Genomic DNA, 138545 nt, shown 5'->3' with positions numbered 1-138545 from the left:
AGAACATAAAACTGGACCTGTCAAAGGGTGATAGACGGGCTGCCTCTCCAGGGAGTGGGAGGGGCTGGTCTCCTCCTGGCAGGCTGAGCCCCACTTCCTTGGCAGGACCCCAGTCCCAACAACCTCCTGATTCATAACCAGGCCGGACCATGTGCAATAGGGTGGAAACCTACCAGCTCCATGCCATACTATTTAACAGGGGGGAGCGGGGGAAGGGTTTGTAGTGGCTGGTTTATTTTAATTTTATTTTTTTGAGTGTTTCTTTTTTTTTTAAATAAAGGTATTTTGGAAAGATTTGAATTGTCTTAAATTTGTAAACTTAATCTAGGGTGATGGGCAGGGCCTGTCAAGTTCTCTACATACGTCTGGGCTGTGGTGGCGCACGCCTTTAATCTTAGCACTCAGGAGGCAGAGGCAGGCAGATCTCTGAGTTCAGGGCCAGCCTGGTCTACAGAGTTCCAGGACAGTTAGCACTGTTTCACAGAGAAACCCTGAAAAAAAGAAGTTAAAGTAGTTCCCTGAACACTTCCATCCTTTTCTTAACAAAGGTGGGCAAGAGTAACTTTGTGTAAAACAGTTACCCACTCGCTTAAGGGTATTGTCAGGACTATTTTATGCAAACTAAGTTCTTTAATCCTCAGGATTAGAAAGAAGCAGATACTGTGTCACATTTCACATTTGCATAGGAAAAAACCTCAAGTTTAGGGGCTTGGAGTATGGCTGGATGATTGAACTCTTGCTTAGTATCTGTGTATATGAGGCCCTGGGCTTGACCCCTGTCTGCAAACAAAGACAATTTGTTTTGTTTGAAACCAGCTCACCATGTAGTCCAGGCTTTCCTTAAACTCACCAAGATCCAACTGCCCCTGCCTCCCAGTGTGCACAGACACCTTGCTAAAGTAGCATTTTGAAGCCTGAAGTTTAGAGATGGAGAGAAAAGGGACTGGACTACAGGGGTAAGATTCAAACTCTGCTAGCCTCTGCTGTTGTTTTCAGTGTCAGTGCTAGGAGAGCCAGCCCAGGACATGGCGGCTAGCTCATGAAGCTTATTACTGCCAAAGGAATTTGAAGCAAGTATCCTTCGGGTGAGCCATCCTCTCAGGCCTTCATGGTAGATAGAGCCTAAGCAGTGCCGCTTCTGGTAAGACACGGCAGCCTCCAGAAGAGCCCTGTTTACCACAGTGTTTATGATCCTTTGCTGTGACTGAAAGTCAGTCAGAAGGGTGTGGGGTGTGCCTGTAGGGCATGTGTCACAGGCTAGGGCTCTTCGGGCCAGAAAAGTCAACCTTTTGTTATGGAATGTGCTGCCTGCCGAGGTCCTAAAGGGCAACAAAATGCCCAAAGAACCCTCACGACTGAACACTGATCTCTAAGATGCTGTTCTTGAAAGCCATGTCCAGTTTGGGTTCAGGAATTCACTTGAGGCTTGAGAGATGAAAAGCCAGGCTTCGGACGGCCGGATGGACGGACAGAGAGTGCAGGTAAAGAAAAGGGAGGCCAGGAAGGAGTGTCACATGTCACTGCCCTGCCCATGCCCAAGTGAGCATACCCTGCATTAGGGACTTTTCTGGAAGGGTTGCATGGCAAACGTGGGGATTTTTGCTTGTGGTTTCTTGGCTTCCCAACAGATACCTCATTTGGGTGAGGTGGGGGCGGGGCCTGGTAGTGAAGAAAGTGAACAGGTTGTCTGAAAATAAGGCCAATCCAAAAAGGGACAGGGATAGCTGGGCATTGGTGGTCCACGCCTTTAATCCCAGCACTCGGGAGACAGAGGCAGGTGGATCTCTGTGAGTTCCAGGCCAGTCTGGTCTCCAGAGCGAGTGCCAGGATAGGCTCCAAAGCTACACAGAGAAACCCCGTCTCAAAAAAAAAAGGGACAGGGAGACTTCAGGAGGTGTCTTTGTTCCAAGATGGCTGCCATGCGAGGTGTGATGGTGCCTACCATGAACCCCAACATTTGGGAGTCAGAAGTGGACTCAGCAACATGGAACTTAATGAAAGCCTGGACGACATTTGAACCTATCTTTAAAAAGAATAAGAGCCAGCCAGGCCTGGTGGCCCATGCCTTTAGTCCTAGCACTTGGAAGACAGCAGCAGGTGGGTCAGTCTCTTAGTTCAAATCCAGCCAGTTCTGAGACAACCGGGACTCCATAGATCTGTCACTGATAATAATAATAATAATAATAATAATAATAATAATAATAATAATTAATAGAAGAAGAAAAGGAGGGTGCTAGTGTTAATATTCAGGCATCTGTACTGGCCTGCCCTTGGGGTCCTGACAGAATATGTCCTCAGCTGTAGCCACTAAGAGAACCACCTGTGCACATTGGATACATTTCCTTATAAAAGGTAATGATCACCTCTGATCTCCTCTTGCTCTCCCTTTCTCTCTCTTTTTCTCTTCTACCAGTCCTGTCTCCAGGGACTGCTCTCTGCCCCCTTTTCTGCCCCTTCTCTCTCCTCTTCCAATAAACCTTCCATGTGAGTCCTGTTGTATGGTATGACTTTGCTTCACAGCATTTTTTTTTTTTTTTTTTTTTGGTTTTTTGAGACAGGGTTTCTCTGTGGCTTTGGAGACCGTCCTGGAACTCGCTCTGTAGATCAGGCTGGTCTCAAACTCACAGAGATCCGCCTGCCTCTGCCTCCCGAGTGCTGGGATTAAAGGCATGCGCCACCACCGCCCAGCCAAGCAGTCCTGTTTTTAACCACTAGCCCCTGTGTAACTTTTTTTTTTCTTTGTGAGATAGGGTCTCTGTGTGTAGCCTTGGCTGTCCTGGAACTTACTATGTCAGCTAGACTGGCCTTGAACTCACAGAGATCTGTCTGCTTCTGCCTCCTGAGTGCTGGGATTAAATGCGTGTGCCACCACACTGGGTTGTTTGACTTTCTTAATAATAGCACCTGTGCAAACCCAGGTTATTTATTACCTGTTCATGGTTAGCCTCCAACTCTATCAGAAGAGGGACCAAGTGGGACTTTGCCCAGTGGGGCTCCCCCCACCCCCACCCCCCATGCTAGGCACTGGTGGGTCCTCAAAAATTGCTGGACTGGGAAGATGGCTCAAGTAGATCAAACACTTGTCACCAAAGCATAAAGGACTGAGCTTAGATTCCCCAGAATCCACTTAAAAGCTGGTGGGGGGAGTGGCAGCGGTCTCTAATCCCAGCGTTCAGAAGACAGAGGTGGGGATCCTCAGAGCAAGCCGGCTAGCCAGATGAGAATCAGTGGTTTCCAGGTTCGGTTTGGTGAAAGGCCCTGATGGAGGAAGACATCCAGTGTTGGCTTTTGGCTTCCACACACATGTGGTCATGTGTTTATGATCCCCGCACATACGAACACGAATGCAACATGCACACACAAAAGAAAAAATATTAATGTGAAAATGAACTCCAGGCCTGGCAATAGCCACAACCCCCTCCCCGACTCTCTGGACATACACCCTTACTCCTGCGACGACCACAGCATGCCTCCTCCAGACGACCAGATCTGAAGATCTGAAGGGTTGGAGCTGGGCTGAAGGTGTATGCTTTCCAGTCAAGCCTACTGAGGCTGAGGCAGGAAGTCCTTGAGTTCTAGAAGGGAAGTGATGTGACTGGGGGTGGGAGGGTGGGTTATCACTTAGATGAAATGCCTAAAGATGGGCTCACGGGCAGGGTGAGATTTTGGATGAAGTCCTGAAGGAGGTGAGGGAAACTTCGAATGCAGAAGGCCCTGAAGTCAGAGCATGTTTGTCCAACGGTGAAGGCCCTCAGTATGGCTGCAGCAGCATGGGGGCGGGGGGGGGGGGGGCTGAACACCAGAAGAGGCGACAGGTGAGGGCCAGCATGTAGGGTCTAGCGGCTGTCCTCTTGGGAAGGGGAAGCCACTGGGAAACTGTTCAGCTGAGAGGGTGAGGTCTGACTCACCTTTTTCTTGGAAGTCTTTTACTTCCCTAAAGCAAGAGAGAGGAGCTGGGCGTGGTGGCACCAACCTTGCCATCCCAGCACTTGGGAGGTAGGGTAAGAGAATGACCAGTTTTAGGTTAAGTCTGGGTTACCGAGAGAGAACGTGTTCAGAAAGAAACAGGAGGAGGAGGAGGAGGAGGAGGAGGAGGAGGGAGGAGGAGGGGGAGGGAGGAGGTGAGGGGGAGGAGGAGGAGGGGGAGGAGGAGGTGGAGGAGGGGGGGGAGGAGGGACAGGACTAATTCAGAAGCTTGACAGCAGCGACCAGCCAATCTAAGAAGCACCCCCAATTTCCAGGTGAACACCAGGGAGGCTCGGTGCGGCCCAGCTCCTTCCCTAATTAAGAACTGGCCCCAGAAGTGGAAAGGCTGGCCCAACAGAGGGACCAACCCCGGAGGCCAGAGTCCACCTTCCCCAACCAGCCCGCCCCAACGGGACTTCGGTGGGGAGGGGGGGGGATGGGCCGCGGAGGCCCTGGGCGTGGCGCGATGGTTGAGCCCCACCCACCTGCCCACCCTCCGAACCCTGCAGGCCAGCGGGCAGGAGACCTGAGAGGCAGCAAGCAGCAGAGGCCTGCAGCCGGCCTGGCGCCTCCTCCCTCCCCAGGGGCCGGGTGGGGCGGCTGGCTAGGGGCGGGACGCTCCCCCGGACCATCCTCCTCGCCTCCCTCCCTCTTTCCCTCCCTCCCCAGCTGGCGATCGCCCCCCCCGCCGCCCGCCCTTTCCCGTGCCTGCCAGGCCCGGTGGCTTAGCCTCTGGTTTCATTTCTCAAGGCCCAGTGTCTCCCTTCCCCCAGTCGTTGAATTCCTAACTGCTTCTCCACTTTCTGGTCCCTGCTCCAATGTCACCTCCTCCTCCTCGGGGAGGCTCCCTCGGACCGCCCCGGCTGCAGGCACCTCTCCCCGGGCCTCTCTGTCAACCCACCGCGTTGAGTTCAAGTCACTGATCAGAGGCAGGATTCCCTTTTTTTCTTTCTTTCTCCTCTCTAGTCATCTTCAAGGGTCTCGTCGTCTCACTTTGTTGAATGTGGACAAAGGTCTAAAACTTGTAGCGACTTCTCTTACTTCCTCTCTGGGCGTTTCCAAGCCTGTTCTACTGGCCTACCTACCTGACAAACAGCACCCCAGGGTCTTTGCATTGGCTCTACCCTGTGCTCTCGACTCTCGGTTCAGCTTTCTTCCTCTCTCTCAACTTTGCTGTCAAATCTCTGCCAAGTGTCACCTCTTAGTCTTACACTGGCCGGGTACAGGGCTTCAAGATAATTCTCAACACGGCTCTAAGTCAGCCTGGGCTACATGAGCCCTGTCTCAAGGAAACCATCAAATGTCATCATTGGGACAACCCTATTCTTTTGCTTTATTTTCTTTTACATGTGTTTATTTATTTCTTTCTTTTTTTGTTTTTGTTTTTTTTGTTTTTCGTTTTTTCGAGGCAGGGTTTCTCTGGCTTTGGAGGCTGTCCTGGCACTCGCTCTGTAGACCAGGCTGGTTTCGAACTCACAGATATCTGCCTGCCTATGCCTCTGCCTCCTAGTACTGGGAATAAAGGCGTGTGTCACCACTGCCTGGCTTGATTTTATTTTTTACATTTATATTTTTAGTGTGTGTGTGTGTGTGTGTGTGTGTGTGTACACATGCCACAGCACTTGTGTGGAGGTCAGAGGAGAACTTGAGGAAGTCAGTTCTCTCCTTCCTCCATGTGGGTTCTGGAGATCAAACTTAGGAAGTAGTGTTTGGCTGCAAGCACCTTTGCCCACTGGGCCACCTTGCCAGCCCTAGATTGTTTTTTGTTTTTGTTTTTTGTTTGGTTTGGTTTTTTTGAGATAAGAGTCTACTCCCAGAATCATTTTAAACAGTGCATCCTTCTGCCTCAGCTTCCTAGGTAGTAGGATTACAGTAGTCAAGCTGGCTAAGTTTCTTTTTGGCCTTTGTCCTCTCCCCTGACCAAGAATAAGAAAAAACATGTCAACTATGGAGAGTTGTTATGCTTGTACACAGCCTATCCATAATAGATACTCAACTGATGTAAGTTAAAAAACAAAACAGCTCCCATGAGCTGTTTAGTGTGTGACCTGTGAGCCACTTGAGCTATTAGCAGGCTCTAGGCTGCTTTGCTTGACACTTCAGAGTTATAACGCACAAGCTGACATTGAACTCCTGATTCTCTTGGCCTCTGTATTCTTCATGTTGGATGATAATGGTGTGCCACCATGCCCAGCAATTTCTGAGACTCCTTTTGTCCAGGCCATAAAAATGAATCTTTCATGTATATGTGTTTTGACTGAATGAATGTCTGTGCATCATATGTGTGCCTGGGGCCTAGGCACCAAAGAGGATCCCAGACCCCCTGGAACTAGAGTGAAGGACAGCTGTGAGCTGCTACGTGAGTGCTAGGAACTGAACCTGGTCCTCTTTGAGAGCAAGTGCTTCTAATAATTTATTTATTTTTATTTTATGTGCATTGTTGCATTGCTTCCATGTACGTCTGTGCGAGGGTGTCAGATCCCCTGCAGCTGGAGGAACAGACAGTTGTGAGCTGGATGCTGGAAATTGAACCCAGTCTCCAGGAAGAGCAGCCAGTGCTCTTAACCTCTGAGCCGTCTCTCCAGCCCTGAGCAAGTGCTTTTAACCAATAAGCACCTAAACATTCTACTCTACTCTTAGTAAATCATCAGGCTTTTTTTTTTTTTTTCTTCAGTGCTGTAATCAAACACAGGTGTTTAACATGACGGAATGCTAGGCAAGCACTCTTTCGCTGAACTGCATCTCCCCTGGCATCTTTAAGACTAGTTAAAGGCCAGCTGTGGAGCTTAGGGCTTTAATCCCAGCACTCTGAGGCAGAGGCAAGTGAATCTCTGTGAGCTCGAGGCCAGCCTGGTGTACAGAGGGAGTTCCAGGACAGCCAGGGCTACTCAGAGAAACCCTGTCTCAAAAAAATAAAATAAAAAAAAAAATCCCCTAATTCCAGTTACTTGAGGGGCTGAGGAAAGATGATTGCTTTGTATTCCAGGCTAAGTTGAGCAACTTGGTGAAACTGTCTCAGAAAAATACAAAACAAACAAACAAAAAATTTCGCCCTTTCTTCTTTTGAGACAGGATCTCACTCTGAAGCCCAGGCTGGCCTGGAACTCAGTCTGGCTTCAAACTCCCAGCAATGCCCCTGCTTCAGTCTTCCCACGCTGGGATTATGGTTTGTGAACAACCACACTCCGAAAGGAAACAGATTTTGAGGGCTTTAGCCTGTTGTCCAAAGTCACGCCGCTACTCCGGAGGCACTGATGTCCAGGATGTGACCCTCATGCCATTATTCCATGTCCACCTTACTCCCGTCTTTAATTAGAGCGGAGCCCGGCTGGAGACAACACTCTTAACACGGTAGCTCTCAAGAGGAAGGTCGATTTAATAAACCGCGTCCCTCTCCCAGAACTCATCCCTCTCTCCAAGCTCACAAAGTGATCCGCCTGAGCCTTAAAAAACCTCCGAAGCCCCTACCTGTCACCCCGCCCAGTAAGGAGAAATCGCTACTAGTTTCAGGGCTCCGGGAGAGCTCCCGGGCATGCGCTTTAAGGACCGCCTCCCCTCCCTTGGGGACGGCCCCCCCGCAGGCTCCGCCCACCCCCACCAATGAGAGCCGAGCCCTGGGCGGGAGGGCGGGGCCGCCACGCGAGTGGGCGGGAACTAAGGATTGTGGAGTGGCCGGAGTCGTGCGCCGGAGTCAGAGCAGCGTCTCCCGTCCCGGGCGCCGGCGGTTGCGGGAGCCGGGCGAGCCGAGCGATGCGCCTGCTGCCGCTTCCTGATTGGCTGCGTGTGGCTCCCTCTTCGTTCTGATTGGCCGCGAGTGATCTGGGTATGTAAATGAGGGGGCCCGGTGGTGGTGGGGGGGTGGGAGGAGAGAGGCGGGGGAGGGTGGGAGTACCGACGGCCCGAGGTGTTTTTAGCGTGTTCGATCCCCCGGTTGGGGAGATGTTCGCCGGGGTTGTCCGGGATCCGGGCGGGCGCCCGGGGCCTGAACGTGACGCCCGTCCGGGCCGGACTGAGTGAATCACGCCGGAGCCGGAGAAGGGGGCGGAGGCGCAGGCTCCCTGGCTCCGGCTGCGTGACTCACCCGCCCCGCCGCCGCCGCGCCGCCGCTGCCGCCGCTGCTGCGCTGCCGCCTTCCGGAAGCCAGGGAAGGCTCTGGGCGGCCCGCGGGGGTCGCGGCTCGCCGGGGCCCCGGGTCTGAGGGGCCGGAGTCCCCGGGGAAGCCCTGGCCGGGCTGCCGCTAGGGGGCGCCTGCGCCCGGGGGCGGAGTCGAGGCGGGGGCTGAATTCCTGCGGTTGCCTGCCGAGGGTCTGCGCGCAAAGGGCGAGCGGGAAGGGCGAGCCAAGACTCCGGGGTCTTGTTGGGGCTGTCTAGGCAGCGTCCCCAGGGCTGAGCCTCCCCCCCTTCCCCCCCGATCCTTTGTGTCCCCCCCCCCGCCCCCCGAGATGCCACTCCGGGGTCCCAGACTCCGGTCTCCTCGCCGCATGGAAGGAAGTGTGGATTTCTCCAAACTTGGGTACTCAGTGGCCGAGCCCCGCGGCCCCCCGGCTCTCCCCGCTAACTCCAGGGGCCGCCGCTTCCTTGTGCTTAGCAGCTCGGGCTCCCCCAAACTCCAGCCGTCAGTGCCCCGGCCGCCCCCACCCCGCTCACCCTCTCTCTCCCCGATGCTGCCCCACCGGCAGCCCGCCCGCCCGCCCCCGGCGTCAGCGAAACGTCGCCTTCGGCCCCCTGCTCGACCCTCCTGCCTCCCCGGAGGACTCTGTCCTGTCACTCTGAAAATCCAAGCCGCCTCCCCCCCCCCCGCCTGCTCCCCACCCCCACCGGGACTCCTACCGTGTCACTCTGTGCGCTTGCTCCTTGTGTGGGTTTTCTTTTTTCTTTTTTCTTTTTTTTCCCTTCCCCGGTTAAGATTTGCCTCTCTCGGTCTTCCATTGGCTCTTCCGGGAATGCCCGGCCCCTGGTTCTCCATAGCTGTCGTCTACACTGCCTACATCAGATCCGAAGTATCTCCTTTACAGAAACTGCCCAAAGTACCTCCTATCGCTATCTGTGCATTCCCTCTATTGGATTAAATAATGTTTGATGCCAAGCAGACATTCTATGCCTTGAACTGTACAAGTAGGCTGCATTTCCAGCCAAGAGGCGGCACCTACCTGTAATCCTAACCCTTGGGAGGCTGGGGCAGAAGGACTGCCTGGGATAGCCAGCCAGCCTGGACTAACTACAGTGTGAGGCCCTGTCACAAAACCTGGAGCAAAACCATCCAGGCACTGCCACACATCTTTAATCCCAGCACTCAGGAGGCAGAGGCAGGCAGATCTCTAGAGTTTTGAGGCCAGCCTGATCTATAGAGTGAGTTCCAGGACCGGCTCCAAAGCTACAGAGAAGCCCTGTCTCGAAAAACCAAAATAAATAAATAAATAAATAATAAAAAAGAGCAAAACCAAAAAGTACTTACAAATAAATACTAGTTATGGTTGTTAAGAGCTTGCTATTGCTAGTTCCAGGACAGCCTCCAAAGCCACAGAGAAACCCTGTCTCAAAACTGCACCCCACCCCCCCAAAAAAAGAGCTTGCTATTGCTACAGAGGACGCAAGAGATTCCCAGCACCCAAATGGAATGGCTTATAATTGCTGTAACTCCAGCTCCAGGGACTCCAACAGGTGGCTTCCTTGGGCATCTACACTCTCGTGCATATACACACACACACACCACAAAATTTAAAATAAAAGTAAAATTAGCCAGGCATTTGTAGCTCATGCCTTTAATCCCAGCACTCGGGAGGCAGAGGCAGGCGGATCTCTGAGTTCAAGGCCAGCCTGGTCTACAGAGTGAGTTCCAGGACAGGCTCCAAAGCAATACAGAGAAACCTTGTCTTGAAAAACCAGAAAATAAAAATAAAATAAAAGTAAAATTTGAAAGTTCTAAAGACCATGATGCAAGGGCTTTTTATTCTTTTGTTAATCTAATCCATATAGCAACTTACAATGTAGATGTTAGCTGTTTCTTAGAACTTTACTGAGCAGGCTCAGTTGGTGGAATGTTTGCTTTACATGCAGGAAGCCCTGAGTTCCATCCCCAGCATCCAGTATACCAAGCGTGGTGGCATACACCTGTAGTCCCAGCACGGGGGCTGTGGGTAAGAGATGATCATAAACTCGAGGCCAGCCTGAGTTGTGTGATCCTGTCTCATTAAAAATGAGGAAGAATTTGCTTAGAAAACCTGGACTGGGAGGTTAGTTGCCTTGTGAAGCTCACGCTGACAGCAGTTGTCAGAGCTGGGTGTGACCTGAATATTGACTTTCCCTAACTGAATGGCTCCTTCCTCCCTGCAGACAATGCTGAGCAAGGGTCTAAAGCGAAAACGGGAGGAGGAGGAGAAGAAGGAGGAGGAAGGCCTCTCGGTGGACTCCTGGTGGTTAGATCAAGGCCACCCAGCAGCCGCACAGACCCCCCCGCCCGTGGCTTCCAGTTCTCTCTTTGACCTCTCGGTGCTCAAGCTCCATCACAGCCTGCGGCAGGGTGAGCCAGACCTCCGCCACCTGGTGCTGGTGGTGAACACGCTGCGCCGTATCCAGGAGTCCATGGAACCTACAACCTCCCTGCCACCCGTGTCCATGCCACCCACAGCCCCCTCTGTGGCAGACAGCCTCCTGGCTAGCTCGGACGCTGCCCTCTCAGCCTCCATGGCCAGCCTCCTGGAAGATCTCAACCACATTGAAGACCTGAACCAGGTCCCCCAACCCCAAGCCGATGAGGGGCCTCCAGGCCGCTCAGTTGGTGGTGTCCCGCCCAACCTGGGTGCCTTGGACCTGCTAGGCCCAGCCACCGGCTGTCTGCTGGACGATGGACTGGAGGGCTTGTTTGAGGACATTGATACTTCCATGTATGACAGTGAACTTTGGGTACCAGCCTCTGAGGGTCTCAAACCTGGCCCTGAGAATGGTCCAGCCAAGGAGGAAACTCCAGAGTTGGACGAGGCTGAATTGGACTACCTCATGGACGTACTAGTAGGCACACAGGCACTAGAGAGGCCACCGGGGCCTGGGCGCTGACAACCAGACCCAGGAATGGTTGGCTGCGTCTGAGTTGAGCCTGATCAGTCCACCTTGCCATGATACGGTGGCTTTCCTTTGCAGAGGGGCCAGGGTCACTTTGGAGAGACAGTACTGAGTCCTGGGCAGCTTCACCTCCAACCACCTGTCTTGGCCAATGAGGGAGTTTGAAATAAGTGGGATGACAGGACGCGGTGGTGGCTGCAATGTGTTTGGGCCAGGCCCAGGCCAGGGGGGTTGGACAGATCCCCTGGGATGACAGTCTGGGCTGTCCCATCCCATTATCCCCAGTGTGGGGAAAGAGACCTCATCATTTTTTGAAATTAAAACCAGCTTTGGGAAATATCAAGTCTGTGTGCTTCTTTTGCATCGGTACCCATCAAGGATGAAATAACTATTAAACTCAAAATCCCGTGACACACCCACAGTTAGAGTGGAATAAACGCACGTCCGGCACGAAATATCTGAGCAAAGGGCAGGAAATTTCAGGAGGTCTCCCAAAATAAAGCCACCAAGCTTAGTGGAGAGAAGGCAGGACCTTCAGAGGTAGGCAGCTGGCTTGCTCGCTTTCTCGAAGCAGGCCTGGTCCGGGCAAGCCGGGGCCACCTGCCTGCCTGAGCGCAATGCTGGGCCCGGACGGAGCCGAGTGTCTGCGGCCGCCCCCGCGGTCCAGCTGCATTCCTGGCCCCGCTGGGAGGGGCCGCACACTCACGGCCCTGGCACGGGACCCAGGCTGCGTCCTTCCTGGCGGCTGTGGGGGCAGGGCAGGGCAGGGCAGAGCCCGGGGAGCGGAAGGATGGTGGGGTGGGGAGGGGAGGCCAGGCAGGGAGGGAGGGAGGAGCCTGGGGCTGGACTGCCACCCAAAGGGCAGGATGGGTCCCGGATCCGGGGACAGTGACACGGGAGGGCCACTCCTGCCTCCCTAGGGGCCGGAAGCTCCAAGACCGAGGCCAGGGTGGAGCCGGAGAGGCGGGAGCTGCTCGCAGCCCCAGGGGCCGGGAAGGGGCGGGCGGAGCTTGGCTTCCTGGAGGAGTGGAGGAAGCTGTGCCCATTTCTGGAAGTGGCTGAGGAGGGCCACCAGGAGAAGCGGAGGGACATGGGTGCAGGGAGCCGCTGCCAGGTTAAGGATCCTCTGAGCTCCCGAACCCAAACCCTGAGACTCCGTGCCTAGACCACACGACATCGACGGCCCCTCGCCGAGACCTGGGGCGCGCAGGCTGAGCTCTGTTGCTCCCCCTTGTGCCTGGTTTGGAGAGCTACGACGACAGTGATCAGTATGGTGTGGGTCTCCCCGCTTTTTTTTCTGTGACGAGGGTCAAGTAGCCTAGATGGCCTCTAGCTCACTGTGTAATGGAGGCTGGCCTTGAACTCCTGGACCATCTGCCGCCACCTCCTTACAAGCTGAGATGACAGCTGTGGGTTTTGAGATAGATTTGACACTTTGTATACCAGCAGGCTGGCCTTAAACTTACTACGTAGCCCATGCTAGCCTGTTTGTTTGTTTATTATAGTTTTTCGAGTAGTCCTCACAGCCTTGAAACTCCATACATAGGCCAGGATAGCCTTGAATTTACAGGGATCCACCTGCCTCTGTCTCCTGAGCGTTGAGTTTAAAGGCAGGTGCCACCACGTCAGGCTGTTTTTCCGAAGCAAGGTGTCCACAGACCTTGAACTCCTGTCAGTCTCTTTCCTCTGCCTCCAGGCTTACATGTACCTTTTACAGAGGGTTGTGTACACAGTGGGTGTTCATAACCACTGAAATAAAGAAAGAGGGAGGAGAAGGTGGCTGAGGACAGTTTGTCTTGCTGGCGAATGCCTGTGGAGGGGAGCTGCCCTGGGGGTGTCATAGCCCTGAATGTACAATGGCTGTGTGAAAAGGAGTCACAGGGCCAGCACTTTGCTTGGAATGCAGTGGGCCCTGGAATCTGCTGGCTGAGGAGGCGTGCCCTTCTGGAGAGGAACCTGAGCGTCAGCTGTACCTTAGAGTCTATAGAGCCATGCTGAGGTCTGCCGTGAGGAGAAAGGGGACAGGACCTCAGGTACAAAAACATCATCAAGGCTCCAGCATGATGGTCCTGAGGATGTCCTTTTGTACAGAACCCAAGCCCTTTCCTTCAGGCAGACTCTTGACCTTCATTTGCACAGTTGTAAACTCGTGGTACCTGAGAAATGCCCCTTAAAGATGGAACCCATGCATGGCATGCAACCTTTACAGCCGTAAGAGGCACTGGGGGCAAGGAGCATCAGCCACGAGGGAAAATGATTTGATGCTCTCACAGATGCTGTTGAAGCCATGAGCTTCAAGCAAAGCATGGGACAGGAAAGAGGTGCTCAAAAACTGGGTCCGTGTGTTTGTTTGCCGTGGTGTTGGGGACTAACCTAGGGCTCCACACATGCTAGATAAGCTAGGCACTTTACCACTGAGCCATACTCCCAGCCTCCCATCCCCCCCCCTTTTTTTTTCTTTTGCAGCAGGGTCTCTCTGAATAGCCCTGGTGGTTCTGGAACTCACAGACCAGGATGGCTTCTAGCTCAGTCCCCTGAATGCTGAGATTAAAGGTGTGTGCCGCCGCTTTACTGTTTAGTTTGTAGTCCAGGCTGCCCTCTTGATCATCCAGCCTCAACCTCTTAACTCTTGGAGCTACAGACCTGCACCACCAAGACGTGGCTCCCATCTGGGTTTAAACCCCAACTTTGCCACTCTGGGGATGGCCTACCTTTTTGGAACCACCCAGTTTTCTGAAAATTGGGATAGTTAGAGGGTTGTTGCTTTAGAGAGAGGAAGACTTATACGGGCTGAGAAATGATGGACCTTATGTTTTCAGGGGTCTCTAAAAAGCTGAGTTTGTGTTGTTTGGTTTTTTTTTGCGGGGGAGGGGTTTTCAAGACAGGGTTTCTCTGTGGCCTTGGAGGCTGTCCTGGAATTAGCTCTTGTAGACCAGGCTGGTCTGGAACTCACAGAGATCTGCCTGCCTCTGCTGGGACTAAAGGAGTGCCCCTGAGTTTGTCTTGATTGAGGAAGGAAAGCTGTAAATTCAATGATGAGATGCAGACAAGAGGGAGGCAGGGGCCAGGGCACACAGACACAAAAAGAAACTTCACTGTGAAAATACCAGAAAGCCAATAATTTCTGGATGTTGCCAGCTGCACATAGACATGGTGTGTGAGGTCACACCGGCACTCAGGAGCCCACGGTAGGGTTCCCAGGGAGGAACAGCCATAGGGAGGGAAAGGTGACAAAGGGACAGTAAGGACACCACGGGGCCCGCTGTAGGATGGAGCTACTGGGGACAGTAGGACCAGCTACAAGAGTAAGTACCAGAAGTCGGCCTGGGGTTAGTACTTGAGCCCATGGAAGGACACCATGTGTGTAGGAGGCTGTGACTAGCAAGGAAAAGGAGTGGGTTCCTGGGACTGGAGTCCAGAGAGAGTCAGCAGGGAGGAAAGATCCTGATGTGTGGGACGAGGGAGACTTTAGTGTTCCTGGACTGAGCTGGGCACCAGGATCCTGCATGGCTCGGGCTGGGTCAGGAGAGGGTGGTCCCACGAGGGCCTCTTCTACCTCTCCGAATCCCCTTTCATCTCACAGGATGTCCTGTGTTTACAGAGGTGGCCTGGGCTGTTGCCACCCCCATAAACTCAGCTTCCCATGACCACACCTCTTAGGTTAGGGAAAACAAAACAGAGAGAGAGGAAGACATAGAGACAGAGATGGGGAGACAAGAAAAGAGGAAATAGGCACAGGATAAGGACAGACATGAAGGACCAAGAGCTATACAGACACATTCATAAGGTACATCGAGCCAGGAAACGGATTAAGACCGTGTGGGAAAGACAGACAGATACTACCAATGCCACCACCACCAATTAAATACAACAATAGTAAATACACATTTTTTAAAATTTGAGGGAAGCCAGGTGGTGTTGGCACACACTTTTAACCCCAGAACACACCCAGGAGGCAGAGGCAGGGGGATCTCTGTGAGTTCGTGGCCAGTCTGGTCTACAGAGCGAGTTCCAGGACAGCCAAGACTACACAGAGAAAACCTGTCTAGAAAAACAAAATCAAGGGCTGGAGAGATGGCTCAGAGGTTAAGAGCACCGACTGCTCTTCCAGAGGTCCTGAGTTCAGTTCCCAGCAACCACATGGTGGCTCACGACCATCCGTTATGAGATCTGGTGCCCTCTGCTGGTGTGCAGATAGACATGGAAGCAGAATGTTGTATACATAATAAATAAATAAAATCTTAAAAAAAAAAGTTGGCTCTTTAAAAAAAAAACAACAAAATCAAAACAACAACAACAAAAAACTCAAAGGAAGTGGTGAAGCTGGACAGGGTGCCACAGGCCTTTAGCCGCAGCACAAGACACAAAGGCAGGTAAGTCTCTGAGTCTGAGGCTAGCCTGGTCTAAATACGGAATTCCAGGCCAACCAGGGCTACACAGTAGTGCCCTAAGGGGACTTCTGTTTTCTGAGAGAAATGGAGAGGACAGCACAGCATGTCCTAACTTCCTTCACTTTTGTTTGTTGTTTTGGTTTTTGAGACAGGGTTTCATGTAGCCCAGGCTGGCCTTGAACTTAGAATATAGCTCAGGGTGATCTTGAACTCCTAAGTGCTGTGATTGTGCTGGATCCCTGCTGCCACTATGAATAAATGAACCAATGGAAGCCTGGGTGTTTCTATGACTACAGGAAAGAGAGGATCCGGTTAAGTGAGGTTCATACGCTCACCAGCAGCAACCCCTCTTCTTTCCAGGATGGTGCTGGCTAGATTCTGGCCACACCCTGTCACTTGGCGCCTGCCAGAGCTGGAAGGCATTTCCCAGACCTCAGCACATTCCAGCCTCCCCAGTGGCTCAGAGTGGGCAGGGGGCATTTCACAGAGGAAGGGGGTGGCCCCAGCATGCTGGGATCCCGCCACCCTGTTCCTGACCCCATACCCCCAGCATAGGCCCAGAGACCTCCGTTTGGGGTGACAGGAGGGTCCACAGAGAGGCCACCCAAGCCAGTGTGAGGGGCCAGGGTGCAGCCCTGGGACCTGGATGGACAATGGGACAGAAGCTGCTGACTATAGCTTTGGGGGTAATCCCCCAGTCTCAGCCTGGCCCCAGCTCAGAGAGCCGAGAGCATCTGAGGCAGCGGCCTTGTGGGTGACAGAGGCATGTGGGGGTACCTGTGTTTCCTCTGCCGTACCCCGGGGTCTGGTGAGTCAGGGCAGGCCGGGGGCTGGGCCAGGGGTCAGTGGAGTGGGACGGTAAGGCCTTGCGGCTTTGGTTTGAGAGATGGACAGGACTGGCTTTAAGTGTGGGGTACAGTTGCTGCTGTGTGTGATCTTGTGAGCATTACTGTCTTTCTTCAAGACTGGAAGGCCAGAAGGCTGAGGCTGGATGTTTAGCTTCATCATTTCCTTCTTGGGTAGTTACAAACTGAACATAATGAGCCCGCCCCGAGGCAGAGGCAGAGCACTGGGGCCCGGCACACAACCTGGGATATAGCAAGTGTCACTCGAAGCCGTGATTTCATTAAACAGTAAACTGGAGTCCTACTGTGCCCAGTCTATGATAAAAGTTTCAAAGCCCCACCCCGCCCCTGGAGAGGCCTTATCTAGTCCTTTCGTTGTTGTTTGTGCTTTTTGAGGCATTCTCTCTTGAGCCTGGCCTCAAACTCAGTGGCCAAGGGCTACATAAAGAAACTTTAAGCAACAACAACAAAAGTAATTTATCCTTCTTGCCGTTTATTTATTTACTTTTGTGGATGTTTTAGAGACAATTATGTAGCTCTCTCTGGCTGACCTAGAACTCACTCTGTAGACCAGGCTGGCCTCAAAGTCACGGAGATCCGCCTGCCTTTGCCTCCTGAGTGCTGGGATTAAAGGTGTGTGCCACCCCCACCACCGTCCGGCTTATTTTTTAAAGTATTTGTTTTTATTAGTTTTAATTATGTGTGAGAGTGTCTCCATATGGATATTCGAGTGTAGACAGATGGCTGGTGAAGTCAGAGGTATCCGATACTGGGGAAATGAAGTAACCAGCGGTTTTAAGCCAACTGAGGTGGGGATAGGAACCACACTTGGGTCCTCTGGAACAAACAACAAAATGATCTTAACTGCTGAGCCCTCTCTCCAGTCCTTGTCTTAGATTTGTTTTTTAAAGTAAATTTCTTTCTGTGTGCATATGTGTCACAGGGTATATGCTTGTATGTGTAGAAGTCAGAGGACAATTTGCGTGACTTGGTTTTTGATTTCCATCACGTGAGCCCAGGGACTGAATTCAGGTCCTTGGGCTTAATGGCCAGGGCCTTCATTTGCTGAGCCATCCCACTGGCCCCCAACTTAGGCTTTAAAACCCATTTGACTCGATGACAACTATAAGATGTAAACATTCTTAGACCCCTATTTCAAAGACAAAGACATTGAGGCCCAAAGATGCCCTGTGACTGTTGAAGTTCCCTGGGCTGGGATTTGAACCCACGTTATCAGCGAGAGGGTGTAGGAGGTTGTCTTGAGAGTTTCAGGGACTATGTGGTGTAGGCCCAGGTCCAGGAGCCAGAGATGGTTCGGGTCGGGTGCTGGGTCTCTTAGTGGGGGTGGGATGCAAATTCTTGAGCCAGGACTGGGGTGGAGGTCTGTGCTCTGGCAAGGCAGAGATTGGAGTTTCCATGTCCCCACCCCCTTGCAGATAGATGGATGCAGCTCAGAGAAGGGGATGTTTGTTTCCCCACCACCCACCCTTTGGTGACGTCACAGCAAGGCAGCCGATGGCCAAGGCCCCTCCCTTCCTCCCCCCTTCCCATTCTTTTTCCCTCCCAGCCCAAGGCTGGGACTGAGCAGACAGACCAGGAGCTCTGCAGGTGTCTGGAGCCTCAACGGTAAGAAAGAAATAATGGTCAGCTGGCCAGGCTGGAGTGGGTCAGGCTGAGTAGCCCCAGGAACACAACCTAGGGTTCTGGGAGGGCTGGGATGGGAGGGTGACAAAGGAGTTTTAAATTCATGGGCGTTGGAACCAGGCACTGGGTTCAAATCCTAGCTTCTTCTTTGGGGGCGAGGGTGGTCTTTGAGCTCATGTGGCCTCCGATTTATGTAGCTGAGAGTAAGTCTGAACTTCTGGGCTTCCTGTTTTCAGCTCCCCAGTTCTGGGACCACAATCATGTACCACCATGCTGAGTGTAGGTGGTACCTAGAGATGGAATGCAGGGCCACAGGCTTGCTAGGCAAGGCTCTACCAGCTAGTCTCCTGCCTCTGCCCTTCCTTCATTACTTTCTGAGTCACGGTCTCAGGGTCTTTCCATATAGCGCAGGCTGGCCTTGGACTCCCGACAACCCTCTTGTCTTAGTCTCACGAGTCCTGGGTGTGCACAACTACCCCTAGCTAGGCAGCTTTAGGCCAGAGACTTCAACCTTTGCCTCCACTTTGCCATCCGTAAGATGGGCAGGTGGAGGCCCGCTTGTCTGGCTGGAGGAGTCTCTGAATTGCCGGAAAAAAGGTTCTTGGTCTTGGAAAGTGGGAGCTGGAGAGGTAGCACTATCCGTTTGGTAGCAGGCTGGACTCTAGCTAAAGTTGGTGCCTCAACTGAAAGTTCCCCGTTGGTTAGGAGGAGCTTGGGGGCTGCTGTGGTGCAAAGTCTGGGTATGGAATGCAGGTGTGGTGGCTCATGCCTGTAGTCCCGGCACGTAGAGGTGGAAAGAGACAGGCAGAGCAGGAGTTGGAAGTCATTCTCAGCTGCATAGGGAGTGTGAAGCCAGCCTGGACTGCCAGGAGCACATACAAACATGGCTGAATTTGAGAAACACGTATAGGCCCCTCCCTTTGCATGCTCTGTAGTGACCAGAAACTATTTATATTAACTGAGTACTTATCATATACTAGGAATGCTCAAAGTATCTGTTGCTTCAAACTTTGAACCTACTCTGTGTGTGTGTGTGTGTGTGTGTGTGTGTGTGTGTGTGTGTGTGTGCGCTGAAGACAGACTGGCTGGCTTTGAACTCACCGAATAGCCCAGGTTTGCTTCCAACTCACAATCCTCTGACTTTAGTTCCAAGTGCTAAGGGGCTGCAGGCTACACTGCCTAGGCATCTCCTGCCAGCTTCATTATATGGCCTTAGACAGTGCCCAGGGCCAGGATGAGCTGGACCGGGCCTAGCTTCCATTGCTGAGGACAGCAGATCCTGTGTGGCTTAGGGAAGTCAAGGCTCTGAGTGGACAGAATGCACATGTGGGGTAGACAGCCCCTGGGGGAGGGAGCCGAGAAGGGCAGAAGGGCCATAGTCTATATGACCCATGTCTGGCTCCTAACCACACTAAGGGCTTGAATGTCATCGAATATGCTGGTATGGGTCTGCCATACCCACTTCAAGGCCAGCCTGGGCCCTTTAGTGTGACCCTGCCTCAAAGTGAAAGGGAAAAAGAGCCGGGCGTTGGTGGCGCAATCCTTTAATTCCAGCAGAGGCAGGCGGATCTCTGTGAGTTCGAGGCCAGCCTGGTCTCCAGAGTGAGTGCCAGGATAGGCTCCAAAGCTACACAGAGAAACCTGTCTCAAAAAAACAAAAAAACAAACAAACAAAAAAAGGGGGGGGAGAAGTCTGGGCTATGTTGGAGAACATAAATCAGTTGATAGAGTGCATGGCCTAGCATGCAAAGGACCAAGGGCTTTATCTCTAGCATCCCATAAAATCTGGGTGTGATTGGACCAGTAACCCCAGCATCATGGAGACAACAGGAGGAGGATGATCAAAAAGTTCAAGGTCATTCTTGATTACATAGGGAGCCAGAGACTAGCCTGAGGTACCTGAGATCCTGTCCTTCCCCAAAATTAAAAGAAAGAAAAAAAAAGTAGAGGCCTCAGAGGTAGCTCAGGAGTAGAATGTAGAATGCTTGCCCAGTAACCATGAGGCCCTGGGCTCAATACCCAGCGGGTTTCTCTGTTTAGTCCTGGCTGTCCTGGAACTCACTCTGTAGACCAGGCTGGCCTTGAACTCAGAGAACCACCTGCTTCTGCCTCCTGAGTGCTGGGATTAAAGGTGTGTGCCACCACTGCTTGGCTAAGACATTATATTTCTATACCTCAACACATAGTAAATGCTCAAAAAACAGGGTCCTTGAAAAGTTTGGAAGAATTTCAGGCATATGATAGGGTGGTGCCTCAAGAAATGAGCTGTTGACATCCAGAAAGTTCTGCCTGGTGACAATTCACCAGGAGGATTCCATCCCTTCTTCCTATAACGCAAAATAGGGACTCCCAGGAAGACTGTCCCCAACTTCCTTACCTAGTGGGATGGGCAGGTCTGAGAACAAAGGGTGCCCGAGGAGGGTGCATTTCCTTCGGAAGCTGCCCTCAGCCCTGCCCAGGAGCTGGGCATGTGGCTCAGGAAGGGCTCAGTGGCCTAAATATAACCTGGGCTGGGCAGCTGTTCCGGGCACAGATGAAGACTGAGGACACTGTCCTGTCCCTGTTGTGTCCAGGCTTCCTGTGTCAGGTTCTAGGTGTAGTCTCACTGCCTGCGCCCAGAGCAAGGGGAATGTAGCCTACAACAGCTCCTTGGTATCTGCCACTGTGTCAGGCCCAGGTTTCTGCACAGACCTTATTGACTCTCATTTGGATTTGGATTTTTTTTTTTGGTTTTGTGTGTGTGTGTTTGTTTGTTTGAAGACAGGGTCATATGCTGTAGCCCAGGCTGACCCAGAACTCATTATGTATCCCACACTGGCCATAAACCATACATCTTCCTGCCTCCCACTACTGATGCTTCAGTTTTTTTGAAACACAGTCTCGCGTAGCCCAGGCTGCCTTCTAACTCATAATCCTGTTTGACTACAGGAGTCTTCGACCACATCCAGTTTCTGCCATTCTGTCTCCGACGTCCCTTTACTTGCCAGTAAAATAGGGTCCCATGAGGCTGCATAGGCCAGGCCTGGCACTAACATGGTCCCTCTGGAGTTTATTCTATTGGGCTCCTCTTCCCCATCTCAGCTCTAGCCCCAGTGGCTCCGCAGTTTGGGCCTTGCCATTGAAAGTTAGGAATAGAATAGAGGTCAAAGGCACAAGTCTTTACTCCGTCTCATCCTGGCTATGTGACCCTAAACATGTTAACTTCTCCTCTCAGAGCCTTGACCTCTGCCTTTGCACCTTTGCAACTAGCTTATTCAGGGTGAATTCCAGGTCTGTGGTTGCCCTCACAGGGCCTGGCTCCCAGGAAGCCATCGTAGGGGCAGGAATTGAGGGCTCACCAGGGAGGCTTGGACACAGAATCTAAGACCCCTGGGTGTCTTAGACAGGAGCCCTCAGACACTGTGGAGGGCAGCCCAGTGGAGTGGTTACAGCGTGTGTGTGTGTGTGTGTGTGTGTGTGTGTGTGTGTGTGTGTGTTTCAGGTTTGTCTAGTCCGACCAACTGTGGGCTAAGTTTGTTGTTTTTGATAGCCTGTTTCATGTAGCTGGCCCTATGAAGCTAAGGACCACCTTGAATGTCTGCCTGATCCTCCTGCCTTTACCTGCTGAGTGCTGGGATTATGGCTGTGTTTCACCAAGCCTGGTTTATGTGGTGCTAGGAAGCTCTGCATGGCCAGGGCCTTTTTGCATGCTGGGCAGGCGCTCTCCCAACTGAGCTCCTGTGCCCCAGTGGTGAGCTATGAAGGGCCATTGTGCTGGGATTGGTGGGTGGGTCGGCGGGTGGGTGGACACAGCAGATGGACCATTGTGTAAGGGAATGTGCCACGCGTGCCTGACCTTTCCCTGTGTGGCAGGGGTTGGCGGGCTGGCATGCCAGGTGGGGGCCAAAAACTCAGGGACAGTCCCCTCCTCCATACCCCCCCTCCCCCAAGGGCCTGGCTGAAGGCTGCCGGCTCTGTGCCTTCTTCTTGGGTTGTGTGCTCCACACAGGCACAAGTTCCCTTGGCCTCTCTAAGAGGACGTATTTTCAGAAGTAAAGCAGGTGTCTGGAAAACTAAAACCAGTGTCGTGTGATCGTAACCCCCAGTATTTGGGAGGCTAAAATGGGAGGATAAGGAGTTCAAGGTCATCTTCATCTATGAAGAGAATTTGTGGCTAACGTGTTCTGAGACCCTGTTCAAAACTCAGAGCAAGCGCCGGGCGTTGCTGGTGCATGCCTTTAATCCCAGCACTCGGGAGGCAGAGGCAGGCGGATCTCTGTGAGTTCGAGACCAGCCTGGTCTACAAGAGCAAGTTCCAGGACAGCCTCCAAAGCCACAGAGAGACCCTGTCTCGAAAAACCAAAAACCAAACCAAAACAAAACAAAACAAAACAAAAAAACCTCAGAGCAAGCTGGGAGGTGGTGGCACACAACACCTTTAATCCCAGCAGACGGAAGGCAGAGTCAGGCAGATCTCTGAGTTCAAGGTCTACAGAGTTAGTTCCAGGACAGCCAGGGCTTCACAGAGAAACTGTTTCAAAAAACAAAACCTGAAAGCCAGGGCTGGGAATGTAGCTCTACTGGCAGAATGGTTGCCTTGCATGCACAGAGCTCTAGATTTCACTCCATAGCAGGGAATAAACCAGACAGACATGGTGGGATTACAAGTTTGTCACCAGGCCTGGCTCTGCATTCAAGCTTTTGAGACAGCGTCTCACTATGTACCTCAGGTGGGCCCGGAACTAACTATATGGCACTTGTGGCCAAAGAATTGCCAGAATGGGCACAGGGTCAGACTCTCGGGAAGCCACCGAGGCATAGGAAATAATACCACTGTGTATGTTGTCTTCCTAGAGCCCCGGACCCAGGAGGCCCAGGGAGCTGGAGGTGACCCTCAGGTGAGTGCTGGCTGGTACCACATACTCTTCTCTGTCTTCCCTGGGCCTGTCTGGTGTCCCATGGCCCTTTATCTCTCCTTGGTAGGCAGCAAGACCTCAAAGGAAGTGTGAAATCCCTGCTCACAGCTGTGCGTCACCTCGGGTGGGGCTTCTGTCAGGAGAAAAGACCAGCACCCAGGAAGCGGTGAGGGGCCGCCCAATGCCACCCTTGCTCTGACTCCACCTCTGCCCCCGTAATCCCTCTATCCCTCAAGCCTCCATCTTGTACCCCCAGGCTCAGCGGCAGCTGCTCCATGAGGAGCTGAAGCTGGTCCTACAGCAGAAGGAGGAGAGGAAACAGGAGCCTGAGGCCCGGGCGAGTCTCTGCGGAGCTATGGAGGCCAGGAGCCGTAGTGCTGAGGTGGGTGTGTCCACAGGCCAGGGTGGCAAGGGGGCATGTCCCGGCTTCTCTGAACTTCTATATCCCCACCTGTAAGCTGGAAATAGTAAATGTGAAGGAGGGAATTAACACATGGAAAACGCTCCACATAGTGTGCTTAGCTTCCAAGGCGCTACAGAGCTGAGATCCTGTCTCAATAAAAAAAAAAATCCCCAAATAAACAGACGAACAAGCAAAAAAACCCTCACAGCAGCTGATTCTGTGCATCATAAAGAGCAGAATGAATAGCTGAGTGCCTGGCTTGGAGGCACAGGCCTGTCCTGTCAGTCTGGTACTTAGAAGAATGAATCAGGAGGATCTCAAGTTCAAAGTCAGCCTGGGCAACTTGTAATACTATGTCTCAAAAAGATTAAAAAAAAAAAAGAAGAAGTGTCACTCAGTGGTAGAGTACCCTAAGCACAAGGCCCTGGGTTCAATCCTCGGCACTGATGACGATGATGACATCCAGCAGAGGGACCAGCCAGATGGCTCAGTGGTTACAGGTGCCTGCTGCCAAGCCTGACGACCTGAGTTCAATCTCTGGAAGCTACATGGTAGAAGGAAAGACACAGTTCCCAAAATTGTTTCCTTTGACCTCTACACACACACACACACACACTAATGTAAATAAAATTTTCAAAGGGCGGGACAATAGTATGCTGGGACCTTTGATCCCAGCATGCAGGAGGCAGAGGCAGAGGCAGGTGGATCTCTGTGAGTTCGAGGCCAACCTGGTCTACAGAGTGAGTTCCAGGACAGGTTCCAAAGCTACACAGAGAAACCCTGTCCCCCAAAACAAAACAAAGTAGAAAACACTTTTATAAAAGGAACAAAGAGGGCTGGAGAGATGGCTCAGTGGTCAAGAGGATTGGCTGCTTTTCTAGAGGACCTCTCCATTTCCAGCACCCACACAGTTCCTCACAAACATCTGTAACTCCTGTCCCAGGAAGATGACACATTCCTCTGACCTCCACTGACACCAAGAGGTGTGGAGCACAGATAAACATGCAGGCAAAAAACCAACGAACGTCAAATCTTTTTTTGTTTGTTAATTCTTGTTTTGTCCCCTCTCCCCAAATCTTTCAAAAATTAAATTAGAAAATGGCCGGGTATGGTGGCCCAGGCCTCTAATCCTAGCAGTTGAGAGGCAGAGGCCGGTGGATCTCTGTGAGTTCAAGGCCCTTGAGGTATTCATACTGAGTTTCAGGACAGCCAGAGCCTCGAGACCCTGTCTTGAAAAAACAAAACAAACAAACAATTCAACAGAAATATTTCATCGGAAGAGACAAGTGTAACCAGGCTTGGGTGTATGCTTGTAATCCCAGCATTTGTATTCAAGAGGCTGAGGCAGGAGAACTACTATGAGTTAGAGATCAACCTGGACTACAGAGTAGGACCCTGAGTCAAAAATACCCCCTGCAAAGAAGAGGTGAGGAAGTATAGGGCCAGTGTCAAGGTCTTGGGACCCACAGGGGCAAGTCCAGTCCTACACTGCTTTTGCTGTGCAGCCCTAGGCAGGTGATCTAACCTCTTTGAGCCCCAGCTTTCCCACTGGTGAGATGAGGCAATGGTCCCCACTTCTGGGGACTTTGAGGACTCACTTTTTGGCCATCTGCACAGTCTGGCACCAAGGGAACACCCTCAGTGACTGTCATTGCTTTTCAATTACATGTTAGCAGTCTCAACCTCTTCCACTGGATACAGGGTCGGGTGGCTCTACACTTATAAAGGAGCCTTATGGAGGCTAAGGGTAACAGGCAAGGGGCTTATTGCTTATGGAGCCCTGGGGTGGAACCCCTAAGGGCAAGGCTTGACTAGCTAAAGTGCTGTGTGGTGTTAGCTAAGTTACTTTAACTTTCTAGGGTTTGTTGCCTTCCTGTGACTTCCCCAAAAGCCTGGGGAGGATGCATTGAGAACCTGCCCAGAGGGGAGTGGAGGAACCATGCTGTTCCCAGAAGCCCACTCCAACTCTACTTGTGTTTCATATTGCCCTACCCTAGTCCCCCGAGGCCACTGCATTAGGGCATCTCGTCTGGACCTGCTTTTCCCTCTCCATGCTCTGGGATGGGCACCAATCCTGGGTGGTCTCAGTGCCTCGCACTGGCTGCTCTCATCCATGTTCTTTCAGAAGCGGAGGCCCCCCCCTCTTCCTTATTAACCGGCTGTGCAGCAGAGCAATCGGCCCAGAAAGTGCCCAGGGCTCTCCCAGATGCACCCAGCCAAGCGGTTTCCTAGACAGAATCAGAGCTCTCTCGCTTCTCCTTCTGGGGAGCAGATGTGAACCCTCTAGTGTGTTTCGGAACTAGGGCCAGTAAATACCACAAATGCCACTTCTGCTGTGGTCATCATTCATTACCCACGCACCCCCCCCCACTGGATTCCCTCTCCCGGGAAGTTATGCATAGCTCGGAGTTAGAAAGTCCACAACAGTATTCTCACACATATTCAAACCCACAGGGGCCAAGACCCCATCCTGCATGGCTTAAGGGTGCCTCCCTTCCTTAGAAGCATGCCTTGTTCTATATTCCACTACTATCCAGTGGAATGTTTTATATACATGTTTCAGTTCGTTTCTTTGGTTTTGTATCGGGAACGGAACCCAGAACCTTGTGCATGCTAGGCCCAGGCCGCTACCATTGGGTTAACTCCCTGGGCTAGTTATACAGTTGTTAAAGCCCCACGTGGTCTTTAGAATATGACTATCGATACCGGAGTTGGCATCTCGTCTTCTGCCTTTAATCCCAGGATTTGGGTGGACTGCCTTGAGTTCCACCTCAGCCTAGGCCAAATGAATCCCTTTTAGAAAAGGGCAGTGGTCCCTGATCTTGGTGGGGCACTCTTGTAATCAGCATGAGACGGAGGCAGGCAGATAGATCATGGTGACTTAAAGACCAGCCTGGTGTGTGTAGTGTTTCAGGCCAGCCAGAACCTCATGAGTCTCTGCCATAAACAAACAAACAGGAGGGAGACAGGTCAGGGGACCTGAGTTCAGTTTCCAGCACCCACACTGGACTGTTCACAATTAATTGCCTGTGGCTCCCGATATAGAGGACCTCAAGCCTTTCCTCCAGCCGCCATAGGCACCCATATGCTTATACACAGTGCACACACACACACACACTCACACACACACACACACACACTAAAATCTTTAAAAGGTTAGGGCATTGAGGAGCCTGGTGGGACACACCTTTAATCCCAGCACTTGGGAGGCAGAGGCAGCCTGGTCTACAAAGAGTGTTCCAGGATGGTTGGGGCTGTCACACAGAGAAACCCTGTCTCAAAAAACTTAATTCCAGCACTCGAAGGTGCATCTCTGTGAGTTCAAGGCCAGCCTGGTTTACATAACGAGTTCAAAGCGGGTCTGTGCTACATGAGTCCTGTCTCAAAATGAAAAAAGGAAGAAGGAAGGAAGGAAGGAAGGAAGGAAGGAAGGAAGGAAGGAAGGAAGGAGGGAGGGAAGAAGGGAGGAAGGGAGGAAGGGGGGGGAGGGAGGCTAAGCTTCAAAGATGGCCCTTAGGCACTCCTAGTCCCGCCCTCCTAGAGGCCCCATCGCATGATCTAGCCCTGTCCACCCACCCCCTCCTCTTCCAGACCCGTCCCTTGCCCCTCCGGACCCCCGATCCTCCGGGAGAGCGAGTTGGAGGGTTCAAGCACTCCCCGGGTCCTAGAGAAGGAACACCAGGGCGAGCTCTGGGCGAGTTGCAGTCCTGGAGCGCCATGGCGTCCCCTCGCCGCCCCCTACAGGAACTGAGACGAGCCGAGTTGGTGGAGATTATCGTGGAGACCGAGGCGCAGACCGGGGTCAGCGGCATCAACGTGGCGGGCGGCGGCAAAGAAGGAATCTTCGTCCGCGAGCTGCGCGAGGATTCACCTGCCGCCAGGAGCCTCAGCTTGCAGGAAGGTGGGCGTGGCCTGGAGATGAGAGGCGGGGCGGCTCGGCGGGGGCGGAGTTAAGAATCTGCCTTAGCTGGGGGAGTGGGGGCGTGGCTGCTCTGCGGGGCGGAGTTAAGAATCTGCCTTGGCTAGGGAAGTGGGGGCGTGGCTGCTCTGCGGAGGCGGAGTTAAGAATCAACCTTGGCTAGGGAAGTGGGGGCGTGGCTGCTCTGCGGAGGCGGAGTTAAGAATCTGCCTTGGATAGGGAAGTGGGGGCGTGGCTGCTCTGCGGAGGCGGAGTTAAGAATCTGCCTTGGATAGGGAAGTGGGGGTGGCTGCTCTGCGGGGCGGAGTTAAGAATCTGCCTTGGATAGGGGAAGTGGGCGTGGCTGCTCTGCGGAGGCGGAGTTAAGAATCAACCTTGGCTAGGGAAGTGGGGGCGTGGCTGCTTTGAGGAGGCGGAGTTAAGAATCTGCCTTGGATAGGGGAGTGGGGGCGTGGCTGCTCTGCGGAGGCGGAGTTAAGAATCTGCTTGGATAGGGAAGTGGGGGTGTGGCTGCTCTGCGGGGCGGAGTTAAGAATCTGCCTTGGATAGGGGAGTGTGGGGTGGCTGCTCTGCGGAGGCGGAGTTAAGAATCAACCTTGGCTAGGGAAGTGGGGGCGTGGCTGCTTTGAGGAGGCGGAGTTAAGAATCTGCCTTGGATAGGGGAGTGGGGGCGTGGCTGCTCTGCGGAGGCGGAGTTAAGAATCTGCTTTGGATAGGGAAGTGGGGGTGTGGCTGCTCTGCGGGGCGGAGTTAAGAATCTGCCTTGGATAGGGGAGTGTGGGCGTGGCTGCTCTGCGGAGGCGGAGTTAAGAATCTGCCTTGGCTAGGGAAGTGGGGGCGTGGCTGCTTTGAAGAGGCGGAGTTAAGAATCTGCCTTGGCTAGGAAAGTGGGGGCGTGGCTACGCTGTGGAGGCGGAGTTAGGAACCTGTTTTGGGTAGGGGCCTGGCCAGGGCGTGGCGGGGGTGGGGCGGAGCCTGGGGTGGGGACTGGGCTGACCTGAGTAGGCGTGGCTAAGTATCTGCCCAGAGTCCTGGCGGGGGTGCAACCGAAGCTGGACCTATTTGCCAGGAGGCGGGGTTAAGGGGCTGGGGTGAGGCTTTCCTGAGTCGAGCTCCTCGAGCATGCCTGGCAAACACTCGAGCACTGAATCACATCTCAGTCACTGTTTTGGGGGCCCGGGATATTGAGTCAGGGCCGTCCGGAGCCCAGGCCCGCTTTGAGCTGACTGTGCGGTTGACTCCATCTCCCCAAGAGCTAGAATTACAGGCATGTACCACCATGCCCAGATTCCTAAGTCTTTTTAAAGTTTTTGAGAGTCTGGTTGGGCTTGAACTTCCAGTGTAACTCTGGCTGGCCTTGAACTAGAAGAGTAATTATTTTATTTGTATGGATATTTTGCCTCCAAGTACGGCGGTGTGCCTTGTGCCTGCTGTACCTCCCGAGGCCAGAAGAGGGCGTGGGATTCCCCTGTGAACCGCCAAGTGGGTGCCAGGACAAACGGATCCTCTGGAAGAGCAGACAACATACTCTTACATGTTTTTGGGGGGGATAGGGGGTGGGGTTGGTTTTTTTCCTTCTTTTTTGGTTTTTCAAGACAGGGTTTCTCTGTGGCTTTGGAACTCGCTCTGTAGACCAGGCTGGTCTCGAACTCACAGAGATCCACCTGCCTCTGCCTCCCAAGTGCTGGGATTAAAGGGGTGCGCCACCACCAACCGAGAGCTCTCCTAACCGCTGAGCCTTCTTGCTAGCCATTGGCCTTCAACTTCTCCTCCTTCTGTCTCAGCCTCCGGTGTAGCCTGAGTGGCCGTGCCCAGCTGGCACTGTGATTATTTAAGGCCAGTTCATTGTCTGTGTTGGACTCCCAGAACCCTCGTGATATTTTTGTGTCTCCGTATTTTCATCTCTAAATGGGAATAATTAGCACTGATCTCATGAGGTTATTATGTAGCTCAAATGAGTCAGGTTTTGAAAACAGCACACAGCTACGTGTCACGCAGTAAGCACTATGTAAGCGCTAATTAATGTGTTATTGAGACGGGAGAAAGGGGTGGAGTTAACTTGAGGTGGAAAGAAGAGCTTAATTAAATAATGAAAGATGTTTTAAGAAACATGGCTAGAGCTGATTTGACTTATACTGCAAGTAATGATTTTTCTTTCCTAATTAATTATTTTTTAAAATGTATGTGTTTATAATTGTCATACTTGGGATGGAGCCCAGGACCTTTGGGCTTGATACACTAGTGCTTTGTGGTTGAACTGTACTCCCAACCTCTCAGTGGTGGATTCTAGGCAAGCTTTCTACCGATGAAATACATCCCTGCTCTGTAAGAATTATTTACGAAGCATCTTATTGCTCTGGCTACAATGGTGATCAAAACAGAGCTAGGCCCCTGTATCTAAGGAGCTTATAATAACAGTGGGGAGATGCTAGTGAGAAGGGCAGAGGACGGGTGATTTTGAAGGGCTCCTAAGGACTACGACTTTTATTCTGTGATGGAAAAAGAGAAGCAGGCATGCATCTCTCAAAGAGCTGCTTCCTTCACAGTAGTCTGACTGTATGAGGCGCATAGGGAGCCAGATCTCTCTGCGATGAGCCGCTAAGAGATGATGGGTGCTCAGGCCACAGATGCGGTGGTTGTAAGTGAAAAGAAGGATTTAGATCCAGGATATCGAGGATCTAGGTGTGGTGTATGAAGGAGAGGGAGGTCTCAAGGATGTTCCTTTGAGGTGAGGCTGTAGCTCAGTGGTAGATGAGACCCTCGGTTTCAGCCCTAGTGCTCCCCAGGAGTTTTCACCTGAGCGTGGAAGAGCCTATTGATACCTATTGTTTGGAGAAAGACAAAGTGCAGGTGTTTATGTTTGTTTTAAAACCCAAGGACAATTTTATTTCAGACCGGAAGAAAAACAGAGCAAGACTGTAAGCTTTTTGTTTTGTTTTGTTTTGTTTTTTGTTTTTTCAAGACAGGATTTCTCTGTGTAGCCCTAGCTATCCTGGAACTCCTTCTGTAAGCCAGTTTGGCTTCAAACTCATAGGGAGGCCGCCTGTTGATTTAAAGATTTATTTATTCACTATGTACACAGTGTTCTGTCTGCATGTATGTCTGCAGGCCAGAAGAGGGCACCAGATTTCATTACAGATGGTTGTGAGCCACTGCTGGATTGAACTCAGGACCTTTGGAAATGCAGGCAGTACTCTTAATTGCTGAGCCATCTCTCTAGCCCCCTGGCTGTTGTTTTTTATTTTGGAACAATCTTGCTAACTTGCCCAGGCAGGCTTTGAACTTGTCGTCCTACTACTTTAATCTCCAGTAGTTGGGAGCACAAACCTGTGTCATCAGGCCTGCTGCTCTGAGATTCTGGTATCAATGTCCCTACAGTTTGTTTTTTAAAGATTTATTTATTATATATAGTGTTCTGTCTGCATGTATGCCTGCAGGCCAGAAGGGGGCACCAGACCTCACTGTGGATAGTTGTGAGCCACCAAGTGGGAATTGAACTCAGAACTTCTGGAAGAACAGCCAGTGCTCTTTTTTTTTTTTTTTTGAGACAGGGTTTCTCTGTGGCTTTGAGGCTGTCCTGGCACTCGCTCTTGTAGACCAGGCTGGTCTCGAACTCACAGAGATCCACCTGCCTCTGCCTCCCGAGTGCTGGGATTAAAGGCATGTGCCACCAACGCCCGGCGTGTGTAGGTTTTATGCAAATACTATACCCGTTTATATGAGACTTGCACATTCACAGTTTTAATATCCAGGGTGAATAGTGCTCCAAAAGAATTCCCTGCAGAGGTTAGGGGCCTTTTATAAGTATAGAAGAAAGCATTCAAGGATGGAAACGTAAACTTGGATGTTAAAGCAGACATCATCTGTTTTATTTTATTTTATTTATTTATTTTTTGAGACATGGTTTCTCTCTGTGGCCTTGGCTGTCCTGGAGCTTGTTCTGGAGACCAGGCTGGCCTCAAACTCAGAGAGATCCACCTGCCTCTGCCTCCCAAGTGCTGGGATGAAAGCCATTCCTACCACTGCCCACCTGGAAGCAGACATTTTATTAAGTTTCACAAAATTTCCCAACTGGTACACTATAGCCCTAGTACTCAGGAGGCTGAGGCAAGAAGATCGATAGTTTGAGCCAGCCTTGGATTCATAGTGAGAGACCAAGACCAGACTGAACTACACGGGGAAAGCCCAACTTCAGAAAACAAGAACAAAAAACAAGGGCTGGAGAGAGAGCTCCGTGGTTAAGACACTGTAGCCAGCAGCTTCCCAGAATCCTCACTGGGCCGCTCACAACCACCTGTAACTCCAGATCTCTTCTGGCCTCTGTGGGAACTCTCTTTCTCTCTCTCTCTCTCTCTCTCTCTCTCTCTCTCTCTCTCTCTCTCTCGCTTTTTCTCTCTCTCTCTCTCTCTCTCTCTCTCTCTCTCTCTCTCCCCACACACACACACACACACACAAAATAAATGAATAAATAAATATTAAAACACACACAATAAAAAGTGTTACGGGGGCTGGAGAGATGGCTCAGAGTTAAGAGCACTGACTGCTTTTCCAGAGGTCTGAGTTCAATTCCCAGTAACCACATGGTGGCTCACAACCATCCGTTATGAGCTCTGGTGCCCTCTTCTGACATGCAGGTAGAACACTGTATACAAAATAAATAAATAAACCAGTCCCCCCCCCCAAAAAAAAAACTGCCAAAGCCACCAGATACAAAGTGACAACATACATACAGGCAGGCAAGCAAAAACTCTCATATGCATAAAATAAATCAAGCTAACTTAAAAAAAAAAAAGTGTTACGGGGGCTGGAGAGATGGTTCCATGGCTAAGAGTGTCTGCTGCACTTCCAGGAGACCCGAGTTCAGTTTACAGCACCCGTGTCCGTCTGCTCTATGACAGAGTTACATCTCCAGTTCCAACAGAGGGCAAGGTACTGCCATATAGGTTATCACAGCCGGTAGTGGTGACGTGCCTGTAATCTTAGCATCTGAGTGCAGGCAGGAGGATCATCCTCCGCGGGCGCTCGTGGGTGGTACCTTCTGATGGATGTGACTCTGTCTGAATGATGAGGATGGATTAAGAGGGTGGCCTGAGCGGATTGGTTCAATCTGGAAAGGCGAGTGGCTAAAGTGGAACCAGTTTCGTTCTAGAGCCCAACCACCTTTGAGATGTTCTCACTCAAGCTAGAGGCCGGGATAAGCGGGTCTGACTCCTAGGAAGTGGGCGTGCCCGGTGTGGGTGGAGCCAGGAGACACTCACCCCCCGCCCACCCCCGCCTGGCTTGCAGGGGACCAGCTGCTGAGTGCCCGCGTGTTCTTTGAGAACTTCAAGTACGAGGACGCTCTTCGCCTGCTGCAATGCGCCGAGCCCTACAAGGTCTCCTTCTGCCTGAAGCGCACTGTGCCCACGGGGGACCTGGCGCTGCGGCCCGGGACGGTGTCTGGCTACGAGATGAAGGGCCCGCGGGCCAAAGTGGCCAAGCTGGTACGCGTGCTTAGCCCGGTCCCGGCCCAGGCCGGCCCCAGCGACCCGGTCTCTGCGCCGTAAACCCTGCTCCTTGCCATCGTGGCCCAGTTTGTCCCTTGGTCTCATCACTAACCCAACACTAATCCACCCTCTGCTCCTAGTTCGCTGCTCATAAGCTCCGCCCCCCCCCCCCCGGGAGGAGGATGCGCCAATCAAAAGGTGGCTGTCACCCAGAACCAGGCTTCCTCCTGGAAAGCCAGACTCTAGCCTAAGGGCTGTGGGTTACTGAGTGACCCACGTTTATTTTCCTCTCTAGGACCCGGTTTCCCCCATCTTTACAATGAGGACATGGTGTGGCGGGGAATCCTGAATAGAGGCCTGGAATTTTTGGGTCCCTGTTGTTACCACCCCTGTCCACTCACAGTGAGATTCTAAAAGACTGTCATTTGCCTTCCTGGGGCCAAGTGACAGACAGGAAGGTGGATGGTGTTTGGGGGGACACTCTACCCCAATACATCCCCAGCCTGCTATAATACTAGATGGGATTTTATTTTTCTGTCCACTCCCAACCTCCCACTGTCCCACAGTCTCCTCTCTCCTGCCTCTCTCCTCTCTCCTCAGAACATCCAGAGTCTGTCCCCTGTGAAGAAGAAGAAGATGGTGCCGGGGGCCCTGGGGACCCCCGCAGATTTGGCCCCTGTTGACGTCGAGTTCTCCCTTCCCAAGTTCTCCCGACTGCGTCGGGGTCTCAAAGCCGAGGCTGCCAAGGGACCTGTCCAGGCTGCCCCTGCCCGGCGACGTCTCCAGCTGCCTCGGCTACGTGTCCGTGAGGTGGCCGAAGAGGCCCAGGTAGCCCGAATGGCTGCTGCTGCTCCTCCCCCAAGGAAGGCCAAGGCAGAGGCTGAGGTAGCCGCAGGAGCTGGGTTCACAGCCCCTCAGCTAGAGCTAGTTGGGCCTCGGCTGCCAAGTGCTGAGGTGGGTGTCCCTCAGGTGTCAGCTCCCAAGGGGACCCCATCTGCAGAGGCGGCAGCCAGCGGTTTTGCCCTTCACCTGCCAACCCTTGGGCTAGGAGCCCCAGCGGCACCAGCTGTAGAGCCCCCAGCCGTGGGAATCCAGGTCCCACAAGTGGAGCTCCCCACCCTGCCCTCGCTGCCCACACTTCCATGCCTGGACACCCAGGAAGGGGCTGCAGTGGTGAAAGTCCCCACCCTGGATGTGGCAGCGCCTTCTGTAGGGGTGGACCTGGCTTTGCCAGGTACAGAGGTGGAGGCCCCGGGAGAGATACCCGAGGTGGCGCTGAAGATGCCCCGCCTCAGTTTCCCCCGCTTTGGGGTTCGAGGGAAGGAAGCTACTGAAGCCAAGGTGGTCAAGGGCAGCCCCGAGGTCAAAGCAAAGGGTCCCAGGCTTCGAATGCCTACCTTCGGGCTTTCTCTCCTGGAGCCCCGGCCCTCTGGCCCTGACGCTGTCCCTGAGAGCAAGCTGAAGCTACCCACCCTCAAGATGCCCTCTTTTGGCATTAGTGTGACTGGGCCTGAGGTCAAGGTACCCAAAGGGCCCGAAGCGAAGCTCCCTAAGGTTCCCGAGGTCAAACTCCCCAAAGTGCCAGAGGCGGCCATTCCAGATGTGCGGCTCCCCGAGGTACAGCTGCCCAAAATGTCAGAGGTAAAACTTCCAAAGATCTCAGAGATGGCCGTCCCCGACCTTCACCTTCCCGAGGTGCAGCTGCCCAAAGTCCCTGAGATGAAGGTCCCAGAGATGAAGCTCCCAAAGGTGCCTGAGATGGCCGTGCCCGATGTACACCTCCCAGATGTCCAGCTCCCGAAAGTGCCAGAAATGAAACTCCCAGAAATGAAACTCCCGAAGGTGCCTGAGATGGCCGTGCCTGATGTACGACTTCCGGAAGTCCAGTTGCCCAAAGTGTCAGAGATGAAGCTCCCAAGGATGCCCGAGATGGCCGTACCCGATGTGCGACTCCCAGAAGTCCAGCTGCCCAAAGTGTCAGAGATGAAGCTCCCAAGGATGCCCGAGATGGCCGTACCCGATGTGCGACTCCCAGAAGTCCAGCTGCCCAAAGTATCAGAGATGAAGCTCCCAAGGATGCCCGAGATGGCCGTGCCCGATGTGCGACTCCCAGAAGTCCAGCTGCCCAAAGTGCCGGAGATGAAGCTCCCAAGGATGCCCGAGATGGCCGTACCCGATGTGCGACTCCCAGAAGTCCAGCTGCCCAAAGTGCCAGAGATCAAAGTGCCTGATGTAAAACTTCCAGAAATGAAGCTTCCGGAAATAAAACTCCCCAAAGTGCCTGAGATGGCCGTGCCCGATGTGCGACTCCCAGAGCTGCAGCTGCCCAAAGTGTCAGACGTTCGGCTGCCTGAAATTCAAGTGTCACAGGTACCAGAGGTGCATCTGCCCAAGGTGCCAGAGATGAAGTCGCCCATGGCTCCTGAGGGGCAGAGAAAAGCCGCAGGGTTGGAGCAGGCAGAAGGGACTGAATTTAGTTTCAAGTTGCCCAAGGTGACCATGCCCAAGTTGGGGAAGGCGGGCAAGCCCAGTGAGGCAGCTATTGAGGTTCCAGGCAAACTCATGACACTTCCCTGTCTGCAGCCAGAGGTGGGCAGTGACGTGGTGGCTCGTGTTGGTGTCCCCTCCCTCTCTCTGCCCTCGGTGGAGCTTGACTTGCCTGGGGCTCTGGGCCTGGAACCACAAGTCCAAGAAGCCGCCTCAGGCAAAGTGGAGAAGCCAGAGGGCCCCAGGGTGGCAGCAGGTGTCGGAGAGGCTGGCTTCCGGGTGCCCTCTGTGGAGATTGTAACTCCACAGTTGCCCACGGTTGAAGTCGAGAAAGAGCATCTAGAGATGGTAGAAATAAAAGTCAAACCCACTTCCAAATTCTCTCTGCCCAAATTTGGACTCTCAGGGCCCAAAGTGGCCAAGGCAGAGGTGGAGGGGCCTGGGCGAGCCACTAAGCTCAAGGTATCCAAGTTTGCCATCTCACTCCCCAAAGCTAGAGCGGGGACCGAAGCCGAAGCAAAGGGCGCAGGGGAAGCAGGGCTGCTGCCTGCCCTGGACCTGTCCATCCCACAGCTCAACCTGGACGCTCACCTACCCTCGGGCAAAGCGGAGGCAGCAGGGGCTGACAGCAAGCCCAAGGGGCCCAGGTTTGCTCTGCCCAAGTTTGGGGCGAAAGGCCGGGACTCTGAAGCCGAAGTACTAATGTCAGGGGAGGCTGAGCCTGAGGGAAAGGGTCGGGGCTGGGAAGGGAAGGTGAGGATGCCAAAGCTGAAGATGCCATCTTTTGGGCTGTCCCGAGGAAAGGAAGCAGAAGTCGAGGATGGGCGTGTTAGCCCTGGGGAGAAACTGGGGGCCATAGCTGGGCAGCTTAAGATCCCCGAGGTGGAATTGGTCACACCAGGCGCTCAGGAGGCAGAGGAGGTCGCCGGTGGAGTGAAACCATCAGGCCTGAAGGTGTCCACCACTGGGCAGATGGTTGCAGAGGGCCAGGAGGGAGTGGTGAGGGTGCCCACACTGGGCGTCTCACTGCCCCAGGTGGAACTGACCAGCTTTCGGGAGACAGGCACTGACACTGCAGCCCCTTCTGCAGAGGGCGCAGCAGGCTCGAGGGTCCAGGTGCCCCAGGTGGCAGGTGGTGATCTGTTAGTGGGGGAGGGCATCTTCAAGATGCCCACGGTGACAGTGCCCCAGCTGGAGCTGGATGTGGGCTTGAGCCGTGAAGCCCAGGCTGGCGAGGCAGCCAAGAGTGAGGGCGGATTGAAACTGAAGTTACCCACGCTGGGGGCAGGAGGCAGAGGAGAGGGCACTGAGCACCAGGAGCCCGGGGTGCAGCGTCCCTTCCAGCTCTCCTTGCCTGATGTGGAACTCACTTCACCAGTGAGTAGCCACGCTGAGTACCAAGTGGTTGAGGGTGATGGGGATGCCGGACACAAACTCCGAGTTCGGCTGCCCCTGTTTGGGCTGGTGAAGGCTAAGGAAGGAACAGAAGTTGGAGAAAAGGCAAAGAGTCCCAAGCTCAGGCTGCCCAGAGTGGGCTTCAGCCAAAGTGATGCGGTCTCTGGAGACGGCTCTCCAAGCCCTGAGGAGGAGGAAGAAGGCAGTGGGGAAGGGGCTTCCGGTCGCCGTGGTCGCGTCAGGGTCCGATTGCCTCGCGTAGGGTTGGCTTCCCCTTCTAAAGTGTCTAAGGGACAAGAGGGTGAAGCAACTTCCAAGTCCCCAGTTGGGGAGAAGTCACCCAAATTCCGCTTTCCCAGGGTGTCGTTAAGCCCCAAGGCCCGGAGTGGGAGTAGGGAGCGAGAAGAAAGTGGATTCAGGGTCCGACTGCCCAGTGTGGGGTTTTCAGAAGCAGCAGCTCCAGGCTCCACAAGGATGGAGGGAACCCAGGCTGCTGCCATCTGAAGCCCTGGACCGATGTGGACTCCCCTCTTGCCTTCCCATCCCCCAGGCCAACCCCGCCCCCATTTTGTGTGTGACGTTACTAGCACTAACCCTCAGAGGGCTCGAGGGTGGGCAGCTGACCCAGGCAGGAGGAGCCAGTGGCCCATGCGACCTCGTCAGCAGAGGTGCCTGTATATCATGCCAAGCTATGTGAATAAAATAATCCAAAGTTGCCATGTGTCCTGGTTCCGCTTTCTGTGTGTGTGTGTGTGTGTGTGTGTGTGTGTGTGTGTGTGTGTGTGTGAGAGAGAGAGAGAGAGAGAGAGAGAGAGAGAGAGAGAGAGAGAAGGTCTCCTTCTTCATTTGTGCTCCCCCACCCCCCACAGGCTTATATAATGTTAGTTGAGCTGTCTTGGGGGACCCACTGCAAGTGAACTTTTGTCCATCTTTCCCTTTTCATAAACAAGACTTTATTTTACTTTTGGTGGCTTGGGGATTGAGCTCCAGGGGAGGGCCTTCATGTATGCCAGGCAGAGCTACAGCTACAGCTTTTTTTTTTCTTGTTTTCTTTTCTTTTTTAAGATTGTATTTATTATGTATACAACATTCTGCTTCCATGTCTATCTGCACACCAGAAGAGGGCACCAGATCTCATAACGGATGGTTGTGAGCCACCGTGTGGTTGCTGGAAATTGAACTCAGGACCTCTGGAAGAGCAGTCGGTGCTCTTAACCTCTGAGCAATCTCTCCAGCCCCCTCCAGCTTTAAAAAAAAAAAAAAAAAAAAACACTTTAAATTTATTATTTTATGTGTTTGAGTGTTTTGCCTGTATATCATATGTATGTGTGGTGCCTGTGGAGGCCAGAAACTCCAGACACTTGTGAGCCACCATGTGGGCACTAGGAATTGAACCTAGGTCCTCTGGAAGAACAACCAGAGGTCCTAATACTGAGCCATCTGCCCGCAACCCTTTTTCACTTTTCTTTTTTGAAACAGTCTCATATGTATCAGACGAGTCTCAAACAATGTAGCCAAGGATGACCTTGACTTTTTATTCTGTTGCCTGCAGAACCCCAAGAGCTGGGATTGGAGGTACATGCCACCATGCTTGGTTTTATGTGGTGTTGGGAATTCAGCTCCAGGCCCCATCCATGGTAGGCAAACACTCCACCAACCGAGTTATATCAACCCCTTAACTCTGAATTTCAGATTTCACTGTTTCCCAAGCTGGCTTTGATCTTACTCTCTAGAGCAAGTCGCCCTTCAGTTGTTTTCAATCATACTGCCTCAGCCTCTGAACCAGTTAGGATTACAGACATGTGCCACCAAGGCCACCCGGCCAGGCTCCACCCCCCCTTTCCTGTCTGTCTGGTTTGACTGCCCTGTGCACTTAGGGCCTCACCCAAGGAATGAGGTTCCTTCTTTGGAATCAAGGCTTCAGAACCTCAGCTTCAAACACTCGGCTTCCTCTTAGGATCAGGTCCCAGGGTTCAGAATGCCCAACGCTGTGGACCAACCTTTCACTTGCCTTAATCCCTCTGGTTTTAGGCCTCCACTGTCTTCAGTGTCTCTCTGTGACATACAGCTCCCAAATAAATCACACACGAAGACTTACTGTTAATTATGAGTGCCTGGCCTTAGCTTGGCTTGTTTCTAGCCAGCTTTTTCTTTCTTTCTTTCTTTCTTTCTTTTTTTTTTTTTTTTTTTTTTTTTTGAGACGATTTCTCTGAGTAACAGCTCTGGCTGGAACTAGCTCTGTAGTTCTAGGCTGGCCTTGAACTCACAGGGATCCTCCTGCCTCTGCCTCCCAAGTGCTGGGATTAAAGGTCTGTGCCACCACCTCCCGGCTTTTAGCCAGTTCTTCTTAAATTAATCTGTCTACATATCTTACTTCCTTCTTACTCCGAGGCTGGCTGGGTGGCTGGCCCAAGATGTCCTCCTCTCCTGGTTCTCAAGTTCCTTCTCTTTCCTCATTCTCCTGTTCACCCTCTGTACCTGTCCTGTCCACCCTGCCTATCCTTACTCCTGCCTTGCTACTCTGCTCTTTATTAGACCATCAGGTGTTTTGGAGAAGCAAAGAATCAGCTTCAGCTTCACTGAAGCAAATGTAGCATAAACAAAGGTCACATGCCTTAAAATAATATTTCCCAACAATATTCCTCAGAGAAGGCACATAAATGATTCAGAAGGGAACTTCCATCAATCCAATATCCCCAAATTGTACAAATATTAAAAGTCCCCCACGTATGCACCCAGGTGGAGATGAAAACCAAAGGTGGCAAGCTGACCACCCCGTGGCTCATCTTTGCTGAATCTTTGTCAGTGTGCTGGCCTTTTGACTTTTGCCATTCCCACCAGATATGGCTGTGCCAGGGAACAGAATTTCTGCCTGGCTGTGGCCCATGTGGCCGCCGAACTGCTGCTGGTAGCTTCAGAGTTGCAATTGCTAGTTGGGACAGGTGCAGCCTGTATTGAATGCAAAGCAGCATTTGACACTCCCGCAAGGGGTACAACCGCACAGAAGGAGGGGTCATGCCAGCGACTCTGCTGTATTTGGCATCTGGGGCTCTCCTCGTGAGCAGTCGGCTGCTGCTTGCCAAGAGAAGTCAACAGAATTGGTGAGAAACCTGGGAAACCCTTTAGAAGAGTAGGAGAGAATGAAATAATATTTTTTTAGCATTTATTTTTTATTTTTTTTATGTATATAGTGTTCCACTTGCATGTATCCCTGCAGGCCAGAAGAGGGCACCAGATCTCATTACAGATGGTTGTGAGCCACCATGTGGTTGCTGGGAACTGAACTCAGGACCTCTGGAAGAGCAGACAGTGCTCTTAACCTTTGAGCCATCTCTCCAGCCCAATGAAATAATATTGAAAAGAAATTTTTTCCTCCACGTTAAACATGGGAAACATAACAACGCAAGGTGTTGGGACCCTGTGTACTGCTACTTTAGAAGGCTTGAAGTTAGAAGCAGAAGAATATGGGAAGATAAATGATTTAACTGACACTAATATAATACCAGTAAGTACTATCAGTACCCAATACTATGCAGGCCTTGGGAAGATAAACTAATGAAAAAAAAGAAGAAGAAGAAGAAAAATGAGCTGGGCGATAGTGGTACACTTCCCAGCACTGGGAAGCAGAGTCTGGAGGATCTCTGTGAGTTCAAGGACAGCCAGAGCTCTTACACAGAGAAAACTTGTCTCAAAAAAAAAAAAAAAAACACACACACACACACACACACAAGGTCCAAAAGAAGCCTTCACTGATTTTTTTTTTTTACAAAGATTGACTTCAGATACAAATAGGATGATGATATCTGATCCAGAAGTTAGACAAATATTAATTCAATCTCTGGCTTTCGAAAATGTTAATTCAGAATGCAAAAGGGTAATCGGGACTTTAAAGGCAAGGTCAGCACCCATTGATGAATGGATCAGAAATACAGTTGATTTTGGACCCCATACTCCTAAAAATATCAAGAAAAATCAAAATGGCAGGTGGTTTTTGTTTGTTTGTTTTTTGTTTTTTGTTTTTTTTTGAGATAGGGTTTCCCTGTGGCTTGGAACTCGCTCTGTAGACCAGGCTGGTCTCGAACTCACAGAGATCCACCTGACTCTGCCTCCCGAGGGCAGGAATTAAAGGCGTGTGCCCCCAACGCCCGGCTGGTAGGTGGTTTTAATTTCAGTAGACAAGGTCGTCTGAAAAGGGCCTGTAGGTAAGGAAGTGGTAGGGAGGGACCACGTGTAGCCAGGGTTGTTTAGTGGGGACTGAGCAGAAGGACACTGCTTTTTCGGGAGACAGGAGCAAGGAGAGACGGTGAGCTGCTTTCTATCCAGCCTCTCTGAACTAGCACTTGACCTCAACCTTTGAATCCTGAGTTCTATGGAAGGATAGAGACTGAGATAAAATTTCCTTTAGTGCAGATGATAGAGCAGGTGCCTGAGGGAACAGAATTCCTGCATGCCTGTGGTAAGTGTAGCCAAACTACTGCTGGGAGCTGCAGAGTTGCAATTATTGGTTATTAGGATAGCAGTTGGCTTAAGGGGCAGCCACTGTATTGAATGCAAAACAAAAACCTTTCTCACACAGAAGCTGTCTGTGTGAAGACTCAGGTCTGACCACTCATTGCCTTGCTTAAAGCCTTCCATGGCTCCCCAGTGTCCACTTCAAACTTTTTTAGCCTGCATTCCGTGCCTCTTACAATCTGGATCTCTTTCTTTCTTTCTTTCTTTCTTTCTTTCTTTCTTTCTTTCTTTCTTTCTTTTTGGTTTTTTGAGACAGGGTTTCTCTCTGTAGCTTTGGAGCCTGTCCTGGCACTTGCTCTGGAGACCAGGCTGGCCTCCAACTCACAGAGATCCTCCTGCCTCTGCCTCCCGAGTGCTGGGATTAAAGGCATGCGCCACTACTGCCTGGCACAATCTGGATCTTACCCTATCCACACATGCCCTGTATGCACCAACCCCTCAACCTTGGAAAGGTTTCCCTCAGGAGGTATGTCCCTATTTCTGAACACTCAAGGCCAGTGATAATCCCTCTGAGTCTACCCTGCGGGCTTCTCCAGGGTTCCATCTGTGGGTGGGGGAGGGGCCGACCTGGCACCCCACCCCCCATTCTAGCCTAGGACCCAGGTCTCTAACAACAGAATCAAAGCCACTCAGCAACGCTGGAACCCATTCAGGGGGGCCTGAGCCCCCTCATCCCAAGCCAGGACGGCTTTGGGGGAGGGGTGCTGCCCCTGGTAGACTCACGGTGTGGCCAAGGGGGTCAAGGGGTGCCAGGGAGGCAGGGGCTGAGCTCATAGGGAGAGACGTGAGTGTGATTATCTTTCCCCCACTAGGACTGAAGGGCCAGCATCAGGGTGGGAGGTCTAGGCAACCAAGCCAGTGGTTCAGGGGTAAGGGCAGAGTAGTGACTGGCAGCCAGGGCACCATGGCCACCATCCAGTCAGAGACTGACTGTTACGACATCATCGAGGTACTGGGCAAGGGCACCTTCGGAGAGGTGGCCAAGGGCTGGCGTCGTAGCACAGGTGAAATGGTGGCCATCAAGATCCTGAAGAATGACGCATACCGAAGCCGCATCATCAAGAATGAGTTGAAGCTGCTAAGGTGTGTACGAGGCCTGGACCCTGACGAGGCCCACGTCATCCGCTTTCTTGAGTTCTTCCATGATGCCCTCAAGTTCTACCTGGTCTTTGAGCTACTGGAGCAAAACCTTTTCGAGTTCCAGAAAGAGAACAACTTCGCACCCCTTCCTGCCCGCCACATCCGCACCGTCACACTACAGGTGCTGAGAGCACTGGCCCGGCTCAAGGAGCTGGCCATCATCCATGCTGACCTCAAGCCTGAAAACATCATGTTGGTGGATCAGACCCGCTGCCCCTTCAGGGTAAAGGTGAGTGAGGCTGCCTGGGAAACAGCTTTGTTCAACTCTGGGATGCCCCACCAATGTGTGGGGCTCCCTCGTCAGTTTCGTGCCATGGCCCCGAGGTGACCCTGATTCCCTGAGCTGCCTCTCTTCACTGCTGGCCAGCAGTCTTCCAGAGCCCATCCCAATTCTTCCGTTTTGTTGTTTGTTTTTGAGACAGGGTCTTGTATAGCACAGGCTGGCCTTGAACTCGCTGTGTGGCTGAGGATGACTTGAACTCATGACCTACCTGCCTCCACTACCCAAGTGCTAGGGTTATTGGTGTCTCCAGAGCCAGCTTGTTCTGTTGGGTTTTGTTTATTGGAGACAGTGAGTGTCTCATGTCGTCCAGGCTGGTCTGGAATTTGAGAGAGTCTCCCCTCCCAAGTATCTGGACTACAGTTATTCACCACCATGCCTGGGTCCGTCTCGTTTCTGAGGTCCTCACTATCAAAGGCCGGAGGTCTGTGCTTCCCCTCCAGGCCCCGAAGTCTCTCCTGTTCCACCCAGTTTCCCTCCTCTGGCTCAGGTCAGGGCTGACATTCTAGAAGTAGAAGGAACGGGGCAGAGAGGGAGGATGTGAGACCAAAGAGGCAGGCGTGGGGCTGTGAAGTAAGTCCTCAGGCACAGTCAGAACCAGTTTTACCTTTTTTTTTTTTTTTTTTTTGATACAAGGTCTCACAGTATATCCCTGGATGGCCTTGAACTTGCTATGTAGACCAGGAAGGCTACAAACTCTGCCTCCCAAACAACGAGGTCAAAGGCACACACCAACATGCTGGGCTCATAGATGGATGGGAGCAGAAGGGCCTGCTCTGGCTTCGGTGTTCATTTTTGGGGGGAAGTAGTATCAAGAAGGCAGATGGGGTGATCCAAGTAGGAGTCAAAGGTAAGAAGATATAGCTGACATGTGTGTAACTTCTGGGCAGACTCGGAGCTACAGATAATAGAATTCATTGGTTGGTGAGACAGGAAGGCTTTGGAGATACTCAGATTGGTAAGGTGCCAAAGGTGTGTGCCACCACCGCCATGCTAACTTAGTTTATGTGAAGGTGCCTGTGCGAGTATTATGAACAAGCATAAGGACCTCAGTTCGGGTCCGGTCCTTAGCACCCACATAAGAAGCCAGGTGTGGCAAAACACCCGTAATATCCGTGTTGGGGAGGTAGAGACAGTTAGATTCCTAGCCAATCAGCAAGCCCCATGTTCAATGAGGGCTCTTGTCTCAAACTGTAAGGTACAGAGGGATAGAGGAAGGCTAACTTCTGACACACGTGTGCATATGCACACAAACATGTACACACACACACACACACACACACACACACACACACACACACGCTCGATCAGTTTAGAAAAAGAAGGGCCAGCAAGACAGCTCAGCCAGAAAAAGGCCTTGCTGTCAAGCCTAAGGACTTGAGTTCAATACCCAGGACCCGTATGGTGGAAGCAGAGAACTGACTCCCAAAAGTTATTCTTTGACCTCTACACACACACCATTGTATTTGCATAACCCCCCCAAATTAATTAAATTTAAAAGCGAGACCGTGTGAGGGAGAGCTGGGCACGGGGGCAGATACCTATATTCTACCACTGCAGAGGCAGAGGTAGAAGGATTGAAAGTTCAGGTTTGTCTTTGGCTGTGTAGCAAGTTCAAGGCCAGTCTGCACTACTTAAGATTCTTGTCTTTAAAAAAAAAAAAATGTGTTAGCCTGGTGGTGGTGGTGGCGCATACCTTTAATCCCAGCACTCAGAAGGCAGAGGCAAGATCCCTGTGGGCTTGCAGCTGGCCTGATCTACAGAGTGAGTGCCAGGACAGCCAGGGCTACACAGAGAAACCCTGTCTGGAAAAACCAAAACCAAAACAAACAAACAAACAAAGTGTGAGAGGAAGAGAGGACTCAACTAGGACCAGAGCCTGCTAGCCTAGGCATCTGCAAGCCAGGTGGCTCTACCCTCTGTTCTTGCTCCTGGGTGGGCACCAGAATGGTCTCCTCTGCCCCCGGCCTAAGTCCCACTTCAGGAGAGCCTCTGTCCGTGGCCATCAACCTACTCAGACATCCCTCTGTGGCTCCTCCATCAGAGCGAAGGCTCCTCTGCCTGAGAATTTGTCATCAAGAGTCTGGTGACGACTGAACAGGCAGCACCCCAGGGCGGGACTGGACCAAAGCTGATTACATTATATCCTTGGCCTCTCCCAGCACCACACTGCATGTTAGAGCCACATGAAAGAGATGGGTATTTCTGCCCTGAGGGATGGAAGGACAGCGAGCTAAGAGATCTCTGTAGATCTAGCAGGGCTCACACAGCACCTGGGGGTCACTGACACCCCTACGGTTGAACGGCCCCGAAAACACTAGCTCAATGCCCAGTGCCACTCAAGCTCTCAGGGATTGTGAGTCCCGACTAATAGTTATTTCATGATCAGCCTTGTGTGCACAAAGATGAAGGGTGGCTGAGTGCAAGGCAGAGTAGGGAGCCATGGCCTCCACGAGTCACAGGGATTCAGTGAAACCAGCAGAGCGCTACCTGGCGGCAAGGGGAGAGACGAAAGCTCCTGTCCACAGCCCATGTCATGCTGAGGGACCTCAGGGTGTTGACAACGTCTGAGGGTGAAGATCATAGAGGAATTGGCTTTCAGGGTGGTTCCTTCCCAGTCTATAAGACAGAAACCAAGACAGAGACACTGGGAGATGAGAGGTTAGCTGTGAAGAGGCAGTTGGAGAGAGAGAGAGAGAGAGAGAGAGAGAGAGAGACCTGGTAATGCAGGCCTGTAATCCTAGTTCCTCAGGCTGCTGAGGCAGGGGTATCATGAATTCAAGGTCTGCCTCTGAAACTAAGAGCAGCCTCAACATAAATGGCTAAGGCCCAGTGTGCTGGTATACACATGCAATCTTAGTACTTGACATGTTGAGGCTGTCAGGATCAGGAGTTCAAAGTCACCCTAGACTACACAACAGGTATGGGATACATGAAACCCTATCTCAAAAGACCAAACACTGTGCCTGACAGGGGAGCGCACACCTTTAATCCCAGCACTCAGGAGCCAGAGGCAGGGAGATCACTGTGAGTTTGAAGCCCGCCTGGTCTACATAGGGAGTTCCAGGACAGCCAGGGATATGTAGAGAGACCCTGTTTCAGAACAACAAAACAAAACAAAAACCCTTGGGCTGGAGAGATGGCTCAGAGGTGAAGAGCACCAGCTGCTCTTTCAGAGGTCCTGAGTTCAATTGCCAGCTACTACACGGCGACTCACAACCATCTGTAATGAGACCCGGTGTGCATGGAGACAGAGCACTCATGTACATAAAATACATGAATAAGTAAATCTTAAAAAAAAGGGTGAGAGCCTAGCTCACTGGTAAAATATTTACCTAATATACATGAGGCCTTAAATTCAATCCCCAGTACCATGGAAGACAGACAGGCAAATAAAAGAAAGAAAAATACTGATTGGTCAGAAACACACGCTTGTTCATCATTTACTCTTTCCTGGGCCCTGCAATGGTCCAGGAACTGTTCCAGACCTCTAGAGACACAGCCTTGAATGAACAAAGGTCTTGTTCTCATGGGCCTGGAATTTTATTTTATTATCTATCTGTCTATCTATCTATCTATCTGTCTGTCTGTCTGTCTACTATCTATCATCTATCGTATGTATGTATGTATGTATGTATCTATCTATCTATCTATCTATCTAGTTTTTTTGACACGGGGTTTCTCTGTAGCTTTGGAGCCTGTCCTGGGAACTCACTCTGTAGACCAGGCTGGTCTTGAACTCACAGAGATCTTTCTGCCTCTGCCTCAAAGGTGCTGGGATTAAAGGTGTGCGCCACCACAGCCATGCTAACTTAGTTTATGTGAGGGTGCCTGGGCGTGTATTATGGCATTCCAGGAGGCCAGAGAGGGCGTCTGAGTCCTCTGGAACTAGGGTTACAGACAGATGTGAGCTGCCATGTGGGTGTTGGGAACCGGCCAGTGCTCTTAATCACTGAGCTATCGCTAGAGCCCCGATGGCTTAAGTGCTTGCTCCACACAGGCAGAAGGGCTCCAGCACCATTATATCTGGGCTTGGGTTCATAATACCAGGGCTGGGGCTGGGATAATGGGAGAGAGGCTAAGAGCACTGGCTGTTCTTCCAGAGGTCCTGAGTTCAATTTCCAGAGCCCACAACCATCTACATGCCAGAATACCGTATACACAGTAAATAAGTAAATCTTAAAAAAAGAAAAAAAAAGTAATACCAGGGCTGAGGGTCATATGGGAAGACAAGAGGATCATAAGAGCTCAGTGGCCTGGCAATCTTGTCAAAATTAGTGAGTTTCAGGTTCAGTGAGAGACCCTGTCTCAAAAAATAAGGTTGAGGGCTGGAGAGATGGCTCAGAGGTTAAAAGCACTGACTGTTCTTCCAGAGGTCCTGAGTTCTATTCCCAGCAACCACATGGTGGCTCACAATCATCTGGCACCCTCTTCTGGTGTGCAAGCATGCATGCAGGCAGAACACTATATACATAATGAATAAATAAATCTTTAAGAAAAATAAGGTTGATAGAAAATACCTAACATCCATCTCTCTCCCCGACACGTGCACGCATGGGTGATGACACCACCCACACAATACAACCCACATACAAGTGAAATATAGAGTATGTGAAATATTAAAATAATAGCTGGGAGCTGGGCTTGGCTACGCACACCTATAATCCCAGCCCCTGGGAGGTAGGGTATGGAGGGCAGGGGTTCAAAGTCATCCTTGGCTACATAACCAGTTTGAAGCCAGCCTGAGATACATGAGACCCTGACTCAAAGCCGATATGGGAGAATGCGTGCCTACTGTATACATACATGGCTTTGCACTACAGGAGGTTCAAGCACAGCGAATCAGAGACAGGACCAGACCTAACACCTAGCTCAGAAACAACAGCTCGATGACAGAGACAGGGGACATTTGTAAGAAAGGAAGTCTGGAAGGCGCAGAGCTAGGCAGATGCAGGAGAAATGCAAGGGATGAGTCCCAGGAGGGGCCTGGTCTGGTCACCCCACCCTCCACCATACCCTCTGCCTTCCACAGGTGATCGACTTCGGCTCGGCCAGCATATTCAGTGAGGTGCGCTATGTGAAGGAGCCATATATCCAATCCCGTTTCTATAGGGCCCCAGAGATCCTGCTGGGGCTGCCCTTCTGCGAGAAGGTGGACGTGTGGTCTCTGGGCTGCGTCATGGCCGAACTACACCTGGGCTGGCCTCTCTACCCCGGCAACAATGAGTATGACCAGGTGCGCTACATCTGTGAGACACAGGGCTTGCCCAAGCCCCATCTGCTGCACGCCGCCCGCAAGGCTCACCATTTCTTCAAGCGGAACCCCCACCCCGATGCCACCAACCCCTGGCAGCTAAAGTCCTCAGCCGACTACCTAGCTGAGACCAAGGTATGAGGGAAGCAGGCAGGGGAATGACAATCTGTGCTGGGAGTGTGGGCTGCTGTCGTAAAAAACAATCTAGGTTAGACCTGGGTGGGAGCCAGGCAGAAATTTGGGAGTTAGTTGTAACCTGGGTGGGTGGACCAACAAATCTGGTGGAATGGCAAATCAGAAGGCCACAGCCATGTCTCTGGGTTGGACTGAAGGTCTAGGTGAAACGTGGAGACTGATTTAGGTAACAGGAGGACCAAAGAACAGAATTGCATATCCCCCCCTCCCCATGGCAGGAGAGTTATGGACTGGAAATCGAGGCTCTGGTATGAGGGGCCAGGCTGGGCAGTCGAAGCCGCAAGAGAGCTTCCAGTCCTATGGGCAGAAGTCAGGGGGAGCCTACTTGGCTCCCACAGCAGGTGGATTTTTGGAGCCCCGAGTCTAGACACATCTCCACCTGGTATCCCCCGTACCCCCCCCAGGTGCGCCCTCTGGAGCGCCGCAAGTACATGCTCAAATCCTTGGACCAGATTGAGACGGTGAATGGTGGCGGGGCTGTAAGTCGGTTGAGTTTCCCAGACCGGGAGGCACTGGCGGAACACGCAGACCTCAAGAGCATGGTAGAGCTGATCAAGCGCATGCTAACATGGGAGTCTCATGAACGCATCAGTCCTAGCGCCGCCCTGCGCCATCCCTTCGTGTCCATGCAGCAGCTGCGTAGTGCCCACGAGGCCACCCGCTACTATCAGCTGTCACTTCGCGGCTGTCGTCTGTCCCTGCAGGTGGATGGCAAGCCACCCCCGCCTGTCATAGCCAACACAGAGGATGGGCCTCCCTACTACCGCCTGGCTGAGGAGGAGGACACTGCAGGCCTGGGTGGCGTGGCAGGCAGTGGGCCCTTCTTCAGGGAGGAGAAGGCTCCGGGAATGCAGAGGGCCATCGACCAGCTTGATGACTTGAGTCTGCAGGAGGCCAGGCGCGGGCTGTGGAGTGACACACGGGCTGACATGGTCTCTGACATGCTGGCTCCACTCAAAGTAGCCAATGCTGGCCATCGAGTCTCTGATTCGGGCCCGGAGCCTATCCTGGCCTTCTATGGCAGCCGTCTGACTGGCCGCCACAAAGCCCGCAAGCCCCCCTCGGGCTCCAAATCTGATTCCAACTTCAGTAATCTCATCCGGCTAAGCCAGGCCTCACCAGAGGATGCCGGGTCCTGTCGGGGCAGTGGCTGGGAGGAAGGAGAAGGACGAGAGACCTCCACAGAGCCATCTGTCATCCCACAACGGGATGGAGATGGGCCCAGCATCAAAGACAGGACCATGGATACTGAGGTAAGCAGGGTGCACAGACTGGCACCCAGCCTTGAGTCTCGGCCTCCCTAGAGCTTAATCTATGATAGTGCACGGGTAATAGGGCCGTGCTTCTTACAGCTGTAGCATTCTGTTACCTACACCCAGGCCCCAACGTTCAGTAAACACTGACTTCCTACACAAGGTGACAAGGCTCAGCTCACAGGAGCACCCTCAGGATAGCTCGAGGCTTATACTCTAATTAAGGCTGGGACAGAAAATAGGCACCTAGTGCTGGGCCTGTTAAGAAATGGGCAAGGTGCTGGGTGGTGCGGAGTATTATCTGTAATCCCAGGAAGTTGAAGCAGGAGGGTCACCTGAAGGTCAAATTTAGTTTGGGTTCCATAACAACACCCTATCTGGAAAAACAAACACTACCACCACCTCCCCTCCCAGAAGGGCTGGAGATTTGGTTCCGCAGTAGAATACTTGTTTAGTATTCACCAGTGAGGGACTGGGGACTCTCCTTCAGGCGCAGGCACACGGCCTTACCTATAATCCAATGTGCGGGACAGGAGATAGAATTTAACACTGGAGCATCTGCCTAAAATTCCCCAGCGAGGGGTTGGTAGCGTGGCCCAGAGGCAGAGCCTAGCCCAAACCTGGTCTGCCCTGGTTCCTTATCCCTAATACCTGACTGCAGCGTGGGAAAGCCTGCACAGGGAGCGAGAGCCTCATGCCTGCTTATCCCTCTGGTAGACGGGTATACACACCAGCAGGTTCCCACATTTCTGGCTGATGCTCCTCTCTCTTTCCCCCCGACAGAGGTCAGGCCCTGAGCTCTTCGATCCCGGCAGCTGTCCTGGAGAGTGGCTGAATGAGCCAGAATGGAGCCTAGAGGGCATCCGAGGGTCTCGACCTCAAGGGCTCCCCGCCCGTCATCCCCACCCGCATGGGCCACCCAGGCCCACTAGCTTTCTGCAGCATGTTGGAGGGCACCACTGATGGGGACCCCACCCCCGTCGTTTTCTGGGGTCTGAGCTAGCTGGGCTGGCATTCCCCCCCTTGCTCTGAAATGGCTCCTTAGAGCTATCTTTTGAATCCACAGATTATTCTTACAGAAAAAATAGCTATCAGAATGTTCCTATTTCCCTGCCCCCGGCAACATGCCTGTACATCCCACCCTAAATGTTGGAGGACTTCAGGGTCTGGCGAGAGGCCCTGAGGCCAGGTGCAGGAAGAGGGCTGCACCTCACTGGCCATGACCATGCCTGGGCCCACTTGCCTCTGTTATTTCAATAAATAACTGTTCCAAAGTGTGCTCCTGCCTGTTATCACGGTGTGAACCTGCACTACCCATATGGAGCCCTGCTGGCACCCACGGTCTGCCTCTACCAGGCTCTGACTGGTTGGCTACTGGCTGAGGCAGGAGGCCCAGCTACTACAGCATTGGAAGAGAAAAGCTGTGTTGGGCACAGTAACCTATTCCTTCAATAAACTAAATTAAACCTGGCATGGTAGAGTAGGTTTGTAATTCCAAGCACTCAAGAGACTGAGGCAGGAGAAGAATTACAATTACAAGTTCAAGACCAGTCTAGGATTATAGTGAGACCCTGTCTCAAAACTAAAAGAAAAACAAAAAATAAAACACCAACAACAAAAAAACCAGCCAAGGGCTCGGCCCCTTGGGAATCTGCCATCAGAATGTTCTCTGTGTTGGACACACACAAGTCCATCTGAGTTTACAAGCACCACTGACTAGTTCTCTATATTTGTGACAGGCTTGGCATGCTCGCTCCCTCACGCTCGGGACATGCTAAGTGTGAACGCCCTGGTGGGAATAAGTTCAGACCTGGCGCATGCTCTGGTCAGATCCGTTGGGCTGTCTGTGTCCCCCACCCCCCGCCCTGCCCGTACACACTGGGATTTAGCAATAGTTTCTCCCCCATTGCTCTGGAGCATGCTCAGTACAACACATGCTTGTCATATGCATGCTTGGCCCATGCCTGCCAGTGTGGTCACATACAGCGTGCCTAGCCCACGCCAGCCTTGTACGCATCGCATGCTGAGATGTCTCCATCAGAGTCCATGCCACCTGTCCCCTAACCAGTGTCCCACCTACGCCACGAAGTTAAGCACAGGCTGGCTGTACAGATAATTATTTACTTATCATAATCTTGGCCCCTTAGAGGGGGTGGGCCAAAGGTCCGGGCCCAGCATGCAGCCCCACTACTTTGGGGCCTGATCCTCCCCTAGCTCTGCTAGGTCTACAGGGGCCAGGGTGTCAGGCCAGCAGAGGTGGAGGTAGCAACAGGAGTGTGGTGGGGAGACTTCGGAGCCACAGAAGCAAGGGGGCATGGAGACAAAAACCGGGACCCAGAGTTGAGTCCAAGGGGGCCCTGGGAAGCTTTGGCCTCTGCATTGGGCGGGACCTCAAAGCAGGCGACAGGCATTGCCCACGCTGTCAGCTGCGGTGTCAAGATTATGGCTGTATAGGGAATTCCAGTCTCTCAGGAAAACATCTTCCAGCTGGCTGCGCAAGCCATCGTGCCCATTCTGTGTTACCAGCAGGGAGGTGCCTGCTGTCTCTGTGAAGTAGCTCCCAGACCAGTTGGAGGTTCCTGGGGGAAGGGGGGTAGAGTAAGGTCTGATGGAGGGGGAGAGCCCAGGCCCTCCCTTCTTAGGTTATGTCCGTGGAAAGGGGGCGCTCACCAATGTACACAGCACGCTCAGTCACCATGTACTTGTTGTGGTTCACACGGGCATAGGGGATTCGAGCCTGGGCTTCATCCGCAGGGACCACAAACAGTTTCTGTAGGGGAGGGGAGGGTAGCAAGAAGCTAAAGGTGCAAGTTGGGGTGCACTGGGTAGCTCTGGGACTGCAGGGGAGGCACTTGGCTGCTTCTCTGGGGTGGGGTGGATCCTTGGACCAAAATAGGGCCCAGTGCAAGCTGGTCCTCGGCAAACGGCCACCTGAGGCGGGGTGGGGAAAGGGCCATGGACCTACACGGGCCCTTGTTCCACCCTGAAGCTAATCATCTCTCATGTCCCCCTTGTCTTGCCTTTGTCTCTCTCCCTTCTATTTGAAAGATTTATAAGTGTGTGTGTGTGTGTGTGTGTGTGTGTGTGTGTGTGTGTGTGTGTGTATGCTGGTACCCACAGGGGCCAGAGGATTCCTTGGAGCTGGAGTCACAGGCTGTTGTGAGCTCCCAGACATAGGAAGCTGGTAGCTAAAAAATCTGGTCCTTTGGAAGAGCAGCAAGTGCTCTTAACCAGAGAGCCACCTCTCCAGTTCCACAGACTGTCAGTCTGCCTCCTCTGCACCTGGTTTTTAGACCATTCCTCACTACATTGCCCAGGTTAGCCTGAATTCACTCTACAGCCAAGGGTACCAGGATAACTTTGAACTCCTGATTTTCTTGCCTCTACCTCCTAGGTGCTGGGATTGTAAGTGTGGGCTCACCCCTGGTTTATGAGGTCCTAGAGAGCAACGTAAAGCCACAGCCCCTCAGAAAGTCTTTCTCTGTGTCAGCCTCACCCACCCCTGCCCACCTCAGTGATGGTCTACCCGCTGCCTACCCGCTCCAGATCCTGGTCAGCCCTGATTCATAGTTTCCTCCTCTTGGCTGTACACTCTGGGTCATCCTTATTGTACACTTGTGGTTCAGGTGGGCTGTGTCCCCAGGACCGTGCACAGTGGGAAAGGGGTGGTCTGGGCTGAGTTCTTACCACCTGGATGTCAGAGTGGGTGTGGTTGTCACGAAGAGCAGCCAGGGAGAGCAGGAAGGACCGCATGGATGGCTCGGAGTGCCCCCAGCAGCTGACGAGCAAGCGCACTTTGACGCCTCGTTCATAGGCAGCCCGTCGCAACCCGTCATCAATGGCTGGCCAGAACCTGAGGGACAGCAGAGTAGGGGTTCAGGAGGAAGAGGGTGTATTTTTCTTTTTAAATTTTTTTGTTTTGTTTTTATATTCAGGGTTTCTCTGTGTAGCCTTGGCTGTCCTGGCACTCGCTCTGTAGACCAGGCTGGCCTCAAACTCACAGAGATCCGCCTGCCTCTGCCTCCTGAGTGCTGGGACTAGAGGTGTGGGCTACTACCACCTGGGTTTTTCTTTCTACTCCCCAACCCCAGACGGGGTTTCTCTGTGGCTTTGGAGGCTGTCCTGGAACTAGCTCTTATAGACTAGGCTGGTCTCGAACTCACAGAGATCCGCCTGCCTCTGCCACCCGAGTGCTGGGACTAAATTTGTGTGCCACCACTGCCCGGCTTTCTTTCTAATTTTTAAAAAGACGTACTTACTGTTTTTTAAGATTTATTTATTATGTATATAGTGTTCTGTCTGCATGCCAGAAGAGGGTGCCAGATTTCATTATAGATGGTTGTGAGCCACCGTGTGGTTGTGGTGGGAGGGGAGAAGAATTGAACTCAGGACCTCTGGAAGAGCAGCTCCTAACCTCGACGTCATCTCTCCAGCCCCTACTTATTTTTTTTTTTTTATTAAGAATTCAATATTGTTTTAACTATGTGCAGCTGTGTCTTGAGCATGTGAGTATCAATACCCATAGAAGACAAAGACAAAGATGACTGGGGCTGGAGTTACAGATGGCCGTGAGCCACGTGACATGTGTGCTGGGAAAGAACAGCAAGCGCTCTTACTACTGAGCCATCTCTCCAGCCCCAAAAGATATATTTATTTTTGTTTTATGTGTACAAGTGCTTGCCCTTCGTGTGTGTATGTGTACCACCCTACAAGAGGCAGTTTTAGCTCTAGATTTCACCTTTGGCTTGGAGGCTCTCAAGCCCTCTTCCTACATTCTCATATTTCTCACCTCCTGTTCCGGGCTACCCCAAAACTCATCTCATCCTCCCGTCTTTTGTTTTGAGACAGTTTCAGTCTGTAGCCAAGGCTGGTCTCCATCTTTCCACCTCAGCCTTGCTTCCAAAGGATGGGATTACAGATATGCACCACCATGCCCAAATTCCTCCTCTCATCTCCTGAGTGTGTGTGTGTGTGTGTGAGAGAGAGAGAGAGAAAGAGAGACAGAGACAGAGAAACAGAGAGAGGGTGAGAGGGGGTGAGTGTGTGTGTGTGTGTGTGTGTGTGTGTGTGTGTGTGTGTGTGAGAGAGAGAGAGAGAGAGAGAGAGTATTCACTGGAATTATAGGCAATTGTGAGTCTCTTGGCATGGGTGCTAGGAACAACATACAACATAGGTGCTGGGCATGGAACTGAGCAGCAAGCATTCTCAACTGCTAAGCCATCTCTCTAGCCCGATCCACCTTACTTTTTTTAGACAGGGTCTCTTCCTAACGTGGAATACCCCGATTCACCTAGGGTGGCCTGCCAGTAAGCCTTTGGGATCCACTTGTCTCTGTCTGTCCCCATGTTGAGGTAAAAGATGCGTGCTGTCATGTGTGCCTTTTATTTGAGGTGCTGGGGATCCAAACGGGTCCTTACTCACTCTTGCTTAGCAAACACTTTACCCACTGACCCTTCTTCCCAGTTCTCCCTCTTATCTTCTGACTCCACATTCAACCATTCCCTCGCCCCACCCCTGCTTGGTGACACTAGGGGTGAGCCTGGGGCCTCTAGCATGTTAAACAAGAGCTCTGTCACAGCTACAACCCTTGCCTCCATACCTCCCCCAATATCTGCTCTCCTGCCTGGGCTTCCTGCTTGCTCTTGGAGGCCCCTCAGCCCTCCTCTCACAGGGGTTCCCCATCCTGAGCCCCGCCCCCACCCAGAGTACCTGCGTGGATGGGAGAACTCCATGGTGGGCAGGTAGTTCATAACTGCAATGTAGATGAAACTCCGGGCACTGTCCACCACGCTGAGCAGAGCCTTCAGGTCTGGGGTACGACCACTGGGACACAGTGGTGGCGGTGCACTCTGGAGGTGAGGGGACAGTCAATACATGCGTCCTGCTAGGGGCAGCATCATAGGAGACCCCAGGTTCGGACAACTCACAATGAACCAGGCGCTGTGGAGCTGACTGAAAACAGCACCCATGAAGAGAAGGGTAACTGCCATCTGTTTTGCAGCTGAGGGAGCAGGCTACTGGCCAAGGTCACATAGCCAATCAGTGTGGCCGAGATTGAAGTGCTTGGTTCCAGAATTCCTACACTTTCGTAGTTCCTGATTTGGCAGCTATAATGTCTCTTTGTTACTTGGAGACTTGCATGAAATGCAAATACTTTTTTTTTTCTGGTCTATATATATGATCATGTGTGTATGATACATGTGAATGCCCGATGCACATGTGCCATAGCGTGTGAGTGTTGGTCCTTACCTCCCGTTTGGTTTGGTGCAGGGTCTCTGCCGCTATACCTCCTGGGGTGCTGGGGCCAAAGGTGTGCATTAATTACTATGCTGGGCTTTCTGTGAGTTCTGGGGATTTGAACTCGGGTCCTCAGGCCTCTACAGCAAGCATTTTACCCACCAAGCCATTTCCCTAGCTCCTTACAATTTTGCTATTTTATTTTTGGTTGCTTGGTTTTACTGGAGGCAGGATCTCATGTAGTCCTATTGGTCTATAATTTACTATGAAACCAGAATGACTTTGAACTCTTCATCCTCCTGCCTCTACTCTCCCTGGTGCTAGAATTACAGGCAGACGCTGAAGGGACCAGCTCCCCATTTTGGCAGCCATAACAACCTATGCGTGCTTGCCTGACCTTGCCTTAGTCACTAGGAGGTCAGTTGCCTGCCTCGTGACAAGGAACCAATCAGAAGTTAGCTGGTGGCGCTATGCTTTACGGCTCTGGGTGTGCTTTATGGACAAGTGCACAGCAATGACGCGCAGAGCATAGCAACCACCCTGGGAGGGCCTACGGGCCATAACAACCAGTTGACCAATCAACACAGGGCAAACCCTCCAAGCTTGGAGGCACACCAATCCTGAGCCTGTGTGTACCCCTAGACATTCCCCTTACACTGCCCTACAAGATCTCTATGCAGACACTTCAAGCTGTCTTTCTAGCCATCCGCCATGGTGGATGGGTGGAAGGCCTGAGCTAACATGGGGTTAGCTCGTTAAACAACTTTAATAAAGCCTCATGCAGATTGCATCAAGCTTTTGAATCCCCCTGGTGATTGGGGTGACCGCGGTCCTGGGCTGAGATCCTGGAGGCCTGAGCTTCTGGGGAGTCTTACAACGCTACTTCGCCTGGCTAGGGACAGGGTTTTAGTGACACCTCCAGACAACTGATTAGGAGATCTTGGCTCCATTCTGTCATATCCAGCCCTGACTAAGCAACTCCTCATGTGTCAGGGGTCACAACAGGCCCTTCGCTGGAGTCCTGAGGAAACTGCAACTCTCAAAGCAGAAGCAGCAATGGAAGAAGGAAGTGTTTCTCGCTCTGGAAGACTATGCAGAGGGCACCAGAGAGCACGCTCCCTGCATTCATGATTCACGACCCTCTACCGTGACTTTGGCCTTGATGACTTGCTCAAGGGGAAACCAGGAAACCCCAAGTTGCCTTCCTTAGCTGAAAAAAATGTAGCAAGAGCTACAATCAGTAGTGTTTGGTCTGTCAAGCTCAGTAAATGCCCCCACCAAAGAGTCAGTGCAGATGGTGGCAATTCACCCACAATCCATCACTCAGGAGGGAGGCTGAGGCAGGAGGATCAAGAGTTGGGTGTAAGCTTGGGCCTCACGGACCTGTTCCAAAAGAAAAAGAGGTGGGCACTCTTGCAGATGCTGGCATTTGGGAAGTAGAAGCCGGAGTGTCAGAAGTTCAGGGCTAGCCTCAGCTAAGTAGGGAGTCCCAAGATTATTTGACCTAGCCTCAAGAAACCAAAAAAAAAAGCGGGGGGGGGGTTCTCTGGCTCAGTGGTTAAGAGTGTGTGTCCTGGCCGGGCGGTGGTGGCGCATGCCTTTAATCCCAGCACTCAGGAGGCAGAGACAGGTGGATCTATGTAAGTTCAAGGCCAGCCTGGTCTACAAGAGCGAGTTCCAGGACAGACTCCAAAAGCCACAGAGAAACCAAAAACCAAAAAAAAAAAAAAAAAAGTGTGTGTGTCCTGTTCTTACAGAGGACTCGAGTTCATCTCCCAGTACCCACACGGGATAGCTTGCTAATCCCTGTAACTTCAGTTTCAGGGAAAGTCAATGCCTCTGGTCTCTCCACGGGCACCCTCACTTATGTGCACATACACACACACGCGCGCACACACACACACTAATAAGTGGAGGCAGGTAGATCTCTGTGAGTTCGAGACCAGCCTGGGCTATAGAGTGAGTTCCAAGGACAGCCAGGGCTACACAGAGAAACTGTTTTGGAGAAAAAAGACAATAAGGAAGTATACCATATACTGTGTGTGTGTGTGTGTGTGTGTGTGTGCGCACATGCGCACACATGTATGTATGTATGTATGCATGCATGTATGTATATATACACGTATGTATGTGTGCATGTATGTATATATACATTCATGTATGGAGGCAAGAGGTCTTCATTGGGTGTCTTTCCCAATCACTCTCCATCTTTTTTTTTTTTTAATTATGAGACAGGGTCTCAGTATGTAGCCCTGGCTGGCCTGGTCACTAGGTAAACTAGGCTGGTCTAGAACTTACAGAGATCCTCCTACCTCTGCCTCCTGAGTGCTGGGAGTAAAGGTGTGCGCCACCATGCTTGGCCAATAACATACATTTTGAAAAAAAAAAAAAGGAGACTGGGCATCCATGCTTTCAAATTCAGCACTCAGATGGCAAGGCAGATGGATTTCTGTGGGTTCCAAGCTGGGCACGGCTATAGTGAGATCCTATCTCAAAAACAAAATCCTGAACCCCCGCCAAAGTGGTTCAAAGCCATCCTCGGGTACATAATTCAAGGCCAGTGAAGGCTGCATGAGACCCTGACTCAAACTAAGCAAATGAATACACGGCAAGAGCTGCCTGTGGCTGACTCAGAATCATCAAGGGCTTGGGATTTCTGAACCCGTGGGCACCTCACACAGAGGCTGGAAATGCCAGGATACCCATTTGCCAGATGAATCCAGTGCGGAGGGAGCTCGAGACACAGCTCAAGTTTTGGCCCAAGGACAGAGTCCAGATCTCGCTCCCCAACAGTCACCAGGCAGTTCTAGATGGAGCTGCAAGTGATGATGTGGCCAGAAGGACATGACATCCACGTCCCCCGACTTACCGCCAGGTAGGCCAGAGCCGGGGTGCCATTGAGGCAGATCTCCATTGGTGTCTCTTGATTGTAGCGGGTGTCAAACGGCCGCGGCCAGGTTGAAGGAATGGAGCTTCCCGCCTGGCCTAGGAACCAGTAGGCCTCAAAAATCTTGGTCAGGTCTCGAGCGAGGCAGCTGCAGTTGTACATGACGACCCCCAGTTCCTTGACCTGTGGGAGACAGTGCTGAGCCCGGGGATGCCGGCCTGGTGTGAGCATCTGGATGCTCACAGATGGGGGCGGTCATGTCCGACCTTCTACCTCAGCCAACGTCTCCCTCTGTCACTCAAACTTTTCCTGTACCTCCGATCTGAAGAGCTAACATTCTAGAACTTAAATGTATAGCTAGAAACTTGACTTACGCTTTGAGAAAACATTCAGTCATTGCAAAGTTACAGGGTTTTTATTGTCTGTGGCACTGGGTATTGAAACTAGGGCCTTACACACTATAGGCAGGGGCTCTACCACTGAGCCCCGCCCCCAGCCCCTCATTGGGGGGATTCTAGGCAGGAGCTCTACCACTGAGCCCCGCCCCCAGCCCCTCACTGGGGGATTCTAGGCAGGGGCTCCCACTGAGCCACGCCCCCAGCCCCTCACTGGGGGATTCTAGGCAGGGGCTCCACCACTGAGCCACGCCCCCAGCCCCTCACTGGGGGATTCTAGGCAGGGGCTCTACCACTGAGCCACGCCCCCAGCCCCTCACTGGGGGATTCTAGGCAGGGGCTCTACCACTGAGCCACGCCCCCAGCCCCTCACTGGGGGATTCTAGGCAGGGGCTCTACCACTGAGCCACGCCCCCAGCCCCTCACTGGGGGATTCTAGGCAGGGGCTCCACCACTGAGCCACACCCCAGCCCTCACTGGGGGATTCTAGGCAGGGGCTCTACCACTGAGCCAGACCCCAGGCCCTCACTGGGGGATTCTAGGCAGGGGCTCTACCACTGAGCCACGCCTCCAGCCCCTCACTGGGGGATTCTAGGCAGGGGCTCTACCACTGAGCCACACTGCCAATCCCTCACTGGGGAACTCTAGGCAGGGGCTCTAGCACTGAGCCACACCTCAGCCCCTCACTGGGGGATTCCAGACAGGTTCTTTACCACTGTGGCCCATCCCCTGCCCTTTTAAAAATCTTGTTGAGACGAGGTCTTACTAAGTTATCCCAGCTGGCCCTGAACTGTCAATCATTCTGCCTCAGACTCTAGAGCATCTCGGATCAGTCCTGGAGCACCAGGTCCTGTGAAATGCGTGTTTCCTGAGACTTTGCATGCCTGTTACTTCTGCCCTATGCCAGCCAGCTCAAGCTCAGTCTCAGATGTTGGCTCCCCAGACTGTGCCAGGCATTCCCCTGGACTCTCAATGGGCCCCATTGGGAGGGAAGACAGACACATAGGAATACCATGACTCTTTATCATGTCCCTGCATAGCTGTTGAGACTAGGAGTCTAGGGACGTGTTTGCCTGAGTCGGTCCCTATTGTGCTGATCCCTGCTGATGCTTCAGGCAGATTAACTAGCTGGGGACCCCTCCCTAAGAGCCCAGGTTGGGTCCGATGTCTGCTTTAGACTTCTACAGTCGGTTCACTGTGTTTCCCCAGGTCCAGCCACAAGCTCTGCTTTGTGCCTCCTCATTTCCCCCTAAATCCTTTGCCTCAACTTCCCTATTCCATCCTTGACCATCCTGCCCTGGCCACCTGCCTTTACCTCCCCATCTGCTGTCATCTCCATCCCAGCTGATATGACCCTCTATCTGCCTGCACCCCCATCCTGCCCTACCCCTCTGTCTCACTTCATCCCACGCCGGGTCCTCTGCCTACACACCCCCATCAAACCTCCACCTAGATCCCCATCTGTACCTGATCTTTGCCTGTACCTACACCCACCCATGACCCTCTGCCAGCACCCCCATCCCACCCTGCCACGGCTTGTACCAGCATCTCACCCTAGCCTTTGTTTCTTCTCCATCCTGGCCCTGAGCTCTCTGAGCTGTGGCTGCCTGGCGATAGGCGGGGCTCCACACTGAACTGCACATCCGGGAAACCTACCTGTTACCCCCGTGTCCCCCAGGTCCCCCAGGTCAGAGATGGGCTTCAAATACACACAAGGAATGTACAATGAAGGCCGGGTAAGCGGATAGGACCTCCAGGGCTCTGTGTCCTGGCAGCTGCCAACAGGACTCACAGGGAACCCTAGGCTGCTGCAGGAACAAGGCAGTTGAGGGCTGAGCCGCGGGATGGATACGGAAGTTGGAGGGGGGGGGTGGTTGGCAATGAAGGCGGGCAGGGTACACACAGACCTGGGTCAGCGAGCGCCAGTCCATGTTGGCACTGCCCAGGTAAAAGTGGGTCTGATCCACCACCCAGAACTTGGTGTGTAGGACCCCGTGGGTCAGCTTCTGCATGTCCACCATGCGGACCTGGGCACCTGTGACCAAAAGCAGGGACAGCAGTCAGGGGCCAGCTTGGGCAGCCCCAGGCCAGCTACCCTTGCTGTTGCCAGCTCACCACTCTGTAGCAGGGACTGCAGATCAGCCAGAGGTCCGTTAGGTTTGCTCACAGCGATTCGAACCTTTACACCTCGAGGAGCCAGAGCCTGGAGCTGCTGGAGAATCTCTTCACCCTGTGGGAGACAGCTGCTGAGGGGGCTGGGCCAGCCAGTGCTCCAAAACCACCCTCACAGGTGCCCCCATAAGAATGAATAGGTTTCACTTTAACCTTCTTACATTAGAAGACTCAGAAGGATTACGATACTGAAATCCTTCATCTTTCTTTGTGTGTGTGTGTGGGGGGGGGTACTGGGGATGCAACACTGAGCCTTGCACACGACAGGCAAGTGTTCTACTCCAGAGTTACACACACACTCCCCTTTTTGTAAAGATTTCATTATTGTGTGTGTGTGTGTGTGTGTGTGTGTGTGTGTGTGTGTGTGTGCGCGCGCGCGCGAGCGTGCCTGCATGTATGTACACATACATATGGATGGATGTCAGAGAACAACCTGAGGGAGTCAGTTCTCTCATTGACTGTGGGTTCTTGGGATTGAACTCAGGTTGTCTGGTTTGTGTGGCAAGTGATTTTACCTGCTGAGACATCTGTTTTTTTGTTTTTTTTTTTTTTGTTTGTTTTTGTTTTTTTTTTTGGTTTTTCGAGACAGGGTTTCTCTGTGTAGCTTTGGAGCCTATCCTGGAACTTGCTCTGGAGACCAGGCTGGCCTCGAACTCACAGAGATCTGCCTGCCTCTGCCTCTCGAGTGCTGGGATTAAAGGCGTGCGCCACCAATGCTCGGCTGCTGAGCCATCTTACCAGCCCCCACTTTTCTGTTAGCTGAGCAAGAGCATCTCCTTAAGTTGCGAGGGCTGACCATAAACTTGATTTGAAGCTGCAGCAGGACTTAAACTTGAGATTCTCCTGCCTCAGCCTCTGAGTAGCTGGGACTATCAGCTGTACCACAAGGCCCAGCTCCCAGAATGCTGGGATTCCAGGTAAGCATCCTCTTGCCAGGCTTAACAATCATGTCTTTTTTGTTTGTTTGTTTTGTTTTTGAGACAGAGTTTCTCTGTGGCTTTGGAGGCTGTCCTGGAACTACCTCTTGTAGACCAGGCTGACTTTGAACTCACAGAGATCCACCTGCCTCAGCCTCCCGAGTGCTGGGATTAAAGGCGTGCATCACCACTACCACCACCCGGCCAGTGACGATCATATCTTAACAGTAAACACTCAGAAAGCGCTGAGTCTGTTCTTGGCACTGAACTAAATTTGCACAGATTAAGCCCTTTGCATCCTCACAGGAGCCCAGCAGTGGAGCAGTAGGCTGTTTGCAATTTTCAGATTAAGGTGAGGGAAGTCTGGGAGGAGAGGGGCCCTGCCTAAGGTCATCCACAGAACGGGAGGTGCAAGTCTGGCTCAGGGTGGGCTAGAACTTATTCTAGTGTGATGGATTCAGGATTGATACTGGACATTCAGAAGCCTCCAGATAATCAGGACACAAAAACACCACCCTTAGTTCAGACGGTTACTAAACACCTGTGTCCAGTTAGCCTGGAAGACACTCCCACCTGGCTCCAGGGTGGCAGAAACTCCCTCCTTCCAATCCCTCTCCATTGCCACCATTCCCACAAGCCAGTTGGGGGCTGGGTGGGAAGGGAGGCTTCTGGGTACCTACCTGCTGGGCAGAGGGCTCTTGCGTGTGGGTGTCATTGTTGGTGAGGGTCCAGTAGAAGGACGCGATGTCCAGGCTGCTGTGAGCACCAGCAAGGAGGCCCAACCAGGCCTGGCTAGTGGAGGGGTTGCTCGTGGTGGCATTGGGGAACTCCAGACCTTCGGGAATGCTCTCCACCAGCACGGCTCTGAAGGTATGGAGGACATCTGTCAGTCATAGAGGGCCAGAGATGACAGGTTGGGACAGAAAAGCTCTGCTGGTCCCCAAATGTGGATGGAAATCTGGGGTGTGTGTGTGTGTTCTCACTGGTCTGTCTAGAGGCGTGGGAGGGATGTGTGCGTGTGTGTGTATCCACAGATGTAGATGGGAGATGCTGTGCCCATGTGTTCACAGTCCTGGATAAAGAATGATGACGCTGTGGTTGCCATGGAAACAGCAGGGGGAGGGAGCGGGCATGGACGTGGGCACCCTCAACCCCCTCATCACAGCGCTGGGTGCACCAAAGCGCATGTGCTCTTGCAGGTTTAAATGTCCCTGGGCTGGCAGGACCCCTCCCACCCACCATCCAGCTCCCCTGCCACTTACTCGCAGGGGTCATAGCAGGGGGCTGGTCGCTGGTTGGGTCCAAATAGATGCAAATCCCCGTATTCCCATAGAAACAGCTGAGTCATCAGGGCACCGAAGCCCACCACCGCCAGGATAAGGACCAGCAGGACCCAGCGGGCTTTCTGTGGGGAGGGAAAGGGACGCTGTCAGCTTACACAAGGCTGGTCACCCCACCCTTTTCCCACCCCAGTCTCAGAGCCACAGTCTCTGAGAAAGTTCAAGGGGGCAGCTTACTCCTACCTTCTCCGCTGCCTTCCAGGCCTCGATTTCATTCACGGGCAGTTCTCCCGCAGGCTCCTCAACAGGGACCTTCAGCTGTGGGGTCGGGAAGGGATGGGGGAGTGGGAGTAACAGGATGGTTTGGTGGGTCTGGTACCCTTCCAAAGCCCCCAGCCCCTCCCCGCTGGGCATCCCATCACCCCATCCTCCTACCCACCTCCTGGTACATCAGTTTAGGCTTCATATTGCCTGGCAGCTGGGAGACTGCGGAGCCGAGGCGGCCAGGTGGGTGTGTCAGGGACGGGAAACTGGGGAAAACAAGAAGCAGGCCCTGTGTGGGGGGCGGTCTGGGCCTTGGGGGGGGGGATGGCGGAAAAGTGGACGTTCTTAGGCTTCTGAGATCCACCAGAACCCTCTTCTCCGAAGATCACGGGGACCCCTGGCCCTGTGCCCGTCACCCCAAAAGGAGGAAGCTGGTGGCTGGTCAGCAGGGATGTTGAAATCCCTGAAGGTCCAAGGCTTTTTTTTTTTTTTTTCCCACCCCAGTGCCATCATCCCGCCGCCTTTCAAAGCCTCCAGCTTGTCCGTCCTTAGCACCCACGGGGCTCCCCATCAGCACCCCCGTCCTGTTCCATGCTGAGCTGGAGTCTAGGTAACTCCAAAGAGACATTCCTAGCTGGGGCCCAGGGCGCCCCAATCCCTGTGCCCGGCTCTTCTCAGCAGCCTTGGGATTGATGACTCACGGAGACGCTCCAGGTGCAGCGTCTGCCGATCCCCAGGTAGATCTGCTACCCGGCCACCGGCCACCCGAGACCCACAGCCCGGGGCCTGGGCGGCCGCCCAGGCCCCGCGCCCCCGCTCCCCAGCCCCCTCCCTAGCGCGACCCCGCTCTTACTCTGCAGTTGCCTCCGGCGTCTGCCCGAGCAGCTGAGTGGGGCGGGAGCAGAGGGGAGGCGGGGCCTCCGCGGGCCACGCCCGCTGCAGCGGGGAGTCTGCGCACTGCGCACGCAGCGGCCGGCTCGCTCGCTCGCTCGCTCGCTCTCACCGCAGCGGGGAAGGGGAGCCAGGGTGGTTGCCAGCAACCTGGCCCGGCGTGCAGGGGGGAGGGGGGAGAGGGAGGGCGCAGGGCTGGGGGATGGGCCTCGCCACCCCGATCCCCCACCCCAGCCCGAGAGAGACCGCAAAGTCAGAGGAAAAGCAATTCTCACCCTTCCTCGGACCTACAAGTGTGAATTTTTGTGCCACGGGCACCCTAGTGAAAATCAAGTAAGGTTACAAGCTTGAAGACGCTCGGGAGATAAAGTGGGGAGCTCAGGGTTGGGTAACGTCACCGAAAGGGACAAGCTCAGCGGAAGATAGCAATGGGATGGGAGAGCCGTCGCTGAAGGCCACAGAGGTGGTGGGTTTTCTGGTAGTCTGTATTTTTACTTTTAAGTCAATTGATATTTTTAGAGATATATGCATATATAAAAAAAGATCTGAGGATTCTAGATCCCACATTCTATCCAAGCAGGATTTAAAAATAAAATTTTTAATGCCATTTATTTAAGTCTTTTGAGCCCAGGCTGATGCAAATCAGATTTAAAGCTAGGGAAATAAACAGGTGGTCCCTTCTCTCTTCTCTCCTCCTAGCCAGCCCCAAACACACAGGAAGTGACACAGAGAGAGTCTGCCTTGGTGTTGAGAGGCACAAACAGCCTGTGGTTGCTTCTAAGGGATGGCCCTCTCGGTTTGTATATGTGCTACTGAACTTCAGATCCAGGGCACTGCAAACACCCTACCAAGGGGCTACATCTCCAGCTGGCTTTCTTCTTCTCCTTACTTTTTTAAAATATTTATTTTATTTTTTATGTATGTTGCTGTTTTGCCTTTGTGTGTATGCCTGTATAAGGGTGTCAGGAACTTGAGTTACAGACAGTTGCCAGCTGCCATGTGGTTGCTTGGAATCGAACCCAAGACCTCTGGGAGAGCGGTCAGTGCTCTTAACCTCTGAGCCACCTCTGCAGCCCCTGCTTTCTTATTATTAATAAACGTTTTGGGTGGTTGGATCAGGCTAGTCTTTCACTCATTGTACAACCCAAAGTGGTCTTTTAGCAATCTTGCCTGAGTCTCTGAAGTCCTGGCATTATAGCCCCACTTCCTGCATAACCAGGAAGACTGAGGCAGGAGAAGTCTATGAAGTCCAGGTCAGCCTGGCTGAAGAGTGAGAAACTGTCTCAGAAAAGAAAAACAAGCTGGGTTTGGTGGTGTACACCTTTAAACCCAGCACTTGAAGGCAGATCTCTTGTGCAGATGTCTTGAGTTCAAGGCCAGCCTGGTCTACAGAATGAATTCCAGGGCAGACAGGGTTACACAGAGAAAACTGTCTCAAGAAAAGAAAAACCAGGATCTAAAAATCCAGCAAGTAGGGCAGTGGTGGCACATGCCTTTAATCCCAGCACTAGGGAAGCAGAGGCAGGAGGATCTCTGTGAGTTTGAGGTCAGTCTGGTCTACAGAGTGAGTGCCAGGACAGGCTCCAAAGCTACACAGAGAAATCCTGTCTCAACAAACCAAAATAATAATAATAATAATAATAATAATAATAATAATAATAATAATAATAATTCTTTGCTAGGCGGTGGTAGCCCGTGCCTTTAATCCCAGCACTTGGGAGGCAGAGGCAGGCAGATCTCTGTGAGTTCGAGACCAGCCTGGTCTACAAGAGCTAGTTCCAGGACAGCCTCCAAAGCCACAGAGAAACCCTGTCTTGAGAAATAAAACAAAACAAAAAACCCCCCAAAAACCAGCAAGCAAGGACAAGTGCCAAGGTTATCTGAGGCTGAGGGGAAGAACTCATAGAAGCAGAAGACAGTATAGCCTTGGAGTGTGTGAACTACAGGGAGGAGGCGGGAGGAGAAAGGAAGGCTTGACTTTTATTATTTCTGAAGGCTTTGAGGAGAAACATTTCACCGAAGAATACAAAGTTGGAAATGGGATGCAAAGGCACAAGTTTGTCGTCCTCGCACTTGGGAGGTGAAAGCAGGAATTCACCACGAGTTCAATGTCATGAACTCAGCTACAAAGAGTTTGAGACATGCCTGATCTCCAGCACAAATAAAACCAGCTGGAGAGATGGGCCAGCGGTCAAGAACACTGCTCTTTCAGAGGACCTGAGTTGGGGTCTCAATTCCACAGGAGAGGAGCAGCTCACACTGCCTGTAACTCCAGCTCCAGGGAATCCAGTGCTCTTTTGTGGTCATGACATATATATATATATATATATATATATATATATATATATATATATAAATTTTTTGAGACAGAGTTTCTCTTTGTAGCCCTGGCTGTCCTAGAACTCATTCTGTAGATCAGACTGTCCTGGAACTCAAAGAGATCCCCCTGCCCCTGCCTCCTGAATTCTGGGATTAAAGGCAGACACCACCACCACCTGGCAAAAATAAGTCTTTTAAAAAATTAATTTAGCAGGACATGGAGGCACACACCTGTCATTCTAGCATTCGCTAGTTGGAGCCAAGAGGACTGGTGAAATTTGAGGCCAGCATGGGCTATACAGACCCTGTATACAGACATACAGACCCTGTATGAAACGACTAATCGTTAAATTATTTTAAATGCTATGTTTAATATCTTTGAAATTCTTATTACATTTATTCTGGGTGTGCCATGGCAATCATACAGAGGTCAGAGGACAACCTGCAAGGGTCAGTTCTCTTTTTATCTGCAGGACCAGCAGGCTGAATCCAGGCAATCAGCTCACTGACAAAAGCCTTTACTCACCAGCCATCCTGCCTCTTCATAATTTCCATAGAAACTGAAATGTAATTTGGCTCAGGCTCCTAGTTGGGGTGTCCCTTCTCCCCACCCCTAGCCTCCAAAGACAGGTGGCCTCAGCTGGAGCAGGAGTCGGACCCATGAGGGACGGGGGCTCATAACAAGACTATGACTGAAGTGACTAGAAGCTGGCATTCCTCCATGGCCCATGCCACATTTATGCAGGTGTCCAAAGGCCTCAGTACAATCGACCCAGCTGACCTCCCGCTCAGTTTCCTTTTATACATGGGGTGCACCTCAGCCAGGAAACGTACCTTCTTCCCGTCCACAGAATAGCTTCCAGTTCCTTAGCCTGTGGTCCTGTCTGTGTTCATGCCTGACACCACAATCTGCAGACAAGGAGGAAACAACACTGGCTGGGATTTTTTTTTTTCAAGACAGGGTTTTTCTGTGTAGCTCTGTAGACCGGGCTGGCTCCAACTCACAGAGATCCACCTGCCTCTGCCTCCAGAGGGCTGGGATTAAAGGTATGTGCCTCCACTGCCCGGCTTGGGATTTTTTTAAAAAATAATTTATTTTATATGTATGGGTGTTTGCCTACATGTGTGTCTGGGCACCATACATGTGCACAGCACTCAAGGAGGCCAGAAGAGGGCATCAGATCCCTTGGAACTGGAGTTACAGATGTTGTGAGCTGCCGTGTGGGTGCTGGGAACTGAATCCTGGTCTCTGGAAGAGCAGCCAGTGCTCTTAAGGGCTGAACCATCTCTCCAGCCCTGGGCTGGGCTTTTGAGATAGATGCTGGGTCTGGGCTGCCTGAATACTCACTTTTAGATGAGCGGCAGTGGGAGTCTTGCTCTGTTTCACTTGCCATCAGCAATGCCCTGGACGGGATAGTTCGGGGTTCAGATCCCATCCCTGCCACTTTTTTTGCTGAGTGGCTTCAGTCTGGCTTTTCTGAGCACAGCTGGCCTCATTCACAAAGCTGAGATCATCTTATAGCTGGGCTTAGGGCGTGTATGAATGTTAAATGGGCAAGCCCTGGGCTCTGAGCTCAAGACTAGGACATCTGGGAAAGGTGGTTGCTTCCTGTGAGTCTCACAACCATTCTCCTTTTTTTCCTTTTCATTTGAGACAGAGTCTCTCTCCATAGCACTGGCTGTGCTGGAACTCACAGAGATCCTCCTGCCTCTGCCTCCGGGGTTCTGGGATTAAAGGCGTTACCCTCATGACAGGCACTTTCTTTCTTTCTTTCTTTCTTTCTTTCTTTCTTTCTTTCTTTCTTTCTTTCTTTCTTTTCTGAGACAGGTTTTCTCTGTGTAGCTCTGTAGACCAGGCTAGCCTCGAACTCACAGAGATCCACCTGCCTCTGCCTCCCGAGTGCTGGGATTAAAAGTGTGCGCCACTACCACCTGGCTAGGTACATTCTTCTTGAGACAGTGTCTGCACTATGTAGTCCTTGAACTAATTTTTCTTTCTTTCTTTCTCTCTCTCTCTCCCTCCCTCCCTCCCTTCCTTCCTCCCTTTCTTTCTTCCCTCTCTCCCTCCCTTCCTTTTCTTGTGCTAAGAGTGAAGCCAGGGCCTTGTGCTTTCATAAGGCTACTAAGTCCATCTCCACTTTCTAGGTTGTTGGAATTACACCTGGATCTGATTCGTTCTCTCTCCAGTCTTGCTATGTAGCCCTGGCTGGCCTGGAACTCACTGTGTAGACCAGGCTGGCCTTGACCTCTTGCCTCTTCCTCTAGACAGGGGGACTACAAGAATGCCACCACACCTTACTTATTTCTTTTGGTTTCTGTCTTTTGAGACAAAGTCTTGCTAGGTGGCCCTGCCTAGCCTGAAATTCACTATGTAGATCAGACTGTTCTGGAACTCAAAAGAGATCTGCCTGCCTCCACCTCATGAGCACTGGAATCAAAGGCATGCTTGCTTGCTTGTTAATTATAAAATTACACTTTATTTATTTTGTGTGTGCTTGGTCTGAAGAACAAGTTACACAGGTCCAGAATAGCATTACGAACGATAAATACTTCTGAACTAGAACTCAGAATTCTAAACTGTCCTACTCCTGCTCAACACCTTTCTTTTTCTTTTTCTTTTTGGTTTTCTGAGACAGGGTTTCCTCTATGTATCTTTGGAGCCTGTCCTGGAACTCACTCTGTAGACCAGGATGGCCTGGGACTCACAGAGATCCTCCTGCCTCTGCCTCTGGGAGTGCTGGGATTAAAGGCGTTTACCACGACTGTCCCGCTCTACCTAGTTTTCAATGTCTTCAATCCTTAGCCTGAGTGTCACCTCTTCCTTCAGTCCTGGGACTTGTCCTAGACTCCATGCGTATCTATTTGGGCCCCTGAGAGTCGGGTCCTGCTTTGATCTGCCCTTATCTATCAGGCTCCCCACTCCAGCCCCCTCCCCAGGTCCCCACTCTTCATCATCCTTCTGATCAAAAGCTCTGTGGCTCCCTCATGTCCTCAGAACAAAGTCCCAGCTGCTTCCCGTAGCCCAGTGAGCAGGTATCCCACCCCCTCTCCATCCTGCACACCTCAGCCACACAGTTCCCTGAAAGAGGCTATACGTTCAGCTTAGGGTCCTCTCCCCATGCCTCCTCTATCCTATCCCTATTTCACTACCTGGGCTTCCTATCTGAGCCCCAACCTCTAGGGGCTGTCCCTGCGTGCTGATGGCTCCCTTACTCCTGCAGAGTTGGGAGCCCTATGGGACAGGACTAGGCTGTTCTAGTCACCCCTGTGCCCCAGCACCTGGGCACAGTAGCAGCAGGTTGTGCCAGGTACCCAGTTCATCTATCTGCTCATGCAGCTAAATCTATTCAGTGACTATCCATTGATAAGCTTTATTCTAGAAACAGTACAAAATGCTGTAATCCCACACCTGGGAGGCTGAGGCAGGAGGATCATGGGTTCCAGGCCAGTCTGGACTATGGAGTGACACCTTGTCTAAAAAAACAAAGAAAAAAAAACAAAAAACAAAAACAGAAAGAAAACCAGAGAAGGGAGAGTTGGGTCAGTGGGCAAGTGTGTTGGCCGACCAAGCCTAAGGATCTGTGTTTGAATCTCCAGCAGCCACACAAAAAGCTGAGGGTGGCACCTGTAACCCTAGCATTGGAAGCAGTGTGTTGGGTTTGCCTGACCGAGCTCAAGGAATAAGGCAGACAGTGACAAAGGAAGCCACTGATGGTGTCCTTCTTTGGACTCTGAACATATGCACCCACTTGTAAATACCCCACACAGGGCCAAATAAAACCAAGAATCGGGCTGGAGAGATGGCTCATCGGTTAAGAGCACTGACTGTTCTTCCAGAGGTCCTGAGTTCAATTCCCAGCAACCACATGGTGGCTCAGACAGCCTTGAATGAGATCTGGTGCCCTCTGCCTGCATGCAGGCAGAAGACTGTATACATAATAAATAAATGAATAAAATCTTTAAAAAAAAAAAAACAAAACAAAACAAGAATCCCCTCAAACCAACAAAAAGTATGTGTTGTTTGTTTTAGTGAGACAGGGTTTATGTACCTCAGGCTAGGGTAGAATTACCCCCCCAACCCCCTGGAGACAGGGTTTCTCTGTAGCATGGGAGCCTGTCCTGGAACTCATTCTATAGACCAGGTTGGCCTCAAACTCACAAAGATCCACCTGCCTCTGCTTCCCAATTGCTATGACTAAAGGCGTGTGCCACTATCACCGGGCACAGGCTAGATTTCTTAGTCCTCCTGACTCAGTTTCTAGAGTGCTAGGATTTCAGGTATGCATCACCACAATGGGGAAACACACACACACACACACACACACACACACACACACACACACATAATCACACACACACACACAAACACACACTTGACAAGGTCCCTCTATGTAGCTCAGGCTGTCTGCAATTTACAATGTAGCTAGGGTGACATTGAACTGTAGATTCTCCTGTCTCCATCTCCTAAGGGCTGGTTTCGATTACAGGTGCCTGACACCATACCAGACTCTGAAACTATTTTTTTTTTTTTTTTTTAGTTTTTTTCCAGACAGGGTTTCTCTGTGTAGCTTTGGACCTATCCTGCTGGAACTCGCTCTGGAGACCAGGCTGGCCTTGAACTCCCAGAGATCCGCCTGTCTCTGCCTCCCGAGTGCTGGGATTAAAGGTGTGCGCCACCAACACCCGGCCCTGTGTCACCTTCTAACCTATCGAATAGTTAGCTTACTTATTTACTCATTGTCTCTTATGCCAACCAGACTATAGACCCCCATAAGATCAAGGCGTCTTTGTGTTCTGGTCACTTATTTGTCCCCAGTGCCTGGCACAGTGTTGGGCATACAGCAAATCTTTAGGAAATATGTTGAACAAATAACTTGTATTTTCTTTTCTTGTTCTTTAGCATTTTTAGGGTCTCACATGGCCCAGTCTGTCCTCAAACTCACTATATAGCAAAAGATGACTGTGAACTCTTGATCCTGCAGCCTCAACCTCCTAAATGCTGGGATTAGAGGTGTGAGCCACAAGCCTGGCTTCTCTTACGTTTGTTTTCATCCCCATACTGCAGGCGTGTTAACCTAGGTATAGCAGGGAATATGCACATTGTTAGGTCATGCAGCTACTTAGTTACACAACCGAGGAAGGCTGTTTGTGGTGGCATTCGCTGATATGAGATAATGTTCTTGTTCACTGTGAAGATCTGTCACTCCTATTGGTTTAATAAAACGCTGATTGGCCAGTAGCCAGGCAGGAAGTATAGGCAGGGCTACCAGACTAGGAGAATTCTGGGAAGAGGAAAAACAAGAGATGCATGGGGCTGGAGAGATGGCTCAGAGGCTAAGAGCACCGACTGCTCTTCCAGAGGTCCTGAGTTCAATTCCCAGCAACCACATGGTGGCTCACAACCATCCATGATGAGATCTGGTGCCCTCTTCTGGTGTGCAGACATACATGGAAGCAGAATGTTGTATACATAATAAATAAATAAAATCTTTGAAGAAAAAAAAAAAAAAACAAGAGATGCAGTAGTAGCCAGCCAGAGGTAGAGGATGCAAGATGGGAAAAGGTACCAAGCCACCGTGGCTAAACATAGATAAGAATTATGGGTGAATTTAAGTTGTAAGCATTTGTTAGTAAGAAGGGGCTGGAGAGGTGGCTCAGTGGTTAAGAGCTCTGACTGTTCTTCCAGAGGCCCTGAGTTCAATTCCCGGCAACCACATGGTGGCTCACAACCACCTTGAATGAAATTTGATGCACTCTGCTGGCATGCAGGCAGAAGACTGTATACATAATAAATAAATAAAATCTAAAAAAAAAAAAAGACTTTGTTAGTAAGAAGCCTGAGCAACAGGCCAAACAATTTATAATGCCACCAATGCCCCGGCTTGTGGCATAAACCTTTAATCCTAGCATTTGGGAGGCAGAAGCAGACAGATCTCTGGGAGTTTAAGACCAGCCTGGTCTACATAGAGAGTTCCAGGCTATCCAGGACTCCATAGTGAGATGCTGTTTAAAAGTACAATGGAAAAAAAAAAACAAACAACAAACAAACAAAACAGTAATGGAGTCAGGGTGCTCCAGTCCCAGACTTACATGGCTAACTAGTATAAAATAATGCCTGAGCCAGCATTAGGTAGGAGGTAGGAGGATCAGTTCAAGGTCAGTCTCCTCAATTACACAGTAAGTTCAAGGCCAGCCTGGACCACATGAGACATCTCAAAAAAAAAAAAAAAAAAAAAAACAAAAACAAAAAAGCACTGCATAAGACATGGTATCACTATAGATTTGAGCTTTCTCCATAGTCTTGGCTGGCCTGGAACTCCCTATGTAGACCGGGCTGGTGTTGAACTCTAGATATCTCAGTCTCCTTAGTATTGGTACTAGAGACGTGTTACCACCATGTCCAGTTCACTGCTGAGTTCTGACTAAGGTGAGTTCCTGCTTCATGTCTCTGCCTGCAGCGCCCCCCCCATCCCCCATTCTAGAAGGTCCAGGGAGAACTAGGTTTAAACAACCTACCCAAGCCCTCCTCAGTTCCCACAACACTAGCTCCCTGCTCTCACTATGGGCCATGAGGGTCCCACAATCCAACAGAACAAAAGACTAAGTACAGAAGCAAGCTGGCTGACAGTTTCCATAGTTTGGAGCTATGATTACAAAGTTGCAGAGGAGCGGGGCAGTGGTGGTGCACACCTTTAATCCCAGCACTCCGAGGCAGAGGCAGGCGGATCTCTGTGAGTTCAAGACCAGCCTGGTCTACAAGAGCTAGTTCCAGGACAGGCTCCAAAGCCAGAGAGAAACCCTGTCTCGAAAAACAAAACAAAACAAAAACAAACAAACAAACAAAAAGTTGCAGAGGTCACTGCATTTTGGCAATCCTAGGGTGTTGTGGTTGTCTGTGGTGGCAGAGTGGGGTCAATGAACACACTGACATTATAAGACAACAAAATGCAGGCCAGGCTGGCTTTGAACTCACAGAGATCTGCCTGCCTCTGCCTTCCGAGTGCTGGCATTAAAGGCGCGTGCCACCAACGCCTGGCCTACTATCATCATTATTTTAGGCAGGGTCTTACGTGGTAGCTCTGTCTGGCCTGGAACTCCATAAAGCTATATAGATCAGGGTAGCCTGGAACTCACAGAGATCTCCCTGTCTCTGCCTCTGATTACCGGGATTAAAAGCATGTGTCACCATTCCTGACACATCTTTTATTTTTTGAGACAGTATCTCTTGCTGAACCTGGTCACTGACTTGGCAAGACTAGCTGGCCAGTAAGACTAAGGAGTCTGGTGCTGGAAAGATCGTTTAGAGAGTACTGGTCACTCTCCAGAGGACCTGGATTCAATTCCTGTATCCACAGGCTAGGTCACAACCATCTATAATTCTAGTTCCAGGGAGACTGATGTCCTCTTCTGGTCTCATGTAGTTCTCAGACATATATACATGTAGGCAAAACATCCATGTATATTAAAACAAAACAAAACTCCAGACATTAAAAAGAAGAAGAAAGAATGCCAGGTGTTGGTGGTGCATGCCTTTAATCCCAGCTGAGGCAGGCTGGTCTCTGTTGAGTTCGAGACCAGCCTAGTCTACAAGAGCTAGTTCCAGGACAGCCTCCAAAGCCACAGAGAAACCCTGCCACTTGTGGGGACTGCTGGAGTCATGAGATACAGAGGATGGTGTCAGGACCACTGTTGGAGACGCTAGGACGGTGTGAGGGGAACCCAAGGGGAGACGGAGACAGGAATTTTGGAAAGAGATGTTGTGTAAATGAGGGTTCATGAAGGAGGAACGACAACAAAAACGATGCGTGGGTAACAAAGACGATGATGACAGAAAGACGGATTGGCTCAGCAAGCCTGTGAGCCCTGCACTCAGGAGGCTGAGCAAAGGGATCAAGAATCCCAGGCCAGACAGAGATGCATGGTGAATTCGAGGTCAGTTTGTGTTCCAATGGGACCCTGTCACATAAACAGAGAAAAGTGCACATCTAGGGCCAATCAGGGCTTCAGGGGAATAAAAAAAAAGAGTGACAAGGGTGCCGGGCTGGAGCTGGCTCAGCAGTTAGAAGCACTGGTTCTTCCAGAGGACCAGAGTCAAGAAAGCCAGCACCCAGATCAGGTGGCTCACAACCATTTGTGACCACAGACACAGAGGATGCAGACGTCTTCTGACCTCCTCGGGCAACTGCAGCCACAGACACACAGATGGCTAGAAACAAAAATAAAATATTCCTCACGGCGGGGGCGACGTAAGGTAAGGTAAGGTCAGGGCGACAGAAGGGGGACGTGGTGACGGTTTAAGCGGGCTCTGACTCAAGAGAAGGGGTGGGGGGGCCAAGGACGACACGGAAGGGATGCACTGGAGACGAGAAAGGGACAGAGAGAGGGAGGGCAGCCGAGGAGGCGCCGCGCCCCCGCCCCCAGACGGCACAGTACCTGCAGCTCCACGTCTTGCATTCCAGAACCCAGCCCCGCCTTCCCGCCCACCTGCGCGCAGGCGCACTCGGGCTAGACTGGGGGGCGGGGCGGGGGCCCGACCCGAGCGCTTCCGATTGGCGGCGCTCTTCCCGAGCCCGCTCGGGCGGGGGGTGGGTGGGCGGAGTCCGGGGGCGGGGCGGGGGGGGGGCCCGACCCGAGCGCTTCCGATTGGCGGCGCTCTTCCCGAGCCCGCTCGGGCTGGGGGGGTGGGGGCGGAGTCAGGGGGCGGGGGCGGGGGGGGGGGCCGACCCGAGCGCTTCCGATTGGTGGCGCTCTTCCGAGCCCGCTCGGGCGGGGGGGGCGGAGTTCGGAGGCGGGGCGGGGGCCCGACCCGAGCGCTTCCGATTGGCGGCGCTCTTCCCGAGCCCGCTCGGGCGGGGCGGGGAGCGGAGTCCGGAGGAGGAGGAGGAGGAGGAGGAGGAGGAGGAGCCCGGGAAAGCTGCGCGCCGCCACGTGACTGCGATCGGCGCACGCTCTCGCTGGTCGGCGGCTGCGAGGGCTAGAGCGGCCAGGTGGGCGGGTCAGCCAGATCCGGTACCAAGGGCAGGACTTCCGGGACGGGTGGGTGGCCCCGGCGGAGGGAGGAGTGGCTGACAGTTGGCGCGATCGGGGGGCGCAGACAGGCGGCTCCCGGGGGTGCGGGCCCGCCGGGCCAGGTGAGGTGCCCGCCGGTGGCGCTGGGTGGCGGGGCTGGGCCGCAGGAGGCTGCGGATGGAGCTGCGGGGCGGCCAAGGGTCTGGAGTCCCGGGGCGGGCCACGGTGTGCGGCGACCCGATGGATGAGCGACTCCTCTTTGCGAGCCTCAGTTTCCTCCTGTGCACCGTGGGGGCCCGAAGCGGATCCCCCCACACCCCATCCCTTAGTGGGACGGGAGCTGGTGCAAGCCGCGGATGCTCTCTGCGCCCCCCCCCCCTCGTTACGCTTCCACCCTTGTTGTCGGGGACCTGCGCGGGAGATGGCCGGGCTAGCACGGCCAGCGGTGTGGGTTCGAGTCTCCGCCCCCCCCACTGGGCAGCACTGGGCCTGTGTGTCACCCGAGTTTCCTCGGCACAGTGCTAGTCTCAGGCTCATAGGTTCGTCGTGCGGGATCCCCACGAAATGTCTGTGGCGCACCAAGAGCTCAGTGCATTGGGACTGTGGCAACTGGGAGTTCCAACCCAAATAGAGGAGGGGGAGCCCGGAGAAAGCCAGAGAACGGTCCGGAAGATCGACACCCTGCTGCTTGCCGAGTTCTGAAGTAGAGATTTAAAATAGTGGCTGATGCATGCTCCTTTGTTTTTGTTTTTGTTTTTTTTTTGTTTTTTTTTTTTTTTTTTGGAGACAGGGTTTCTCTGTATTGCTTTGGAGGCTGTCCTGGAACTCGCTCTTGTAGACCAGGCTGGCCTCGAACTCACCGAGATCCGCCTGCCTCTGCCTCGCGAGTGCTGGGATTAAAGGTGTGCGCCGCCACCACCTGGCCTTTGAACTCAAATCTTCCTGCACAGTACTGACTAAACCATCTACCCAGCTGGGGAGATGGACTTTTTAAAAGAGAAGATTCATTTATCTTTACGTGTATGTGTGTTTACCTGCCTGTTTATGTTTGCACCACACACATGCTTGGAGCCCAGGCTTTTGGATCCCCTGGGACTAAATTTACAGGTGGTTGTGATCTTCTGTGTGAGTGCTGGGAGCTAAACCAAAGCAAGAAGTGCTCTTAACCCCTGAACCATCTCTCTGGCCTCCTGGAAATGTTTTGTTTGTTTGTTTTTTCGAGACAGGGTTTCTCGGTTTTGCTTTGGAGCCTGTCCTGGCACTCGCTCTGTAGACCAGGCTGGCCTCTGCCTCTTGAGTGCTGGGATTAAAGGTGTACAACACCAACACCTGGGTTGAAATGGGTTTTTAAGGTAGTAGTAAGAAGAAGCTCAGAGCCTGGGAGGTAGAGGCGGGAAAATTATGAATTCATGGCCAGTTTGGCTAATTCAGGAGACCTAGTTTTAACAAATGAGAACAAACCAAACAGACAAGATGGTGTTAGAGTGGTGAAATTGAGTTCAACAGTGACTGTGCTGCCCTAGAGAATTCTGGTTTAGTGTTAACGGAGGCCTTCCAAGAAGAGGCTGGTTATGCCTGCTGTGTAGCAGTTCCTGGGTCTTCATTCATTGGGCTGACCTGAGTTCTGGTCCTGGCCCTACGTTAACCTGCTATGTTTTCTTGGGGTTACCATTTCCTCCGTCTTCAACTTTTTATTTCCTCTTTTTGCTCATCTTTCTTCTTCCCAGGCTCATCATGCAAAACCACTGAGATGTGCGTATTCTCAGTTCCTGGCACAGAGTAAACACTCCTGAGGACCTGCTCCATGGGCTTCGGAAGCAGAGAGAACTTGCTTTTGAATCTCAGAAAGGTCAGTTGCTACGTGTGACACTTGGCAAGTGACTGTTCCTTGCTGAGTCAGGTGTTTTTTGTTTTTTTTAATCGACGAGAATGGGACTAACAATAGTTTTCCCCTGTGAGGCTGTCTCAAGGCATCTTTGTGATGCTCTTTCTAGGTGGCTAGTTGACATGTCCTGACTTTCTCAGATGTGTCTCTTGTGCTGTTTATTGGTGTCAAATCCAGAACTTGCTTTGTAGCTAAGGGTAGCCTTCAACTTCTGATCCTCCTGTCTCTGCCTCCCAAGTGCTGGGACTGCAGGTGTGTGTGCCTGGTGTGTATGGTGCTGGGAATTGAGCCCAGAGCTTTGTGCATGCTAGGGGAGCCCTCTCCTAACTAAATTACACCTCTAGCCCTGCCCACCTGCTTGAGACTGGGTCTTGCTATACAGCCCAGGCTAGCCTTGCACGTAAATTATGTAGCTTGGGGCTGGCATCCGAAGCTCTTCAGCCCCCTTTAAGCAATTGTGCATCTAAGTGGAAAATTTTCCATTTCTTTGGAGCCTCTTGGGGTCTGGTACACTCCCCCACACCCATCCCCTCCCAGTTTGGTTCTTAGGCACACCAGAGGAGCTTCTGGCTTAGGACACTAGACGGAGTGTCCCTTCCTGAGGAGGGACATCTTCCTCTAAAGAGCCACACACTCACTTCCCCTTCCCCAGGTCTCTGCAGGACAGACACCTCAGTCTTTGTAGATCAGCCTGTTGGAAATAGTTCCTACCCCTCCCTGGCCAGCCATGCTTTCTCCACAGCTCCGCCTTTATAGCTATTTTGTTTGTTTCTGTCCCTGCTCTTCTGCCCCCAACTGGGCTCCATGGTTTTGTTCCCTAAGGATTCTTAAGTATCTCCCACATTGATGGTTCTTGGGAAACCTGTTTGTTTATTTTGTTGAGGACCAGACTATGCTTGGCAAAAAATTTGTCGTTGAGCTATACCCAATTAAATCTTTTGTTTTATGTTTGGTGCAGAGCCTTACTAGCCCAGGCTGGCCTCGAACATGTGAATCCCCTGTCTCAGTCTTCTGAATGCTGGGATTTCAGACACTCTACCATGTCTGGTTTCTGTCTTAATGTTTGAGAAAGAGCCTCACACTGGATGTGGTGGCTGACTTCTTTCATCCCAGCATTGGGAGGCAGACACAGGGGGATCTGTGAATTCAGACCCAGCCTGGTCTGCAGAGTGAGTTCCAAGACAGCCAGGACTATAAACATCCAGACAAACGAATAGAAAAGGCTTCACTCTGTAGCCACAGCTGTTCCCCTGCCTCAGCTTCCTGAGTTGTGGGGTAACAGGTGCGTGCCACTGTGCCTGACTCTGGCAGGAGGTTTCCTGACAGAGCAATGAGTGGGTCCATGTGGTGGGATTTGGGGGCCACTTTTCCAGCTAGACCTGTCATGGTGTGAGGACTGACTGGGAGCTGGACATTTGCCTTCTGTGCTGATGCTTTTATGTCACTTGCCACAAGCCAGGGTCATCTGGGAAGAGGGTTCTCAAATGAGAAGCTACCTCTTTAAAATTAGCTTGTAGGCATGTCTGGGGGTGTTTTCTTCATTGATGATTGATGTGGGCTGGCCCAGCCCACTGTGGGTGGTTCCATCCCTGGGCAGGTGGTCCTGGTGTTATAAGAGCAGGCTGAGCAAAGCAAGCCATGGGAGCAGGCCAGTAAGCAGCACCCCTCCATGGCCTCTGCATCAGCCCCTGCCTCCAGGTTCCTTCCTTGAGTTCCTGTCCTGACTTCCTTCTGAGATGGACTACAAGCTGTAAAAAGGAAATAAACCCTTTCCTCTCCAAGTTGCTATTTGCCCTGGTGTTTTATTACAGCAGTGGGAGCCCTGAGTAGGACACCATCTTTGAGCTCCTTCCCAGGCAGGCAACACTGATAGCTGTGGTGGCAGCCTTGTCCCAGGCTGACGTCCTGCCAGCTGCTCCAGGCTATTCTTGGGTCGTGAGCCCCTAGTCCAGGAATGCTCCTCTGGCAGGCAGGCAGGCAGGCAGGCAGGCAGGCAGGCGGGCAACACCGGGAGTCTGAGGCTCTCTGTGGGCTGACGAATGGGCCCTCTCCCTTCTCTCTTCCAGGCTCCGGGAAGCAGGGTCAAGGCCAGGGAGACGATGGTCTCAGTGACTATGGGTGAGTCGGGTTTCCCTGCAGGGCCCCTCACCCACCTCCCTTTCTGGGGTGTGGTCTGAGTCTAGAGGGGTGAAGGGGGAGGGTTGGTGACAGGCAGGAGCAGCTGAGCTCTACTGAGGAGGGGGCGGGGCTGGAGCCTGAGCAAGGCTGGCTGTTCTCTTCCTGAGTTGGGCCTCCTGCATTAGGAGTTTGGCCTGGAGAACTTGGTAAGGCCCTCCTGTGCCTGGTCTACGAGAGTCTGAGTTTTTCTACCTGTGAGATGGAGATGGTAACTCTGCAACCTGGACTGAGGAGATTACCACATGTGGGATCCTGGGCACAGTCCTTAGCTGATGCTAGTTGTGCTTGCTTTGAGACAGCCTCAGGCTATCCCCCCACTCTTTCCTGAGACACAGGCCCATACTAATCCAGGCTAACCTGCCATTCCAGGAGCCAAGGACACCCTTGACCTCTTCGCCTTCCTGCCTCTACCTCTAGTGCTGGGGTCACAGGCACTACCACCGGCCTAACTAGCTTGCTCTTAGTTTTGGGGGTGGGGGAAGTCTCCCTATGTGATGACCCAGGCCACTTTCAGTCTTCCTGCCTTAAACTCCCAAGTGCTGGGGTTATAGCTGTATGCCACCACACCCAGATCCCCAGCTCTTTTTAAGCTGTCTATTGGGGTTGTTAAGGCCCAGAGATCACATAGTGGCTTCAGAAAATGTTGAGATTATTGCGCATGAAGAAAAATCCATAGCTGGGCAGTGGTGCTGCATACCTTTAGTCCCAGCACTCAGGAGGCAGAGGCCAGCCTGGTCTACACACAGAGAGAGTTCCAGGACAGCCAGGAACCCTTTCTTGGGGGGGGGAGGGGGAAAGAAAATCCATAAAACAATTTGCATGGATGGAATTAAAAGCAACTAAAAGACAAACATTTAGCAGCACCCAGGCTTTGAGTTTCTGTAAACAAAACCGTGCAGTGTGTCATCATGATGTATTTTTTTTACATAGTATGATATGTGAGAGTCACCTGTAGGGCTAAGCATAGCTGTTTTGTCTTTCCTTGTTAATGCTGGGTAGCCTTTCACATGTTTGTTTACAGATGCCATTGTCAAGGGATATTGCTTAGGGCTTGAGATGTTAGCCTAGGAGTCCCCTGTGAAGGACTTGGAGTATGGCACAGTGTTACGGTTAACTAATGGTCGGTAGGAGGTTGCTCAGAGCTAGAGCCCTTAACTGACATTGATAAGGCAATTTCCATCCACAGCACTGCAAACAGACAAACTATGAAGGATTTTATTTTGTTCTGGGCTAGACATCTGCAATGGATGTTCCTGACTCCGGACGATTTCTCCCAGGGATAGGAGTAGTAACCTCATCTGGCTGATTCTGAGATACACTGTTTTGCAATGTAACATTTCTGGGTAGGGGCTACATTTTTTTTGTTGTTGTTTTTGGAGACAATGTCTCACTTTGTAGTTCTCTGGATCCTTCACATTTCCCAGACTGGTCTCAAACCCACTACTTCAGTCTCCTGGTCCAGGTATTTCTTAATGGCCACTGGTTTCTTTCTTCCTTCCTTCCTTCCTTTCCTTTCCTTTCCTTTGGTTTTTCGAGACAGGGTTTCTCTGTGTAGCTTTGGAGCCTGTCCTGGCACTCGCTCTGGAGACCAGGCTGGCCTCGAACTCACAGAGATCCACCTGCCTCTGCCTCCCGAGTGCTGGGATTAAAGGCGTGTGCCACCAACGTGTTTCTGACAGCACAGTTGGTCACATGTTTGCCTTGTCTCTGTAACGCATGTCATGAGGTTTTGCAACTCCTTGGACACCAGGCTCTGTAGGTGGTGCACACTTGTGATCCAGGACAGTAAGGCAAGAGGATCAAGGTCATTCTCAGCTACCTGCTAAGGTCAAAGCAAGCCTGAGATACCCGAGACCCTGTCCTTTTTTTTTTGGACACAGGGTCTCACTATATAGCCTTGACTGTCTTAGAACTGGATATGTAGACCAGGCTGGCCTGGAACTCACGCAGAGAGATCCACCTGTTTCTGCCTCCCAAGGTGTGTGCCACCATACCAGCTGAGAACCTATCTTTAAAAAAAAAAAAAAAAAAAAAGTAAAAAAAGAGGGATTTAGATTGGTTAGCAGAGTGTTTGCCTAGGGTTCCATCCCCATCACCACATAAACTGAGTATGGTGACGGTACACAATGACAATTCCAGCACTGGGGAGGTGGGGGGCAGGAGGGTCAGGAGTTCAAGGTCATCCTCAGATACACAATGAATTCGACGGCAAGCCTAGGCACCACTAGACTTTGTCCTAAAAAAGCCATTTAAGGCTGTCTGGACTCAGTCCACCCATCCACCAAGTGATCCAAGGGCATGGGTGTGGTTAGTACTGAAACCTTAGCGTGGATTTCTTGACTTCTGCCCTGAGGGTCTAAGGCATCATAGGTGCTGGGAACAGTATTGGCCCTGTGCTGAGTGCCCAGGAAGTACTTGGTAGATGTACAGCACTATTACAAGTCACAGACAGGAAACTGAAGCACTGAGCAGTGACTCGCCCAAAGTCCTGTATGCAGGAAATGGCAGAGCCAGGACTGAACCAGCCAAGCTTCCTGATAAGGTGTAAAACTTGAGCCTCACGGAGAGGCTCGGTGGCTCCCTGCCGAAGCCCAGGGACTGGCTCCAGGACCTGGGCTCCCCATCAGGCCAGGTGCTGAGAGCTGTCAGGCCAGGCACGCTAGATAAGGCACCAGGACGGGATGAAGCTATAGGAGAACAAGGTCAAAGGACCAGGAACTTGGGTACATCTTGCCCTGGCGTGTTCCCAACTTCTCCGCTCCTAGTTAGGGGACTCAGGGCCTGCTGACTCACGGGTGGTCGGGGTCCTCATTCCACTGGGAGCTGGCACGCACTGGCTCAACTTGTGGGAGCCACTGCTGCTGCAGTTTTGCTATGAAGGACTGTCCTGTCTAACCCCCAGCCACTTCCGAGTGGATCCAGTTCTTCAAGGAAGCCGGCATTCCTCCAGGACCTGCTGTTAATTACGCTGTGATGTTTGTGGATAATCGGTGAGGAGGCTGATGGGACAGGGTAGACCGGGCAGGAGGAGGCGGGGGTGAGGGTGGGGGGGCCTGCTGGGTAGGGCCTCATCACTGTCCCCCCTGCAGGATCCAGAAGAGCATGCTGCTAGATCTCAATAAAGAAATCATGAATGAGCTAGGCGTGACGGTAGTGGGTGACATCATTGCCATCCTCAAACATGCCAAGGTGGTGCACCGCCAGGTAGGTGCCCTGCTGTGAGGTGTGAGTGTGAGGCTGCAGGGGACTATCATAGGGCCAGTAGGAGGCCTGGCAGCAAAGGAAGGTGCAGTGTTCACAGGCAGGTTCCGCTCTATGCTGTGTGATATTGGGCGTGTTGCTTGACGTCTCTGAGCCTTGTTTTCTCTGTCTTCCCAATGCAGTGAGGCAAACCTTAATTCTTGTGTTTCTTTTTCCATTCTCTGTGGCTTTGGAGCCTGTCCTGGAACTCGCTCTGTAGACCAGGCTGGCCTTGAACTCACAGAGATCCTCTGCCTCTGCTTCCCAAGTGCTGGTGACATACTGCCACCTGGCATATGTAACACATCTTTGCCTAGTTAAACAAACATTTCCACAACACAGGGTGCTTTCTTTTAGCCCAGAGCTGAGTGGCATAGAGCTGGAGAGATGGCTCAGAGGTTAAGAGTGCTCACTGCTCTTCCAGAGGTCCCAAGTTCAGTTTCTAGCACTGACGTCAGAAAGCTCACAACTGCTTATAACTGCAGCTTCAAGGGATCCCATACTGGTGGCCTCTGCAAGCACCCACATTTACATACACTACACACACACACACACACACACACACACACACACACACACACACACTTAAAACTAAAAATGGGTTAAAAAATAAAACAAACAACCCCAAAGCAGAACAACTTTTCGTTTTGGTTTTTGAAGATAGGGTTTCTCTTTGTGGCCTTGTCTGTCCCCGTACTCCTCAATCTGGAGACCAGGCTGGCCTCAAGCTCACATAGATCCGCCTGCCTCTTGAGTGCTGGGATTAAAGGTGTGTATCACTACTTCCCGGTTGGCAGAACAGCTTTTAAGGTCTCCAACCTTCTGGGTGCTGCTCGCTGCACTAGGTCCCCTGTTCTAGGCTGACCCCACTACCTCTCATTTCCAGGATATGTGCAAAGCAGCCACCGAGTCAGTGCCCTGCAGCCCCAGTCCCGTCCAGAGCGAGCCTCGCCGCGGCGCCTCTAGTGGTGAGTTGCATCCGTTCAGTCTCTTCGTTGCATCCCGTAGCCGAAGGGAACACGTCTGGCCGTCCCATCCACCTCGTAGTTTGCAAAGGTGGAAGCAAAGCCATTGACGCACTCTGTCAGGGACCATATAAGCTGGGCAGGGAGTGACTGTTTAAATAGCCCTTTCTTACTCTTAGTAGTCATATTTGTTTGAATTATTGATGTGTGTGTGTGTGTGTGGGGAGTGTCTCACAAGACAAAGTGAGAAAGTTAGAGGGCATATTGTGGGGGTTGGTTCTCGCCTTCTACCATGTAGATCTCGGTGCTCCAATTTGTGTCATCAGGCTGGACTGTAAGCACCTGTTCCCCCTCAGAATTGTCTTTCTGGCTTCTCTCTCTCTCTCTCTCTCTCTCTCTCTCTCTCTCCTTTTTTTTTTTTTTTTTTTTTTTTGGCAAAGGTTTATATAGCCCAGGCTGGCCTTGAAGTCATTATCCTCCTGCCTTAGCATCTTGCTTCTGGGATCACTGCCTCTGATGTGTTTCTTTTGGCGGTGCTAAGGATGGAGCCCAGAACCTGTGCACAGGCTGACCAAACACTCTGCCGTTTCAGTCAGTTACACCTCAGCCATACATATCCCCTTCCTTATCTTATCTCTTCCTCTTTGTTCTGGTTTGCTTGGTTTTCTTGGTGGGTAGTGGCGGTTCAAGACAGGGTTTGTCTGCAGCCCTGGCTGTTCTGGAACTCACTTGTTCTGTAAACCAGGCTGGCCTTGAACTCACAGAGATCACCTGCCTCTGCCTCCTGAGTGCTGGGATTAAATGCGTGTGCCACCACTGCCCAGCCTAATGATAAAGCATGACTAAAAGCACGGGGAGGAAGGAGTTTATTCAGCTGACATGTCCTGATCAGGGCATCAAGGCAGAGGCCAGGGACGAATGCTCCTCTTTGGCTTGTTCTCCAGGCGTGCATACAGCTACCTTCTCTTCTATTTTTTTCCTTCTTGAAGTAGGGTCTTACTATGTTGCCCTGGTTGGTCTTGAACTCAGAGAGATCTGTCTGTCTCTGCCTTCTGATTACTGAGATTAATAGACATTGTGCCCCCACACCTATCCAGCTATCTTTCTTATACCTCTAGGGACCAACCACCTGCCAAGCACGGCACTGCCTGTAGTGGGTAGGCTCTCCCACAGCAGTCCCCACAGACTTGTCTCCCGGCCAATCCAATGTAGGCATGTTTTGACACTCCCCCCCCCCCCAGGCCTCTAGTTTGTGTAAAGTTGACAGAATCTAACCAGACTTTTTAAAAACTGTATTTATTATTTACATTTATTTATTCTCTGTGTGTGTCTGGGGAGTACTGATTCGCCCTGGCCCAAGTGGTGGCTAAATGACCCTGCTTATCCTCTACTGCGGCATGTGGGTCCCAGGATCAGGACCTTCACCCCCCCCACCCCCCACCCCCCCATGCCTTTGTTCACTGAGCCTGTCTGAGAAGATGCCCCCCCCTCCCCGTGTTCCCTTTAAAGGACACCTTGTTTACCGTATGCTCTTGAGTCATTTGCTGAGCTCACAGCCAGCACCACCGTGACTCATTTCCAGAATAAAAGCTTGTAAGCCACACACATTTGCCACGCAGCACACTGTGTTCTTCCCATGCAGTGCAGTGTCACACAGCACCTTAGCAGTGTGCTTAGCAGGGGTCATTTTAAAGCTGCACAGTCCCCGAGCAAAGGCCAAAAAAAAAAAAAAAAAAAGCCCAGTTTTTACATTCCTAGCAGTAAGTAGGCCATGGGAGGATGCTTGCCGGAACTCATGTGAGGAGGCCACAGGGTCTGTTTGACACAGGCCGGGAAGGTGTGCAAATCTGGGAACCGCTTCGGAAGCAAGCACCCCATGCGACGGTGCCAGGGTTGTCGTGAAATGCAGTGAGATGAGCCTGCACACACAGACGCTGAAGACCTGGGCAGCAAACAGAGTGAGACCCTATTTTCAAACCACACAGGCTGGGCTAGAACTCAGCTGGCATACGATAGGCCTTGGACTGAGTCCTCAGCTCCAGACAATCCAGGCACTGTATTGTCCACACCTGTAATCTCAGCATCTAAGAAGTGGCAGCAGGAGAATTAGAAGTTTAAAGGAGGGGGTTGGAGAGAGAGAGGGCTCAGTGGTTAAGAACACTTACTGCTCTTCCGGAGGACCCGAGTTCAATTCCCAGAACCCACATCAAATAGTTCACAAATGCCTGTGACGCTAGCACCAGGGGATCTGATGCCTTCTTCGGGCCTCCAAAGGAACCTGTATACATATGGCTTACACACATATACACACCTAAATAAGAATAAATAAATTTAACAAGAAAAAAAAAAGTTCACAGTAATGCGTTTGAAGCCAGCCAGGAATATGTGAGATCCTATCTCAGGAAAGAAAGAAAGGAAAAAAAAAAAAAAGTGGGGGGCTGGTAAGATTGCTCAGCAGGCAAAGGCTCTTGCTGTGCACACCTGGCAACCTGAGTTGTCTAGAACCTGTGAAAGTTAAAAGAAAAGAACTGACTGAAACTTGTCCTCTGACCTCTGCGTGTGTACTGTGGCGTTTGAGTCCCCATCGCCCGTCCTGCCCCCATAGAAATTATCTAGAAGTGTCACGCCTTTAACCCCAACACTCAGGCGGATCTCTTGATTTTGAGGAGTTTGATCCCAGCATGTGGAGGTAGCTCTCTCTGAGTTTTAGGTCATCTTGGTCTACATAGAGAGGTCTAGGCCAGGTGGGGCTGCACAATAGCATGCCCTTTCAAGAAAAAAAGGGAGATGGCATGCCTGGTGAAGTGCTTGCTGGGTGAGTGCTTGCCATGTAAGGGTGTGGATCTGAGTTTGGATCCTCAGCACTCTTGTAAAGATGGATGCTGTAGTGCACATCTGTAACCCCAGGTGAGAGTCCCTGGACGCTCACAGGCCAGCTGGCCCAGTGTATGTATTTGCAAACAAATGAGACTCTGTCTGAAACAGGCAAGGATACACATCTGAGTGTCCCAATTTTGTGTGTCACACATGTGTGTTACAATTCACACACATGAATGGACAGACACACACACACACACACACACAAAGATGAACAGTCAGTCACAGACATTTACTTCTCATACTTTTATGGGTTGGCTGGTCACTGTCCTCGGATCCAGCTTAGCAGGTCTCTGGTTCCATGATGTCTATGTTGAAGGATGGCTTCGTTCACACATCGATTACTGGCTCAATGTCAGCTGGAGTCATAGAGGTGGCTTGGTGCCTTCCTTCCATCATGCAGCAGGCTAGCCTAGGCATGTTCTGACAGTGGGAGTGAGTCATAGGGTTCCTGAAAACAGCCTTAGAAGGCAGCCCCAGCCCTGGGGCCTCAGGAGTCTCTGCTTTCGTAACACCTGCTTTCCTGATTGGACAAAGCAGAGTCAGTGCTGGCAGGGCACACCCAAAGGTGCTGATGCAGGGAGGTTACAGGAATGAGGCTCTAGAGTGTGTGCTTAGTCTGTGAGGCCCTGTGTTCTAGCCTCAGCACCAACTCATTAGAGGCTCTGCTGGATAGCAGTCAGTATGAGACAGCTGATAGCCAGCATAGCATCCAAAGGAAGAGGCAAGCAGTCCTTTCAGAGTCCCCTCCTCCCCCTTTCCACTCATTGTCTCCTTTCAGGGCACCCACAGCCCTGGCTACCAGTAGCATAGATGAGTTTTGCCAGTTTTTCAATTGCCTGTCGATAACATTTTCATACCCTTCTGAATGCCTCCTCCTCCTTCCTTCTCTCCTCCTCCTCCTCCTCTTCCTCCTCTTCTTCTCCCTCCCTCCCTCCTTCCCTCCCTCCCCCCCTCTGTCTCTCTCTCCCTCCCTACCTCCCTCTCCTTTTCCTTCTTCCCTCCATCCCTTCCAAGACAAGGTCTCACAATACAGATATAGCCCTGACTGGCTTGGAATGCATGTAGACTAAGCTAGCCCTGAATTTACAAATCCACCTGCCTCTGCCTCCAAGTGCGGGATTAAAGGCGTGTCCCATCACGCCTGGCCTCAATGCCTTTTATAATTTCAAGTAACTGAGAAATGAAACCAAAGCCGTGCGTGGGAGCTCACGTGTATAATCCTAGCACTCAGGAGGCTGAGGCAGGAGGATTGCTGTAAATTAGCCAGCCTAGGTTACATTGTGAGTTCCAGGTCAGTCCAGAGTGAACCAAAGTCTTTAAAAACAAAATCCTGTCAAGTGATGAGGACTGTGGGACAAAGTGGTGTCATGGGTCAGCGTAGCAGAAGTAGAAGGGGGTCCCGGTGTGGGGGATGTTAGAGGAGTCGGACATGGTGAGCTGGCTTGTTCCTAGGGATATGAAGCTGCTGTCCAGGGCCCTAATCAAACCTTACATCACAAGGATGGAGCAGCCTCCGGGTGACAGCAGCTGCTGCTGCTTCCTGATTCAGGCCCCAACGCTGGATTGAGAATTCGCTCCTAGACTGTTGTTCCTGAATCCTCCTCACTGCCATCTCCCAGTCCCTTCTCCAGGGTATCCCCAGAGTGACTGGGCTCAACTCCTTCCTCCCACAGCTGCTTCTCGAATGATCACCAACAGCCTGAACCATGACTCTCCACCCCACACTCCCCCAAGGCGGTCAGACACCAGCACCTCCAAGATCTCCGTCACTGTGTCCAACAAGATGGCAGCGAAGAGTGCCAAGGCTGCCGGTGAGGGCTCTTGGGCAGGTGTTGGGCAGAGCTGCAGGGGAATATGGGTGAGAAGAAGATGAGCGCGTGTGTGCGTGTGAGTGTGAGCATATGTGTGGGGTGTGCTAAATGTGACAAGGTGCTTCAGAGGGCACCCAAAGGTCACTGACCTTTGTGAACTTGAGTCTGAGAACTTCATTTTTGTTTCTCTCTTTTTTTTTTTTTTTCTTTCGAGACAGGGTTTCTCTGTGTAGCTTTGGAGCCTATCCTGGCACTCGCTCTGCAGACCAGGCTGGCCTCGAACTCACAGAGATCCGCCTGCCTCTGCCTCCCGAGTGCTGGGATTAAAGGCGTGTGCCACCACTGCCCAGCTTGTTTCTCTCTTTTCTTAAATTAAATTTATCCTTTTATTTTACATCTGACCAAAGTTTCCCCTCCCTCCTACCCTCCCATTTCCTCCTTTCTGACCCCCTTGTCCACTCCTCTGCTTCGGTTCACAAAGGGGCAGGCCACCCATGGGTGTCAGCAAAGCATGGCATAATCACGTTTCTGTAAGACTAAGCACCTGCCCTTGTATTAAGGCTGGGCTGGACGACTCAGTATGAGGACTAGGTTCCCAAAAGTCAACAGGTTAGGGACAACCCTGCTCCCACTGCTAGGAGTCCCACAAGGGGACCTCCTTATTTTTTCTTAACTTGAGATTTATTTTTCTTTTTAAATTGTATGTACGTGTGTGTGTGTGTTTGTGCCCCTGGAGGCCAGAAGAGTGGTTTCCCTGGAGCTGAAGTTAGGCCGTTGTGAGTTGTCTGATGTGAGCGCTGGGAACTAAACTTGGGTCTGTGCAGAATCCGTACTTGGTCTTAAGCACTGAGCCATCTCTAGCTCCATGTCACTGTTTCGAGAAGGGCGGTGATGTCTTGGTTTCAAGGACAGTGAGAAGCTCTCCAAGACAGACTGGAGACCTGTTCCCCGTCTCCTTGGTAACAAAGCTGGCCTTGAGCTTGTTATGTAGCCAGGATGACGCTGACCTCCTGCTCCTCCTGCCTACCTTGTGGATATTCAGCTCTCAGGCATGGCCTGCTACTCCTTGTTTATGCAGTGCTAGGGACAGTGAGCCCAGGGCTTCTGTGCATGCTAGGCTGAGCCGAGGCCCCCCTCTCAGCACTTCCTCTTGCCAGCTGGCTGCCAGCTTTTGCCTGTGGCCTTCAGCTTGCAGCATGGGGCTCCTTGGGTTTTTCTGACTGCCCTCTGTCCAGGGCTTCAGTGGGTGGGCTCCAGGGGGCTCAGCCTTTGGCCTCTTGAACTTTCCTGCTCTCTGCTGTGTTCTCGAACCTTGTTGGATCCAGTCCTAGTTCCTAGTGTAAAAAGACACCTGTGGAAACTGAGGCCCCAGGAGAGGACTTCATTTTACAGTTGCCCAGTAGTTCCCCATCACATATCTATTGCCATTGCTGCTCTGGCTTTGTCTTTGGGGTGTGTGTGTGTGTGTGTGTGTGTGTGTGTGTGTGTGTGTGTGTTAGTAGAAGCGCCTTCAACTAGAAGGTAAAATTAGTTGCTGTGTGTAGTGGCTCACACCCATAATACCAGCACTTGGGAGGCTGAAGGCAGTCAGATTGCTGTGAGTTTGCACCCAGGCTGGTCTGCAAGCTTGAGTCCTTGTCTCATGAAAAGAAACAAGATTCTAGAACTAGGCTAAGTGGTAGCGTATTTGCTTAGCATGCACAAAGGCCTGGATTTAATCCCTAGCATCACAAAAATTTATAAACGTAAGCTGGGCAGTAGTGGCACACGCCTTTGATCCCAGCACTTGGGAGGCAGAGGCAGGTGGATCTCTGTGAGTTCCAGGATACCTAGGGCTACACAGAGAAACCCAGTGTTGCAAAACAAAAACAAGCAAAAAATAAGTAAATGTAAAGGCATGGTGGCACATACCTGTAAGTCCCGAATTCAGAAAGTAGAGGTGTGTGTGTGGGGGGGGGCAGGGGGAATCATTTCAAATTCACATTTGCTTTGGTCTATATGGAGAGTTCCAGGCTAGCTAGAGTCACAGCGCTGAAACAATGGTGGAAAGTCTGCCTCCTGACCCGGGGAAGGGAATTCTTTTCTGTAGTTGAAATATAAGGTAGGTGTGACAGAGCGTGTTGGAGTGGAGAGGCTGAGGCAGGGGGACTACAAGTTCCAGACCAGCTTGGGCTACATAGTGACACCCTGGCTTAGCAACAGAAAAGAAGGATAAGTAGGGTTGGTGGCACGGCCCAGGGAGTAAATGCTTTCGCTGGATGACCGTAGTTCAATCCCTGGGACCCACTGGTAAGGGGAGAGAGTAATTAATTCTGCATAATGCCTAACAGTAAGTGTGGACCTTGATTACTTGTTAAAAAGTGAAAGCACAAAAAGAAGAGGCAAAAGGCGCAAGAACACAGAGTTCTGCAGGCAGCACTGTGGCATCTGAGCATCTCCGCACCCCAGGGGGCTCCACAGTCTAGAGAGTCTGGGAGGTCACCACTGCTTTCAAATCCCAAGCACATCTGTGGTTTAGTCACACCAGATAACTCTGGTGACAGGGCCAGCTGCTGTGCACATGAATGGCCCAGTCACACAAGGAAGGCGATGAAAGGCACTGGTGTGCTGCTGGGCGTTGGGAACGCCCGTAAGCCCAGCCCTCCTGGGACTAAAGCAGCAAGATTGAGAGTTGAGGCCAGCCTGGGCTACATAGCGAGCCCTTGTCTCCAAAGAGAGAGGACAGAGACAGATTGTCATGCCCATAGCTAGGTGTGTCCTGTCCCCTGCCCCAACCTCAGAACTTTCATTCCTGGAGGAGCTGACCCCATGTCTCCTTACCAGCGATGGCCCGCAGGGAGGAGGAGAGCCTGGCTGTTCCTACCAAGCGGCGACGGGTCACAGCCGAGATGGAGGGAAAGTACGTCATTCACATGCCCAAGGGGACTACGCCCCGAACCCGCAGGATCCTGGAGCAGCAGGCAGCGAAAGGTACAGGCTGTGGGGGCTGCAGGTGGAACTCTCTTAGCTTGCTGCCCAGTGATGGTCCTGTGCAGTAGGTGGGGGCTCAGAGGGGAGTAGCCAATGGCATCTGGCTAAGGGGACAGCGACCACAGAAGAGACTCCCTCACCTCTGTGCTGTCATCTTGCAGTTCATGAAGCTGGGCTCCGCATGGCTTGTCCCTGGAGGGCAGGGACAGTTAGGGCTGGCCTGGGAAGCAAGTGACCATACCTGGCTAAAAGTAGGCCTGCAGTGGACACCAGTACTGTGAGGCAAAGCAAGGGCTCGTCCCCTGGGCTCCTGAGGTGGTGGCTCCATGGTAGTGATGTTTTAGAAAGTTCTGCGGGTTCTCCCAGAAGAACTGTAAACGGTGCACATTCCCTTCCGGGCCATCCCCATGACTGCTGTCCCTCTCCGAGGAGCGGAGTGGACCTGTGGATGTCACTGAATATGTCCCTACAGAGCCTCTGTTCTGTTTCCTTTGGTTTGTTTTTTCCAGACAGGGCCTCACTATGTAGCCCTGGTTGTCACGGAACTTCCTCTTGGCCTCGAACTCACAGAGATCCGCTTGCCTCTGCCTCCCGAGTGCTGGGATGAAAGGTGTGAGCCACCACTGCATGGCCAGTTTATTTTTTATGTTCTGTGTTTGAGGTGCTGCGGGTGTGGCCTTGTGGGTGCTAGGGTAGTGATCTTCCACCTAACTACAGCCTCGGTCTCTATAAATATTTGGCACAAATATTGTATCTTTTAGATACAATATAAAATTTCCTCAGGTCATTTTTTTTCTTTCATTTTTCATCTTTTAGTTAAAACTTTCTTTTATTTATTTATTTATTTGTTTATTTCTAGACAGGGTTTCTCTGTGTGGCTTTGGAGCCTATCCTGGCACTCGCTCTGGAGACCAGGCTGGCCTTGAACTCACAGAGATCCGCCTGCCTCTGCCTCCTGAGTGCTGGGATTAAAGGCGTGTGCCACCAACGCCCAGCTGGTTTTTTTTTTTAATTTATTAATTTTTATTTTATATGCATTGGTGCTTTGCCATGGGTGTCAGGTCCTCTGGAACTGGAATTATTCAGACAGCTGTGAGCTGTCATGTGGGTGCTGGGAATCGAACCCAAGTCGTCTGAAAGAGCAGTCAGTGCTCTTAACCACTGAGCCATCTCGACAGCCCCTTAAAACTTGCTTTCAGAAGCTGTTTTGTGTGTGTGCTATCTGCAATCATATGCATACTGTGCACGACAATCTTTGAAAGCCAGAAGAGGATGCTGGGATTCCTGAAACTAGAGGGCCGGGAGTGGAGCCTGGGTCCTCTGCAAGAGCAGTAGGTTCTCTTTTAACTCCCGAGCCGTCTCGTCAGGCCCTGTTCTTTGAGGAATTCATGTCTTTTTTTTTTTTTTTTGAGCTGCCCTAGAACATTGACTGATCTTGTGGGCTTGATATTCTGCAGGCCTTGTGTTGGTAACCTTAAGTGCTCACTTGGCAGGTTGGATCTGGAAGACAGCATTTCACAGCACTTCTTCAGCTCTCTTATTCTTTCTGCTGCTTGTCTGCAGTGCCCCCTGAGATGTGGAGAGGTTGATAGAGGTGGCCGGTCCACCTTGGCTGAGCGCACGCGCGTGCATGCGCTCGTGCACGCACGCACGCACGCACGCACGCGCACACACACACACACACACACACACACACACACACACACACACACACGCTCAGCACTTTGACCAGCTGAGTCTTTGCAGTAAATGCTGCCTCTGTAGAAACAGCTTCTCTGACCAAGACTTACCTATGGGTACAAACACAAACATGTACCGATGTGTGTAAATTATTCCTTATTGTGTGTATATGTGTGAATCTATGTGAGTTTACATGTACCACATGCATGTAAGAGCCTGCAGAGGCCCGAAGACGGTGTCAGATCCTTTGGAACCGGAGTCATGGGGGGAACCTCTGCAAGAGCAGTCAGTGCTCTTAACTGCTGAGCCATCTTTTCAAAGCCCCCGCCCGCCTAAGCATGAATATTCAGAAGGCAATTTGATAACATGTCCATTTATCAAAACAACAATATTAAAGTTTCTATTCGGGCCTATGGCCTCCTAAAGTCATGGACATTTGGCCAGGGTTACCATCCCAGGCATGTATTTCCCCCTGTGGAGCAGGCCTCAAATCTAATCAGAGAGGTGTTGGTTAAGTTCATAACCTCATGCCATTGTTACGCCAATGGGCACACTTAGCCTGGCAGGTTGATATTGTCACATTCAGAGTTCCCTGTTGGGTAATACCACTGATGACTTTTCCCCCAGTGGCCTGCAGAGTAACTTCCAACACTGTGAAACCAACCATCAAGGTGGAAGTTTGTTTTTCCAGTCAGTTCCAGCTTGATTTTCTCTGTCCTACAACCAAAGTGCGTTGTGCCTGCTTCCATAGGATTGCTATCTTGTGCTGCCTGTCCTGCAGAACTCACTCTGGAGACCAGGCTGGCTACTAACTTACAGAGATCCCCTGCCTCTGCCTCCCATGTGCTGGGACTAAAGGCGTGCGCCACCATGCCAGATCTGGTGGCTTATTTTTTAATGGTTGTTTGTTTCCATCGTGTTTTAGGCTATGACTCAGTGGTTACTATGTTGGTGCAGATATAGGCTTTTGGTTGGTTGGTTGTTTGAGATGGGGTTTCCCTGTGTAGCCCTGGCTATAGCCCAGGAACTTGATCTGTAGATCAGGCCGGTGGTCTTGAACTCAGAGATTCACTTGCCTCTGCTTCCAGGGTGCTGGGATTAGTGGTGTACGCCAGCACTGTTCGTTTGAGATGTAGGTTTTATTTAGTGGAGGGCTCATCACCCTTCATCACATTCTGCCAGATGCCCACAGTCGCAAACATGAGAAGAGCAAGAGAACATTAAGAACGCTTTACCCTTAGGGCTGGAGAGATGGCTCAGAGGTTAAAAGCACTGAGTGCTCTTCCAGAGGTCCTGAGTTCAGTTCCCACCAACCACACGGTGGCTCACAACCATCTGTAATGAGATCTGGTGCCCTCTTCCAGCCTGCAGGCGTACATCCAGGCAGAACATCGTATAAATAAAATCTTTAAAAAAAGAAAAAAGAACCCAAAAGTTGGGTGTGGTAGCACCCAGCTGTAACTCTAGCATTTGGGAGGCGTAGGCAGGAGAATCGGGAGTTCGGGGCCAGCCTCAGTTACATCGTGAGTTCCAAGTTAGCCTAGGCTACGTGAGACCCAGTCTTAGAGAAGAAACACTTTCCCTTCCACATCGACTGGTGCAGAGGCACAATGGATTTCAGGTGTCAATTTTCATTGATTGTTTTAGTTGGGGTCACTATTGCTGTGACGAAGTACCATGATCAGAAGCAGTGCACCTCATGTCACAGGACAGGAACTCACGCAGGGCAGGAACCTGGAGGCAGGAGCTGACGCAGAGGCCATGGAGGAGTGCTGCTTACTGGTTTGTTCCCATGGCTTGCTCAGTCTGCTCTTATAGAACCCATGATCACCAGCCTGGTGGTGGCAGTCCCTACCCCATCAATCACTAATTAAGAAAATGCCCTACAGGCTTGCCTACAGCCGATCTTACGGAGGCCTTTTTTTTTTTAATATTTATTTATTATGTGTATAGTGTTCTGTCTGCACGTATCCCTGCGTGCCAGAAGAGGGCACCGTATCTTCTTACAGATGGTTGTGAGCCACCATGTGGTTGCTGGGAATTGAACTCAGGACCTCTGGAAGAGCAGCCAATGCTCTTAACCTCTGAGCCACCTCTCCAGCCCTCATGGAGGCCTTTTATTACTTGAAATTCTATCCTCTTAGATGACTTTAGCTTGTGTCAAGTTGACATAAAACTAGCCAGCTCATTGATCTTTCCCAGATTTGACAGTTGTCATGAGTTTGAGGTCAACATGAGCCACCCGTGTAGGTCATCCCACCTTGTCATCCACTCTGTGGTCAGCCTAGACATGGTTCCATGGGGACATTAGGCAGGTGTTGCTTCATGGTGCCATTTCTGTCCCAGGTCTCCATAGAACATCTGTGTTTGATCGCCTTGGTGCTGAGACCAAAGCAGACACAACGACAGGGACTAAGGTGAGTATGGTATTGTTTATGTTTTTTACTCTTTTGGTTTTTGAAGGGCCCAACACCCAGCTCCCAAATAAATCACACATGGAGGCTTACTCTTAGTTATGAGTGCCCGGCTCATTTCTTGCCAGCTTTTCTTAAACTATCCCATCTACCTTTTCCCTCTGGGCTTTTATCTTTCTGATTTCTGTATATCTTACTTTCCTTCTTCCTCTGTGGCTGGCTAGCAGCTGGCCCCTGATCCTGGTTTCTCCTGTTTATCCTCTCTGCCTGCCAGCCCCACCTACCCTTGCTCCTGCCTCGCTATTGGCCGTTCAACTCTTTACTAGGATCACCAGGTGTTTTAGACAGGCACTGTAACACGGCTTCACAAAGTTAAACAAATGCAGCGTAAACAAAAGTCACACAGCTGAAAACAATATTCCACCACAGTGTGGCGTGCTGGAGCGCTCGTGCCGGCAAGTGCTGGTCCCCTCAGTGTACTGCTCGACACTCATGCTTCTATGCATCTGTGGCCCAGGTGCCACGCTCTCATCCCCCCATTTGAACCTGTTTTCTTTCTTTCTTTCTTTCTTTCTTTCTTTCTTTCTTTCTTTCTTTCTTTCTTTCTTTTTTGGTTTTTGAGACAGGATTTCTCTGTGTAGCTTTGGAGCCTGTCCTGGCACTCGCTCTGGAGACCAGGCTGGCCTCGAACTCACAGAGATCCTCCTGCCTCTGCCTCCCGAGTGTTGGGATTAAAGGCGTGCGCCACCAACGCCCGGTGAACCTGTTTTCTTGTTGGCCGTGCTGGATTTCCTGTTTGCCTTCTGTCTTTCCTCAGCTGACTTGTAGCCCAGCCCCAGGCTGCCTGGCTGCCAGATTTCTTTCTTCTAGCCCAGGTCCCATCCAGTCTCAGTGTCTTCTACCATAGCAACTCCCTGAGCCTTCAGCTCTCGAGCTCTGGGTGCCTGCCATCTGCTTCCTTCCAGTCAGCTGAATGCATTCCAAGGTGGATGACCCCATCTCTTCTCCTCCCTGTCCCCTCTGCCTGTAGGCATGGATAGGATCCCACACTGCTGCCATTAGTCCTCGCAACCCTGTCCCCACATGCCACAGGAAGAGGAAGTGTCTGATAGTCTCATATAGCTCGGGGCGGTCTGACACTGTGTGGCTAAGGATGTGTTTGAACTCCTGACCCTCTGGCCTCCATTTCCTGAGTGCCCAGGTGACAGGCATGCACTGCCACACCTGGCTTCTTTAGGACTAAATGCTTGAGTCAGTCTCTCCTGTAGCTTAGACTGGCCTAGAACTCATGAACTCATGATCCTTCTCCTTTGATTTCATGAGTACTGAGATCACAGACTTGCACTTATGCTTCCAAGGGTTTGATTTTATTTTGTTTTTGTTTATTTGTTTGTTTGTTTTTTGAGACAGGGTTTCTCTGTATTGTTTTGGAGCCTGTCCTGGAGCTCAATTGGTAGACCAGGCTGGCCTCGAACTCCCGAGTGCTGGGATTAAAGGCGTGGGCCACCAACGCAGGCCCGGCCCAAGGGTTTGATTTTTTTTTTTTTTAATAAGTTTTTTTTTTTTTTTAAAGATTTCATTTATTTATTTATTATGTATACAAAATTCTGCTTCCATGTATATCTGCACACCAGAAGAGGGCACCAGTTCTCATAACAGATGGTTGTGAGCCACCATGTGGTTGCTGGGAACTGAACTCAGGACCTCTGGAAGAGCAGTCAGTGCTCTTAACCTCTGAGACATCTCTCCAGTGCCCCAAGGGCTTGATTTTTAACCATGTCCACAACAAAACCTATTCTTGTTGCTGTAATGAGCAGTTCCCTGGGTTCTGGGCATGGTGTGTGCTTAGGAAAATACCCTAGAGCTCACTGGCTGGGTGGGTGGCCTTGGCCTTGTCATTTTGGCTGTTTGTACCTCGGTTCCTGAATCTGCATAGTGCCAGTTGTTAGGGCTGTGGTTGTCAGCAAGGAGCTGGAATGGGCGTGGGGCCTGGCAAGCGCTTCTTAAGTATCGCCCACGTGGGCATTGTAGCTTTCACTGAGCCTCATGCTCACCAGGGGAGAGCCACCTGCCCTCTGTCTCTCACCTCCCAGAATCTTCCATGATGGTGATGGTGACACAGGCTCATAGGATTGGAGACCCAGCCCTGGGAGGTTTTAGCGAGTGCCCAGAAGTGTGACTACTGTCACTTCTGCCTCGGGAACTGAGTGCATGCTTTTTCCCCCTTTGCTCTATCTCCTTGGAGAGCCTGCAGTCCCTGGCATCTCTGAGATGTGGATTGTCCCTGACTGCCCTCCAGTATGCTATTCTCCTTCAAATGTTGGCAGCCATGGCCCACATCTGCCATCCCAGCAGTCAGGAGACTGAGGCAGGAGAATCTCAAGTTTGAGATCGTGGGCTGTGTAGTGAACCCTGTCTCAAAAAGTAACGGAGCCGGGCGTTGGTGGCACAAGCCAGGTGTTGGTGGCACACTCCTTTAATCCCAGCACTCGGGAGGCAGAGGCAGAGGCAGGCGGATCTCGGTGAGTTTGAGTCCAGCCTGGTCTCCAGAGCGAGAGCCAGGACAGCCTCCAAAACAATACAGAGAAACCCTGTCTTGAAAAAAAAACAAAAAAAGTAACGGAAAAGAAAATCTATGAAGATCCGCTGTCTTTCCTAGAACTTGGCTGACGGTTGAAGTTGTAGAATTAGTGGAGTTATTTCTGATGCTGCCTCCTCCATTGTGCTATGACTTCAGGAGGGTGTGGCCAGGGTTGTCCTAACCACTGTGGCATCCTCAAACCCTGTTCATCCTAGTCTGAGTTTCATTAGCTGTCTACTAAGTGAATGACCGAGTAAGGGGCTGGGGTGTGCTTTAGTGGTGGAGCAGTTCCCAGCTATGTGTGGCCCTGGACCCTGTCTGAGGCACGACACAAGGCACAGCTAAGAAGTCCTAGGGGATCTTCCAGTGCTCACCCTACCCCTGGCAGGGCGCTCCCCGTTCTCCTGTCTTTATTAGTACCACTGCCACTCAGCTTACAGAGCTCCAATGCCCCGTACCCTTTCCTAAGGTACCCTCCTGAGCCGCCTGGCATAGTCAGGTCTTCCTCTGGACTCCCTCGCCTCTGGTACCCCTTAAGAGTGCTATCCCCGTCACATGGGATGACACTGACTCGCCAGCTGTTGTAGAGGCCAGCACGGATCAGGCAGCGTGTTGAGTGACTAAATGACCCACTGTCTCTTCTCTGACTCCTACAGCCTACTGGAGTTTTCAGCCGCTTAGGGGCCACCCCAGAGATGGATGAGGATATGGCCTGGGACAGTGATAATGACAGCAGCAGCTCTGTCCTGCCGTATGCTGGAGTCCTGAAGAAGCTAGGAAGGGGCCCCACCAAGGCCAGTCCCCAGCCAGCACTGACTGTCAAAGCCAAGGCCACAAGCTCTGCAACCATAACAGCTCCAAGACTGCGGCGCCAGGCACCTCCCTCTCGCCCGGGGCCAGAGAAGAAGCCAGAGTCCCTGCCCAAAGTCAGTGTCCTTCAGAGACTGGGCAAGGCTGCTGTTGTGTCTGAGGCCCAGGACAGCCAGGTCACAAGCACCAAGAGTAAGTCCTCAGCTGAGGTCAAAGTGGCCATTAAGAGGACTCTGGTAGGGCCCCGGGGGAGCAGCTCCATCGAGAGCCTTGGTGCCCAAATGGACCATGCAGGCACTGTGAGTGTGTTCAAAAGACTGGGCCGAAGGACCTTCTAGCCGCACAGCGGGTGGGGTGCAGCTTGCCAGGCAGGCAGGTTCCTGCTTCCGCCCGTCCCTTCTAGTCTTTCTTGAGGGCTCAGCTGTCCTCCCTCCCAGCTCTAGGTGACACAGGGCTTGGTTCTCTCCAGCATTCCTGCTGCTTCCAAGCACTCAGACCCCTGGTCTTCCATGTTCCTGCGGCCTGACCTTGCCTGCTCTGGGATTCTCCCTGTCCTCTGTCCTCTGAGAACTAATGGTGGCCTTGGCAGATTCCCCTTTTCTACCTCTCCCCAAAGCCAAGTGCCCCGCCTGCCCCACAAAGCTGTCACCTGGAGGCATCCCCTCCGCTCCCCACCCCCACCCCCGCTGTGGTGTCTCTCCTTCTCTTCACTCTTCTCATTTCTCTTCTGTTTTCTGTCCCTGTGGCAAGGCCCGACCGTCCGCTGCATCCTGCCTGACCCTCCTGCACCTATGACCTCCCCGAGACCCCCTCGTCGACGGTGGCGTCAAACCTGTAAAGACTGTTAGCCGCCTTCCATTCCCAGGCTGGAGGGACTCCCTCCCCCAGATCCTGGCCTGCAGCTGGGGCACCTCCGGCTCCCTGCCCTGGCCGTCTTTTTCCTTGGTGGGTGGGGCAGCAGACACTGGGGAGGGAGAGGAGGGGAGCTGGGAGAAGGTAACAGCTGTTTTAATATATTTTTGTGACTTCCAAACTGTCCTTTCCCCTCCTTCAGCGGGAGTCACAGGTCTGTTCCTTATATCAGCACGGTGAGGAGGGTGGGCACTAGAGAAGGAGGGAGTAACGGTGGCAGTCCACTTGGTGAAGCCATCCCCTGGCTCTGAACTGCAGGGTCTGGCACTGTGGCTTTTCCTGTGGATTTCACCTGGTACTGCGCTGCCTATGGAGAACTTGGTTTGGTTTTGAGATAAGATCTCATTACATAGCCCTGGCTTACCTGGAGCTTGATATGTAGACCAGGCTGGCCTCAAACTCTCAAGAGACCCACCTGTCTCTGCCTCCCAAGTGCTGGGATTAAAGGCTTTTGCCACTGTACCCAGCTGGATTTCTTTTCTTTTCCTTCCTTTCTTTTTTTTCTTTGAAACCCAAGATGGCCCAAACTTGATACATACTCCAGGAAGACTTGGAATGTCTCACTTAAAAAAATTATTTTGTGTGTATGAATATTTTGCCTCCACGTATGTATCAGTCACATGAGTGCCTAATATCCATGGAAACTGGAAGAAGATTTGGATACCCTGAGTTAAGTATAGTTGTGAGCCCCCGTGTGGGCTCTGAGAAACAAACTTAAGTTGAACACTGTCACCTTCTCTGTCCTTTCTTTTTTTTTTTTTTTTTTTTGGTTTTTCTAGACAGGGTTTCTCTGTGGCTTTGGAGGCTGTCCTGGCACTAGCTCTTGTAGACCAGGCTGGTCTCAAACTCACAGAGATCTGCCTGCCTCTGCCTCCGGAGTGCTGGGATTAAAGGCGTGCACCACCAATGCCCAGCTTCTCTGTCCTTTCTTTTGAGGCAGCGTGTTACTGTGTAGCACTGCTTGACCTCAGACTTGGGATTCTCTTGCCTCTACCTCTTAATCGGCTGCAATTACAGGCCTGAGCCAACTACTGACAGACTCGCAGCTGTTATAAGATACTAGTGCCCAAAGAAATGGGGCAGGGGCAGAACTACTGCAATTGTATGGTCAGAAGATGTTGAGGTGACATCATTGGGTGGGTGAATTGGGAATAAGAAGAGGCAATTCTTCAAACTTCAGAAGAACGCTCTGTCAGGACAGATGTGGGCAAAGGCCTTGCAATGGGGTAGTGACCAGGAAGGTGACTGGCAGGAGGAGGCATGGCAGCTGGGTAGGAGGAACAGCCATTGGCAGGGATGGGAACGGATGGGAAGAACAGCGCCGGGCGGTTCTGTTGACTGTGTTAGAGGGGCCTGGTCGAGTGAGGTTTGTGTGTGATTCCAGCACTTGGGAGGCTGAGACGAGGATAGCTGAGTTTGAGATCTGCCTGAAACACAGTAAAATTCTGTCTCAAAAACTGTACAGATTTTTAAAAGCCTGGCAGAGTGGCACATGCCTTTAATCCCAGCTCTTGGGAGGCAGAGGCAGGAGGCTCTCTGAATTTAAGGCCAGTCTGGTCTTCAGAGCGAGTTCCAGGACAGCCATATGATGAGACCATGTCTATGAAAAAAATAAAATTAAAAAAATTTGAAAAAGCCGGGCGTTGGTGGCGCATGCCTTTAATCCCAGCACTGGGGAGGCAGAGGCAGGCAGATCTCTGTGAGTTTGAGGCCAGCCTGGTCTCCAGAGCGAGTGCCAGGATAGGCTCCAAAGCTACACAGAGAAACCCTGTCTCGAAGAAAAAAAAAAGAAAATGTCTGCTCTAATGCCAGTGAGGAATAGATTTGCCTGGAGAGGGTGAGCAAGCAGGCAAAAGGGTCAGGCTTCTCCTCTCCATCTTTTCTATAGGCTGCCAGCAGAAGGTGTGGCCCAGATTACAGGTGGATCTGGATTAAAAATTGTTGTTCCCATTTCAAATAACACCCCCCCCCCCACACACACACACCAAGATGGTTTCTTTGTGTAGCTGTGGCTGTCCTGGAAGTCCCTCTATAAACCAGGCTGGCCTAGAACTCACAGAGATCTCTACCTGCCTCTGCCTCTGGAGTGTTGGTATTAAAGCTGTGCACTACCACAAGTGAATTAATTAAGAAAAAAAAAAAAACCATAATCTGGGTGGTGGTGGCACAATCTTTAGTCTCAGCGCCGGAGGGGGAGACAGAGGCAGGAGGATGTCTGTTTCTCTGTGAGTTTGAGGCCAATCTGATCTACAGAGTGAGTTCCAGGACAGAGATACTTAGAGAACCTTGGCAATCAAGAACAGGTACCACAGTGGCTGAGGCTAGCTTTGAACTCCTCCTCCTCCTGAGTCCACCTCCCAAATGCTGGGATTAGAGTACATGTGCCACCGTGCCTGGTTTAAAATTTCATAAAAAAGTTTCTTTTTCTGTGGTACTGGGGTTTGAGCCCAGCACTTCATACATGCTAGACAAGTATACACCCTTCAGTCAAGGAGTACCGAGATGCCATGCTAACTAACCTGGCGTCTGCAGCAACAGCCCTGGGACTCGCTGCTAAAGTCACTGTGGCATGGAGATGAGGAACCATTGTGGTTTGTGGTCCCAGCTCGTGGGAAATGCTGGTCTCTTGGTTTGGCTGGGGATCACTTTGATTAGCCTTCTTCTAAACAGGAACTTATTTTAAGCCAGGGAAGTCCTCAAAAACCGTGTGTGCCGATCCTTTGGCATGACGCTAAAATTGGCAGAGTGTGGTAACACTGTTGTCTGAAGCACAGCCACGAATGGGAGCCAGCTCCTCTGCGGTTGCACCGGTCACATTGCTGACATAATGCACCTGGCTTCAGCCTCCATCGTGTATAGACCTGGTCACCGAGCCAGCAGTGTCAGCAAGGGTGCCTTGTGTCTGTGTGTCCCGTCCCCCGTCCCCCGTCCCCCGTCACCCCCCCCCCAGCCAAGCTTGGATTGCTTTCGCAGCTCAGTGGTGCCATCCCCAGGACAACCCTGGCTAGTCTAGGTTCTCCTCCTGGTGGTTGGCCTAGCGCCTGGAGCTGGGGTGCTCTTTAGACTCAGACCCCTCCAGCAGCTTCCCAGGCTGCAGTCTCAGACTCCAGCCCTTCCTGTAATCCCTGAGCTTCCTAGACCTTGTCTCTGGCCTTTCTGATGCCCAGCCTGGTGCTCTGACCCCTGACTGCCTGGAGTCCCTGCTGCTACTGCTACCTGGCCCTCTTTTACTTCCTTTTAGTCTCCCTGTCTCTCCCTCCCTCCCTCCCTCCTTCCCTCCCTCCCTCCCTTCTTTCCTTCCTTCCAACACTCTAGCACAGCCTACCCTGGCCTTAACTCAATGTGGCTGACACAGGCCCCTACTTCCTGAATGCTGCAATTAAAGATCATTATGCCTGGCATTATTTTTTTTTAAGCAGTGTTGGAGTTTATTAAGGAATCTGTGTGCCTCATCTCCCAAAAGATATTTACAGCTTATCAGGCCACCTGACAGCATCTGCTCAGCCAATTGTGGGTTTTAGTGGTGTGCAGGACCACACATTGGCCCGAGTGGTTAGACATAGTTCTTGCCTTCTCTTTAAACTTTACTCTCATTTCAGCATCTGGAAGATGGACTTGAGTTGTGTGTGTGTGGGGGGGGGTGTCACTTCATCACTTTGTTTCTTTCTGTTTGGGGGAGGGGGGTGTTCAAGACAGGGTTTCTCTGTATAGCATCCCTGGCTGTCCTGGAACTCGGAGCTCAAAGCTTCATAGACCAGGCTGCCCTCTAATTCATAGAGATCCGACTGCCTCTGCACCACCACTGCCTGGTCCCTACTTCATTCCTTTCTCAGTGTGATCATCTTGAATAAATCTCCTTTTTCTAGCCGGGCGTTGGTGGCGCACGCCTTTAATCCCAGCACTCCGGGAGGCAGAGGCAGGCAGATCTCTGTGAGTTCGAGGCCAGCCTGGTCTCCAGAGCGAGTGCCAGGATAGGCTCCAAAGCTCCAAAAAAAAAAAAAATCTTTTTTTCTGCTTTTCACTATAAGAAAAAAGGAAGAAGGAAGGCTGTTGCTGCTGGAGGAATAGCTCAGTTGGAAACAAACTTGCAGCTCAGCCCAAGAACCTGAGTTCAAGTCCCAGAAGCCACATAAAAAGCAAGTGCACACATAACACAAATAAAACCAACTTGGATGGGTCCTTAGAAATGCATGGTGTTGACTTCTGGTCTGCAAACGTTTACACCTGTGCATTTAAGAAAAGCTTTTAAGCCAATTCAGTGCACAGCTGCAGGAGTATGACCTGAGTTTGTAGCCAGACTGTGAAGGCATGGTATTAATGAGTTCACTAGACCCAAGATAAATGATAAGTGGGTATTTCATTGGGGAACAACTTACACAGATAACAGTAAAGAACCGCCATGGCATTCCTGCTCCAGAAGATGTGGTCTTTGTCCTTTTGGTGCCATCAGTGATCCAAGAGATAGTGGCTGCCCTGTACTTCTCTCCCTTCCGGTCAAGTGCTCACCTGAAGCCACGCCCAAAGGGAGGTGCAGCCACTAACTAATTCACTGGCAAGTTAGTGGCAAGCCACTAATTCACTGGCAAGGCGAGAAGCTACTACAAGACTGCTCTACATGGGGCTGGAGAGATGGCTCAGTGGTTAAGAGCACCAGCTGCTCTTCCAGAGGACCCGGGTTCAATTCCCAGAATCCACAAGGCTGTTTACAACTGTCTGTAATTCCAGTCTCAGGGTACCTGACATCCACATACAAATTCAAATATATATATATATATATATATATATATATATATATATATATATATATCCAATGCACATAAAAGACTGCCCTACACAGAGTGAGCAAGACCGAAAGTAAAATACAGAAGGGTTTAAAAGACCAACATGAGCAGTAAGACAAAGAGACAGGCACTTGGGAGGATGGTGGCATGTGCCCAAGTGTGGTTGTGGATTCGCAAGAGGGTTTTTGAGACAGGCTCTTATGGACCTTGAACTTCCCATCACCTTCCTTCAGCTTCTCGAGCTGCTGGTGGCTGTAAGAGCTCACCACTGCGCATGGCTTGTTCCTTTGCTTTTGTTTGCTGAGTTCTGGGTTGCCACTGTGTCCAGCATCATCTAGTTTTCAGTCTTCACGCTGTCATATCTGGAGCAACTGAGGGCCAGGCAGTTTTCTCAGCTCTGGACTGTTGCTGGAGTTTCTTCCCAGCTTGGTCCCTCTGCGCTTCAGCCCCAAATAAGCACACAGATGCTATGTTAACTATAAAGGGCTTCTTACTGGCTAGCTCTATCTTAATTATTAACCCATTTCTATAAATCTAGGTATTTCCTCGTGGTCTTATCTTACTGGAGAAGGGTCTGGACCTGATACTCCTTCCTCTGCTACATGGCATCTCTTCTTGGTCTCTGCCTACATTTCCCAGAATTCTCGTCTCCTAGTCCCGCCCTTCTTCCTGCCTCTATTGACCAAACAGTGTTTTATTCATCAACCAATAAGAGAAACATCTGTACAGAAGGACCTCCCCCATCACTGGACCTACTTTCTGAGAGGTAGCCTGTCAGAGGATCAGTTAAGTTTGAATGTCAAAACCTGGCCACGTAATACTGGTCACGTAAGATTCCCGGGGTCACTGTTTCACCTTTGTCAGTAAATGGGTTCACACCCGGGTTTTCCTTTACTGAGTAGCAACCCTTTTCTCAACTCGAGTGTGGGCAACTTGAAGAGACTTTGCTGGGGTGATGCTTCATGCTTACAGTCCCAGCACTTGGGAAGCTGACACAGAGCGATTGCTGTGAATTTGAGACCAGACTGGGCTATAGTGTGAGTGAGACTCTTTAAAAAACAAACAAACAAAAAACATAAAAACCAAAAATGAAATAGTGTTACGTCACTTTTCCTCGGGAGACAGAAACAAATGTCTGTTCACCCCAAATAGGGTCTCAAAGACTTTCAAAGGACGATTCCACCACAATCCAAAGTTGTGAGCCCAGGAGTTTATTGGGGTTTCTGATAGGCGTATGGGTGGCCCAAGGACAGCTGCGTCCCTGAAAACACGGCCGAGGTGCTGACTCACTTGAAAAACTGCATTCTGGAATGCTTTTGGTTGGTGTCTCTTCTCAGCAGACTTAACTGCTTATCGAACCCTGGGAAGGGGCCGTGTGAATTTTTTCAGTTTCAAGAACTTGCTGAGATGAGGTTTATTTACCTTTTCATACTTGCGTGGAAATTGCTAGAGCAGTGTGGGTACATGTGCGTGTATGTGTGTCAGTGGGTCCAGCTCCCGGAGATACACCCTGCAGAGTCACCCCACAGAGTCAGTCACAGGACGAAAGTTCAATGGACCCCGAGTTTCCAAGGCAGGCAGTTTTTATGTCTTTTTGGTCACTAGGCAGGAGTGTGACAACATATTGGTTGGCTATAACATGCATGAATCATTTACTGATTGGTTGGGAACTGAACTTACAATTTTGCCCACGAGGGGCTTGGAATGTTATTTTGTTTTTTTTTGTTTGTTTGTTTATTGTTTTTTGGGTTTTTTTTACACCTGCAAGGCCATGGGACAGCTAGTGGTTTTTCCGGGAACAGAGTGACTTGTACTTATTTTCAAAACTTGGGTGCTCTGGAGCAGGGTAACCCATGACAATTTGTAGAAACCAGACAGTTGTTGAAGATAATAGAAACTAGGAATAATAACAACTTCCAGAGACTGGTCATCACGTCCGACCATTTCATGTGTTCTTTTTCTCAGGGCTGTGTGTGCAGCCAGAGTGATTTTCAAATACATGCTGGTGGGTATCAGGCTGGGTTTGAGTTGGGCTCTTTCACAGTGCTGTGAAATTAGGATCAGTTAAAACAAGGATCAGTGGTAGTTTCTTTTTCTTTTCTTATCTTTTTTTTGCCCCCTTTGGTGTTTTGTTTTGTTTTGTTTTTGAGAAAGGGTTTCTCTGTAGCTTTGAAGCCCACCCTGGAATTCTATAGACCAGGCTGGCCTCGAACTCACAGAGCTCCGCCTGCCTCAGTCTCCCAAGTGCTGGGGTTAAAGGTGTGCGCCACCACCACCACCACCACCACTACCACCACACACACACACACACACACACACACACACACCAGCCTAACTAGCTCTAATAACTTAAATTAACCCATTTATATTAATCTATGCTCTATCACGTGCCATTGCCTCTCTTCCATCTTGCCTTTTCTCTTTCCTCTCAGAATCTTCTGGCATCTCCCCAGCGCCTAGCATCCTCCTCTTTCTCTCCCTAGAAATCCTGCCTATACATCCTCCTGCCCAGCTGTTGGCCGTTCAACTTTTTTTTTTTTTTTTTTTTTGAGACAGGGTTTCTCTGTGTAGCTTTGGATTGGAGCCTATCCTGGAACTCGCTCTGGAGACCAGGCTGGCCTCGAACTCACAGAGATCCGCCTGCCTCTGCCTCCCGAGTGCTGGGATTAAAGGCGTGCGCCACCAATGCCCGGCCTGGTTCAGCTTTTTGTTACACTAATCACAGCAATACACCTTCACACAGTGTACAAATCCCACAAGACTCTCTTTGTAGCTCTGGCTGTCCTGGAACGAGGTAGACCGTGCTGGCCTTGAACTCACAGAGATCTGTCTGCTTCTGCCTCCTGCGTGCTGGGATTAAAGGTGTGTGTTACCATCACCTGACTTTGCTCTTTTTTGTTCTTGTTATTGTTGGTTTAAATTGTAACTAGTCAGAACTCCACCTTCCTCTACCTCCAAGTGCTGGCATACACGATGGCACCTAGTTAATTTTTTTATTTTTAAAGATTTATTATTTATTCCATGTATGTGTGTGTACATATGTGTAGGTGCCCATGGAGACAATAAGGGCATCTTAACCCCTGGAGCTGGAGTTAGTTACAGATGGTTGTGAGCTGCCGCGTGGGTGCTGGGAAGTAAGGGCGGCAAATATTCTTAGCCCCTGAGCCATCCCCCTCGACCCCTCATTGTCATGTTTTATTTTGGTATTTTTGAAATGTGGTCTCATTACATAAAACACAGGCTGGCCATGAACTGATGGACCTTCCTGTCTCTGTCTCACCGAGTGCTGGGATTACAGTTTTGTGCCATCATACTCAACTGAGTAGTTTCCAAGTTTCCCAAACCATTGCCAGGATAGTACAGTTACCTTGTCTTCAACACCCTCTTTCTTTCCTTCTTTTCCTTCCTTCCTTCCTTCCTTCCCTCCCTCCCTCCCTCCCCCTCCCCCTCCTCCTCCCTCCTTCCTTTTCTTTTTTGTGCGACAGGGTTTCTCTGTGTAATTACTGTGGCTGTCCTGGAACTCGCTCTGTAGACCAGTCTGGCCTGGAACTCCCAGTGCTGAGTTCTGCCTCTAGAGAGAGAGCTGGGATCAAAGGCCTGTTCCACCAAAGCCTGATTTGGCTAGCATCTTAAACAGGCAGAATATACCAACTGTTACAATGTATCAGCGAATCAAGTCTCAAAGCCCAGAGTTGATCCCAGTGGCCTTTTCTTGGTTGTCATTCATCTTCGCTGATGTCTCTCTCCAGTAGAGTTGCAGGTACAGCAGACAGGCTGCAGGACTTGCTGTGTGGTCACAGTTGGGCTCTGGCCCTTTCTTCTGCTTTCCAAATTCTGGGATTCTGGGTGTGTCACCACACAGAGCTTGCTTGGTTCTAGCCAGTACCATGTTACATTTGGATTGTCAAATTGGCGATAAAGCTGCCAGACATTCAAGTTAGTTGACTCCTCTGTTCCTACTCCTCTGGCCTGTAGTAGTTTTCTGAGTTTCTTTGATGGCCTTTAGAAGTGTTTGAGTTTTATTTGAGACAGGTCTCATATAGCCCAGGGTGGTCTACAACTTTTGATCCTCTTGCTCTCTCTCTCTCTCTCTCTCTCTCTCTCTCTCTCTCTCTCTCTCTCTCTCTCTGCCAGGGGTGGGGGTGGGTGGAGATGGGTGTGGGGGGGTGTTCAAGACAGAGTTTCTCTGTGTAGCCCTGGCTGTCCCGGAATTCATCTGGAGATCAGGCTGACCTCGAACTCACAGAGATCTGCCTGCCTCTGCCTCCTGAGTGCTGGGAGTAAAGGTGTGCACCACCACTGCCCATCTTTTTTTTTTTTTGCCTCCTCCTCCTCTTCTAAGATTTATTTATATATCATGAGTACAGTGTTCTGCCTGCAGAACAGGGCACCAGATCTCATTATAGATGGTTGTGAGCCACCATGTGGTTGCTGGGAATTGAACTCCGGACCTCTGGAAGAGCAGCCAGTGCTCTTAACCTCTGAACCATCTCTCCAGCCCCTGCCTTCTCTTCTTAAGTGCTGAGATTATGTGGTACTGGGGACAGAACCTGGGTCCTTGTGCATGCCAGGCAGGCTAGACCACAACCCATTATATATGCACCCATTTTGCATATATCATTTAGTTGTCATATCAGGGCTTTATTTTATATAGCAAGTGTTCAGAATAATACCACAAATGTTCCTGAGATTTCCATAGAAAAGTTGTAAGCCACGCCGGGCGTTGGTGGCAAACACCTTTAATCCCAGCACTCGGGAGGCAGAGGCAGAGGCAGAGTCAGGCGGATCTCTTTGAGTCAAGACCAGCCTGGTCTACAGAGTGAGTTCCAGGAGAGTCTCCAAAGCTACAGAGAAATCCTGTCTCTGAAAAAAGAAAGAAAGAAAAAAAGAAAAGTAAGCCAGCCAGCTGTGGGAGGGCTGACCAGCTCATATGGTGCCACCTTGTGGCAAGAGCTTAAATATAACTAATACATCTCCTTATTGAGTAATTCGTTTTAGGAGGAAGGATGGGGGTTGCAACAGGCTCTCAACATGAAGTGTGTGTGTGTGTGTGTGTGTGTGTGTGTGTGTGTTTAGAGAGAGGGGGGTTACTATTTAGTTCTGGAAATATATATATATATATATATATATATATATATATATATATTAAACTGAGTATAGTGGTATAGAACTTAAGATTCTGAGGACCATCAGAAGTTAGAGACCGGGTGGGGCATGGTAGCACACACCTTTAATCTCAGCAATTGGGAGACAGAGGTAGGCAAATCTCTTGAATTCAAGATCAGTTTGTTTACATAGTGAGTTTCAGGCCAGCCAGGGCTACATAGTGAGATCAATGCTGTTGAATCTTAAAAAAACAAAAAACAAAAAACAAACAACAAAAAAAGTCCCTCTTATTTTTTAGCTATTTTGGACTTCTATTTTTTTATTTTTATATGCATTTATTTTATGCTGAATTCATTCCTGTGCTCTAAGTTTTTGTCTCTTCAGATGGCCCTGAGCTCTGTAAATTTGTGGGCACATTTTAGGGACTTTGCTCGCCTGGACATGTTCAGTGACTAGAGAATCTACATCTAAACCTTTAAGTTCAGCTTTAATCCCAGCACTTGGGAGGCAGAGGTAGGCAGATCTCTGGGAGTTCAAGGCCAGCCTGGTCTACATAATGATTTCCAGGATAGCCAGGGCCACACAGAGAAACCCTATCTGTAAAACCCAAATAATGATACTACTACTACTACTACTAGTACTAGTACTAGTATTAATAATAATCTTGAGTGATTTTCCTTTGTATGAGTATTTATCTGTATATGTACCATGTGCATGCCTGGTGCTCACAAAGATTAGAAGTGAGGGGCTGGAGAGATGGCTCAGAGGTTAGGAGCACTGGGTGCTCTTTCAGAGGTCCTAAGTTCAAATCCCAGCAACCACATGGTGGTTCACAACCATCTGTAATGAGATCTGGTGCCCTCTTCTGGTGAGAAGACATACATGGAAGCAGAATGTTGTATTCATAATAAATAAATACATCTTGAAAAAAAAGATTAGAAGTGAGCTGTAAACTTGGATGTGATTGCTGGAATTAGAACCAAGGTCCTCCACTGTTGCTGGCGTTTCTTGTCCTGCCAGGTACTGTCACTTCAGCCCCAAATGAACACACAGAAATGCTTTATTAATTATATAACTTTTGGCTGATGGCTAGGGCTTCTTACTGGTTAGCTCTCTCTTAATTATTAGCTCATTCCTATTAATCTAAGTATTTCTACATGGTCTTATCTTACCAGAGAATGCCCAGACCTGTTACTGCTTTTGGCGGTTACATGGCATCTCTTTCTGGCAGGCTGTCTCTGCCTACCTTTTCCAGAATTGTCATCTCCTAGACCCACCTATCCTCCTGTGTCTCTTGGCCAAACAGTGTTTTATTCATCAACCAATAAGACACACACACACACACACACACACACACACACACACACACACACTTATGGACATCCCCCATCATCTCTTTTCTGTCTAAATAAAAAGAAGGGTTTAACTTTTTGTTTGTTTGGATTTTTTTGTTTTTGTTTTTGTTTTGTTTTGTTTTGAGACAGGGTTTCTTTGTGGCTGTGGAGGCTGTCCTGGAACTATCTCTTGTAGACCAGGCTGGTCTTGAACTCACAGAAATCCACCTGCCTCTGCCTTCCGAATGCTGGGACTAAAGGCGTGCACCACCACCACCCAGCAGAAGGGTTTAACTTTAACATAGTAAAATTATATATAACAAAACAGTTATCAAATAAGAACTATAGTTAACAATATTTAGTCCATTAACATTTGTCAAAATTTATAGAAAATATCATCTATCCTATCTTTTGAGTCCATAGTTTTATGTGTATCTTATCTCCTATCATAACTAAGGAAAACCATAACTGTCTTCAACTCCATCAAAGACCCACAGAAGGATAATATATAAACTCTATAACCGACAGAGACAACTCTCTGCCTAGAAAGTCACCCAGAATTCCTCTGTAATGTTGGAGCATCCATCTTCAGCCCATAGGCCCAGTGTGTCTGGCAGACTTCTCATCAAAGCAGGAAATTTTAAACTATTGGCAGTTTGTCAGTCATTTTCCTCTGTGTCCTGGCAGACTCTTCCATGAAGCAGGAACCCCGAAGAACTATCCCATCTTCTTTTTAAAATGTTCAGCTTGTCACTTTCCTGTGGGTCCTGAATTTCCAGTTTATACAAACAGTCCAGGCAAGAACAGTTTCTTGCCCAAATGGCTAGTCTTGCCATATTGAGAGCAAACTCCATAACAAGTTTCTTCCATGCCCATTTTCCTTTCTGACGTAATTTGTGTTGCCAGGAGTAGTTGTGTCTCACTGTCATGAAAAACCCTAATAAACCATTTTAAATGACATATTCTGTAGGTCTTTGAAAGCTTTGAAGATTAGCCATCTCAAATATATCTCTGTATGTCTAGAAAACTTAACTAAGGGGATTATAAATTTTGACTATCATAGGTGACTATAATCTCTTTTAACTATACATTTTTAAATGAGTTGTATAAACACAATACCTAAACAAGAGGAGAAATATACATAACAAAATTGACCTTAAATCTGTATCAATAAACCAAAATCTATACCAATGCGAAGTATTTATTTCTATATCATATTCCCTTTTTTTCCTTTATTAAGAGATTGGCTGAAACCCTGTCTCGAAAAACCAAACAAGAGAGAGAGAGAGAGAGAGAGAGAGAGAGAGAGAGAGAGAGATTGGCTGTGATCATTAACCATTTATAACCAACCTCGTTTAAATGAAAACAAACATTTATAAACAATATTTGGGGATTTGGGCGTAGTTCTCTCCAAACTGCTTCCTGCTGTTTGGAGGGGCTATCAATACCATGGGAATCCTGAGAAAACCCAGAAACCTGGCCAAATCCTGGCAGCTGTGGTCTGAGGCTGCATCATCTCAGCTGTTTTGGATGTTGGATCACCTGGGCCACTGCTTAAGGGGGTCTTGCTTCACCAAATCATATCAGTCTGGGAGGAATCCACAGCCTTTCATTTTCTGCGGAAACAAAATCAGAACCTCTTTTTCAAAATAACCTGACCTTAGACTTAAATTTTGAAGTCAAAACATTTTCAAATAATCCATATGTTGGATTAATCCAGCAGCATTTATAAGCAAACGTCTGTTAGCAGCTGTTGCTCTTTCCTGAGCAATCAACAATTCAAAGACAACACAATAACAAACTCTCTGTGTTTTCCATCTTTATGTGGCTCTTTTTATTACTCTATTTCTTTTACTTTTTCATCTCTCGAGACAGGGTTTCTGTTTTTTTGTTTGTTTGTTTGTTTGTTTTTTCTGCCTGTCCTGGAACTCACTCTGTAGACCAGGCTGGCCTCGAACTCAGAGATCTGCCTGCCTCTGCTTCCCGAGTGCTGGGATTAAAGGTGTGCAAAACCACCACCAACTCTATTTCTTTTTTAACCACTTTATCCTTTTTCTTTTCTCTCCCAAGCCTACATATATTTTTGAACACACTGTAACCTTTAGGAGTTTTTTGTTTTTTTCCCCTCTGAATCTGTCTTTTCTGTATATCTTTTTTTCTGGTCACAAGTCTTTTTATCTGCTAAACAGCATGGCTAAAATCAAAGAGGAGGTTTTAGCTGCTTGCTTTCAACGTGTGTGTGTGTGTGTGTGTGTGTGTGTGTGTGTGTGTGTGTGTGTGTCGGGGGTAGCTTACAACTGTTCTCTCCGCCTTTCCTCTGCCCCTACCCCCTGCCCCTGTCCTACTACCCCTGCCCCACCCTTGCCCCTACCCCTGTCCCTGCACCCCTGCTCCTGCACCTGCCCCTACCCAGCCCCTGCCCCACTGCCCCCGTGCCCCCCCTGCCCTTGGCCTCCTGCCCCTGTCCCTGTGCCCCTACCCCTGCCCCCTACCCCTGCACTCCTGCCCCTGCCCGTACCCCTGTGCCCCTGCTCCCTGCCCCTGTGCCCTGCCCCCTGCCCCTGCGCCCCTGCGCCCCTGCGCCCTCTGTTCACGGGAAGGTCACTTTCACTGATTAGAAATAAGAGACAGCGGAACCCTCATGTCGCCATCCATTCTAGTCCCTAGTTAAGGAACGCGTGATTGTGCTGCCTTTGCAAGGTCAGGGCTCTGCAGTTGTTTAGCTCTACCGCTGGGCGGGCAGGTGATGTTTTTGGTAAACAGGCGGGATTCTTGTTTGCTGAGTTAGTTCTGTTTATGTCTTTTAATCTTTCCTTTAAGCACACCTGTGTTGGAGTAACATACAGAAAGTCGGGTTTGTAGGAGGTTAATGTGCTTACATACATGTTAACTAACAATGGTTGTCTGGGTCCTTATATGCTGGTGCATGGAGAATAATATTCTTGTTACTCATGGTAACTGTATTTCTTCTATATATCAATAGATTGACCCAATTATAATTATAGGACAGTGATTTTAGGTACTGATAGTGTTTTAGGTGTTGGGCTGGAACGCTTTCTTTATTGGTTGCTGCTTTTACGCCAACTATGGTTATTATTTTTATGGTTTATTCACTATCTGAGGTTACTTCTGTCCTTGAAGAGCTGTCCCTCTTTAGGCTGTATTTTAAGATTACATTTAGATTATAACTTCTTTTCTTTTTTAAAACTTGATGACCTTTAGTTCTTCTTCTTCTTCTTCTTTTTTTTTTTTTTTAAGATTTTATTTATTATGTATACAGTCTTCTGCCTGCAGGACAGAAGAGGGCACCAGATCTCATTACAGATGGCTGTGAGCCACCTTGTGGTTGCTGGGAATAGAACTCAGGTCCTCTGGGAGAACAGTCAGTGCTCTTAACCGCTGAGCCATCTCTCCAGCCCCCTAGATTATAATTTCTTATGGTAAGCTTAAAGTTGAACTGAAATTCTTTGTTGGGTAACCAGCTATCACCAAGTTCCTTAGGCTTTTCACTCCTATGGAGAAGTCTTCCCACTATTTTGCTACATAGACAGGTTCATTCATAAAATTGCTTTTAGGTAGCTCATTTGGTTTCGGGTTTCTAGCTAAGTTCTCTTTGTTAGAGGGTTTCTAGTTTGTTCATTATGCAGAAGGTTTGAGGTTTAATCTTTGCTTTTTGTAATTTTAACATGTCTTTCATCTTTCCCTTGCAGTATTGGTTTAAATGTTTTTATTTATGTGTTTAAACAGTTTAATTTTGGGGTTGTAGGGCTAGAGTTAGTTCATAGTATCCATTGGTTGTGGAGTCTTTTGGGTGTAGACCAGATGCTTTATGTAATTTAAGCCACGCTGTGAGTAATCCAAGCACACTTTCATGGTTACGACTTCCTCTTGTAGACTTGTTGGTTGGTATTATGTATAAGATAACCTTATCTAATTAGGAGGGTGATGGGCGGTGTGTACGTACTTCATTGCTTTATTCAACCAAGCTTTCTATTCTTTTGTTTTGTTTTGTTTTTCGAGACAGGGTTTCCCTGTGTCTTTGGAGGCTGTCTTGGAACTCGCTCTGTAGACCAGGCTGGTCTCGAACTCACAGAGATCCACCTGACTCTGCCTCCCAAGGGCTGGGATTAAAGGCGTGTGCCCCCAACGCCCGGCTGGTAGGTGGTTTTAATTTCAGTAGACAAGGTCGTCTGAAAAGGGCCTGTAGGTAAGGAAGTGGTAGGGAGGGACCACGTGTAGCCAGGGTTGTTTAGTGGGGGCTGAGCAGAAGGACACTGCTTTTTCGGGAGACAGGAGCAAGGAGAGACGGTGAGCTGCTTTCTATCCAGCCTCTCTGAGCTAGCCACACTTGACCTCAACTTTCGAATCCTGAGTTCTACGGAAGGATAGAGACTGAGATAAAATTTCCTTTAGTGCAGATGATAGAGCAGGTGCCTGAGGGAACAGAATTCCTGCATGCCTGTGGCGAGTGTAGCCAAACTACTGCTGGGAGCTGCAGAGTTGCAATTATTGGTTATTAGGATAGCAGTTGGCTTAAGGGGCAGCCACTGTATTGAATGCAAAACAAAAACCTTTCTCACACAGAAGCTGTCTGTGTGAAGACTCAGGTCTGACCACTCATTGCCTTGCTTAAAGCCTTCCATGGCTCCCCAGTGTCCACTTCAAACTTTTTTAGCCTGCATTCCGTGCCTCTTACAATGTGGATCTCTTCCTTCCTTCCTTCCTTCCTTCCTTCCTTCCTTCCTTCCTTCCTTCCTTCCTTTCTTTTTTTGGTTTTTCGAGACAGGGTTTCTCTGTGTAGCTTTGGAGCCTATCCCGGCACTCGTTCTGGAGACCAGGCTGGCCTGGAACTCACAGAGATCCACCTGCCTCTGCCTCCTGAGTGCTGGGATTAAAGGTGTGCAATGCCACCAACACCTGGCAGAATCTAATTAATTATTAGGCCAGGACCAAACCTTTTGTGTTTATGGGATTAAAAATCCATCGAGCCATTTTCAGTGCTTTGCTTTGCTATTAAGCTACATGAATGGTAAAAAAAAAATTAATACTGAAAAAAATTAATACTGAAATCCTACTTAGGGATTTTGGCTTATAAAGGTATTAGCAAAATGTCAGATTTTTACATTAAAGTTTTACAGATACTGAAATTGAAGTTACATTGGTGAATTACTAGAATGGTGATGAGGCTTGGTAGTTGAAATCTCTGCTTTGGGGGTTTGTCAGAGGGTAGTAAATACCAAGTTGGGGGGAAGGGGGCTTGACATTACAAAACTAGTATTAATTTAAGTTGTATGTCTAACAAACATTGATAACATGTCTTTGATGATATCCTATGTGGATAAATGACACTTGAATAGAGAAGTCCAGCCACACAAACAATCTGACCTTCTTGCCTCAAAGGCTATGGTGAGTCACAGCATACCGAAAAAATTAAAAAAATACCAAATGCACGAGATCACAGTTATGTTGGGCATGGGCTGATTAGGCCCGTACCATCGAGATGTCTTATTTAAGGGGAATGTGTGGATGATAAAACATTCTATGGCCCTGAAGTCAGAACCAGATGTCTGATAAATTTTCACATTAGCCATCCCCAAGTTAAAATGGGCCCAGAGGGAGAAGAGGGGCAGATGTGGGCGGGTTGCTGGTTTCTTGGAGGATGGCAGATAGTTAGACCCGATGTGGATGGGGGTGGTCCTGTGGAAAAGCCGGGTTATGCTGAAGATGGGGTATGCAAGCTACGCAGTTATGTTTAGATAGAACTGACTTAGTCTAAGTCTCTAATAGTCATGTGTTATATATTATGGTGATGTATTGTGTCTTAGTTCAATAATTATATATTACATGCTTATATGCTGGGGTAAATAATGCAATGTAGGATATACCTAAATGTATCATGGACTAAAATAAATTTATGTACAAGAAGTAGTTTAATTAGAATATCAGCTTTGGGTGCTGATGGTGGGGGATAACCCTTCCATCTTGATGTCCTCAGAAGATAATGTCTTCATTTTTGGTTTAGAGGGCCTGAGTAACTTTTGTACTATCGGGACGTTTTTGGTAAATTTTAGGATGCTGTCTTCAATTATACTTTCAATTGGCATAAAAATAACAATAGTAGCAAAATAGGTGATCATGGCTAGTTGGCCAATAATAAATGGGTGTTCTACAGGCTGCCCTCCGATTCGGTTAATAGAAGTAGATCAGCTACTGGAACTCAATATATTGTTTGGGTGTTTGGACAGGAGATTACAGCATGGTGTTTTGATGTGTGGAGGAGAGATACAAGGGCTAGGATTAAAATAGAGAGGACTAGGGCTAGTACACCTCCTAGCTTATTGGGACTAGACCATAGGATATTGTAAGCAAACAGGAAATATCATTCTGGATTAATGTGTGCGGGAGCATTAGTGGATTTATAGGAGTATAATTATCTGGGTCTCTGAGAATATCTGGGAAAAACAATACTAAAATTATGAGAGCAATTAAGAGGAGAAAAACTCCAAGGAGGTCTTCTATTGTATAATATGGGTGAAGGGGATTTTTGTCTGCATCTGAATTTAGGCCTGATGGATTATTAGATCCTATTTCGTGGAGAAATAAAATGTGCACTACAACTAGGGCAGTAATAACGAATGGTAAAATAAAGTGAAATGCCAAGAATGGAGTTAGGGTGGCTTTATCTACCGAAAATCCTCCTCAGACTCATTCATTCTACCAAGGTTGTGCCGATGTAAGGACCAGCTGATAGGATTAGTAATAACTGTAACTCCTCAGAATGACATTTGACCTCACGGAAGTACGTACCCTATAAATGCTGTTGCTATTACTGCAAATAAAAGGATAATCCCAATATTCCAATTTTCTGCTAGTCTATGAGCCACAGTAAACCCCTCGACCTACATGGAGGAATAAGCCAATGAAGACTATTGACGCTCCGTTAGTGTGTAAGTAACGGATCAATCAGCCGTAGTTTATGTCTCCGCAGATGTGTGCGACTGATGAAAATGCTGTGGTGGTGTCTGATGTGTGATGTGTGGCTCGGAAAAGGCCTGTTAGGATCTGAATTACTAAACGTATGCCAATTAGGGATCCACAGTTTCATCAAGATGAAATATTAGATGGGGCTGGTAAACCAATAAATGAGTGGTTAATAATTTTTATTAGTGGATGTTTCCTAAGAAATGTTTGCCATTGGTGTTTCTACAGTTGAATTGCAACGATGATTTTTTATGTCATTAGTCATAAGTCTAATCTATGTAGAAATTATGACAGGATATATTTACATTTTAAACTCATTAATTGCGGTAGGTTGTTTGGGTGACTTTATTAATACTGTATGGACTCGAGTTACTCCATGTGAGAAATTATGAATCTCACATTTATTTGGATAAATATCATGTGCATTAACATTTCAGACTTACGCTTCCATAAGAACTGTTTTCCACAAGATAGTCCAAGGTGGTTTCGGTTTTGCAGCCGTGGATATAGAAGGTAGCCTGCCCATAGCCACGGAAGAGGACATTCTAATGTGGGGTGGGCCGTGTGATTCGAAGCTTGAGCGCAACTTTTTATTTTTTATTTTTCTTGAGACAGGGGCCTGGAAGTCGTGGCAATAATCCTGCCTCAGCCTCCCTTGAGGATTCGATAACAGACCCATCCCCACCACACACACACACACACACACACACACACACACACACCCCTTCACCAACTCCAGACCCATCCCCACCACACACACACACACACACACACACACACACACACACACACACCCCTTCACCAACTCCAGGTCTGTGCCTCTTTAAGAAAGTCTAGGAAGGGCTGGAGAGAGAGATGGCTCAGAGGTTAAGAGCACCGACTGCTCCTCCAGAGGTCCTGATTTCAATTCCCAGCAACCACACGGTGGCTCACAGCCATCTGCAATAGGATCTGGTGCTCTCTTCTGGCCTGCAGGCAGACACGGAGACAGAATACTGTGTACATAATAATCTTTTTTTTAAAAGATTTTATTTATTTATTATGTATACAACATTCTGCTTCCATGTCTACCTGCACACCAGAAGAGGGCACCACATCTCATAACGGATGGCTGTGAGCCACCGTGTGGTTGCTGGGAATTGAACTCAGGACCTCTGGAAGGGCAGTCAGTGCTCTTAACATCTGAGCCATCTCTGCAGCCCCAATAAATAAATCTTTAAAAAAAAATAAAGGCGGGGCTGGAGAGATGTCTCAGTGGTTAAGAGCACTGACTGCCCTTCCAGAGGTCCTGAGTTCAATTCCCAGCAACCACACGGGTATGAGATCTGGTGCCCTCTTCCCTCTTGTGACACGCAGGCAAATGTGCAAGTAGAACATTGTCCACACAATAAATAAAATCTTAAAAAAAAAAAAAAGTCTAGAAGTAGCGGATGTGCACGCCTGAGGCAGAGGCAGGGGGCTGTCTGCGAGTTCCAGGACCGCGCAGGCTGTCACAGGAAAGTAAGTAAATGAATGCACAGCAGAGCGGAGCGCTGTGCGCGTCCCTTTGATACCGTCCCCCAACCCTAAGGCGCTTTTGGCCGCTGTCAGGAACGGCGAATGGCCCCGGGTTTGCCCGACGGTCCCCGCCACCCCTGTGAAGCGTCGCCGCCGCCGCCACCCCGGGGCTGCGAGCGCCGGGGCGAGCCGAGGGAAAAAGCAGATCAAAGCCTATGCAAATGAGGCCCGGGGACTGCCGGGAAACAGTCCCTCCGGGCCTTCGGGGAAAGCCAGCGTCGGCGTTACAACTGCGCGTGCGTGGCCCCCTCCGCCGCCAGAACGAGGCTCCCCCCCCCCCAAAAAAAAGAAAAAAACACCACCTGGATGGACGGGCGTTGCTGAAGATGTGCGCAGGCGCGCCGCCCTGGGCCCGCCTCCTGCGCGGCTCCCCCGCGCTTGCGGTCTGCTGTCTTCTGAAGCCATGCCCTTGGTCTTCCTCCGTCAGTTCCTGTTTGTGGCTGGAGAAGGCGGTATTTCCGGCCGGGCTGGCTGGCGGACGGGCGGGCGGGGAGCGGGGGCTGGAGGGAGGGAGGAGGGAGCAGGGAGGAGGGAGGAGGAGGGAGGGGGCGGGGTGGGGGGGCCGGCGCGCGAAGCCGTTGGCCTGACTCGGCAGAAGGCGTCGCCTCCACCGCCACCGGCCGGCCGCGGCCGCCGCCACTGCCACCGCCAGTACGCTCCGGAGCGGGCGCCCGGGCGCAGCGTGGGCGATGGGCGGGGGAAGAGCCCCGGCCGGAAGGCTGCCCGGCGGGCCGCCTGGACAGGTTGAGCGCGCCCGTCCCCGTCCCCGTTCCCCAGCGCCCTCCCCTCCCCTGCCCTGCCTTCCCCTCCCCTCCGCGATGGGTCGCGTTCCGGGCCCCCCGCGGGGGAGCGCTGGGCCGTACCACCGGTGCCCGCCGCGGGGGCCGCGGGCGTGGAGCTTCGTCGTCCCGTCCCCGTCCCCCCCCACACACACACAGGGGGGCGGCGGGCCTTCTCGGGGCTCAGGCTATCGGGGCGAGGGACGGGGCGGGGCGGCGGTGCGAACACTGCTGCCGCGGTCAGGGGGGGGGGAGATGATGTCGGCGGGGCGGGGACCGGGCGACCCGGGAGATCGGGGGACAGGGGGACAGGGGGGACAGGGACAGGGGAGATCGGGACAGGGACAGGGAGATCGGGGACAGGGGAGACCAGGGACAGGGATGGGCGTGACAGGGGGCGGGGACAGGGGGGGACAGGGGGACAGGGAGATCGGGGACAGGGGACAGGGGAGACCAGGACAGACGGGATGGGGGACAGGGGGTCCGTGGGACAGGGGACTACAGGGGAGACCAGGGGACAAGAGGAGACGGGATATCGGGAACAGGGGGGACGGGGGACAGGGGGAAGATCGGGGGGCTGGGACCGTGGGACGGGGGAGGACGGGGGGAACGGGGGGCGGGACAGGGGAGATCGGGGGACGAGGAGGTCGGGGGACAGGGGCGACAGGGGAGATCGGACTGGGGCGGGGAGATCCGGGACAGGGGGGACAGGGGGCCGGGGGACAGGGAGACCGGGGGGACAGGGGGGACCGGGGAGATCGGGGAGATCAGGGGTACACGGGATAGGGTAGCCGGGGACAGGGGAGACTGGGAAGGGGAGATCGGTGGGGACAGGGGAGGACCGGGGACAGGGGAGATCGGGGGGGGGGGCAGGGGACATGGGACCGGTCGGACAGGGAGAGACCGGGGATTCGGGGGACCGGGGCATCCGGGCGCCGGGGAGATGGGTCGGGTGGGTGGGGGTCGGGGAGGCCAAGACACAGGAGCCGGGGGACCTGGGGTCCATCGTAGTTGAGGACGGGGGGGACAGGGGACAGGGAGCCGGGATCGGGGGGCCATCGTGGGGGACCGGGGGGCCATCGGGGAGACACTCCCGCTGTGCAGGGCCCGCAGTCCAGCGTCCAGCGTTGCGGCGCGCGTGGTGTCCAGCGTAGAGGGCTGAGCCGCCCGGGTGCTGTTGTGCGAGCCTTCGGTAGGGCACTCGGAGGAGCCTGTAGCCGGGGCGGCGGCGCCGGGGCCGTCAGGGCTGTACCACGTAGGCACCAGAGAGCCGTCCGTAGTGTCGGGAGGAGGGAGGGCCGCGGTGTTTATCGGATTTGAGGCACAGGGCGCAGGGAGGCCTGGATGAGTGTGTGTGTGTGGGGGGGTGCGTACTTTTGGGGGTGTGATGCGCAGTAGGCGCGGAGTGCTTTCTGCTTCCTGTAATGCGCCGGGGGTGGGCGTTGGCACTCAGCTCACCCTCCATCGAACTTCTTAATGACTTTGGGGGCAACGGGAGCGTTCCTAGGGCGCTCTTTATCACGGGGTTGTCCGCTCTCCACGCCAGAACCCCTCCCAGATTATTTCTCTTTAAGGTGTGTGGGACATCCTTTGGCAAGTTCTTTCCTTCCGGGGGTGGAGATGTGTCTTAGAAGTCACTGAAGTTTTCTGATCTCGTCTTGTCTGGCTCCCTGTTAGGAAAAGGGAGGGGCTGTCGGGCTTGGATTTAAGGAGCTGTGCCTCTGGACCTGCTTGTCACCTTTTGGGAGGAAGGTTTGTTTTGAGGGACAGCTCTTCTTCTGAGCAAGGTGACTGGGGACGGCTTGATTTTTCAGAATTTGGGGACCCTGTTTCTGTCATTCGGAGACCTTTCAGGGCCTGGTGACAACCCTCTACTGGCAGAATATAGAGTTCAGATTAGGCTGATTTCCCCCTTGTCTACTGTCCCCTACCGGGAGATGCAGTTACAAGTTGAGGTATTGCCTGTGTTGTGGCGTGGATGTGAAGGGGCCTGTACCAGCCCAGACCACAAAGTTTCTCCTTTCCTGGCCACGTGGCTGCCTGTGCCTCCCTGTTAGCAGCTCTACCTCAGGGCCTGTTTACGCTCCTACTAGTTGAGTGATAGCAGTTGGTCCTGGTGAGGTAGAGTGCTGTTTTCCCAGCTGTTCCTCTCTTCAGAGGCCAAGGGGACTTGGAGGGGAGCACTCTTCACCCAGCTCCGTCTCACCTAGGGAAGAAGGCCACTTTATGTTACTTAGGATTGTCAGGTTCCCTACAGATTAGTTTCTCTTTGCAGGCCCTAAGCAGGGAAGTGTGGTGTGGTCAGTGTCCCTGCTCCTTAGGTCAGCCTGTGACCTTGGTTTGCCCTATAACCTTTGCCCGAGGTCTAGATTTCCTGGAGGATTGGCTGCAGTCCCTGATTGACCTAGCTGACCAGGCTGGTGATAGGATCAAGGGAACAGATGGTAGCCATTGCTCTACAGCATTGGCGTCTGTACTGGCTGGCTCCCGTGTGTCATGGTTCCCAGAGAGAAAGGTCCAGGTGTGGTTTGAGGCAGTGGGTGCTCTCTAGGGTTTCTCTCCACTAGGGATGTGTGTCTGGTCATCTCCTGGTAGAGTTAACAGGAGCAATAAAAGTAATGACCATGAAATTGATGGCTGACCTTCACTCAGCGTAGGCAGCGTGCCACACACTGTGTAGGATGCCTTGTGATTTGGAGTAGCAGACCCTGTTATCACGCTCTCCTTTTTAAACAAGGAGCCCACCATTCCCAGTGGCCCATCAGTGTAGGAGTTTGGTGGTAGGCCTTTTGTACGCGACTTCAAGTCTCATACCGTACCTACAGTTGTGTCTGCTTTATAGAGACCCGAGAGACCTAAGAGAATGGTCACAGATAAGGCAACTGAGGCACTGAGCCATGGTGGCTTTTGTTTGTGACTATATACTCCTTGCCCAACCTTGGGCTTGTGGCTTAGTATAGTGATTATTTCCTTTTTTTTTTTCCACAAAGTCAGAATTGAGGCCTGAAAGAGAAGGTACTTGCTCCCAGGTCTTCTCAGGCCCTTTGGAGGCCAGGCTGGGATCCAGGCACGGATTTCTTGGGCTCTGTTACCATATTCTGTTTGCTGGAGTGGACCTCCGCCCTCTTGACTCTTCTCCTGGAACCCTCCTTTCTCCCCAAGCTGGGGTGCTTTGAATGTTCTTGCCCTCGGCAGTTTCTGCATCTCTGCTCTCGCTGGAGAAACCTGGGGACAGAACTGAGTTAGACTTCTTTTAACCCTGGGCACATGTGTGCTGGGGACAGTAGGAGCTAGCCGGAGAGCCGGGTGGGGAGGTGGTGACAGCTGCTGTGGACCCATAGTAGCGGCAGGAGCAGGATGACCTCTTCTGGCTGTGTGCTTGGAGCCACAGTGCCCACCTTCATGCAGTGAGCTACAAAAAGCACCCACCTCCAGTGGGGAGTGCTGTGGGGACTCAGTGAGTTACCTGAGAGAGCTTCCACCGTGGTGCCAGCCATGGTAGTCTCTGTGGACACTCAGGACCTGTCGTGGGACCGAGGCACCTGCCTTATTCACCCCCTACTTCTGATTCCATCCGGTGTCTAGGGATCCAGCTCTGTTCAGTCACACCCCCCCCCCCCCCATATTCAGTGTCCTGGTTCCCAGCTTCCGCAAACAACTGTGTTGGGCCGGCAAGATGGCTCAGTGAGTGGGTAAAGGCACTTGAGTCCAATCCTCAGAACCCGCATAAGGGTGGAGGGTGAGAACCAGCTCCACAGAGCCGTTGTCGTCGTCCGTCTCCCCCATTGCGCACATGTGCACACACAATAATAAATCCAGCCTTCAAAAAGACTGCAGTTCAGTCCTAAGCACAGGCACTGGTTATCTGGCTTTGAGCAGTTGCGTTAGCCTTCTTGATGCCTTTCCTCATGTGAGTCAGGGAGGGTAATGCCCTCCTCAGATGGCAACAGGGAGGCCATGACACTGCCACCTCTTCTGTGTAGACAGATTCGATAGATGGACAGGTAGGTGTGTGCTCAGTGTGGCTCAGCAAATTGTACTTGATGTTACTGCTGCTGGGACTCCGAGGGCCCTAGCCAGTTTGTAGAAGCTTGTCAGCATCGGGAAGGCGGGGTATAGCCAAGTAAGCTAAGAAGTGCGGCCCCCTGCCTCTGCTCACGTAGTTACTGCCTTCCCTGGCACAGGTTCTGGATCTTTCCCAGAGATCCAGGTAAATACCCCAGTATTTATCTTTGTGTACTTTTACTGAATCCCTACCACAGCCATGGCGTGGTGGGACGGGCGGGAGTGAGCGGGGTGTCACATAGGTGGAGAGACTGGGGTATTGACAGAGCCCCTATTTTGTGGGGTGTGGTCCACCCAGGAGGCAGATGCTAGTGGATCTCTGAGTTCCAGGACAGCCTGATCTACATAGTATGTTCCAGGCTAGCTGGGGCTACATAGTAAGACCCTGTCTACAAAACAGAGGTCCTTTGTGGGACTGAAGGAGACCAGCGGGGCGGGCAGGAGTGGTTTAGTTGCTGCTAGGTGGTGGTGAGTTTGCGTGAGGCGATGGGATCCAGGGGGAGCACCTCCAGAGGCAGTGGCAGGGGAGGACTGGGAGCTAGGAAAGGCAGGACAAGCATGTGGGTGAGAGGACAGCCTGGGAGCAGCACGAGACGGCAGTGTGGAGGTATGGGAGGCTGAGTTTGGTGAGGTGTATGGATCCACCCCAGGGAGACAGGCCTGCATGATTGGGTGAGCTCGGGTGGCCAGGGCACGGCACGGGACGGGACGGGATGGGATGGGTGGCCAGGGCATGGGGTGTGTGCTGCTTCCTCAGCCTGGGAAGGAGTTTGGAGTCTGAGGATTTTGCTCAGTTGGGTGGTGACTTTGGCCTTGGAGGTTTGCAAGCTCCTTTGTGCCTGGGGCTGCCTCCCACTTCCCCCTGAGAGAGCAACTGCTTCACAACTGCCTTGGTGAGACCCGCCGGTTGCCTCCCTTGTCTGTGGTTTCACACCGTGTTCCCCAGGGTCACGGCTGTTACATTTAGGGATTGGGGTGGGGACTCAATGGGCTGACTTGTCTATGCATCTCCAGCTAGCCTAGCCAGCTGCTGTTGCTGAGCATCAGTGTGAATGGCTGTCACACCGCAGGAAGGGTCCTTGCCATAGTCTGCTCACTGCTTCTCCACTTGGCTCCACAGTTGGAAGGACCAGGTCTTGGGTCTCACCTTCTGGTGAAGATGGGGGTGGCTGGCAGTGCGACAGCATTAACAGACAGGATGAGTGGAGGGTGGGGGAGGGCGGTGACGATACTGTCTGGTTTAAATTAGGCGGTCAGGGAGGGCTTTCCTTAGTAAGATGGCCACGCGGTCTCAGCCTAGAGTGTCATGATGGAGTTGTGACAGACAGGCCCTGCGTGAAAACTTTGAGGATGGGAGGAGTTGGCTCTGGCTGTCTCTTAATGGCCCTGAAAGCCTGTATTAGGCCCTCAAGTGGAATGGATCAGACGCTCTGTTTGTATGGTTTGGCTCCAGGGTCCCCTCAGCACAAAGGTGCTTAGTGGCCCTGTGAGGGTGTCTTCTAGTCCGGCCCATGAGCCTCATTCCTAAGACTTGGTGCTGTAGGCAGCAGCCCTGGGGCTTTCCCAGGTTTGAGCTGGAGAGAGCAGAGTGAACCTCTGCGGGGAGGGGTGGGTCTACACAGACCCCAGGGATATAAAGGATGGGAAGAGGCATCTTCTGTGATCCATCTCAGAGAGGCTTCTGGAGAACCCACGCCCACCCTGCTGTGGGCCTCTCTAGCTTCCCGGAGCTCTGTGCAGAAGGCCCTCCGCCACCAGGCCTCCAGGCTGCATGGTAGGGTGGTTCCGTGGCAGACTCTCTGGACAGCCAGCCAAGCAGTGAGAGGCCCAGCCGGGGGAGGCAGCCTAGGAGCAGGATCAAGAGGGAGGGAGGGAGGGAGGACTGCAGGGTGGGATCGCAGCCTGGTCCTTTGGGGCAGGACCCACTGCCAGCTCAGCACCCACAGCAGGGCCTGTGCTCTGGGTGGGCTGTGAAAGGAGAGGCTCCATGTCAGAGGTCCCTTTGGCAAGTTCCTGGAGCCCAGCTGCCCTGGCCGGGAAGCCCAGCTACAGATGTTGCTTCTGAGGGTGAGGTCAGAAATCCAAGCCTTTCTCTGTTTGCCACCTCGATGGCCTTACCGAATGTGGTGGGGCTGCTGCCACCTCTGTTCTCTCCCCCAGACCTACCTCGGGCCCCTCATTCTCTGCTAGTGACTGGACCTGGGGTGGATGACGGAGAGCCCCTTGTTTAGCATTCTGCGGTTGCAGCCGGGTTCATTCTCTGAGGTGCAGTTTGTTCAGTTCAGGTAAGGGTGGAAGTGTTCCCGTGGGGTCACGGGAGGCTTCAGGACGCTAATGTATAAGAAAGCACAGCCTGTGCTTGATTGATTGAGCTGTCGCTGCTGTGGTTCTCGGCACCTGAGAGCACATAGGGCCTGCCTGATGAGCGATGAAGCCAACCCACACTGAGTTCCTGTGTGTGCCCTGTACATTAGCACTGCATCCATGCATGGCATTCCGGGGCCTGGGCAGGGCTCTTGTCTCCAGTTAGTAGGTGAGACACTGAGGCCCACGGTGATACATAGCATGCTTTGCTTATTTGGGAGGTGTTTATGGGTGAGCATGCCCATGTCAGGTCTTCTGTAGTTGGCTGTCTTACTACCTTCAGACAGGATCTCTCACTGAACCTGGAGCTTGCTGTTTTCACATCTAGGCTGCCTGGTCCGTGAGCCCTGGGGATCCTCTTGTCTCTACCCGCCAGTGCTGGTGTTGAGAGCTTAAAGTTTTATGTATGGGAGTGTTTTTGCCTGCATGTATGTCTGTGTACCATATGTGTGTCAGTGTATGTATGTCTGTGTACCATATGTGCTCTTGGAGGCCAGAAAAAGGGTCAGGTCCCTTGGAACTGGAGCAACAGATGGTTGTGAGCTGCTGTGTGATTGCTGGGAACCAAACTTGGGTCCTTTGCAAGAGCAGCTAATGCTCTTAACTGCTGTCTCTCCAGCCCCTCTGCCTGGCTTTTTCTGTGGAGGCTGGGGATTCACACTCAGGCCCCTATGCTTGTAGAGAAAGCGCTCCACCCTCTGACCAGCTAGCTTCTCAGCTCTGTTTTTTGAGACAGGATCTTGCTATGTAGCCCAGGCTGGCCTGAGACTCCCTATCCTCCTCTGGCCTCAGGCTCCCTAATGCTGAGGTCACAGGCACACACCATTGTGCTTGGCTCTGCGTGTGTGTATGTTTGTTCTGAGGCAAGAGTTCCCTGTGTAGCCCTGGCTGGTAGTGAACTTTTGTTGGTGTCCCTATGTGTCTTCTGAATTTTGGTATTACAGGTGTACACCATCATACCTGGCAGAAATAATAAAAAAAAAAAACAGGCTACTTTTTGTTTGTTTGTTTGTTGATTTTCTTCTGTTTATTTACTTGAGACAGGATCTCATTATATAGCCTTGGCAGGCATGGAACTCACTACGTAGACCAGGCTCTGACTCACAGAGATCCACCTGTCTCTGCCTTCTGAGTGCTGGGGATGAAAGATGGGTGTCTTGATGCCTGGTTGGGTCTTTTTATTTTTATTTTTTATTTTTTTTTTTGGTTTTTTGAGACAGGGTTTCTCTGTGGCTTTGGAGGCTGTCCTGGACTATCTCTTGTAGACCAGACTGGCCTTGAACTCACAGAGATCTGCCTGCCTCTGCCTCCCGAGTGCTGGGATTAAAGGCGTGCGCCACCAATGCCCAGCTTGTTGGGTCATTTTTATATTCTATTCTGTCAGTAAATTTTCATTGAGTCCTTTCTGTTTGCCGTGTATGGTTCTGGTTGTCTGGGATAGCACCCAGTCTAAGCAGAGGGGCCTGTGAGTGGCCTAGGAGGGGATCAGTGGTGTGTTTGGGCTTGGGCAGCTCCCGAGGAGAGCAGGCTGGCTGTAACAAGAAGTCAGGAGGGGTGGCTGGGCAAGGTTGAGGGTAAGGCCAACAGAGTTGCCTGGTGTGTCTGGAGCTGAGGGAGTAGTCAAGGACAGGCAGCAGGAGCTTCGGAGTGAGGAGTCAGGGCTTCACCCCCTCAGAGGAAGGCCAGGAAGCAGGTGGGGTGCCTGTATGAGGAGAGGCTGGGTTGGGGCAGTGGCTTGGAAGATGGGAGGGCAAGGCCATGGAGCCATGGTGTGCTTTATAGATGGACTCTCTTAGGGCCCAGCCATCGAGCTAGTATCCAGAGGCCTTGGAGTAGGGCCTGGGCTGGTCTTTGTTCTTCAGCTATAAATTTTCATTTAGTTTGTAGTTTATTTTAAAAAATTTAGCCAGGTGGTAGTGGTGCACACCTTTAATTCCAGCACTGAGGAGGCAGAGGCAAGCAGATCTCTGTGAGATCAAGACCAGCCTGGTCTACAGAGCGAGTTCCAGGATAGCCAGGGCTATTACACAGACAGACCCTTTCTTGGAAAACAAAACAAAACAAACAAACAAACAAAAACAAAACAAACAAAACCCTTAATATAGGCCTGTTGTGAATCATCTTTTTGATTCCCTCCCAACCCTAGTCACTTTGTTAATAAGCTACTTCCCTGGCTCTTAACTGGGGCTTAGGATGGTCTTGAATTTCAGAGTTTGCCTTTGTGTAAATGTTGCCATTTTCCTCAGGCTTGTCACATCCTCAGCTGTACCCTGAGCATGCCTCAGTTTGCCTCAGATTGCCATGGCAACACAGGTTTTAAAAAATTATCTTCGGGCTGGAGAGATGGCTCAGCAGTTAAGAGCAGTGACCATTCTTCCAGAGGTCCTAAGTTCAATTCCCAGTAATCATATGGTGGCTCACAACCATTCGTTATGAGATCTGGTGCCCTCTTCTGGCCTGTAGGCAAAACATGCAGACAGAACATTGTATACATAATAAATAAATAAATCTTAAATAAATAAATAAATCTTTAAAAAATTGTTTTCTGTTTGTCTCTGTTTCTCAGTCTTTGTCTGTCTCAGGACAGGGGCTCACTGTGTAGCCCTGACTAGCCTGAATCTGCCTTAGTAGACCAGGCTGGCCTTGAACTCACAGAGATGCCCCTGCTTTGATTTCCTGACTGCTACCATACCCTGCCTATAAAATTATCTTCTGAGTTAACCTAGTACATTCTCAATCCTGTCTGTGCTTAATCCTATTTTCCAGACAAGGGAACAGATGTCCAGAGGAGCCCTAGCATCCCTCTGGAAGGGGTACAGCAGGGTTCTGGTGGTTACTGAGGCCTGACACCTAGCATGCCTGTTTCCAGGGTGCATGGCCATGGATGGGGCTTCTAGTCAGGTGTCTTGATGCTCTCTCAGCCAGAGTGTCTGTCCACTCTGCTCCATCAGGCTCCAGGTGTTACATCCAGGGGTCTAGGGAGATAGATGCCTGTGCAGCATGGTAGCTGCTTGCCATGGGCTCTGTTTGCACTCTAAGTGATTACAGTTAAGTGATTACAGTTAAATAAAAAGGAAAATGTGGTTCTTCAGTTCTCTGGCAATAGTTAGGTGCTCAGTGTCCAGTTCTGCCAATACAAAAGTTGGATTGGTTGGTTCTACTTTAGGGACAGATGAATGTTTCCTGCACTGGTCCAGTGCATTGTCCTGTGTGGTTTGTATTCCCAGGTTAGGCTCTGGCCTCTACCTGCTTATCTGCAGAATGGGGAAAGTGGTACCATTTATCCATCAGGACTCACGTTAGCCTGTGCCAGCACTTTGGAAACCCTCCCCAGATAGCTGTGATGGTAAGCAAGCCCCTGGCTGTTTGCCCTTGGGTACCCTCCGATCACAGGCCCTGATTCAGAGCACAGATGGGAGACCAGAGGAGGAGTGATGGTGATGAAGCTGTCAGCCAGTTAGAGGCCTGCTGTGAGTGTGTGTGTGTGTATAGCATGCATACGTGTGTTTGAGACAGCTGAGGTCTGCAAGGTGTCCGTGACCGTGAGTACTGGCTTGGGCATGGGAAAGAGCAATGTGAGAAGGGACTCTGCCTCTTGGGAGCAAAGGCAGACAGAGTTGCAGGCTTAGGGGCCTGATGGCAGCTGTCTAGTCCCTTCGAGTGTGTGTATCTTAGCTATCTAGCTATAGGGTACTCTAAATCCTTCTCATCTCACTTCTCTTCTATCAGGTATGGTTCCTGTGGTCCCCGAGTGAGGCACATGGTGTGAGTGTGGGGACCAGTAGAAAGAAAGGCTGTGACACAGCCTGTGTCACTGTCGACCTGCACTGCTACCCTCGAGGCCAACGGTCCATTTGCAGCCCCTCACTCACCCTGCCTGTTTTAGGACCACGTGTTGTCATCTTTTTCCCAGGGAAAACCAAAGTCTTCTGAGATGCCAGGCCTGGCTCAGTGGTTCTTTTCTCACCACAGAGCCTCAGGTCCTGCCAGGAACATTCTCCTCCCAGCTTTCCGTGTGGCTGGCCTGGTTCACATTTTTGCTCAGATGTTACCATCGACCTGAGCCTCCCTGTGACCCCTCCTTGGTCTCTGGGTACTGCCTTTCTCCTGGATGCTGGGCTCTTTGAGTGTGCTGTGTAGTTTTTCTTACAGGGATTCTGGTCACAGATGCATCCTTGGTGCCAGTGCTGACACAGGGGACGCCATATTTAGGGATCCAGGGGACGTAGAGTGTTTGGTTTTGCTTTTACTTGGAGGTCTAGAACCCAAAGTCTGTGGTTCCAGTTGTTACCCTTCCTGGAATTAGAGTTCTAGGGCTGGCCCTGTGATGGGTAAGGCTTAGGGCTGGAAACAGTGGGGATCAGGGGCAGGCTCTGTCCCTGCCTTATGCGGTTCCTGGGTCAGTAGAGGAGGCCGCATTACCAGAGGTAATTTTTAGTAGAGGTCCATTTTGTGAGGGGAGAGGCAGGCTGAGCTGTGAGTGTCAAGTGCCCTTGCCCGGGGAGGAGGCATTCAGGGCAGGTTTCCATAAAGAACGGATTGTAGGATTGGGCTGAGGAAGCACAGTGGACAGTACCCTGCCTAGGAAAACAGCGTGTGCAAAGGCCTGGCTGACAGCAGATTCTTCAAGAGACCCGGCGAAGGGAGGATTACACGTGTTGGCCTGCAAGGCTGCAGTTCAGAGGACAGGCTGAGGCAGGTGGTCTTTGACAGCCTCTGTAAGGCCTTGGGTATGTTCCATGTGTGCCTGGAAGAGGCCCCATGCCCTGTCAGCTGTGCCCGGAGAAGCCCTCAGAGTGCAGCTGGTGCTCCTGGTTTGCTTGGAGAGCTTGGCTAGGCAGACCAGAATATTTGACATGATTTCTGGGGGTGCAGTGAGGGGAAGGTGTGTGTGTTGAGGGAGGTGGCAGAGAAGACAAGGAAATCTGTTCTGGGCTTATTCTTGTCCCAGTCTCTGGCAGCTGCCCCCACCTTTCATCCTGCCTTCAATCCTACCTACTTCAGGAGACAGATGGAGTGGTGGGGGGTGTGTGGTGAAGAAGAAAGTTAAGTCTTTTAAATGCCACCATCTCACCAAGGAGGTGGAGTAGGTAAGAATTTACACGTTCAGAAATACCCAGTGTCTCCGCCCACCAGAGGGAATAATAGTAACAGCTGACCCCTGCAGCTGCCACTTTGCTTCGGGAAGTGTTGAGTTTGCATCCTGAGGCCGCCTGAGGCCTGCACCTGGAACTGTGGGCACAGTTTTTCTGATTCCTTTCTGAGCATGCGACACTGAAGCACCTGCCTTCTCAGGCCCTGAAGCTCAGGACAGGAGACCCATACTGGCCCTGCTGCACCCCCTTTTCTAAAAGGCCTTCAGTAGATTAAGGTGTCGAGGCTAGTTTGGACTATCTAACACTGGGAGACCTTGTCTTAAAAATGATGTGAAAACCCTGTGTGGAGCAGACTTTCTCTTCCTTCTCCTCCTCTTGCTGGGACGGAATCCAGCAACACTCCCCCGCCCCCCTATGCTAGGCAAGCATGCTACCTCTGCGCCCTTCCCCTTAACCCTCTTGGTAGTTTTTATTTGGAGACTGGGTCTCCCTTAAAGTTCAGGGCAGGCCTTGAACTTTCCCTGTAGCACACACAGGAGACGCTGCACTTGTGGTCCTCTGGCCTCAGCCTCTTGAGTATCTGGGATTATAAGCCTGTGCCGCCTGGCCTGGCTTGGGCACAGTTATTTCTGGGGTTTTGTGTGGAGGTGGAGGTGGTGTGTGTATGTGTGTGCACGCGTGTGCACCCGTGCACGCTTCCATGTGTGTATGTGTGTGTGTGTGTGTATACCTGTCCCATGCTGTACACATGGAATTGAGAAGACACCTTGTGGGAGTTGGGTTTCTTCACCATGTGGGTTCTGGGAGTAAAACTCAAGTTGTCTAGCGTGGTGTAAGTGCCTTCACCTACTAAACCGTCTTAACCAAGAAATGAGTACCTTTGTGGTGCCCACCCACGAGAGGATAAATAAACAAACTAGGGAAAATGTTCAGATACAAAGGGACCCAGTGCTACAACACAGGAGACCCAGAAAAAGAAAGCAGACACGATGTAGCTGTCAAGGAGGAGCACTGATTCCGCTTGCTGGCTCAGGACTTGTGTCTCCTGAGGAACTGCAGTGGGATCCAGGAAGGACTGTGGCGGTGGGAGTGGCTGCAGTGGGAGGGAGGGCACAAATCAGCCAGGAGCACTTCCTTGTGACCCCAGGGCCCCGCTGTGCCTTTGTGATTTTACTGCACTTGAGAAAGTGTCACAGAAAATTGCCATACAGAAGAGTTCTGGTTTGGGAGTTGATAATGGTGTGGAAGAGCCCAACTTAGGTCCCTGAGCTGTCAAAGGAGGAGTCTTCCATGTCCCAGAAAGGTGCTTGCCTCGGGTCTCCTCTCGGAAGGCCTGGCCATGGTAAGGAGGACTCAAAACCTAGGACCTAGGTTTCAATCCCAGCTTTACTGTAGCTTGACCATAGCAGTGAGGTCACAGTACAGTCAGTCAGCCCTGGGCAGGGAGGAGAGGTGAGGAGAGATGGTCCACAAAGGGCTCTGACTACAGCTGGTGAGATTTATTCTGTTGAAGAGCCAGGCACAGTCACACTCACCTGTAACCCCAGCATTGGAAGGCTAAGACAGGAGAACTGCCCTAAGCTTTGGGGCCAGTCTGACTACATAGTGAATTGGAGCCCAGTCTGGGTTACAGTGTAAGGCCCTGTTTCAAAAACCAAAACAAAATGCTGCTGAGTGCATAAGTACCATAGACCAATCTTATATATCAAACACCCAATAACATTATTTTAAGTTGTCTTTGAGGGCTAGGCATATGGTTCAGTTGGTAAAATAGAGGGACCTGGACTCAATCCCCAGACCTGTGAAAACCGGGCTTTGGGGCTCACTGTGAACTCCAGTCCAGTGAGAAAGTGTCTCAAGAGAAAGGTGCACAGTGCCTGAAGACTGTACCCAAGGTTGTCCTCTGGCCTCCACATCCAGTGTGTACGTATGCCTGCACACAACCACGCATATGAATGTGCACACACACAAAATGTCTTTAAGACATGTATTTCCTTCTGTCTAGATCATGTACTGTCCTCAGTGGTATTCAAACCAAGGTCCCCTTAGGAGCCAAATATCATAGCTCTGGGTTCAGATATGAGAAGTAATTAATACATGACAGCAAGGACCTGAGCTGCCAGTTCATGGGCAGAGGAGCAGAATAGGGTCTACCTTGTCCTAGCTGGGGGGCCTAGAGAACAAGTTAAGCTCGGCAAAGCAAGGTTCCTGAGGCTTAGCAGGGTGTGAGACACCCAGAGATCCCAGCACTCTGCCCATATCTCTTCTCCACTTTGAGATGTGTGGTTTCTGAAGCCAGAGCCCTTCCACCCCCAACCCCACCCTCCTGTGAGGCCTGCACCATCCCCCTTAGGCCCTCCATTCCAGTGACACTTGGCTTCTGAGACACAGTAGCCCCAAATGCCTGCTCCTTAGGGGAAGAGAAGTCACAGCACGGGCTAGGCTTTGCTCATACCACTTTGAGAAGCCTCCCAGACCCTTACCTCAGCACAGGAAAAGCAGGGACCCTTGCCTGTCCCAGTTATCACTGGGTCCCTACAGCCTTGCCATATTGGGCTCATGGTATGCGCTTGATAAAAATCTGGAATGATTGTAATCCCACAGACCTGTAATCCCAGGTCTCAAGAGACAGAGCCAAGGGGATTGCAAATTCAAATCCCTTTGGGCTACAGAATAAGTTCTAGACCGGAGTAGGTAACTTGAGATCATGCCTCCAAGAGTCAAAAAGAGGGTTTGGGGTATGGCTCATTGGTAGAGAATTACCTAGGTTGAATTCCCATTTCTAGAAGGAAAAGAAAATCCATGAAGCGAACACACATTGAGCAAAACCTAGAAGCAGCTCAAACAAGCTCTGTTCCTCTGCAGCTGACCGTGGCCTCTCACCCCCCCCCCCAGTGGCCGGTTTCCCTGCCAGACTCACAGATGGACTCTGAGAGGCAGGAGGGCAGCAGGGATCTGCACTGCCAATGCCATTGGTTGGAAGGGAGCGCCTTCCTGACACTTCAGAATCCTGCTGAGGCAGTGGCAGTGAAAGCTCTCACCCATTTTGTCCCAAAGCCTGTCACCCACCACCGCTCCAGGCCTTACCTCCTGGAGGAGGATCTGCTCAGAAAGAAAAGTCAGAGACAATAACCTGTCATTGACAGGCAGTGGCAGCTTGTGACAATTTAGGACCGGGGGAACGGGGAACCTACTTCTCAGTAGCTGCTGACCGCTGTCAGCTGACCCACTCTTTTTTTTGGTTTTTTGAGACAGGGTTTCTCTGTGTAGTTTTGGAGCCTATCCTGGAACTTGCTCTGCAGACCAGGCTGGTCTCGAACTCACAGAGATCCGCCTGTCTCTGCCTCCCGAGTGTTGGGATTAAAGGCGTGCGCCACCAATGCCTGGCTCAGCTGGTCCATTCTTACACGAGCATTTTGATAAAAGTCGATGATGCAGCAAGTGTCCATGCACTCAGAGGACACACACTGCAGGAATGGGTGCTTCCTGTGTGTGGATAGCCACGTACTGAGTTTCAATTATAGTGACAATTTTCACGACGATTACATGGGGCGTTGGGAGTTTTTGAGGTGGTATGTATTCATCTCTCTGTATCTCTTCATAACCATTGAGATGTGTGTGTGTGTTTGTGTGTGTGTGTGTCTGTGTGTGTGTGTGCTTGTGTGTGTGTGTGTTTGTGTGTGTGTGTGTCTGTGTGTGTGTGTGTCTGTGTGTGTGTGTGTGTGTCTATGTGTGTGTGTGTTTGTGTGTCTGTGTGTGTTTGTGTGTGTGTGTTTGTGTGTGTGTGCTTGTGTGTGTGTGTCTGTGTGTGTGTGTGTTTGTGTGTGTGTGTGTGTGTCTATGTGTGTGTGTTTGTGTCTGTGTGTGTTTGTGTGTGTGTGTGCTTGTGTGTGTGTTTGTGTGTGTGTGTGTTTGTGTGTGTGTGTTTGTGTGTGTTTGTGTGTGTGTGTGTTTGTGTCTGTGTGTGTTTGTGTCTGTGTGTGCTTGTGTGTGTGTTTGTGTGTGTGTGTTTGTGTGTGTGTTTGTGTGTTTGTGTGTGTGTTTGTGTGTGTGTGTGTGTGTTTGTGTGTGTATGTTTGTGTGTGTGTGTGTGTGTTTGTGTCTGTGTGTGTGTGTTTGTGTGTGTGTGTGTGTGTGTGTGTGTGTGTGTGTGTGTGTGTGTGTTGTTTAAGCACCCTTTCCTGTGGGGGATCCTTGTTCTTTTCATCTGGCTTCCCAAGTGGCTTGTGTTTAGCTGGGATCAGCTGCAGTCCCAGCCCTAGCCGTCAGCACACTCAAATGTGGCATTCTGGGAAGCAGCGGCTAGGCTAGTGGGCGATGGAGCCATACAAGGACTCCCTGCTGGTGTGTGGTGCAGAAGGGTAGTCAGGACAGGTCTCCACGTGCTCCTGAGTTCCACAGGCAGCTCTCGGGTCCCCTTCCCGGTGTCCTCAGCCTGCAGCTCCTCAGTGAGCAGGCCATCCCCTTGGCTGTGCTGCCTGGAATTTCATCACCGCAGGACTGCGTCACAGACACCTCGGCTGAGGCGCCACCCTTAGTGGGAGGACGGCTGGAGCCAGGCAGGACGCAGGGGATCTTCCAATTCCTCCCCTGCTCTTGCCTGCTGGGCTGTGCTGCTGACTTCTTAGTTGCTGAAATGGAACTATAAACAGTGACTCTGGTGTGTGGAGCTGTGGCCAGGGCTCCTGCCACTCAACTGGGAAACCCAAGGTAAATGGCTTCCCCTCGCTGAGCCTCTGTCCTCACTTGGGCATGGTGCAGCCCCTCTGGTAGGATACTGGGAGCTCCAGTGCCCTGCCTAAGGCCACCAGGTTGGCAGTGGCTCTCAGACTCTGGAAACACTGACCATTCTTGGCCACACCTGGTTGCCTTCATGCATCTTTGAACAACAGCAGCTAGCTATTAGGCCCCATGCCCTCTGCTCACACGAGGTACTTTTTTAGTGCTACTGCTATCAGGCCCCAGGCCCTCTGCTCACACTAGGTGCTTTAGTGCTGCTGTTCCTGGGTCTGGGGGGGGGGGGCTTCAAGAGGTGACATTGCTCTGGGCTCTTAGTTCCCAGCTCACTAGGAAGTATTTATGACTGACCCAAAGCTGGGGACAGTTTGGTTTTTTGTTTTGGGCCCTTGACCCTAGGCCCTAAGCAGTCCCTCTGGCTGCCCCTGCTCTCTGCTCCTGCCCTAGAGCTTTTCCATTTTCTGTTGTCTGGCCTGAGATTCTTTCCCTGGGCCACTTTCTTGACTGTCGTGTAGTGGTTACTTGAGGCTTTGCTCACCTGTGCCCTGCGCTGCAGCTACCCGGCACCATTCCTGCTATTTCCTCCTTATTTCCTTCCGCTGACATTGTTCTGTGGGGTATGTGTGTGTCCTTCTGTCTTCCCGCTTGAGAATGTGAGTTGTTCTCCAGTGTCTGGTGCCTAGGACACACTCCTGGAAGACTGGGGGTGTGGGCATAGTTAGGTGTTTCTGCAGCTCGGCCTGTTGGTGAGAATCAGCTCATTCATTGCAGTGTCAGTGCCAGGCTGGCCCACTGCAGTAGTGTTAGTGAGTGTGTGTGTGTGTGGGGGGGGGGTTGCCCAAAGGGTATAGAGCTGTCCCCAGTGCAGCTTTGGAGATTGAGACCAGAAAGTGTAAGCAGGGAGGCTGGAAACCCGAGCAGTTCCTGCCATGATGGTGCGAGCGCCCTTGCTTTCTTGGTTCAGGAGCCACTCACACGGCCCCTTTGCTGTAGGGAGGACTTTGCCCTGTTTCCTAAACACATTGGGGAGCTGTGAAGGGTTTGACATGGAAGGACAAGGTCAGGCGTCAATGGAGGGATGGGGGGGGGCTGGGAGGGAGCATGCACAAGGGTGGGCCAGCAGACAGCTGCTGGAATGAGCCAGGGAGGCAGGTCAGCCTTGAGTGCCATGCTGAGGCCTTGGGCATTTTTACCAAGGATATGGGAGCCATGGAGGATTCTGAACTGAGGAAGGACAGAATCTATTTAACTCTCGTGGATTTCACTCTGGAGACCAGGATGGCCTGGCACTCACAGAGATCCTCCTGCCTCTGCCTCCTGAGTGCTGGGATTAAAGGCGTGCGCCACCATGCTTGGCTTAAGATGGACTGATTTTGAGGGTCCGTTTGGCTGCTGAGTTGGGGCAGGGAGGTAAGACTCCAGGAGCATGTGGACTAGGATCGTGGCAGCCAGCATAGAGAGGAAGAGGGAAGGTTGACAGTGGTGGGGTGTGTAGAGCTGAGGGCCCCTGCGCGCCTGTGGGTTTGGGGTCTGCATGTGGGGGTGCCCATGTTACTGTTTCGGCCGCACATTCCTTCGTTGCCTTTGCAGCTTGGAGTCCAGCTTGTGACCTCACACTCTCCTCTCCTCCCCGTCTTCGGCCACCTCGCCTTCCCCTCACTCCTTCCCACTTACCTCCCTCCCCTCTGCCCAGGACCTGGGCAGCCTGCCACTGTCACATGCCAGGCAGTACTGTGTCCAGCCCACCAGCTCCCCTGGGGCACGAGAGAAAGCTGATGCCCGTGGTGTCCCTAGAGCCAGCTGCCACTTCTCCAGGGGCCTCTGTAGCTCCTGACCTGCTGTCCGCAAATAACCCTGGGCTGGGAGAGGCAGGCACAAGGCACTTTGGGCTCCATGGCCCCAGTCCAGGCCCAGGCTTCCAGGT

At 51.3% G+C, this 138545-nt stretch overlaps 6 protein-coding genes and 1 long non-coding RNA gene across 15 annotated transcripts in view; 5 read left to right on the top strand and 2 right to left on the bottom strand.

Annotated features, from left to right (window-relative positions):
- Positions 1-300, top strand: part of Sertad3 (SERTA domain containing 3) — a 4132-nt gene extending 3832 nt beyond the window's left edge. For both annotated transcript variants that reach the window (XM_027430440.2, XM_027430441.2), the window contains exon 2: positions 1-300. This exon is cut by the window's left edge and continues 914 nt beyond it. The gene's annotated coding sequence lies outside the window, so the exon portion shown is untranslated.
- A 2407-nt stretch (positions 301-2707) lies between these two features.
- LOC113837226 lies at positions 2708-4084 on the bottom strand. Its single transcript, XR_004771244.1, has 3 exons — positions 3909-4084; positions 3441-3575; positions 2708-3258 (listed from the first exon to the last, which is right to left on the bottom strand). It is a non-coding gene; the product is annotated as an uncharacterized LOC113837226 (long non-coding RNA).
- Positions 4085-7655: 3571 nt separating this feature from the next.
- Positions 7656-11368, top strand: Sertad1 (SERTA domain containing 1). 3 transcript variants are annotated; one of them, XM_027430442.2, is made up of 2 exons: positions 7656-7789; positions 10300-11368. In XM_027430442.2, the coding sequence occupies exon 2, from the start codon at positions 10303-10305 to the stop codon at positions 11017-11019; it is 717 nt and encodes a 238-aa protein (XP_027286243.1). In that variant the 5' UTR covers positions 7656-7789; positions 10300-10302; the 3' UTR covers positions 11020-11368. The 3 variants fall into 3 exon arrangements, with proteins under 3 accessions (XP_027286243.1, XP_027286245.1, XP_027286244.1); XM_027430444.2 differs by lacking the exon at positions 7656-7789 and adding an exon at positions 8385-8479; XM_027430443.2 differs by lacking the exon at positions 7656-7789 and adding an exon at positions 9814-10199.
- Positions 11369-11880: 512 nt separating this feature from the next.
- Prx (periaxin) lies at positions 11881-37205 on the top strand. Its single transcript, XM_027430445.2, has 7 exons — positions 11881-12300; positions 22739-22782; positions 22868-22966; positions 23057-23182; positions 26948-27104; positions 32409-32605; positions 33209-37205. Exons 4-7 carry the CDS (start codon positions 23156-23158, stop codon positions 36992-36994), a joined length of 4167 nt encoding a protein of 1388 aa, XP_027286246.2. The 5' UTR covers positions 11881-12300; positions 22739-22782; positions 22868-22966; positions 23057-23155; the 3' UTR covers positions 36995-37205.
- Positions 37206-41906: 4701 nt separating this feature from the next.
- Hipk4 (homeodomain interacting protein kinase 4) lies at positions 41907-50087 on the top strand. The gene is made up of 4 exons (XM_027430451.2): positions 41907-42371; positions 47455-47811; positions 48276-49124; positions 49908-50087. Exons 1-4 carry the CDS (start codon positions 41907-41909, stop codon positions 50085-50087), a joined length of 1851 nt encoding a protein of 616 aa, XP_027286252.1.
- Positions 50088-51225: 1138 nt separating this feature from the next.
- Pld3 (phospholipase D family member 3) lies at positions 51226-75064 on the bottom strand. Of its 3 annotated transcripts, XM_027430447.2 has the most exons (13): positions 74920-75064; positions 67321-67395; positions 63452-63542; positions 63256-63330; positions 62995-63137; positions 62413-62596; positions 60759-60873; positions 60551-60678; positions 58231-58431; positions 54834-54973; positions 52812-52977; positions 51795-51894; positions 51226-51703 (listed from the first exon to the last, which is right to left on the bottom strand). In XM_027430447.2, exons 3-13 carry the CDS (start codon positions 63476-63478, stop codon positions 51516-51518), a joined length of 1467 nt encoding a protein of 488 aa, XP_027286248.1. In that variant the 5' UTR covers positions 63479-63542; positions 67321-67395; positions 74920-75064; the 3' UTR covers positions 51226-51515. The 3 variants fall into 3 exon arrangements, with proteins under 3 accessions (XP_027286248.1, XP_027286251.1, XP_027286249.1); XM_027430450.2 differs by lacking the exon at positions 67321-67395 and having other exon boundaries at positions 74920-74982; XM_027430448.2 differs by lacking the exons at positions 67321-67395; positions 74920-75064 and adding an exon at positions 64130-64165.
- A 386-nt stretch (positions 75065-75450) lies between these two features.
- On the top strand, positions 75451-100553 carry CUNH19orf47 (chromosome unknown C19orf47 homolog). 4 transcript variants are annotated; one of them, XM_035449413.1, is made up of 10 exons: positions 75451-75473; positions 77223-77344; positions 79447-79498; positions 82461-82548; positions 82648-82762; positions 83685-83766; positions 88317-88454; positions 91278-91424; positions 95451-95521; positions 98756-99247. In XM_035449413.1, the coding sequence occupies exons 2-10, from the start codon at positions 77300-77302 to the stop codon at positions 99245-99247; spliced, it is 1230 nt and encodes a 409-aa protein (XP_035305304.1). In that variant the 5' UTR covers positions 75451-75473; positions 77223-77299. The 4 variants fall into 4 exon arrangements, with proteins under 4 accessions (XP_035305304.1, XP_027286253.1, XP_027286256.1 ...); XM_027430452.2 differs by lacking the exon at positions 75451-75473 and adding an exon at positions 75482-75617 and having other exon boundaries at positions 98756-100553; XM_027430455.2 differs by lacking the exons at positions 75451-75473; positions 91278-91424 and adding an exon at positions 75482-75617 and having other exon boundaries at positions 98756-100553.
- Positions 100554-138545: the final 37992 nt, after the last annotated feature.

The sequence above is a fragment of the Cricetulus griseus genome, chromosome 9 (genome assembly GCF_003668045.3).
Source record: "Cricetulus griseus strain 17A/GY chromosome 9, alternate assembly CriGri-PICRH-1.0, whole genome shotgun sequence".
In the NCBI taxonomy this organism is placed as follows: Eukaryota; Metazoa; Chordata; class Mammalia; order Rodentia; family Cricetidae; genus Cricetulus; species Cricetulus griseus.
Note: the sequence above shows the minus strand (reverse complement) of the source record. Positions and strands in the feature narration are given on the sequence as shown.

Coding starts and splice junctions, on each gene's coding strand:
- Prx (XM_027430445.2), top strand. CDS start 23,156: ATGGAGGCCAGGAGCCGTAGTGCTGAG. Junction 27,105..32,408: donor GAGCCTCAGCTTGCAGGAAG/GTGGGCGTGGCC, acceptor CCTGGCTTGCAG/GGGACCAGCTGCTGAGTGCC. Junction 32,606..33,208: donor GGGCCAAAGTGGCCAAGCTG/GTACGCGTGCTT, acceptor CTCTCTCCTCAG/AACATCCAGAGTCTGTCCCC.
- Pld3 (XM_027430447.2), bottom strand. CDS start 63,478: ATGAAGCCTAAACTGATGTACCAGGAG. Junction 58,432..60,550: donor ACTGGCGCTCGCTGACCCAG/GTCTGTGTGTAC, acceptor TGTCTCCCACAG/GTCAAGGAACTGGGGGTCGT. Junction 51,704..51,794: donor TGAGCGTGCTGTGTACATTG/GTGAGCGCCCCC, acceptor CCCTTCCCCCAG/GAACCTCCAACTGGTCTGGG.
- Hipk4 (XM_027430451.2), top strand. CDS start 41,907: ATGGCCACCATCCAGTCAGAGACTGACTGTTACGACATCATCGAGGTA. Junction 42,372..47,454: donor GCTGCCCCTTCAGGGTAAAG/GTGAGTGAGGCT, acceptor TGCCTTCCACAG/GTGATCGACTTCGGCTCGGC. Junction 47,812..48,275: donor ACTACCTAGCTGAGACCAAG/GTATGAGGGAAG, acceptor TACCCCCCCCAG/GTGCGCCCTCTGGAGCGCCG.
- Sertad1 (XM_027430442.2), top strand. CDS start 10,303: ATGCTGAGCAAGGGTCTAAAGCGAAAACGGGAGGAGGAGGAGAAGAAG.
- CUNH19orf47 (XM_027430452.2), top strand. CDS start 77,300: ATGGGCTTCGGAAGCAGAGAGAACTTGCTTTTGAATCTCAGAAAG. Junction 82,763..83,684: donor CCAAGGTGGTGCACCGCCAG/GTAGGTGCCCTG, acceptor TCTCATTTCCAG/GATATGTGCAAAGCAGCCAC. Junction 88,455..91,277: donor GAAGAGTGCCAAGGCTGCCG/GTGAGGGCTCTT, acceptor TCTCCTTACCAG/CGATGGCCCGCAGGGAGGAG.